We start from the raw sequence: 135514 nt of genomic DNA on the forward strand, positions 1-135514 counted from the left end.
ACCAGCTAGATCTACTGTCTCAATTATAGTATTGCAGACCAGCAAGATCTACTGTCTCAATTATATTATGACAGACCAGCTAGATCTACTGCCTCTTTTATATAATGAGAGACGAGCTAGGTCTCCTGTCTCAATTATATTATGGCAGACCAGCTAGATCTACTGTCTCAATTATGTTATGACAGATCAGCTAGATCTACTGTCTCTATTATAATAGGGCAGACCAGCTAGATCTACTGTCTCTATCATATTATGCCAGACCAGCTAGATATACTGTCTCTGTTATATTATGACAGACCAGCTAGATCTACTGCCTCTATTATATTATGACATACCAGCTAGATCTACTGGCTCTATGTCATTATTATATTATGCCAGACCAGCTAGATCTACTGTCTCTATTATATTATGACAGACCAGCTAGATCTACTGTCTATATGATATTATGACAGACCAGCTAGATCTATTGCATCTATTATATTATGACACACCAGCTAGATCTACTGTATCTATTATATTATGACACACAAGCTAGATCTACTGTCTCAATTATATTATGAAACACCACCTAGATTTACTATACTATATAACACTGCTATACTACTATAACAGACAAGCTAGAGCATGCATTTATTATATTATGACAGACCAGCTAGATTTACTGTATCTATCATATTACGACAGACCAGCTAGATCTACTGTCTTTATTATTTTATGACAGACCAGCTACATCTACTGTCTCTTTTATGTTATAACAGACAAGCTAGAGCATGTATTTATTATATTATGACAGACCAGCTAGATCTACTGTCTCTATTATGTTATGACAGACCAACTAGATCTACTGTCTCTATTATAATAGGACAGACCAGCTAGATATACTGTCTCAATTATATTATGAAATACCACCTAGATTTACTGTATCTATCATATTACGACAGACCAGCTAGATCTACTGTCTCTTTTATAATATAACAGACAAGCTAGAGCCTGTATTTATTATATTATGACAGACCAGCTAGATCTACTGTCTCTTTTATATTATGACAGACCAGCTAGATCTACTGTCTCTTTTATATTATAACAGACAAGCTAGAGCCTGTATTTATTATATTATGACAGACCAGCTAGATCTACTGTCTCAATAATACTGAGACAGACCAGCTAGATCTACTGTATCTATTATATTATGACACACCAGCTAGATATACTGTTTCTATTATATTATGACAGACCAGCTAGATCTACTGCCTCTATTATATTATGACACACCAGCTAGATCTACTGTCTCTATGTCTCTATTATATTATGACAGACCTGTTAGATCTACTGTATCTATTATATTATGACACACCAGCTAGATATACTGTCTCTATTATATTAGGAAAGACCAGCTAGATCTACTGTCTCTACTATATTATCACAGACCAGCTAGATCTACTGTTTCTATTATACTAAGAAAGACCAGCTAGATTTACTGTCTCTATGAAATTATGACAGACCAGCTAGATCTACTGTCTCAATTATAGTATTGCAGACCAGCAAGATCTACTGTCTCAATTATATTATGACAGACCAGCTAGATCTACTGCCTCTTTTATATAATGAGAGACGAGCTAGGTCTCCTGTCTCAATTATATTATGGCAGACCAGCTAGATCTACTGTCTCAATTATGTTATGACAGATCAGCTAGATCTACTGTCTCTATTATAATAGGGCAGACCAGCTAGATCTACTGTCTCTATCATATTATGCCAGACCAGCTAGATATACTGTCTCTGTTATATTATGACAGACCAGCTAGATCTACTGCCTCTATTATATTATGACATACCAGCTAGATCTACTGGCTCTATGTCATTATTATATTATGCCAGACCAGCTAGATCTACTGTCTCTATTATATTATGACAGACCAGCTAGATCTACTGTCTATATGATATTATGACAGACCAGCTAGATCTATTGCATCTATTATATTATGACACACCAGCTAGATCTACTGTATCTATTATATTATGACACACAAGCTAGATCTACTGTCTCAATTATATTATGAAACACCACCTAGATTTACTATACTATATAACACTGCTATACTACTATAACAGACAAGCTAGAGCATGCATTTATTATATTATGACAGACCAGCTAGATTTACTGTATCTATCATATTACGACAGACCAGCTAGATCTACTGTCTTTATTATTTTATGACAGACCAGCTACATCTACTGTCTCTTTTATGTTATAACAGACAAGCTAGAGCATGTATTTATTATATTATGACAGACCAGCTAGATCTACTGTCTCTATTATGTTATGACAGACCAACTAGATCTACTGTCTCTATTATAATAGGACAGACCAGCTAGATATACTGTCTCAATTATATTATGAAATACCACCTAGATTTACTGTATCTATCATATTACGACAGACCAGCTAGATCTACTGTCTCTTTTATAATATAACAGACAAGCTAGAGCCTGTATTTATTATATTATGACAGACCAGCTAGATCTACTGTCTCTTTTATATTATGACAGACCAGCTAGATCTACTGTCTCTTTTATATTATAACAGACAAGCTAGAGCCTGTATTTATTATATTATGACAGACCAGCTAGATCTACTGTCTCAATAATACTGAGACAGACCAGCTAGATCTACTGTATCTATTATATTATGACACACCAGCTAGATATACTGTTTCTATTATATTATGACAGACCAGCTAGATCTACTGCCTCTATTATATTATGACACACCAGCTAGATCTACTGTCTCTATGTCTCTATTATATTATGACAGACCTGTTAGATCTACTGTATCTATTATATTATGACACACCAGCTAGATATACTGTCTCTATTATATTAGGAAAGACCAGCTAGATCTACTGTCTCTATTATATTATGACAGACCAGCTAGATCTACTGTATCTATTATATTATGACACACCAGCTAGATCTACTGTCTCAATTATATTATGAAATACCACCTAGATTTACTGTATCTATCATATTACGACAGACAAGCTAGATCTACTGTCTTAATTATTTTATGACAGACCAGCTACATCTACTGTCTCTTTTATATTATAACAGACAAGCTAGAGCATGTATTTATTATATTATGACAGACCAGCTAGATCTGCTGTCTATTTTATATTATGACAGAACAGCTAGATCTACTGTCTCTACTATATTATCACAGACCAGCTAGATCTACTGTTTCTATTATACTAAGAAAGACCAGCTAGATTTACTGTCTCTATGAAATTATGACAGACCAGCTAGATCTACTCTCTCAATTAGAGTATTGCAGACCAGCTATATCTACTTTCTCAATTATATTATGACAGACCAGCTAGATCTACTGCCTCTTTTATATAATGAGAGACGAGCTAGGTCTCCTGTCTCAATTATATTATGGCAGACGAGCTAGAACTACTGTCACAATTATATTATGAATGACCAGCTAGATTTACTGCCTCTTTTCTATTATGACAGACCAGCTAGATCTACTGTCTCTACTATATTATCACAGACCAGCTAGATCTACTGTTTATATTATACTAAGAAAGACCAGCTAGATTTACTGTCTCTATGAAATTATGACAGACCAGCTAGATCTACTGTCTCAATTAGAGTATTGCAGACCAGCTATATCTACTTTCTCAATTATATTATGACAGACCAGCTAGATCTACTGCCTCTTTTATATAATGAGAGACGAGCTAGGTCTCCTGTCTCAATTATATTATGGCAGACCAGCTATATCTACTGTCTCTATTATGTTATGACAGACCAGCTAGATCTACTGTCTCTATTATAATAGGACAGACCAGATAGATCTACTGTCTCTATCATATTATGCCAGACCAGCTAGATATACTGTCTCTATTATATTATGACAGACCAGCTAGATCTACTGCCTCTATTATATTATGACATACCAGCTAGATCTAATGTCTATATTATATTTTGACAGACCAGCTAGAACTTCTGTCTCAATTCTATTATGAAAGACCAGCTAGATCTACTGTCTCTATTGTATCATGACAGACCAGATAGATCTACTGTCTCTATGATACTATGACAGACCAGCTAGATCTGCTGTATGTATTATATTATGACACACCAGCTAGATATACTGTCTCTATAATAATTTGACAGACCTGCTAGATCTACTGTCTTAATTATTTTATGACAGACCAGCTACATCTACTGTCTCTTTTATATTATAACAGACAAGCTAAAGCATGTCTTTATTATATTATCACAGACCAGCTAGATCTACTGTCTCTATTATATTATGACAGACCAGCTAGATCTACTGTATCTATTATATTATGACACACCAGCTAGATATACTGTCTCTATTATATTATGAAAGACAAGCTAGATCTACTGTATCTATTATATTATGACAGACCAGCTACATCTACTGTCTCTTTTATGTTATAACAGACAAGCTAGAGCATGTATTTATTATATTATGACAGACCAGCTAGATCTACTGTCTCTATTATGTTATGACAGACCAACTAGATCTACTGTCTCTATTATAATAGGACAGACCAGCTAGATATACTGTCTCAATTATATTATGAAATACCACCTAGATTTACTGTATCTATCATATTACGACAGACCAGCTAGATCTACTGTCTCTTTTATATTATAACAGACAAGCTAGAGCCTGTATTTATGATATTATGACAGACCAGCTAGATCTACTGTCTCTTTTATATTATGACAGACCAGCTAGATCTACTGTCTCTTTTATATTATAACAGACAAGCTAGAGCCTGTATTTATTATATTATGACAGACCAGCTAGATCTACTGTCTCTTTTATATTATGACAGACCAGCTAGATCTACTGTCTCAATAATACTGAGACAGACCAGCTAGATCTACTGTATCTATTATATTATGACACACCAGCTAGATATACTGTTTCTATTATATTATGACAGACCAGCTAGATCTACTGCCTCTATTATATTATGACACACCAGCTAGATCTACTGTCTCTATGTCTCTATTATATTATGACAGACCTGTTAGATCTACTGTATCTATTATATTATGACACACCAGCTAGATATACTGTCTATATTATATTAGGAAAGACCAGCTAGATCTACTGTCTCTATTATATTATGACAGACCAGCTAGATCTACTGTATCTATTATATTATGACACACCAGCTAGATCTACTGTCACAATTATATTATAAATGGCCAGCTAGATCTACTGTCTCTATGTCATTATTATATTATGCCAGACCAGCTAGATCTACTGTCTCTATTATATTATGACAGACCAGCTAGATCTACTGTCTATATGATATTATGACAGACCAGCTAGATCTACTGCCTCTATTATATTATGACATACCAGCTAGATCTACTGTCTCTATGTCATTATTATATTATGCCAGACCAGCTAGATCTACTGTCTCTATTATATTATGACAGACCAGCTAGATCTACTGTCTATATGATATTATGACAGACCAGCTACATCTATTGTATCTATTATATTATGACACACCAGCTAGATCTACTGTATATATTATATTATGACACACAAGCTAGATCTACTGTCTCAATTATATTATGAAACACCACCTAGATTTACTATACTATATAACACTGCTATACTACTATAACAGACAAGCTAGTGCATGCATTTATCATATTATGACAGACCAGCTAGATTTACTGTATCTATCATATTACGACAGACAAGCTAGATCTACTGTCTTTATTATTTTATGACAGACCAGCTACATCTACTGTCTCTTTTATGTTATAACAGACAAGCTAGAGCATGTATTTATTATATTATGACAGACCAGCTAGATCTACTGTCTCTATTATGTTATGACAGACCAACTAGATCTACTGTCTCTATTATAATAGGACAGACCAGCTAGATATACTGTCTCAATTATATTATGAAATACCACCTAGATTTACTGTATCTATCATATTACGACAGACCAGCTAGATCTACTGTCTCTTTTATATTATAACAGACAAGCTAGAGCCTCTATTTATTATATTATGACAGACCAGCTAGATCTACTGTCTCTTTTATATTATGACAGACCAGCTAGATCTACTGTCTCTTTTATATTATAACAGACAAGCTAGAGCCTGTATTTATTATATTATGACAGACCAGCTAGATCTACTGTCTCTTTTATATTATGACAGACCAGCTAGATCTACTGTCTCAATAATACTGAGACAGACCAGCTAGATCTACTGTATCTATTATATTATGACACACCAGCTAGATATACTGTTTCTATTATATTATGACAGACCAGCTAGATCTACTGCCTCTATTATATTATGACACACCAGCTAGATCTACTGTCTCTATGTCTCTATTATATTATGACAGACCTGTTAGATCTACTGTATCTATTATATTATGACACACCAGCTAGATCTACTGTCTCAATTATTTTATGACAGACCAGCTACATCTACTGTCTCTTTTATATTATAACAGACAAGCTAGAGCATGTATTTATTATATTATGACAGACCAGCTAGATCTGCTGTCTATTTTATATTATGACAGAACAGCTAGATCTACTGTCTCTACTATATTATCACAGACCAGCTAGATCTACTGTTTCTATTATACTAAGAAAGACCAGCTAGATTTACTGTCTCTATGAAATTATGACAGACCAGCTAGATCTACTGTCTCAATTAGAGTATTGCAGACCAGCTATATCTACTTTCTCAATTATATTATGACAGACCAGCTAGATCTACTGCCTCTTTTATATAATGAGAGACGAGCTAGGTCTCCTGTCTCAATTATATTATGGCAGACGAGCTAGAACTACTGTCACAATTATATTATGAATGACCAGCTAGATTTACTGCCTCTTTTCTATTATGACAGACCAGCTAGATCTACTGTCTCTACTATATAATCACAGACCAGCTAGATCTACTGTTTCTATTATACTAAGAAAGACCAGCTAGATTTACTGTCTCTATGAAATTATGACAGACCAGCTAGATCTACTGTCTCAATTAGAGTATTGCAGACCAGCTATATCTACTTTCTCAATTATATTATGACAGACCAGCTAGATCTACTGCCTCTTTTATATAATGAGAGACGAGCTAGGTCTCCTGTCTCAATTATATTATGGCAGACGAGCTAGAACTACTGTCACAATTATATTATGAATGACCAGCTAGATTTACTGCCTCTTTTCTATTATGACAGACCAGCTAGATCTACTGTCTCTACTATATTATCACAGACCAGCTAGATCTACTGTTTCTATTATACTAAGAAAGACCAGCTAGATTTACTGTCTCTATGAAATTATGACAGACCAGCTAGATCTACTGTCTCAATTATAGTATTGCAGACCAGCTATATCTACCTTCTCAATTATATTATGACAGACCAGCTAGATCTACTGCCTCTTTTATATAATGAGAGACGAGCTAGGTCTCCTGTCTCAATTATATTATGGCAGACCAGCTATATCTACTGTCTCTATTATGTTATGACAGACCAGCTAGATCTACTGTCTCTATTATAATAGGACAGACCAGATAGATCTACTGTCTCTATCATATTATGCCAGACCAGCTAGATATACTGTCTCTATTATATTATGACAGACCAGCTAGATCTACTGCCTCTATTATATTATGACATACCAGCTAGATCTAATGTCTATATTATATTTTGACAGACCAGCTAGAACTTCTGTCTCAATTCTATTATGAAAGACCAGCTAGATCTACTGTCTCTATTGTATCATGACAGACCAGATAGATCTACTGTCTCTATGATACTATGACAGACCAGCTAGATCTGCTGTATGTATTATATTATGACACACCAGCTAGATATACTGTCTCTATAATAATTTGACAGACCAGCTAGATCTACTGTCTTAATTAGTTTATGACAGACCAGCTACATCTACTGTCTCTTTTATATTATAACAGACAAGCTAAAGCATGTCTTTATTATATTATCACAGACCAGCTAGATCTACTGTCTCTATTATATTATGACAGACCAACTAGATCTACTGTATCTATTATATTATGACACACCAGCTAGATATACTGTCTCTATTATATTATGAAAGAGAAGCTAGATCTACTGTATCTATTATAGTATGACAGACCAGCTACATCTACTGTCTCTTTTATGTTATAACAGACAAGCTAGAGCATGTATTTATTATATTATGACAGACCAGCTAGATCTACTGTCTCTATTATGTTATGACAGACCAACTAGATCTACTGTCTCTATTATAATAGGACAGACCAGCTAGATCTACTGTATCTATTATATTATGACACACCAGCTAGATCTACTGTCTCAATTATATTATGAAATACCACCTAGATTTACTGTATCTATCATATTACGACAGACCAGCTAGATCTACTGTCTTTATTATTTTATGACAGACCAGCTACATCTACTGTCTCTTTTATATTATAACAGACAAGCTAGAATATGTATTTATTATATTATGAATGACCAGCTAGATTTAGTGCCTCTTTTCTATTATGACAGACCAGCTAGATGTACTGTCTCTACTATATTATCACAGAACAGCTAGATCTACTGTTTCTATTATACTAAGAAAGACCAGCTAGATTTACTGTCTCTATGAAATTATGACAGACCAGCTAGAACTTCTGTCTCAATTATATTATGAATGACCAGCTAGATCTACTGTCTCTATTGTATCATGACAGACGAGCTAGATCTACTGTCTCTATTATATTATGACAGACCAGCTAGATCTAATGTCTATATTATATTTTGACAGACCAGCTAAACTTTTGTCTCAATTATGTTATGAAAGACCAGCTAGATCTACTGTCTCTATTGTATCATGACAGACGAGCTAGATTTACTGTCTCTATGAAATTATGACAGACCAGCTAGATCTACTGTCTCAATTATAGTATTGCAGACCAGCTAGATCTACTGTCTCAATTATAATATGGCAGACCAGCTAGATCTGCTGTCTCTATTATGTTATGACAGACCAGCTAGATCTACTGTCTCTACTATAATAGGACAGACCAGCTAGATCTACTGTCTCTATCATATTATGCCAGACCAGATAGATCTAATGTCTATATTATATTTTGACAGACCAGCTAAACTTCTGTCTCAATTATGTTATGAAAGACCAGCTAGATCTACTGTCTCTATTGTATCATGACAGACGAGCTAGATCTACTGTCTCTATGATACTATGACAGACCAGCTAGATCTGCTGTATCTATTATATTATGACACACCAGCTAGATATACTGTCTCTATTATAATTTGACAGACCAGCTAGATCTACTGTCTTAATTATTTTATGACAGACCAGCTACATCTACTGTCTCTTTTATATTATAACAGACAAGCTAAAGCATGTCTTTATTATATTATTACAGACCAGCTAGATCTACTGTCTCTATTATATTATGACAGACCAGCTAGATCTACTGTATCTATTATATTATGACACACCAGCATAGATATACTGTCTCTATTATATTATGAAAGACAAGCTAGATCTACTGTATCTATTATATTATGACACACCAGCTACATATACTGTCTCTATTATATTATGACAGACAAGCTATATCTACTGCCTCTATTATATTATGACACACCAGCTAGATCTACTGTCTCTATGTCTCTATTATATTATGACAGACCACTAGATCTACTGTCTCTATTATATTAGGACAGACCAGCTAGATCTATTGTCTCTATTATATTTTGACAGACAAGCTAGATCTACTGTATCTATTATATTATGACACACCAGCTAGATCTACTGTCTCAATTATATTATGAAATACCACCTAGATTTACTGTATCTATCATATTATGACAGACCAGCTAGATCTACTGCCTCTATTATATTATGACACACCAGCTAGATCTACTGTCTCTATGTCTCTATTATATTATGACAGACCTGCTAGATCTACTGTCTTTATTATTTTATGACAGACCAGCTACATCTACTGTCTCTTTTATATTATAACAGACAAGCTAGAGCATGTATTTATTATATTATGACAGACCAGCTAGATCTACTGTCTCTATTATGTTATGACAGACCAACTAGATCTACTGTCTCTATTATATTATGACAAACCAGCTAGATCTACTGTATCTATTATATTATGACACACCAGCTAGATCTACTGTCTCAATTATATTATGAAATACCACCTAGATTTACTGTATCTATCATATTACGACAGACCAGCTAGATCTACTGTCTTTATTATTTTATGACAGACCAGCTACATCTACTGTCTCTTTTATATTATAACAGACAAGCTAGAATATGTATTTATTATATTATGAATGACCAGCTAGATTTAGTGCCTCTTTTCTATTATGACAGACCAGCTAGATGTACTGTCTCTACTATATTATCACAGAACAGCTAGATCTACCTTTTCTATTATACTAAGAAAGACCAGCTAGATTTACTGTCTCTATGAAATTATGACAGACCAGCTAGAACTTCTGTCTCAATTATATTATGAATGACCAGCTAGATCTACTGTCTCTATTGTATCATGACAGACGAGCTAGATCTACTGTCTCTATTATATTATGACAGACCAGCTAGATCTAATGTCTATATTATATTTTGACAGACCAGCTAAACTTTTGTCTCAATTATGTTATGAAAGACCAGCTAGATCTACTGTCTCTATTGTATCATGACAGACGAGCTAGATTTACTGTCTCTATGAAATTATGACAGACCAGCTAGATCTACTGTCTCAATGATAGTATTGCAGACCAGCTAGATCTACTGTCTCAATTATAATATGGCAGACCAGCTAGATCTACTGTCTCTATTATGTTATGACAGACCAGCTAGATCTACTGTCTCTACTATAATAGGACAGACCAGCTAGATCTACTGTCTCTATCATATTATGCCAGACCAGATAGATCTAATGTCTATATTATATTTTGACAGACCAGCTAAACTTCTGTCTCAATTATGTTATGAAAGACCAGCTAGATCTACTGTCTCTATTGTATCATGACAGACGAGCTAGATCTACTGTCTCTATGATACTATGACAGACCAGCTAGATCTGCTGTATCTATTATATTATGACACACCAGCTAGATATACTGTCTCTATTATAATTTGACAGACCAGCTAGATCTACTGTCTTAATTATTTTATGACAGACCAGCTACATCTACTGTCTCTTTTATATTATAACAGACAAGCTAAAGCATGTCTTTATTATATTATTACAGACCAGCTAGATCTACTGTCTCTATTATATTATGACAGACCAGCTAGATCTACTGTATCTATTATATTATGACACACCAGCATAGATATACTGTCTCTATTATATTATGAAAGACAAGCTAGATCTACTGTATCTATTATATTGTGACACACCAGCTACATATACTGTCTCTATTATATTATGACAGACAAGCTATATCTACTGCCTCTATTATATTATGACACACCAGCTAGATCTACTGTCTCTATGTCTCTATTATATTATGAAAGACCACTAGATCTACTGTCTCTATTATATTAGGACAGACCAGCTAGATCTATTGTCTCTATTATATTTTGACAGACAAGCTAGATCTACTGTATCTATTATATTATGACACACCAGCTAGATCTACTGTCTCAATTATATTATGAAATACCACCTAGATTTACTGTATCTATCATATTATGACAGACCAGCTAGATCTACTGCCTCTATTATATTATGACACACCAGCTAGATCTACTGTCTCTATGTCTCTATTATATTATGACAGACCTGCTAGATCTACTGTATCTATTATATTATGACACACCAGCTAGATATACTGTCTCTATTATATTAGGAAAGACCATCTAGATCTACTGTCTCTATTATGTTATGACAGACCAACTAGATCTACTGTCTCTATTATATTATGACAGACCAGCTAGATCTACTATCTCTATTATATTATGACAGACCAGCTAGATCTACTCTATCTATTATATTATGACACACCAGCTAGATATACTGTCTCTATTATATTATGAAAGACAAGCTAGATCTACTGTATCTATTATATTATGACACACCAGCTAGATATACTGTCTCTATTATATTATGACAGACCAGCTAGATCTACTGCCTCTATTATATTATGACACACCAGCTAGATCTACTGTCTCTATGTCTCTATTATATTATGACAGACCTGCTAGATCTACTGTCTCTATTATATTAGGACAGACCAGATAGATCTACTGTCTCTATTATATTTTGACAGACCAGCTATATCTACTGTATCTATTATATTATGACACACCAGCTAGATCTACTGTCTCAATTATATTATGAAATAGCACCTAGATTTACTGTATCTATCATATTACGACAGACCAGCTAGATCTACTGTCTCTATTGTATCATGACAGACGAGCTAGATCTACTGTCTATATGATATTATGACAGACCAGCTAGATCTACTGTATCTATTATATTATGACACACCAGCTAGATATACTGTCTATATGATATTATGACAGACCAGCTAGATCTACTGCCTCTATTATATTATGACACACCAGCTAGATCTACTGTCTCTATGTCTCTATTATATTATGACAGACCTGCTAGATCTACTGTCTCTATTATATTATGACAGACCAGCTAGATCTACTGTATCTATTATATTATGACACACCAGCTAGATATACTGTCTATATGATATTATGCCGGACCAGCTAGATCTACTGTATCTATTATATTATGACACACCAGCTAGATCTACTGTCTCAATTATATTATGAAATACCACCTAGATTTACTGTATCTATCATATTACGACAGATCAGCTAGATCTACTGTCTTTATTATTTTATGACAGACCAGCTACATCTACTGTCTCTTTTATATTATAACAGACAAGCTAGAGCATGTATTTATTATATTAGGACAGACCAGCTAGATCTACTGTCTCTATTATGTTATGACAGACCAACTAGATCTACTGTATCTATTATATTATGACACACCAGCTAGATATACTGTCTCTATTATATTAGGAAAGACCATCTAGATCTACTGTCTCTATTATGTTATGACAGACCAACTAGATCTACTGTCTCTATTATATTATGACAGACCAGCTAGATCTACTATCTCTATTATATTATGACAGACCAGCTAGATCTACTGTATCTATTATATTATGACACATCAGCTAGATATACTGTCTCTATTATATTATGAAAGACAAGCTAGATCTACTGTATCTATTATATTATGACACACCAGCTAGATATACTGTCTCTATTATATTATGACAGACCAGCTAGATCTACTGCCTCTATTATATTATGACACACCAGCTAGATCTACTGTCTCTATGTCTCTATTATATTATGACAGACCTGCTAGATCTACTATCTCTATTATATTATGACAGACCAGCTAGATCTACTGTATCTATTATATTATGACACATCAGCTAGATATACTGTCTCTATTATATTATGAAAGACAAGCTAGATCTACTGTATCTATTATATTATGACACACCAGCTAGATATACTGTCTCTATTATATTATGACAGACCAGCTAGATCTACTGCCTCTATTATATTATGACACACCAGCTAGATCTACTGTCTCTATGTCTCTATTATATTATGACAGACCTGCTAGATCTACTGTATCTATCATATTACGACAGACCAGCTAGATCTACTGTCTTTATTATTTTATGACAGACCAGCTACATCTACTGTCTCTTTTATATTATAACAGACAAGCTAGAATATGTATTTATTATATTATGAATGACCAGCTAGATTTAGTGCCTCTTTTCTATTATGACAGACCAGCTAGATGTACTGTCTCTACTATATTATCACAGAACAGCTAGATCTACTGTTTCTATTATACTAAGAAAGACCAGCTAGATTTACTGTCTCTATGAAATTATGACAGACCAGCTAGATCTACTGTCTCAATTATAGTATTGCAGACCAGCTAGATCTACTGTCTCAATTATAATATGGCAGACCAGCTAGATCTACTGTCTCTATTATGTTATGACAGACCAGCTAGATCTACTGTCTCTATTATAATAGGACAGACCAGCTAGATCTACTGTCTCTATCATATTATGCCAGACCAGCTCGATATACTGTCTCTGTTATATTATGACAGACCAGCTAGATCTACTGCCTCTATTATATTATGACATACCAGCTAGATCTACTGTCTCTATGTCATTATTATATTACGACAGACCAGCTAGATCTACTGTCTCTATTATAATTTGACAGACCAGCTAGATCTACTGTATCTATTATATTATGACAGACCAGCTAGATCTACTGTATCTATTATATTATGACACACAAGCTAGATCTACTGTCTCAATTATATTATGAAACACCACCTAGAATTACTATACTATATAACACTGCTATACTACTATAACAGACAAGCTAGAGCATGCATTTATTATATTATGACAGACCAGCTAGATTTACTGTATCTATCATATTACGACAGACCAGCTAGATCTACTGTCTTTATTATTTTATGACAGACCAGCTACATCTACTGTCTCTTTTATATTATAACCGACAAGCTAGAGCATGTATTTATTATATTATGACAGACCAGCTAGATCTACTGTCTCTATTATGTTATGACAGACCAACTAGATCTACTGTCTCTATTATAATAGGACAGACCAGCTAGATCTACTGTCTCTAAAATATTATGACAGACCAGCTAGATAATCTGTCTCTAAAATATTATGACAGACCAGCTAGATCTACTGCCACTATTATATTATGACATACCAGCTAGATCTACTGTCTCTATGTCATTATTATATTATGCCGGACCAGCTAGATCTGCTGTCTCAATTATATTATGGCAGACCAGCTAGATTTACTGTCTCTATTATAATATGACAGACCAGCTAGATCTAATGTCTATATTATATTTTGACAGACCAGCTAGAACTTCTGTCTCAATTATATTATGAAAGACCAGCTAGATCTACTGTCTCTATCGTATCATGACAGATGAGCTAGATCTACTGTCTCTATGATATTATGACACACCAGCTAGATCTACTGTATCTATTATATTATGACAGACCAGCTAGATCTACTGTATCTATTATATTATGACACACAAGCTAGATCTACTGTCACAATTATATTATGAATGACCAGCTAGATTTACTGCCTCTTTTCTATGATGACAGACCAGCTAGATCTACTGTCTCTACTATATTATCACAGACCAGCTAGATCTACTGTTTCTATTATACTAAGAAAGACCAGCTAGATTTACTGTCTCTATGAAATTATGACAGAACAGCTAGAACTTCTGTCTCAATTATATTATGAATGACTAGCTAGATCTACTGTCTCTATTGTATCATGACAGACGAGCTAGATCTACTGTCTATATGATATTATGACAGATCAGCTAGATCTACTGTATCTATTATATTATGACACACCAGCTAGATCTACTGTATCTATAATATTATGACAGACCAGCTAGATCTACTGTATCTATTATATTATGACAGACCAACTAGATCTACTGTCTCTATTATAATAGGACAGATCAGCTAGATCTACTGTCTCTAAAATATTATGACAGACCAGCTAGATAATCTGTCTCTAAAATATTATGACAGACCAGCTAGATCTACTGCCACTATTATATTATGACATACCAGCTAGATCTACTGTCTCTATGTCATTATTATATTATGCCGGACCAGCTAGATCTGCTGTCTCAATTATATTATGGCAGACCAGCTAGATTTACTGTCTCTATTATAATATGACAGACCAGCTAGATCTAATGTCTATATTATATTTTGACAGACCAGCTAGAACTTCTGTCTCAATTATATTATGAATGACTAGCTAGATCTACTGTCTCTATTGTATCATGACAGACGAGCTAGATCTACTGTCTATATGATATTATGACAGACCAGCTAGATCTATTGTATCTATTATATTATGACACACCAGCTAGATATACTGTATCTATTATATTATGACACACAAGCTAGATCTACTGTCTCAATTATATTATGAAACACCACCTAGATTTACTATACTATATAACACTGCTATACTACTATAACAGACAAGCTAGAGCATGCATTTATTATATTATGACAGACCAGCTAGATTTACTGTATCTATCATATTACGACAGACCAGCTAGATCTACTGTCTTTATTATTTCATGACAGACCAGCTACATCTACTGTATCTTTTATATTATAACAGACAAGCTAGAGCATGTATTTATTATATTATGACAGACCAGCTAGATCTACTGTCTCAATAATATTATGGCAGACCAGCTAGATCTACTGTCAGAATTATATTATGAATGACCAGCTAGATTTACTGCCTCTTTTCTATTATGACAGACCAGCTAGATCTACTGTCTCTACTATATTATCACAGACCAGCTAAATCTACTGTTTCTATTATACTAAGAAAGACCAGCTAGATTTACTGTCTCTATGAAATTATGACAGACCAGCTAGAACATCTGTCTCAATTATATTATGAATGACCAGCTAGATCTACTGTCTCTATTGTATCATGACAGATGAGCTAGATCTACTGTCTATATGATATTATGACAGACGAGCTAGATCTACTGTCTATATGACATTATGACAGACCAGCTAGATCTATTGTATCTATTATATTATGACACACTAGCTAGATATACTGTCTCTATTATATTATGACAGACCAGCTAGATCTACTGTCTCTACTATATTATGACAGACCAGCTAGATCTACTGTATCTATTATATTATGACACACAAGCTAGATCTACTGTCTCAATTATATTATGAAACACCACCTAGATTTAATATACTATATAACACTACTATACTACTATAACAGACAAGCTAGAGCAAGCATTTATTATATTATGACAGACCAGCTAGATTTACTGTCTCTATGAAATTATGACAGACCAGCTAGATCTACTGCCTCTTTTATATAATGAGAGACGAGCTAGGTCTCCTGTCTCAATTATATTATGCCAGACCAGCTAGATCTACTGTCTCTATTATGTTATGACAGACCAGCTAGATCTACTGTCTCTATTATAATAGGACAGACCAGCTAGATCTACTGTCTCTATCATATTATGACATACCAGCTAGATCTACTGTCTCTATGTCATTATTATATTATACCAGACCAGCTAGATCTGCTGTCTCAATTATATTATGGCAGACCAGCTAGATTTACTGTCTCTATTATAATATGACAGACCAGCTAGATCTAATGTCTATATTATATTTTGACAGACCAGCTAGAACTTCTGTCTCAATTATATTATGAAAGACCAGCTAGATTTCCTGACTCTATGAAATTATGACAGACCAGCTAGATCTACTGTCTCAAGTATTTTATGACAGACCTTCTAGATCTACTGCATCTTTTATATTATGACAGACCAGCTAGATCTACTGTCTCTGTGAAATTATGACAGACCAGCTAGATCTACTGCCTCTTTTACAATATGAAAGACCAGCTATATCTACTGTCTCAATTATATTATTGCAGACAAGCTAGATCTACTGTCTCAATTATATTATGACAGACAAGCTAGAGCATGTCTTTATTATATTATGAATGACCAGCTAGATTTACTGCCTCTTTTCTAGTATGACAGACCAGCTGGAACTACTGTCTCAATTATATTATGGAAGACCAGCTAGATCTACAGCCTAAATTATATTATGACAGACCAGCTAGATCTACGATCTCTATTATATTATGACAGACCAGCTAGATCTACTGTCTCTATTATAGTAAGAAAGACTAGCTAGATTTACTGTCTCTGTGAAATTATGACAGACCAGCTAGATCTACGGTCTCAATTATATTATTGCAGACCAGCTAGATCTACTGTCTCAATTATATTATGACAGACCAGCTAGTACTACAGTCTCAATTATATTACGAAATACCAGCTAGATCTACTGCCTCTTTTATATTATGACAGACCAGCTAGATCTACTGTCTCTATTATATTATGACAGACCAGCTAGATCTACTGTATCTATTATATTATGACAAACCAGCTAGATCTACTGTCTCAATTATATTATGAAATACCACCTAGATTTACTATATATATCATATTACGAAATACCAGCTAGATCTACTGTCTTAATTATTTTATGACAGACCAGCTACATCTACTGTCTCTTTTATATTATAACAGACAAGCTAGAGCATGTCTTTATTATATTATGAATGACCAGCTAGATTTACTGCCTTTTTTCTAGTATGACAGACCAGCTAGAACTACTGTCTCAATTATATTATGGAAGACCAGCTAGATCTACAGCCTAAATAATATTATGACAGACCAGCTAGATCTACGGTCTCTATTATATTATGACAGACCAGCTAGATCTACTGTCTCTATTATGCTAAGAAAGACCAGCTAGATTTACTGTCTCTATGAAATTATGACAGACCAGCTAGATCAACTATCTCAATTATATTATTGCAGACCAGCTAGATCTTTTGTCTCAATTATATTATGAAAGACCAGCTTGAACTACTGTCTCTATTATATTATGACAGACCAGCTAGATCTACTGTCTCAATTATATTATGACAGACCAGCTTGAACTACTGTCTCAATTATATTACGAAAGACCAGCTAGATTTACTGTCTCTAACCCTAACCCTAACCCAACCCTAACCCTAATCTAGCTAGTCTGTCATAAAATAAGTGAGACAGTAGATCTAGCTGGTCTGTCATATTATAAAAGAGACAGTAGTTCTAGCTGTTCTATCGTAATATAATTGAGACAGTAGATCTAGCTGGTCTGCCTTAATATAATTGAGAGAGTAGATCTAGCTGGTCTGCCATAATATAATTGAGAAAGTAAATCTAGCTGGTTTGTCAAAATGTTAAACAGGTTTTAGATGTAGCTGGTCTGTCATGAAATAATTGAGACAGTAGATCTAGCTGTTCTTTCGTAGTTCAATAGAGACAGTAAATCTAGCTGGTCTTTCGTAGTAGAATTGAGACTGTAGTTCTAGCTGGTCCGCCATAATATAATTGAGACAGTAGATCTTGCTTGGCTTTAATAATATAAAATAGGCAGTAGATCAAGCTGGTCTGTCATAATATAAGAGAAGCAGTTGATCTAGATAGTCTGTCAAAAAATAATTGAGACAGTAGATCTAGCTGGTCTCTCATAGTTTAAAAGAGAAAGTAGTTCTAGCTGGCCTGTCATAATATAACAGAGGCAGTAGATGTAGCTGGTCTGTCATAAAATAATAGAGACAGTAGTTCTACCTGGTCTATCGTAATATAATTCAGACAGTAGATCTAGCTGGTCTGCCATATGAAAAGTGAATTAGTAGATCTAGCTGGTCTGCCAAAATATAATTGAGAAAGTAGATCTTGCTGGTCTGTCATAATATAAAAGAGGCAGTAGATGTAGCTGGCCTGCCATAATATAATAGAGACAGTAGATGTTGCTGGTCTGTCATAAAATGATAGAGACAGTACATCTAGCTTGTCTTTGATAATATAATTGAGACAGCAGATCAGGCTGGTCTTTCATAATATAAAATAGGCAGTAGATCTAACTGGTCTATAATAATATACAGTGGGGCAAAAAAAGTATTTAGTCAGCCACCAATTGTACAAGTTCTCCCACTTAAAAAGATGAGAGAGGCCTGTAATTTGCATCATAGGGACACTTCAACTATGACAGACAAAATGAGAAAGAAAATTCAGAAAATCACATTGTAGGATTTTTAATGAATTTATTTGCAAATTATGGTGGAAAACAATTATTTGTTCAATAACAAAAGTTTCTCAATACTTTGTTATATTCCCTTTGTTGGCAATGACAGTGGTCAAACATTTTCTGTCTTCACAAGGTTTTCACACACTGTTGCTGGTATTTTGGCCCATTCCTCCATGCAGATCTCCTCTGGAGCAGTGATGTTTTGGGGCTGTTGCTGGGCAACACGGACTTTCAACTCCCTCCAAAGATTTTCTATGGGGTTGAGATTTGGATAATGGCTAGGCCACTCCAGGACCTTGAAATGCTTCTTACGAAGCCACTCCTTCGTTGCCCGGGCGGTGTGTTTGGGATCATTGTCATGCTGAAAGACCCAGCCACATTTCATCTTCAATGCCCTTGCTGATGGAAGGAGGTTTTCACTCAAAATCTCACAATACATGGCCCCATTCATTATTTCCTTTACACGGATCAGTCGTTCTGGTCCCTTTGCAGAAAAACAGCCCCAAAGCATGATGTTTCCACCCCCATGCTTCACACTAGGTATGGTGATGTTTGGATGCAACTCAGCATTATTTGTCCTCCAAACACGACGAGTTGAGTTTTTACCAAAAAGTTATATTTTGGTTTTACCTGACCATATGACATTCTCCCAATCTTCTTCTGGATCATCCAAATGCTCTCTAGCAAACTTCAGACGGGCCTGGACATGTACTGGCTTAAGCAGGGGGACACGTCTGGCACTGCAGGATTTGAGTCCCTGGCGGCGTAGTGTGTTACTGATGGTAGGCTTTGTTACTTTCGTCCCAGCTCTCTGCAGGTCATTCACTAGGTCCCCCCGTGTGGTTCTGGGATTTTTGCTCACCGTTCTTGTGATCATTTTGACCCCACAGGGTGAGATCTTGCGTGGAGCCCCAGATCAAGGGAGATTATCAGTGGTCTTGTATGTCTTCCATTTCCTAATATTTGACAGTTGATTTCTTCAAACCAAGCTGCTTACCTATTGCAGATTCAGTCTTCCCAGCCTGGTGTAAGTCTACAATTTGGTTTCTGGTGTCCTTTGACATCTCTTTGGTCTTGGCCATAGTGGAGTTTGACTGTTTGAGGTTGTGGACAGGTGTCTTTTATACTGATAACAAGTTCAAACAGGTGCCATTAATACAGGTAACAAGTGACAGAGGAGCCTCTTAAAGAAGAAGTTTCTCTGTGAGAAATCTTGCTTGTTTGTAGGTGACCAAATACTTATTCTGTTCTATTGTAATATAAAATAGGCAGTAGATGAAGCTGGTCTGTCATGATATATTAAAGAATAGATGTAGCTGGTCTATCATAAATAATTGAGACAGTCGATGTAGCTGGTCTGTCATAATATGAGACAGTAGTTCTAGCTCTTCTGTCATAATATAATTGAGACAGTATTTCTAGCTGGTCTTTCATAATATAAAAGAGGTAGTAGATGAAGCTGGTCTGTCATGATATATTAAAGAATAGATGTAGCTGGTCTATCATAAATAACTGAGACAGTCGATGTAGCTGGTCTGTCATAATATAATAGAGACAGTAGTTCTAGCTTGTCTGTCATAATACAATTAAGACAGTAGATCTAGCTGGTCAGTCATAATATTACAGAGGCAATAGATCTAGCTGGTCTGTCATAATATAATAGAGACAAAATATGTAGCTGGTCTGTCATAAAATAATTGAAACAGTAAATCTAGCTGGTCTGTCATAATATAATAGAGGCAGTAGATCCAGCTGGTCTGTCTTAATATAATCTAGACAGTAGTTCTAGCTTGTTTGTCATAATATAATTGAAACAGTAGATCTAGCTGGTCTGTCATAATATAAAAGAGGCTGTAGTTCTAGCTGGCCTGTCATAATATAAACGAGGCTGTAGTTCTAGCTGGCCTGTCATAATGTAGAGACAGTAGATGTCGCTGATCTGTCGTAATGTGATAGAGACAGTACATCTAGCTGGTCTTGTCAGAGTCGTGTGGCAGGGAAGTCTGGCGCAGGAGAGTCAAATGGAGTGTGAAAGGAGTCTTTTAATAAATATCCACTTCACATACTCCAAACACTAAATATGTACATACATATATAAACGAACATGGGTACGAGGACCCGACGCGCACCTATACAACAAAAATAACAGTTGACATAAATCAATCTCTGACAAAGACATGAGTGGAAACAGAGGGTTAAATACACAACAGGTAATGAATGGGATTGAAAACAGGTGTGTGGGAAGACAAGACAAAACCAATGGAAAATGAAAAATGGATCAATGATGGCTATAAGGCCGGTGACGTCGACCGCCGAGCATCGCCCGAACAAGGAGATGCGACAGTACCCCCCCTGACGCGCGTCTCCATCGCGAGTCGACATTGGCCTCGGGGACGACCCGGAGGGCGAGGTGCAGGGCGATCCGAATGGAGACGGTGGAATTCTGATAACATGGAAGGATCTAACACTTCCTCCACTGGAACCCAGCATCTCTCCTCTGGCCCGTACACCTCCCAGTCCACAAGGTACTGAAGGCCCCTCTCCCGACGTCTCGAATCCAAAATGGATCGAACAGAGTACGCCGGGACCCCCTCGATGTCTAGAAGAGGAGGAGGAACATCATGCACTTCAGCCTCCTGGAGCAGCCACCACCGGCCTGAGGAGAGACACATGGAACGAGGGGTTAATGCGTAATTAGTAGGCAGTTGTAACCTATAACATACCTCGTTCACTCTCCTCAGGACTTTAAACGGCCCCACAAACCGCGGACCCAGCTTCCGGCAGAGCAGGCGGAGGGCAGGTTTCGGGTCGAGAGCCAGACACTGTCCCCTGGTGCGAACACCGGGGCCTCACTGCGGCGACGGTCTGCGCCAATTTTCTGGCGCCTTATGGTACGCTGAAGGTGGACGTGGGCTGCCTCCCAGGTTTCTTCAGCGCGCCGAAACCAATTGTCCACCGCAGGAGCCTCTGACTCTGATGCCAAGGAGCCAGGACCGGCTGATACCCTAATACACAAAGGAGTGGAGTGGTGGAGGAGTGACGTAGCGAGTTCTGGGCCATCTCTTCCCAGGGCACGAACTTTGCCCACTCCCCCGGCCGATCCTGGCAATAAGACCGTAAAAACTTACCCGCATCCTGGTTAACTCTCTCCACCTGCCCATTACTCTCGGGGTGAAAACCTGAGTTAATACTAACCGAGATCCCCAGACGTTCCATGAACGCCTTCCAGACCCTTGATGTGAACTGGGGACCCCGATCAGACACTATATCCTCAGGCACCCCATAGTGCCGGAAAATGTGTGTAAACAGGGCCTCTGCAGTTTGTAAGGCCGCTGGGAGACCGGGCAAAGGGAGGAGACGACAGGACTTCGAAAACCGATCCACAACGACCAGGATCGTGGTGTAACCCTGTGAAGGTGGGAGATCAGTCAAAAAATCCACCGACAGGTGCGACCATGGTCGTTGAGGAACGGGTAAAGGTTGTAGCTTACCTCTGGGTAGGTGTCTAGGACCCTTGCACTGGGTGCACACCGAGCAGGAGGAAACATAAATCCTCACGCCCTTAGCATAAGTGGGCCACCAATACCTCCCATCAAGACAGCGCATCATCCAACCTATCCCAGGATGACCTGAGGAGGGTGACGTGTGAGCCCAATAGATCCTCATCGGTCGCGGACAGCAGACGGAACGTACAGACGACCAGCTGGACACTCAGAGGTAGAGGACTCTGCACGTGACGCCCTCTCAATGTCTGCGTCCAGCTCCCACACTACTGGTGCCACCAAACACGAAGCTGGGAGTATGGGAGTGGGATCCATGGACCGCTCCTCTGTGTCATACAGCCGAGACAATGCGTCTGCCTTAACGTTCTGGGAGCCTGGTCTGTAAGAAAGAGTAAACACAAAACGAGTGAAAAACATGGCCCACCTTGCCTGGCTAGGATTCAGTCTCTTTGCCTGCCGGATGTACTCCAGATTGCGGTGGCCAGTCCAGATGAGAAAAGGGTGTTTAGCCCCCTCAAGCCAATGCCTCCACGCCTTCAAGGCTTTTACGACAGCTAACAGCTCCCGGCCCCCCACATCATAGTTTCTCTCCGCTGGGCTGAGCTTCTTCGAAAAGAAAGCACAGGGGCGAAGCTTCAGTGACGTCCCCAAACGCTGAGAGAGCACTGCTCCTATCCCAGCTTCGGATGCGTCCACCTCCACCATGAATGGCAAAGAGGGATCCGGATGAGCCAACACAGGCACCGAGGTTAACAGAGTCTTCAGGTGTCCTAAAGCCCTGTTCGCCTCAGCCGACCACTGCAAGCGCACCGGGCCCCCCTTTAGCAGTGAGGTAATGGGAGCAGCAACTTGACCAAAACCCCGGATAAACTTCCGGTAGTAATCGGCAAACCCTAAAAAACACTGCACCTCCTTTACCGTTGTTGGAGTCAGCCAATTACGCACAGCTGCAATGCGGTCACTCTCCATCTCCACTCCTGAAGTGGAAATCCGATGCCCTAGGAAGGAGCGTGCCCTGTGCACTGACTCAATAACCGTATTTATCAGAGGTAGCGGGTAACTATATTTCACTGTGATTTTATTTAGACCTTGATAATCAATTTCACGGGCGTAAACCGCCAACCTTCTTTTTCACAAAAAGAAACTCAAAGAGAGCCAGAGACTCTGGGTTCGCGCCCAGGCTCTGTCGCAACCGGCCACGACCGAGAGGTCCGTGGGGCGACGCACAATTGGCCCAGCGTCGTCCGGGTTATGGAGGGCTTGGCCGGTAGGGACATCCTTGTCTCATCACGCACCAGCGACTCCTGTGGCGGGCCAGGCGCAGTGCACGCTAACCAAGGTTGCCAGGTGCACGGTGTTTCCTCCGACACATTGGTGCGGCTGACTTCCGGGTTGGATGGGCTCTGTGTTAAGAAGCAGTGCGGCTTGGTTGGGTTGTGTATGGGAGGACGTATAACTATCAACCTTCGTCTCTCCCGAGCCCGTACGGGTGTTGTAGCGATGAGACAAGATAGTAGCTACTAAAAAATTGGATACCACGAAATGGGGGTAAAAAGGGGGTAAAAATTCAACAACAAAAAAATTAATGGATGGCTGAATGTACCCCTGACGCAGGGATTCAGAGACATATATCTCCATAGCCACCGTCTCCGCTTGCGACAGGGGATACACGTGACTCCTGGGAAATGCAGCGTCTACCAGGAGATCTATCGCACAATCCCCCCATCGATGGGGTGGTAATTGAGTCGCCTTCTTTTTACAGAAGGCGAGAGCCAAATCGGCATATTCGGGGGGAATGAGCACGGTGGAGACCTGGTCTGGACTTTCCACCGTAGTAGCACCAACGGAAACACCTAAACACCTACCTGAGCACTCTCGCGACCACCCCGTGAGATCCCTCTGTGGCCAAGAAACAGTGGGGTTATGAAAAGCTAACCAGGGTAGGCTTTACACCACAGAATACGTAGGAGAATCAATAAGGAAAAGACTAATCTTCTCCTTGTTCCCCTCCTGCGTTATCATACACAAAGGTGCGGTGACCTCCCTGATAAACCCTGACCCTAATGGTTGACTATCTAAGGCATGAATAGGGAAAGGCATATCCACAGAAACAATAGGGATCCCTAAACTATGAGCTTAACTTTTATTAATGAAATTCCCAGCCGCGCCTAAATCTACTAGCGCCTTATACTGGGTATGCAGGGAAAAATCAGGAAAAGTGACAGAGACAAACATTAGTGCAACAGAGGGCTCTGGATGAGAATGGTGCCTGCTCACCTGGGGTGATGCCAGAGTGTCCTGCCTGCCTTCTCTATTCCCAGAGGAACCAACCCGGCACCGACCAGCAGTGTGCCCTCTGCGACCATAGATGGTGCTCGAGTGGAAACTCCCTCCGGTCTCCCTGCTTACCATCCCTCCCAATTCCATAGGTTCGGGAGAGAGGGTGCGGGAGGATGGAACAACCAGACCCCGATCTAGACGTCCACGAGTAGCCAGCATGTTGTCCAGCCTGATGGACATGTCCACCAGCTGGTCAAAGGTGAGGGTGGTGTCTCTACAGGCCAGCTCCCGACGGACGTCCTCGCGCAGACTACAACGGTAATGGTCGATCAGGGCCCTGTCGCTCCATCCAGCGCCGGTAGCCAGGGTCCTAAACTCCAGAGCAAACTCCTGTGCACTCCTCGTCTCCTGTTTCAGATGATAGAGGCGCTCACCCGCCGCTCTGCCTTCGGTGGGTGGTCGAATACTATGGCGGGTGAACTCCTCAAAATGGTCGAGCCATATCCTCCTCTCTACACACAGCACTGGCCCACTCCAGGGCTTTTTCCGGTGAGGCATGAGATGAGGGCGCAACACTTCTCATGGTTCGATGGTACTGGGGAGACCGTGGCCAGATACGAGTTCAGTTTAAGAAGAAAACCCTGGCAGCCGGCAGTATTTCTGTTGTATCCCGTGGGTAGGAATAAATGGATCGTAGTACGTCAGGAGGGGAGAAAACATCCCGGTTGTGGTGGTGGAGTCGCTGGAGAAACTCCCTGTCTCTCCCAGCGGTCCACATTCTGGAAAATGCGATCCAAGGCGGCGCTCAGACAGTCAATCTCCTCCACTTGTTCCCGGACACGTTCCTCCACCTCCATGAGCGTAGTGTCCTCTCCTGCTGACTTAATAATTTTGGTCAGAGATTCTGTCAGAGTCTTGTGTATAGGTGGCAGGGAAGTCAGGCGCAGAGGAGAGTGAAACGGAGTGTAAATGGAGTCTTTTAATAAATATGTACATACATACAGTATATAAATGAACATGGGTAAGAGGACCCGACACGCACCTATACAACAAAAATAACACGACATAAAACAATCTCTGACAAAGACATAAGGGGAAACAGAGGGTTAAAGCATGAGGGGAAACAGAGGACCTCGGCGTAACTCTGGACCCTGATCTCTCTTTTGAAGAACATATCAAGACTGTTTCAAGGACAGCTTTTTTCCATCGACGTAACACTGCAAAAATCTGAAACTTTCCGTCCAAAAATGATGCAGAAAAATGTATCCATGCTTTTGTCACTTTTAGGTTAGACTACTGCAATGATGTACTTTCCGGCTATCCGGATAAAGCACTAAATAAACTTCAGTTAGTGCTAAATACGGCTGCTAGAATCCTGACTAGAACCAAAAAATTGGATCATATTACTCCAGTGCTAGCCTCCCAACACTGGCTTCCTGTCAAGGCAAGGGCTGATTTCAAGGTTTTACTGCTAACCTACAAAGCATTACATGGGCTTGCTCCTACCTATCTCTCTGATTTGGTCCTGCCGTGCATACCTGCACGTACGCTACGGTCACAAGACACAGGCCTCCTAATTGTCCCTAGAATTTCTAAGCAAACAGCTGGAGGCAGGGCATTCTCTTATAGAGCTCCATTTTTATGGAATGGTCTGCCTACCCATGTGAAAGACGCAAACTCGGTCTCAACCTATAAGTCTTTACTGAAGACTCATCTCTTCAGTGGGTCATATGATTGAGTGTAGTCTGGCCCAGGAGTGTGAAGGTGAACGGACCACCCTTGTTGTCTCTGCCTGGCCGGTTCCCCTCTTTCCACTGGGATTCTCTGCCTCTAACCATATTACAGGGGCTGAGTCACTGGCTTACTAGGGCTCTTTCATACCGTCCCTAGGAGGGGTGCGCCACTTGAGTGAGTCACTGATGTGATCTTCCTGTCTGGGTTGCCCCCCCTTTGGGTTGTGCCGTGGCGGAGATCTTTGTGGGCTATACTCGGCCTTGTCTCAGGATGGTAAGTTGGTGGTTGAAGATATCCCTCTAGTGGTGTTGGGGCTGTGCTTTGGCAAAGTGGGTGGGGTTATATCCTTCCTGTTTGGCCCTGTCCGTGGGTGTCATCGGATGGGGCCACAGTGTCTCCTGACCCCTCCTGCCTCCAGTATTTATGCTGCAGTAGTTTATGTGTCGGGGGGCTAGGGTCAGTTTGTTATATCTGGAGTAATTCTCCTGTCCTATCCGGTGTCCTGTGTGAATTTAAGTGTGCTCTCTAATTCTCTCTTTCTTTCTCTCTCTCAGAGGACCTGAGCCCTAGGACCATACCTCAGGACTACCTGACATGATGACTCCTTGCTGTCCCCAGTCCACCTGGCCGTGCTGCTGCTCCAGTTTCAACTGCTCTGCCTGTGATTATTATTATTATTTGACCATTCTGGTCATTTATGAACATTTGAACATCTTGGCCATGTTCTGTTATAATCTCCACCCGGCACAGCCAGAAGAGGACTGGCCACCCCACATAGCCTGGTTCCTCTCTCTTCCTAGGTTTTGGCCTTTCTAGGGAGTTTTTCCTAGCCACCGTGCTTCTACACCTGCATGTTTGCTGTTTGGGGTTTTAGGCTGGGTTTCTGTACAGCACTTTGAGATATCAGCTGATGTACGAAGGGCTATATAAATACATTTTATTTTATTTGAATTATAGAAATCTGAGAAAGGGCTGTTTCTGCCTCGCCCGTTCCAGACGCGGTTAGGCCCAGCCGATTGAAATTCAGGAGATATAAGCCAGCGATATAAATCTCTCTCACGAGTAGACCAAGGCGCATGAGGGCCCTCGGAGTGTGGTGTCAGGAAAATAACCTCACACTCAACGTCAACAAAACTAAGGAGATGATTGTGGACTTCAGGAAACAGCAGAGGGAACACCCCCCTATCCACATCGATGGAACAGTAGTGGAGAGGGTAGCAAGTTTTAAGTTCCTCGGCATACACATCACAGACAAACTGAATTGGTCCACTCACACAGACAGCATCGTGAAGAAGGCGCAGCAGCGCCTCTTCAACCTCAGGAGGCTGAAGAAATTCGGCTTGTCACCAAAAGCACTCACAAACTTCTACAGATGCACAATCGAGAGCATCCTGGCGGGCTGTATCACCGCCTGGTATGGCAACTGCACCGCCCTCAACCGTAAGGCTCTCCAGAGGGTAGTGAGGTCTGCACAACGCATCACCGGGGGCAAACTACCTGCCCTCCAGGACACCTACACCACCCGATGTCACAGGAAGGCCATAAAGATCATCAAGGACATCAACCACCCGAGCCACTGCCTGTTCACCCCGCTATCATCCAGAAGGCGAGGTCAGTACAGGTGCATCAAAGCTGGGACCGAGAGACTGAAAAACAGCTTCTATCTCAAGGCCATCAGACTGTTAAACAGCCACCACTAACACTGAGTGGCTGCTGCCAACACACTGACACTGACTCAACTCCAGCCACTTTAATAATGGGAATTGATGGGAAATGATGTAAATATATCACTAGCCACTTTAAACAATGCTACCTTATATAATGTTACTTACCCTACATTATTCATCTCATATGCATACGTATATACTGTACTCTATATCATCGACTGTATCCTTATGTAATACATGTATCACTAGCCACTTTAAACTATGCCACTTTGTTTACATACTCATCTCATTTGTACATACTGTACTCGATACCATCAACTGTATCTTGCCTATGCTGCTCTGTACCATCACTCATTCATATATCCTTATGTACATATTCTTTATCCCCTTACACTGTGTACAAGACAGTAGTTTTGGAATTGTTAGTTAGATTACTTGTTATTACTGCATTGTCGGAACTAGAAGCACAAGCATTTCGCTACACTCGCATTAACATCTGCTAACCATGTGTATGTGACAAATAAAATTTGATTTGATTTGATTACACAATGTGGTCGTTCACGCTCATTATTCAAAATAAAAGCCTGAAACTATGTCTAAAGGCTGTTGACCCCTTAGGGAAGCCATAGAAAAAGGAATCTGGTTTATATCCCTTTAAATGGGTAATAGGGATGCATAGGAACACAGGGGTTTCAAAATAAGAGTCACTTCCTGATTAGATTTTTCTCAGGCTTTCGCCTGCAATATCAGTTCTAGTATACTCACAGACAATATTTTTACAGGTTTGGAAACTTTAGAGTGTTTTCTATCCATAAGCTGTCAATTTGATTTATATTCTAGCATCTGGTCCTGAGAACTAGGCCGTTTATTTTGGGAACGTTATTTTTACAAACATAAAAATAGTGCCCCCTAGCTTCAAGAGGTTTTAAGCACTGTTTTTTTTCTGGCCACTCTTCCGTAAAGCCCAGCTCTGTGGAGTGTATGGCTTAAAGGGGGTTTCTAGACAAATACTCAGATCTCCACTTTGTAGCTCCTTCAGGGATATCTTTGGTCTCTTTGTTGCCTCTCTGACTAATGCCCTCCTCGCCTGGTCCACCAGTTTTGGTGGGTGGCTCTCTCTTGGCAGGTTTGTTTTGGTGTCATATGCTTTCCATTTTTTAATAATGTATTTAATGGTGTTCCATGGGATGTTCAAGTTTCGGATATTTTTTTATAACTCTGGGGGATGAATCAGAATTAGTTGGGTAACATAGATAAGATGTTTTATCTTCATAATATGCTTGTGAGATACTTGTAATTTAGAATGTATCTTTTTGTACTATAGTGTTGGCCGTTTGCAGTAATCCTTTCTCTGTCAGGGCTCAGTTACTTGGGCCCCAGAGGGGGGAGAGGTCAGGCTTATCTTCATATGTAAACGTATCTTTTAAACCATGTGAAGGAATGATTGAGGGGGAACCAATTATCTCTTGTCTCCACAATGTCTGTGTGCCAGTCACTCCCTACTTTTCTCATTGGGGAGAGGAGGATGGCAGTGTCTGGAACCATTGTATGTTCCCTCTGAGGTTGCCCTTATCTTGTCCTAGAGGCTTACTCTCCTCTCCGTGAGCTTGTCCAGGAGGGGTTGTATTTAAGATGGGAGTATCTAGAATTGACAATTGATATATACCATTGGATGAGGTAATGTTTTGGTACTATGTTGTACCAAGAACGAGATAAGAACCTTGTTTTGGAGACCAAACTGAATGATAATTTATAGCTAAATACTGTCTGGCGATGGGATACTTCTCTCTCAAGTAAAATATTTTCTTGTGAAAGTTCCTATTATATGTGGTTTGTCATGTCGACTAGGGGGGTGGATCTTTGCTACAAAAGATCTCAGTTATGTTGACCACTCTCAACTTTTCATTAGAGACACTAAATGTTGAAAGTAAAATTTTTATTGCAAAAGCTTAATTATGATTAAAGGTGAAGATTAAGCATAACTCTGACTGGTGTGTGATTTGCTCTCTCATCATTTGGTAATTAAGGAAATTTCCACGACATAACCCAACTTTGATCTGTACTTCTCCACAACTTTGTCCCTGACCTGTTTTGAGAGCTCCTTGGTCTTCATGGTGTTGCTTGCTTAGTGGGGTTGCAGACTCTGTGGTCTTTCAGAACAGGTGTATATACTGAGATCATGTGACATATCATGTGACTCTTAGATTGCTAAGACTAATTATGTGACTTCTGAAGGTAATTGGTTGCACCAGATCTTATTTAGGGGCTTCATGGCAAAGGGGGTGAATACATATGCACGCACCACTTTTCCATTTTATTTATTTTTTCACATTTTACAAAACAAGTTATTTTTAAATTTCACTTCATCAATTTGGACTATTTTGTGTATGTCCATTACATGAAATCCAAAATAATTCCATTTAAATTGCAGGTTGTAATGCAACAGAATAGTAAAAACACCAAGGGGGATGAATACCTTTTCAAGGCATTGTATGTATGTAGTCTTCATTCCTACTTAGATGTGTGTGTATTGGGTATATGTTGTGCAATTTGTTAGATATTACTTGTTAGATATTACTGCACTGTCGGAGCTAGAAGCACAAGCATTTTGCTACATCTGCAATAACATCTGCTAATCACGTGTATGTGACCAATACAATTTGATTTGAACAAGCCCATTGTTTCTATAAAATAATTACTAAACGATGGAGGGGATTAGTTTTCACATGGACATATAGCTTGATAATATGGAGGCAAAATTGTTGATATCCAGACAATAGCTCTACAATTGCATTGTTTGTCATTGCAAGTAGTCTGTGTAGGGCCATTAACCACAGGGCACACACTGGTTTGAATCAACATTGTTTCCACATCATTTCAATTAAATTACTTTGAAACAACGTGGACTAGACGTTGCATTGACGTCTGTGCCCAGTCAATCATTCAGTCAGTCAGTCTGCTAACCATCTTTGACCCTCAACTATACTGAACAAAAATATAAACGCAACATGCTACAATTTCAATGATTTGACAGAGTTACAGTTCATACAAGGAAATCAGTCAATTTAAATAAATTCATTAGGCCCTAATCTATGGATTTCACATTACTGGGCAGGAGCGCAGACATGGGTGGGCCTGGGAGGGCATAGGCCCACCCACTTGGGAGCCAGTCCCAGCCAATCAACATCAGTTTCCCCCCACAAAAGGGCTTTATTATAGACAGAAATACTCTGTTTCATCAGCTGTCCATGTGGAGGTCCTGGGCTGGCATGTTTACATGTGATCTGTGGTTGTGAGGCCGTTTGGACATACTGCGAAATTCTCTAAAATGACTTTGGATGCGGTTTATGGTAGAGAAATTGGCATTCAGTTCTCTGGCAACAACTCTGGGGGACATTCCTGCAGTTGCCATGGCAATTGCACGCTACCTCAAAACTTGAGACATCTGTGGCATTGTACCTTTTAAAGTGGCTGTTGTCACCAGCACAATGTGCACCTGTGTAATGATCATGCTGTTTAATCTGCTTCTTGATATGCCACCCCTGTCAGGTGGATGGATTTGGATTACCTTGGTGTAGGAGAAATGCTAACTAAAAAGGCATGTAAATCAATTTGTGCTCAACATTTGAGAGAAATCATATTTTTGTGCGTCTGGAAAACATGAAACATGGGACCAAAACTTTATATTTTTGTTCATTATGCACTTTTTTTATATCAATGACAAGAGACTTAGATTTCATTGATCACAGTTGACAGAAACTGAATAAATTCTGAATTAACATAATACAAATAGCACGTAAAACCCCAATCAGAGCCAAATACGGATTATACAATGCAGCACAAAGACAAACATGATAAAAATACATTTTTAACAGTTGAACATATCACTTGTAATTGACACCAATACACTTGCTTTGGACGACATCGACGACATAACATTAAAAAAAAACTTTGGCTTTGCATTCTATTTAGCTGTCCCAGACACATTTTTGAGATCGGAGACAAAATCCCAATGCATTGCTTACTCTGAAGCACTTTTAATGTGAGCGGGTCAGAGTCGCAATCTGAGGGCTACCGATCCTTCCCAATATTTTCAAACATAGTTGATATGAAATATTTTACCTTTTTTTCCTTCAATTGGTAGTTACAGTCTTGTCTCATTGCTGCAACTCCCGTATGGACTCGAAAGAGGCGAGGGTCGGGAGTCCTCCGAAACATGACCCAACCAAGCCACATTGCCTCTTGGCACATTTCCCGCTTAACCCGGAAGCCAGGAAACAGGAAACAGCTTACACCTGGCGACCGTGTCAATGTGCATGCGCCCAGCCCACCACAGGAGTTGCTAGAGCACGATGGGACAAGGACATCCCTGCCGGCCAAACCCTCCCCTAACCCGGCCGACGCTGGGGCCAATTGTGCACCACCCCACGGGTCTCCCGTTCATGGCAGAGCCAGGACTCGAACCAGGATCTCTAGTGGCACAAAATCTGCAATGCACTTGTAGTGTGAGATTGCAACAACAAGTTTTAAGAATGATGATCAGCAATAGCCAATGAGACCTGGCCAGAGAAGAAGCCAAAGATGATGACATTGTATCCAATCACCCAGGATGTGTAGACGCTGGAGCAGGAGCAATGACTACTACTAGCATGCATTTATACTTGCCTTTAGTTAAAGCGTAAATTCGGGACAGCTCTGAAGGGACAGCGCAGCTCTCAAGTAATGTTAGTATTCAATTCAACTCTGCATGGTAAGCTTGAATATCTAAATTAAAACATTTGAGGCTACTTTGAGCCACTGCTGGTTCTAGCTACGTTAACAATCTAATCACATTATTGTTTTAAGCGAGACATCGTGGTATTGAGAATCCAAGTAAATAATCTCTTAGCACCACTACATTGTCAAGACAAAAAAACGTCAGAAAAGATTGTAATATAATGCGAGAAGGTCAGCGATGTTAGGATTTTGAAAGTTGTGTAGTGTACGCCAGGCATAAAGATGCTTTAGGGAAACCAGGCCCATGTCTTTATCCTATGGCTCTATCTTCCCTTCCCCCTCCAATCAACCTGCAGCTGGTGATCCCAGTGACCCTCCAATGAGAACAGAGTGTAGTTAATTAGACCAATCAGAACAATGTGTAGTTGATTGTTACTCAATTAAGACTATCCCTGTAAGGCTTGTACTGTTTGGTCCTAACAAGCTTCATGGTCGGTCATGGAACTGCTGCAGTTCACATTCCTGCTTTTACTTATCAGCTTGAAATGTTTGACAGGTAAAATTGTTCTGAATGAGCTGCAGTATTAAGTTTATTCATTTTTGTCTTGTAAACATTGATTGATATTATGTAGCCTTACAGTAGAAAACACCTGCCAGTTATTTGTGTGGAATATTTTGTGCCTTGTAGGTTGTGGGCCCTAACCCGTGTTGTCTTGCAGGTTTTGGCCAGCAGTGTGGGGGTAACCAGTGGCAGTGTGATGATGGAGCTTGTCTGCCTCTTTCCTGGCACTGCGATGGAAATGGAGACTGTATTGACGGCTCTGATGAAATGGCCTGCCGTAAGTTATGCTGTGTTTCACTGTTTCTGCTCTCTTCCAGGAGATAACATATTTGTTGATGTGGTGAAGTTCTAAATGTAACGTTAACCCTGTATTTACTGTAGACCTATACCATTTAGGTCTGTTAAATGAATTTACTGTCTGTTCACAATAGGTCTGTTTGTCCTTGTTCCCCAGCCTGTCCTAGGGGCCAGGTTGCCTGCATGGCCGGGGCTCCTGGTTGTGTAAGTACCTCTGCAGTATGTGATGGGCTGCGCCAGTGTTCTGATGGGTCTGATGAGTTTAACTGCCCAGAGAACCAGGGCTGTCTGCAGGGGGACTGGAGGTGTAGGAATAAGATCTGCATCCCCAAGGACCTATACTGTAACGGTGCTAACGACTGTGTGGACAACTCTGATGAGGCCTGTGGTGAGATATTATGGAAACAACGAGAGCATGTATGTGATACTATGGAATTTAGGAACTATTCAGTTACCATGTAATGGGAGCTATTTTGGAAACGAGAGGCGCAAGTATTTTGGCCTGTGTACAGTAGTATGTAGTCTCAAAACATGATCAGACCTTCAATTGTGTAGGCAATGCCATGCACATTTAAACAGTGAGAAAAAAAAACAATGTTCCAAATTACATTTGAACTAACTTTGCAAAATTGTCTGTGGTGTTGGACCTTCAGCTGGTCAACATTTGACAAAATATCCACAGGAAAGTATAATTATACAGACATGGCAATAAAAATGTTTGCTCATGACCGAAAGCATGGGCACCGGAAGTACAGTGCATGCACACAAACCATGCATACTAACTGAAGTCTTGCAGGTGTTGACATGGTCTTGCCTATGTGCCAGGTGATATAAATTCAATCTTCATAACCGGTGCTCTAAAACCTTGGTTTAACAATACATTCCTACGGCTATTTTGTCAAACATTTTGAGCAGCTGAAGGGCCAACAGGACAGACCACTGAGTATGTTTACATGTTATTTCATTCAACTTTCTGGCTTCCACGTTTTTGCAGTGCTTTGTTTCAGACAATATATCAATAAATTAGACTGATCAAAAATAATCAGGCGAAGTAGTATGTAACCTACAGGTCTGGATATGTGTATTTGTTCCTCTTGCAGAAAGGCATGTGGTGTAGTTTTGATGCATTTTTAAAGCTTTTACTCTTCCAGGCCGGTGTGGTCCAATGGCTGTGCGTTGTCCTGGAGGGGTGTGTCTGACTGAAGATGAGAGATGTGATGGAAAATTGCAGTGCTCTGATGGCAGTGATGAACCCTCTACCTGTGGTAGGAAATTCTAACCTTTGACCGCTAACACTAACCTTCAGTCTATAACCCTTTACCGGTGGTAGGAACCTCTAACCCAGATGTTTCAAACATACGACTCACTGGCCAGAACCGGCCCCTTGGCCCATTCAATTTTCTGGATTTAAGGAAAAGCTTTTCAGGGGAAAACGATCTTAATGTACACTGAGATCACTAAAACCAAATTGTGGACCTACATTTATAGACTATTCACTCTGTCCCGCTTGCTAATAATCATCCAAATGAAAGCAAGAAAACAATTATTTGAAAATTTTGACCTCAATGAAATAAAAAACATATATTTTTCGCCACAATTTTGTGATATCCAATTGGTAGTTAGTCTTGTCTCATCGCTGCAACTACCTTACGGACTCGGGATAGACAAAGGTCGAGAGCCGTGCGTCCTCCGAAACACAACCCAACCAAGCCACACCATTTCTTGACACAATTCCCACTTAACCTGGAAGGAAGAAGGTGTGTCGGATGAAACACCGTACACCTGGCGTCCGTGTCAGCGTGCACTGCGTCCAGCCCTCCACAGGAGTCGCTAGAGCATGATGGGAAAAGGACGTCCCTGCCGGCCAAGCCCTCCCCTAACCCAGACGACGCTGGGCCAATTGTGCACCGCCCCATGGGTCTCCCAGTTGCGACCGGCGTGGACAGAGCCTGGACTCGAACCCAGAGTATCTAGTGGCAGAGCTAGCACTGTGATGCAGTGCCTTAGACTATTGTGCCACTCGGGAGGCTCCTATGTAATACAATTTAAGTGCGGCCCACCAGACCTCGATGAAGACCAAATGCAGACCACGGGTCAATTAGCTTGACACCCCTGCTCTAACATCTAACCCCTCACCACTACGTATATGAACCTCTTCAGTCATAACTGACTGACTGAAATATGTCAAAGGACAGGCTGATCTGACTCATCTCTATTTTCCAGGGAGGACCTGTTCAGAAGAGAACGGTGGCTGCAGTCACTCCTGTGTGGATAAGCCCTGGGGAGCCCTCTGCTCCTGTCCTAAAGGCCATAGGCTATCTGCTCATGGAGCCTCCTGTCTGGGTGAGGATGTCTGTAATCCTGTTGAGTTATTGTCATGACTAGTTTCATTTATCTATTCCTTTACTGTAAGCCTAAATACTCTGAACCCCTCTGTAGATGTGAATGAAAGCGCTCTGCCTTAGTTGGGTTCGGGTCCTCTGTAGCTCAGTTGGTGAGGGTTAACTCTAAAATACTGAACCTCTTTGCTCTCCCCTCTTTAGATGTGGATGAATGCGCTCTGCCTTACGGTCCATGCATGCACTTCTGTGTCAACACACCCGGGTCCTTCTACTGCCACTGCCAAGATGGCTTCCAGCTTCAAGGAACCACCTACTGCTATGCTAAAGGTGACTTTTCGTAGTAACATTAGTTTGATTAACTTCTGACTGGTTATCTAAACCTGTTCAATATCTGATGCTTTTCAGAAAATTATACAAAGTTTCTGACTGCAACGAAGGGAACTATCGGATTCCTGAATCTGAAGACTCTGAGATTCGAGTCCATTCAGAGTATTGGCTATGATCCTCTGGCCTTGGCCTTTGACCTCTCCAGGAGCTCATTCTACTGGGCTGATGACCAGGGGAACATCTACAAGGCTAAGGAGCAGCAGCGCAGGATCCTTTATCATGGTTGGTGTCTTCTGATTCTCTATCATGATTGGTTTCTCCTGATGTAGCAGGATCTAGAGGTCTTCATCGCTTCACATGTACAAGAATACACGATCAGGGACCTGAGTAGGTCCCGATCCAGAACTCTAACTCTCACAGGTCTGGTTCGGATCTGATATGGTCTCACACGGAACCCAAACCGGCTGCGTGCCTGCGCCATCGAGTAAATGTATTTTGTCCCCCTACATCAAACACGATCATGACATGCAGTTTCAAATATCAAAACAAACTCTGAACAAATTATATTAATTTGGGGACAGGTAGAAAAGCATAAACTTCTTGACACTACCCATCCCTTAAGCAGGATAATTGTCAATAGTGCCTCAGTCAAATAATATTACTAAAAATATTAATATTCATTAAATCACAAGTGCAATATTGCAAAACGCACCATACCCTTATGTTAATCCACCTGTTTCAGTGAAAGCAATCCAAGCGTTTGGCTAAGTTTATCGATCGCATGACAAAACATTAAGTACACTTAGCATCAGGTAGCTTGGTTACAAATCAGAAAAGCAAGCAAATTAATCGCCTACCTTTGATCTTAGGATGTTTTCACTCACGAGACTCCCAGTAACACAACACATGTTCCTATTGTTCCATAAAGGTTATTTTTGTATCCAAAATACCTGTTTGTTTGACGCGTTATGTTCAAAAATCCACAGGAAAGAGCGGTCATGACAATGCAGACAAATTCCAAAGAGTATCCATAATGTCCACAGAAATATGTCAAACGTTTTTTATAATCAATCCTCAGGTTGTTTTTAAAATATATAATAGATAATATATCAACCGCAAATGTCTTTCACAGTAGGAGAGGGAAAAGCAATACCTGTCCAAACTCTGTTGCTCGAGCAAAACTCATGTGACCACTTTACGCAATGTTCTGGCTCATTTTTCAAAATAAAAGCCTGAAACTGTCTGAAGACTGACACCTTGAGGAAGTGATGGGAAAATGAATCTGGTTGATATCCCTTTAAATGGAGCAATGGGAGGCTATGGAACATGAAGTATTCAAAATAGAAGCCACTTCCTGGTTTGATTTTTCTCTTTCGCCTGCAATATTTGTTCTGTTATACTCATAGATAATATATATATATATATATATTTTTTCTTTAGGGTGTTTTCTATCCTAATCTGTCAATTATTTGCATATTCTAGTATCTGGTCCTGAGAAATAGGCCGTTTACTTTGAGAACGTTATTTTTCCAAACATAAAAATAGTGCCCCTTTTTTTTTTTTTTTTTTACCTTTAGGCAAGTCAGTTAAGAACAAACTCTTATTTTCAATGACGGCCTAGGAACAGTGGGTTAACTGCCTGTTCAGGGGCAAAACGACAGATTTGTACCTTGTCAGCTCGGGGGTTTGAACTTGCAACCTTCCGGTTACGAGTCCAATGCTCTAACCACTAGGCTACCCTGCCCCCCTTAGTTTCAAGAGGTTAAACATTTATGGCAATATAGCTAGTAGGTGTGCACTTGCTAGCTAATTTGTCTTATTTTGCTAGCTTGCTGTTGCTAGCAAATTTATCCTGGGATATTAAAATGTGGTTATTTTACCTGAAATGCACAAGGTCCTCTACTCCGACAATTAATCCACACATAAAAATGGTCAACCGAATCGATTCTAGTCATCTCTCCTCCTTCCAGGCTTTTCATTGTTTAACTTATATGGTGATTGGCATCTAAAAATTCATAGTATTACCACGACAACCAGCAACAGTTTGTCTTTCAATCACCCATATGGGTATAACCAAAAAGATGGCACGTGCTTCTATAAACCGAGGAGATGGGAGAGGCAGCACTTGCACTTGCAGCACTTGCAGCCTGATCTGCGTCAGGAATAGAAAGGACTATTTTATCCCTTGGCAACACGCATGCTCATTGACGTGCGCAAGCAGTGTGGGTGCAATAATTGAATAACATGGATTCCTAAATTTATTCTGCGACGCGAGCAGTGTGGTTAGCCTATCAGGGTGTGTCATTTGAATTGACTTGTCCGGAAGGACCCATACAGATCTGATGGCGACTGCTGCAGTAGAGAGAAAATGTGTAATTTATGCTGCTGCTCTTGGTTTTCACGAGAGTGGCGCATGTAACTAGTTGTTGGTCAATCAGTCAAAGCAGCAAAAGCCTCTGGCTATGAGAATGCATCTATAAAATTAAAATTAGGGATAAAACATTAAAGGAGAAGGATAGGCTACAATGACAAAGCCAACAGGTAGGCTGCTACTTAACATTCTGATTTGAGTTATTTTTAACTGTGGTACGAGAGTACATGCAGCCTCAATTAGCCAAGCTAGCTAGCTTAACTAGTTTCTCCTGGTTTGATAGTCAACAGGTACTACGTAATCATATTGGATGACAACCTATCTGGATCCTGACGGTTGGTTCATTCTGACAGGATCCTGTGATGGTTGGGTCGTTCTGATCGGCTCCTCTGATGGTTGGTTTGTTTGATGTAGCAGAATCCTCTATGATGGTTGTTTTGTTTGATGTAGCAGAATCCTCTGATGGTTGGTTTGTTCTGATGTAGCAGATTTTTAATTAATTAATTTAACCTTTAACTAGGCAAGTCAGTTAAGAACATTATTACAATGACGGCCTACCAAAAGGTAACAGGTCTCCTTCGGGGACGGGGGCTGGTATTGAGATAAAAACTGTCCAGTTTGAGTGTTTGTTGCAGCTCGTTTCAGTCGCTAGCTGCAGAGAACTGAAGACGAGCGACTCAGGGATGTGTGCTTTGGGGACCTTACAAAATGTGACTGACAGAATGGGTGTTATATGTGGAGGATCAGGGCTGCAGTAGATATCTCAGATAGGGGGAAGTGATGCCTAAGAGGGATTTATAAATAAGCGCATCTGCCAGTGAGTCTCGTGACAGCTATACAGAGATGACCAGTTTACAGAAGAGTATAATGTTGTATGTGTCCTATGAGGAGTATTGGTTGCAAATCTGATGGCCGAATGGTAAAGAACATATAGGGTAGGATGTAGGATGGTAATCTGTATAAGAGTTTGGCAGCTGGGGTGAAAGGAGTGATTACGATAGAGGAAACCAAGTCTAGACTTCAAAGCCTGCAGCTTTGATATTTGCTGAGAAGGACAGTGTACCATCTAGCCATACTCCCAAGTACTTGTATGAGGTGACTACCTCAAGCTCTAAAACCACAGAGGTAGTATTAGTAGTACAGAGGGACTTTCTTAACAAACCATATGACCTTTGTTTTGGAGATGTTCCGAACAAGGTTAAGGGCAGAGGAAGCTTGTTGGACACTAAGAAAGCTTTGTTGTAGAGTATTTAAAACAAAATCCAGGGAAGAGCCAGCTGAGTAGAAGACTGTATCGGCATATACATGGATGAGAGCTTCGTACTGTCTAAGCTATGTTGATGTAAATTGAGAAGAGTGGTGCCTAGGATCGAGCCTTGAGCTACACCCTTGGTGACGGGCAGTGGCTGAGACAGCAGATTTTCTGACTTCATACACTGCACTCTTTGAGGGGTAGTTAGCAAACCAGGCCAAAGTCCCCTGAGACACAACTCCTTAGCCGACCCACAAATGATCTACCGTATCAAAAGAATCGGCCAAGTCAATAAAAATAGCAGCACAACATTGCTTAGAATCAAGGGCAATGGTGATAGTTAGGATCAGCTTGATCTCCCCCTATAAATGAAGGACTGATGGCCCTTGAGTGTTTTGGTACCTACTGGAACGCTTTGTCAACACCCAGCATTGTTCACACGCTTCTAAGCTTTAGCCCCACATCTCTTTAAGAATGCACATGAGACTATGTACTAAACAACCAAAGCTTTTCAAGACAAAAGGCTGACTTATACTTACTGGACTGTTCATACATTTAATCGAGTGCCATAGTGTGCTCTGGGTGTTCGTAAACTGAGCTTTGTTAGATTGGCCGTTCATAAATTAAGTGTTTCGCTTGGAGCATTCCGAGCACACACTGGATGCTCTGGCCGAAAAGTAGTGTTTATCCGAGCGTTGATCTGACCTAAAAACAGTCAAGCTCCCAGGCTAACCATTGGCTAGCTTGCTAAATACTTCGAAACAAATGAGAGTACTTTTAATGGCCCACAGGGCTGCCGTGTTCTGAGCCAACTGCAATTTGTCTAAGTCTCTCATTGTGGCACCTGACCACACTACTGAACAGTAGTCTGGGTGACAAAACTAGGGCCTGTAGAACTTGCCTTGTTGAGTGTTACGAAGGCAGATCAGTGCTTTATTATGGACAGACTTCTCCCATCTTAGCTACTGTTGTATCAATATGTTTTGACCATGACAGTTTACAATCCAGGGTTACTGCAAGCAGTTTAGTCACCTCAACTTGCAAATTTCACATTATTCATTACGAGATGTAGTTTAGCTTTGGGGATTAGTGAATGATTTGTCCCCAATACAATGCTTTAAGTTTTGGAAATATTTGACTAAATCATTGCTACCATTCTGAAACTAACTGCAGCTCTAAAGTGTTGCAGTCATTTCAGTTGCTGTAGTAGCTGACATGTATCGTGTTGAGCTTTACACAAAGCCGGTGGCATGTCATTAGTAAAGACTGAAAAAAGGTGACCTAAACAGCTACCCTGGGGAATTTCTGATTCTACTTGGATTGTTGGAGAGGCTTCCATTAAAGAACACCCTCTGTTCTATTAGACAAGTAACCGCAGACTATGATAACATCAAAAGATGCATTGAAGTCTAACAAGACAGCCCCACAATCAATTTATCATCAGTTTCTGTCAGCCAATCATCAGTCATTTGTGTAAGTGCTGTGCTTGAGTGTCCTTCCCTATAAGCGTGCTGAAAGTCTGCTGTCAATTTGTTTACCGTGAAATAGCATTGTATCTGGTCAAACACCATTTTTTTACACAAGTTTACTAAGGGTTGGTAATGGGCTGATTGGTAAGCTATTTGAGCCAGTCAAGGGGTTTTTACTATTCTTGAGTAGCGGAATGACTTTAGCTTCCCTTCAGGCCTGAGAGCACACACTTTGTAGTAGGCTTAAATTGAAGGTGTGGCAATATCGTCCATTATCCTGAGTCATTTTCCATCCAGATTGTCAGACACAGGTGGCTTGTCAGTATTAATAGACAACAATTATTTTCTCTTCCACACTGACTTTACGGAATTCAAAAGTAAATTCTTGTCTTTCATAATTTGGTCAGATATACTTGGATGTGTAGTGTTAGCATGGGCTTAAGGTGAGGCAAATGAACCTATAGCCGTATCACTTCAACAGTATTCAACATGAGATCGTTTAAGCTTTACAAGAATGTGGTTCTGAATATAGACTAACATCGCCCACTTTGGCATTTGTCTTTTTGGTCAATGTTATAACCTTGTATGCTATCACTGCATCAAAGGTATTATCTAAGTGAGCTTCAGAGTCAGAATAAGAATGTAATCTGTTACACGCAAGTTATTGACTTCATAGACCTTGTTTCTCAGGATGCATATGTTAATATGGGACATCTAACACTTCTGGGTTGCTTGATGGTTAATGCTTTACTGGAAAGCTTATCAGAAGTAGACTTCCTCAGTGCTAACAGTGTAACTCTGGTTCATAGGTTGAGGTATTCAGGGCAATTAGGGGGACAATGTTTTTTTAAATTTAACTTTGTAGATAATGTTGCTGCTACGGTCTCTTATGACTGAAAAGAGCTACTGGACATCAGAACAGCGATTACTCACCTTGAACAGGACAAATAATTTGTCTTGAACGAGTCGGACGAGAGGGATTTACTCCAGACACACTAACAGGCCTGTCATTTGCAGGTTAAAGAGACGCAGGTATCGCCGAATGTTCTCATTGTCTTAAGGACATGGCGGCGAGTGGCTAATCTGCCTTTACCATCGGTACTATTGGCCAACGAACAATCGTTGGATAATAAAGTGGACAAACTACAAGCACGTATATCCTACCAATGGGATATTAAAGAGTAATATCTTGTGTTTCACAGTCGTGGCGGAATGACGACATGAATAACACACAGCTGGCGGGTTATACACTGTAGCAGCAGCCTCTTGTATGACAAGGGGTGGTGGTCTATGTATATTTGTAAACGGGTGGCGCACGATATCAAAGTCACTAGGTTTTTCTAGCCTAAGGTAGAGTATCATGATAAGCTGTAGACCACACTATGTGCCTAGAGAGTATTCTTCATAGCTGTCTACATGCCACCACAAACCGATGCTAGTACTAAGACGGCACTCAATGAGCTGTATACGACCATAAGCAAACAGGTAGAGGTGGCCATGGACTTTAATGCAGGGAAACTTAAATCGATTTGAACTAATTTCTATCTGCATGTTAATGTGCAACCAGAGGAAAACAAACTGACCACCTTCACTCCACACAGAAAGCTCTCCCTTGCCCTAAACTTGGCAAATCTGACCATAATTATATCTTCCTGCTTACAAGCAAAAACTAAAGCAGGAAGCACCAGTGACTCGGTCAATAGTGGTCCGACGAAGCAGATACTAAGCTACAGGACTGTTTTTCTAGCACAGACTGGAATATGTTCCGGGATTCTTTCGATGGAATTGAGTACACCACATCAGTCACTGGCTTCTTCAATAAGTGCATCGATGACGTCATTCCCGCAGTGATTTTTTACATACCCCAACCAGAAGCCATTGATTACAGGCAACATCCACAATGAGCTAAAGGGTAGAGCTGCAGCTTTCAAGGAGCTGGACTTTAACCCAGAAGCTTATAACAAATCCCGCTATGCTTGACAAACCATCAAACAGGCAAAGTGCCAATACAGGGCTAAGACTGAATGCGCTGACGCTAGTCTTGTGGCAGGGCTTGCAAACTATTAGGCTACAAAGTCAAGCACAGCTGCGAGCTGCCCAGTGATACGAGCCTACCAGATGAGCTAAATTACTTCTATGCTCATTTCGAGGCAAATAACACTGAAACCTGTATGAGAGCAACTGTTCCAGACAGCAGTGATCACGCTCTCTGTAGCCGGTGTGAGTAAGACCTTTTAAACAGGTCAACATTCACAAGGCATGCGCTGACCAACTGGCAAGTGTCTTCACTGACATTTTCAACCTCTCCCTGTCTGAGTCTAATACTAACATGTTTCAAGCAGACCACCATAGTCCCTGTGCACATGAACACTAGGTAACCTGCCTAAATGACTACCGATCTGAAGCACTGTAGCCATGAAGTGCTTTGAAAGGCTGGTCATGGCTCACAACAACATCCCAGAAACCCTAGACCCACTCCAATTTCCATGCTGCCCAAACAGATCCACAAATGGAATCTCGATTGCACTCCAATACTGCCCTTTCACACCTTGACAAAAGGAACACCTATTTGAGAATGCTGTTCATTGACCATAGCTCAGCGTTCACCACCATAGTTCCCTCAAAGCTCACCATTAAGCTAAGGACCATGGGACGAAACACCTCCCTCTGCAACTGGATCCTGGACATCCTGACAGGCTGCCTCCAAGTGGTATGAGTAGGCAACAACACATCTGCCACTCTAATCCTCAACACGGGGCCCCTCGGGTGTGTACTCAGTCCCCTCTACTCCCTGTTCACTCATGACTGCATGACCAGGCACGACTCCAACACCATTAAGTTTGCTGATGACACAAGTGGTAGGCCTGATCAACGATGAGACCGCCTATAGGGAGGTGGTCAGAGACCTGGCCATAGTGCCAGGACAACAACCTCTCCCTCAATGTGATCAAGACAAAGGAGATTGGACTTCAGGAAATGCAGGACCGAGCACGCCCCCATTCTCATTGACGGGGCTGTGCTGGAGCAGGTTTAGAGCCTCAAGCTCCTTGGTGTCCACATCACTAACAAACTAACATGGTCCAAGCACACCAAGACAGTTGTGAAGATGGCACAACAAAACATATTCCCCCTCAGGAGACTGAACATATTTGTCATGGGTCCTCAGATCCTCAAAAGGTTCTACAGCTGTATCATTGAGAGCATCACCGCCTGGTGCAGAGGGTAGTGCGTACGGCCCAGAACATCACTGGGGCCAAGCTTCCTGCCATCCAGGACCTATATACTAGGCACGGTCAGAGGAAGGCCCTAAAAATTGTCTCCAGCCAGCCAAGTCATAGACGTCTCTCTGCTACCACACGGCAAGCAGTTCTTTTGCTTATAGCCCTATACAGTTCGATTGCAGTCTTAGTGCCAGCATCGGTTTGTGGTGGTAAGTAGACTGCGACGAAAAGTAGAATAAACTCTCTTGTTAAATAGTATGGTTTACAGCACGTGTCAAATTCATTCCATTGAGTTTTTGTACCTTCCCTGTACTTGATTGATGCGTTAAGGTTACTAATTAGTAAGGAATACGCCTCACCTGGTTGCCTAGGTCTTATTTGAAAGGGGAAACACCAGCTGACACTAGGCCCTCCATGGAAAGAGTTTGACACCTCTGGTCCACAGCTTATGAGGTTTTAACCCTCCCGAGCTTACCCAATGCAGTATAGAGTAGAAAAAACAGCTGGATGTATATTTTCCATGTTCTTGTTCAGCCACTAGTTGGATATTTTTTTTACATTGATAGTGTAGAGTGCAGCTCATCCAGTTTATTCTCCAGTGATTGAATGTTATAATGGAGGTTCGAGGTGGTTTATCCACTCGCTGATGTAGTCTCGTCAGGTATCCTGCACACCGGCCCATAAATTTGCCTCTTCCTCCAAATGTCAGATTTGGACCTGGTCCATTTCTAAATTGCACCTTGTGTAGTCTACTATTCAAACTTTCAACATTAAGTTGAGACCCTGACTGAGTTTGATTATGCCTGGAGCCTGCCCTGGACACTAGGTATGTAGAGTTGTGATGTGGTTCCCCCTCTGCTCTCAGGACAATATGGGGTTAGAAGTCTAGTCTGTGATTGGCTGACAGGCCAGCTGTACTGGACCAACCAGAAGACCCGGTCTATTCATGTTGGGGCAGCTGATGGGAGTGGATTTGCAACAGTCTTGGCCAAGAACATAGACCCGTTGGAGCTGGTCCTTCTTCCCATTGAAAGGTTGGATCATGTTAATATTTGTGGTACTTTTGATCTGTGGTTGGTTATTGCAACAATTTGTCATTTTCTCCTTTACTTTGCAGCTTGTTGTTTTGGATCAACAAAGGTCCAGGTGATAAAATTACTCTGGAGAGATCTGGGATGGATGGGTTAAAGCAGGAATCTCTGGTGGTCCTCACTGCACAGGCTCCACGGAGTCTGACCCTGGACGTTACAGCTCGGAGGCTGTACTGGATGAGTGATTTTAAAAAGGTTTATGATATAGTCCAGCTATAACCAATAGTACTGCTTGTCTGTCTGCAGCAATGAACATATTGCCAAGGTAGAACCAATTGTTTTTCTTCTTTTTCAGTCCATAGAGACTGTGCGAGTGGATGGGAGTGGTCGCTACAGCTTTCTGGAGTTCTTTAAAAGGAGACCAGCTCAGAGCCTGGCGGTGTTTGACAGGTGGTTCTACTGGACAGATCAGAAGGGTCTGTGGCGCTCCCCTCAGGACCGACCTAATCAGAAGACCTTTATTCAGAGGACAACACTCCCTGTCCTAGAGGCATACCATGAACAACAGCAGCCAAAAGGTATGGGCTATATCATGCTAACTCTAAAGGCATGGGGCATATCAAATAACATGTTCCGGTGGCAGGTAGGCTAGTAGTTAGTGTTGGGCCAGTAACCGAAAGGTTGTTAGATCGAATCCCCGAGCTGACAAGGTAAAAATGTAATTCTGCCCCTGAACAAGGCAGTTAACCCACTGTTCCTAGGCCGTCATTGTAAATAAGAATTTGTTCTTAACTGACTTGCCTAGTTTTAAAAAAAAATTACAAGCCCGAAGTCCAGCCTCAGCCTATTGCGGACAGTCTGAGCACTGATGGAGGGATTCAATTGAATTTGTCACATACACATGGTTAGCAGATGTTAATGCGTGTGTAGCGAAATGCTTGTGCTTCAAGTTCTGACCATGCAGTAATATCTAACCTAACAATTTCACAACTACCTTTAAAAACACAAGTGTAAAGGAATGAATAAGAATATTGTGCGTTCCTGGTAAAACTCGGGCAGTTGTTGCCATCCTGTACCTGTCCCGTAGGTGTGATGTTCGGATGTACTGATCCTGTACAGGTGTTGCACGTGGTCTGCCACTGCGAGGACAATCTATCCATCCTATCTCCCTGTAACGCTTTCAATGACAATGACAATGTATTGCCCTGGCCACATCTGCAGTCCTCATGCCTCCTTGCAGCATGCCTAAGGCACATTCATGCAGATGAGTAGGGACCCTGGGCATCTTTCTTTTGGTGTTTTTCAGAGTCAGTAGAAAAGCCTCTTTAGTGTCCTAAGAACACAGGAGTGATCGTTGCGGATAATGGGCCTCTGTACGCCTATGTAGATAATCCATTAAAAATCAGCCTTTTCCAGCTACAATAGTAATTTACAACATTAACAATGTCTACACTGTATTTCTGATCAATTTGATGTTATTTTAATTGACAGTGCTTTTCTATCAAACAAGGACATTTCGAAGTGACCCCAAACTTTTGGAAGGTATTGTATTTGGATGTGTAGTGTCAGTGCTTGTTGCTGGTATGTCATGCCAAAGTTTGCTAATCTTGCCAATTAAAAAATAATTAAAGTACTTGGCAATATCAGTTCAATCATCAAAACCAACTATCTGATTCAATGAATGATGGAGCAGAGTTTGCCTTTAATTTGTCACAATGCGCCAAATACAACAGACCTTACCGTGAAATGCTTACTTAAAAGCCCTTAACCAACAATACAGTTAAAGAAATATAATTAAAAAAATATAATTTAAAAAAATATAATTAAATAGTCCGGGTGGCCATTTGATTATTTCTTCAGTAGTCTTATGGCTTGGGGGTAGAAGCTGTTATAAGGAGCCTTTTGGACCTAGACTTGGTGGCGGCGCTCCGGTACTGCTGTAGTAGAGAACAATATGACTTCGGTGACTGGGAGTCATTGACACATTTTTTTTTTCCTTCCTCCGACACCGGCTTGTATATAGGTCCTGGATGGCAGGAAGTTTGGCCCCAGTGATTTACTGGGCCGTAAGCACTACCCTCTGTAGCTCCTTATAGAGCAGTTGCCATACCAGATGGTGATGCAACCGGTCAGGATGCTCTCGATGTTGCAGGTGGATCATTTTTTGAGGATCCATTCCAAATCTTTTCAGTATCTTGGGGGGGGGGGGGGGACCATGATAGTTTGGTGATGGACACCAAGGAATTGGAACTCTCGACCCACTCCACGACAACCCTGTCGACGTTAAAGGGGTCATGTTCGGCCTTACTTTCATTGTAGTCCACGATCCGCTCCTTTGTCTTGCTCACATTGAGGGAGAGGTTGTATTCCTGGCACCAACTGCAAGGTCTGACAACCTCCCTATCAGCCTTCTCATTGGCACTGATCAGGCCTACCACTTGTGAAATCGGCATATTTAATGCTGGTGTTGGAGTCGTGCTTTGTCATGCGGTTGTGGTTGAACAGGGAGTACAGGAGGGGACTGAGCATGCACCCCTGAAGGGGCACCAGTGTTGAGGATCAGCATGGCAGATGTGGTGTTGCCTACGCTTACCACCTGGGGGAGGCCCGTCAGGAAGTCCAGGATCCAGTTGCAGGGGGAGGTGTTTACTACCAGGGTCCTTAGCTTAGTGATGAGTTGAGGGCACAAAGTTGAACGCTGAGCTGTCGTCAACGAATAACATTCTAACATAGGTGCTCCTTTTGTCCAGGTGGCAAAGGGCAGTGTGGAGTGCGATTGAGATTGCGTCATCTGTTGTGGCGGTTTGGAGTGGGTCTAAGGTTTCCGGGATAATCGTTGTGAGCATTGACCAGCCTTTCAAAGCTCTTCATGGCTACCGATGTGAGTGCTATGGGTCGAAAGTCATTTAGGCAGGCTACCTTCACTTTCTTGGACACACTGACTTGTGACTGACTTGTGGTCTGCATGAAACGTAAGTATTAGACTTGGTCAGGGAGTGGTTGTTACAGATTGTGTGATCACGCTCTCTGTAGCAGATGTGAGAAAGACCTTTAACTGCCTTGTTCAGTGGCAGAACGACAGATTTTACCTTGTCAGCTCTGGGATTCGATCTGGCAACCGTTCGGTTACTGGCCCAACGCTCTAGCCACTAGGCTACCTACCGCCCCAATGGGGCATATCATGCTTACTCTGGAGGTTTGGGTCATATCAAGCGAAGGCTAACATCTCCTTTGTTGTAGGACAACTCCATGTTTATTTTATTTTTATTTTTTTGAAGCTCCATCAGCCTGTGTAAAGTCTGGCTGCCAGCTCTGCATGCTGACTCTGGACCTGCCTGCTGGGTTCACCTGTACCTGTCCTGATGACAAACTGCTCATGGCAGATGGCTCATGTGAATGTATGATTACCATGTATTACAGAATTCTAACCCTGATTCTTTCTCTGCTAGTTCTGGCACTTTAGAGAATTTGTTGAGCAATGTACTTGTTGTTCTATCACACAGATCCCAGGTTTGCTTATGCAACATCCACAACACTGAACCTGTTTGAGTTGAAAGGGAAGGAGCTGATCAAGACAAAACTGCTGACTACAGATGATGTCATGGAGTCTTTTGACATCGACTGGAGGGGGGACTGGGTCTACTGGGCGAACAGCACTGGTCATGTGATGCGCTGGAACCTCAATACCGGCCAAACAGAAACTGTCCCTACGCTGAGACCAGGTACATTTTTTTACTCTCCCAACCAGAAATCAGGTACATATAATGGAGCCAGATTGTGCAGGTTTAGTGTTTGTGTGCATATATGCATGTACACTGAACAAATATATAAATGCAACATGTAAAGTCTATGTCCTATGTGTCGTGGCTATGCCGGATTAAATGATATGACATGCTATTCTATAAAATAATTTATCTGTAATTAATATTACGTGATTACAGTAACAAAGGGAGAAGCTATCCTATCGTAAATACAGAAAATATCGTAAATACATCTTATGCATTCTAAATAACCACCCATTTGAAAAAGGAGATTGCAATAAATATTTACTCTGATCTGCGCTTCGGTAGATTGGTTGTCGATGGAAGGCCGTGGAAGGCCGGTTTTTCCTTTATCGATCTCTGGTTCTCAATGTCTAGTGGTGAACTGGAGCGTGGTAGAATGGAAACTGTCTGTCTTCTCCTAGCCCACGTTTAGCGACTGCTTCAACTCAACGGCTAGGAGGTATTACTTCTGGAGTGAATAGGAGTTGAAAGTTCATACCAAGTTGCCCTACTTTTAATTAAGCTCATGCTATATTCTGGCTGGTAGTCGAATTTCATCCTTCCAGTGTGTAGGTCGTCACCTTCACATTGAAATTCGATGCTATATTCGTTAGGTTCTTGCTGAGGTTGGCTTAGTTCTGTAGGTGGTCTTTGTCCTTTCAACGTGGGGTTCTCAAGTCCACACGTCCTTGGAACAGCTTATTATCTGAGCCCTTTTAACGTGGGACGGTCGCCCTAACCTCGGAACAGAAAGTTACATTTTCATCAAGGGCTTTATATAGGAGGGGAGAGAAGGGTGTGTTTCAGTTTATAACCAATGTTTGTTCACATGGGCAGGGCCACTGAGTTGTGCATAGTTCACTTATGAAAACCCAATTCTCATTTGGAAGCTAAAATTACATTTAATCTTTTCAGAAATAGTTTCATATTTAAATTGCACAACAATTCCATGTGAATCTGATAACTAGGTGTTGACTTTCCAAGATACATTTTGTCGTCCTATCCTACTGACATCATATTCATTGAGTACCAACACATATTTTCAACTGGTTGGATTACAGAAATATGGTTCCATCTCTTGATGTTCCCAGACGCTCTGTTAACTTCTTGATGCACCATCCCTTTAGCTGGATCATTTTCGTCAACATCCGTTGAATTGCAGAGCACCAAATTATTTTCTAAATTTCAAAAAATATTTAATTTCATGAAATCACAAGTGCAATATAGCAAAACACAGCTTAGCTTGTTGTTAATCAACCTGGCGTGTCAGATTTCAAAAAAGCCATCTCTCTCAGCACACATGCCAACGTCATGACAAATGTTTCATGAGCTGAAGAAAAAATCTAAGACAGTTTCCAAATGCAAAAAAAGCTTATTTCTCTCAAGTGTACAATTTTGTTTATCCCTGGTAATGAGCATTTCGCCTTTGCCAAGCTAATGATTAACCAGCATGATCATTACACAGGTGCACCTTGTGCTGGGGACAGTAAAGCCACTATGGTGCAGTATTGTCAATACAATGAGATGTCTCAAGTTTTGAAGGAGCATGCAGTTGGCATGCTGAAAGCAGCAATGCCCACGAGTTGTTGCCAGATAATTGAATGTTAATTTCTCTACCATAAGCCGCTTCATGTTTTAGAATTTGGCAGTATGCCCAACCGCAGGCAACATGTAACCATGAAGTCCCAGGACCTTCACATCTGGCTTCATCACCTGCCGGATATTCTGACTTGTAGTGTGTGTTGGGGGGGGGGGGGGGGGGGGGTACTGAGGAGCTGAGAATGTATTTTGGGATAAACTCATTGATTGGCTGGGCCTGGCTCCCCAGTGGGTGGACCTATGCCCTCCCAGGCCCACCAATGGCTGCATCCCTGCACAGCCATATGAAATCCATAGATTAGGGAATAATACATTTTTCAATTGACTGATTTCCTTATATGAACTGTAACATGGTAAAATCTTAAATTGTTGCATGTTGTATTTTTTTGCTCTCTGCCAAGCATATATCTATATCAAACATTAGGAACGCCTTCCGAATATTGAGTTATGTTTGTCCATTCCCTCTCCTAGCCTGTTCTGGTCCTGTATATTCATGTTGTGCTGTCCTTGCCTCCTAGCCTGCGTGGTGGCAGTAGACCAGAAGATGAGAAATCTGTACTGGCTGTCATGTGATGAAGTCTGTGTTGGCGTCACTAACATGGATCAGGGTTACCCACGAAGACTGTACCAGTCAGGCAGTGAGGTAAGAGCTGTTTATCTGGACTGGCAGCGGGGGAGGCTGTACTTGCTGGAGGCTGGCTGGATCCTATCCATGAGACTGCCAGGAGGAAACCCTAGGAAAGTCCTGAGAGTGGAGGGACACATCGCTGGGCGCATTGTTTTGGACCTACAATCTAACACACTGCTCTGGAACACAGAGGGGGACGGTCAGTATCACTTACTGCAATATTATCTTTAACAGTGAATTCTGTCTCCTATAATGCTTTTTCTTGTGCTCCTCGGTGTTGAGCTGGTCATCTGGTTAGGAATGATCATGTTGTGTGGGGATGGCGGGGCTGGTGCAAACGCAACCAAAGAAGCAACCATGTACAAATTAATGTAACATTTGAGCATCTCACCAATTTATTTTCACCTATGTATTTTCAGTTTGTGTGTGATATGGGTGTTGAAGTGTTTATTTTGACATAAATAAACTTTTCTAAACATTAAGAACCAGGTAGATCTGAACTTTGCTGTTGGAAGGCTACATCTGTGTTCGGCTGTCGCCACTGACTTTGCACATGGACTTTCATTAACAGTCGGTTGCTTTTGCCTTACCGCTCTTTGTGCTCCTTGACCCTGTGTAGATCTGAAGATCATGAGTCTGTTGAAGTCCCAGACTCACCTGGCAGGCAGAGAGTGGAATGTCCCTGGTTCCATCATGGCCGCTCACTCTCCGCTCCTGGTGTCGCTGTTTAATGATGTCATCACTGTGTGGGACCGACGGGACAGGAGGCGTGTCCACGATGTCCCTGTCGGACCAGGCGTTGTCAGGGTGATTGTGGCTCTGGATGTAAAAGAAGGTTGGTACAATAGCGTTAATGTATAGTGAACAAAAATATAAATGCAACATTGAACAATTTCAAAGATTTTACTGAGTTAGTTCATTGAAGGAAATCAGTCAATTGAAAAATTAATTAGGCGCTAATCTTCAGATTTAACATGACTGGGTGAGGGCACAGGCCCACCCACTTGGTAGCCAGGCCCACACACTGGGGAGGGCATAGGCCCAGCCAATCAATAGGTTTTTCCCCAGCAGGGTTTTATTAGACTGAAATAAAAGCATTTCATCCTTACTTTGACGGGAACTAAAGGACTTCCCACTTTTAGTCCTAATTTCACATTTCCTTGTAAAAGATGAATGTGAACATCATCCAAGCATCACATGGAACACAGCCAAACTCATTCAATAAACCAGTCACATGTTGCGCTGACTAAAAACTAATAAATTGCCCACCTAACAGCTAGACTTGTTTCCAATGCATCACATATCTGGTGAGCATGAGACTAATGTAATGTTAATAAAAAATGCCTATTACTGAAATTATTTGGCAGCCATGTTTGTTTGTATTTGAGAAGCAAACTCTCTAATGCCATTCACTATAAGACAAAAATAAACCAAGTAAAAGATGGATTTACATTTGTTTTACTTAACAAGGCAAGTCAGTTAAGAACAAAATCTTATTTACAATGACGACCTACCGGGGAACAGTGGGTTAACTTCCTTGTTCAGAATGACAGATTTTTACTTTGTCAGCTCAGGGATTTGGTCCAGCAACCTTTTGGTTACTGGCCCGACGCTCGAACAACTAGGCTACCTGCCGCCCGTGCGCCCATTGCCTGAAATATCAACTTAGTTTGGCCACTTTTCAGCATTTTACAAATCTTCAATGTACTTAGTGTATGTAGGATAAAATGTATTTAGTATGACAAATCACAAAGCAAATCACCTCGCATTTCACCCTAAATACAAACCTAACTGTAGCGTGAAAGCTAAACAGGGTTGCCAGATATTGGTAAACAATTATTTGATGTATATGTAGCGGGGATCATTTCATTTGGATGGGGAGTAGTTTCAAGGTCATCGTGGGTTAAAATGGGGGAAAGTATCATGGGGGGGGGGGGGGGTGTGATGCAGGAAATATTATGAGGGGGATTTATCAATTAAACAAGTTTACAAGCTAAATAAAACACCTGGAAAAGGGGGTCTGAGCTGGGAATTAAAAATTAGCCCCTGACTGGGGAATTGTGTTTTGAACTGTCATCCAACTCGGGAACATGGGATTCTTTCTAGAGTGCTGACCTGAATATCACGGACGTCATGATTTGACCTTGTATATTTCTGAAGTTCCCAGTTGTCTTGAAAGCACCATAAATCAGTGGCGTGAACCATCCCTAAACTTTGTTTAGTTAACCTGTCTGGGAACGGTTTCCGCTAGTGGAACCCCTTGCCAACAGCCAATGAAATAGGAGGGCGCCAAATACAAATCAACAAATCTCATAAATCAAAATTCTCAAACATACATGTTTTAGGCGCCATTTTAAAGATACAATTCTCATTAATCCAGCCACAGTGTGATTGCAAAAATGCTTTACAGTGAATGCTCCACAGTGAACGCTCCACAAACGATTGTCACAAAAAGCACAAATGGAGAGAAAATGAATCCCTAACCTTTGATCTTCATCAGATGACACTCATAGGACTTAATGTTACACAATACATGTATGTTTTGTTCAATAAAGTGCATATTTATATCCAAAAATGTAATTTTACATTGGCGTGAAATATGTGGTGATTTTGCAGAGCCACATCAATTTACAGAAATACTCATTATAATTGCTGATGAAAATACAAGTGTTATGCATGGAACTTTAGATACACTTCTCCTTAATGCAACCGCTGTGTCAGATTTTTTAAAAACGTTACGGCAAAAGCATACCATGTAATAATCTGAGTACGGAGTTTTAGAGCCCAAACCAGCCAAAAGAAATATCCGCCATGTTGCGCAGTCAACATTAGTCAGAAATAGCATTATACATATTTACTTACCTTTGATCGTCATCAGAATGCACTCCCAAGAATCCCGGTTCCACAATAAATGTTTGATTTGTTCGATAAAGTTAATGTATGTCTATATACCTCCTTTTGTTAGGGCGTTTGGTAAACAAATCGAAACGCGCGTGCAACTTCCAGTGGAAAGGTCAGACAAATTCCAAAAAGTTAAATACTGGTCGTAGAAACATATCAAATGTTGTATAGAATCAATCTTTAGGATGTTTTTAACAAAATGTTAAAATGTTCCAACCATAGAATTCCATTGTCTGTAGAAAAGCCATGGAACGAGAGCTAACTTTCTCGTGACCGTGCTTCACAAGCCAGACCACTGACTCAGAGCCCTTATTCCCTCCTCCTTTATAGTAGAAGCCTCAAACAAGTTTCTAAAGACAGTTCAAATCTACTGGAAGCCGTAGGAAGTGTAATTCGACCCCATAGACACTGTATTCGGTAGGCCACGCTTTGGAAAAACTACAAACCTCAGATTTCCCACTTCCTGGTTGGATTTCAGGTTTTTGCCTGCCGTATGATTTCTTATACACAGACATCATTCAAAACGTTTGAGAAACTTTAGTGTTTTCTATCCAAATCTACTAATAATATGCATATATTAGCATCTGGGACTGAGTAGGAGGCAGTTTACTCTGGCCACTCTTTTCATCCAAAAGTGAAAATGCTGCCCCCTATCCTATCTTCTTTGGTCCGACAGACGCTTATGTGACAACCTGGATATGGTATGTCAACAAACATGCTGCCACTCATAGCTGGCAAATAGCTTACCATTAGCTCATCATAATATAATAACAATCAGAACTTTCAAAAGTGTTAACAGATTATTACAATATGCAAGAATTGGAGTGCATGATTTGTCACCAGCTCATGAAAATATGTGAATAAAACAGTGAATAGTGTTCTGACCAGATATGAGCAAATGTCTGATCTGTGGAAACACTGGACAAGTGCTTGGGCTCTTGTCAAAGAAAGAAGTTTGACTGGCTCAGTGGAGCCTCAAACATACATTCCGCAACAGTGAAATGGGCTACTTTCTACATGTAATAATTCAAACTGTTAGAAAATAAAACTTGTTAGAAAATAATTAGCCTATAGTTAATTAGCAGGCAACGTGCCTTGGTTTGAGGGCAGCGCAGATTAACACTCCTGTTCCGCAAAAATCAGATTGAGTGTATTTTAACATTCCGCACATAGAAAAACTCATGCTGGGGGAACTATTGGATATATGGAACTCACACGTGAAAGGTTAGAGGCCTTATATTGTCCCCAATGGTCACGTTGTTTAATCAGTTTCTTGATATGCCGCACCTGTCAAGTGGCTGGATTATCTTGGCAAAGGAGAAATGCTCACCAACATATGTAAAACATTTGTGTACAGAATTTTAAAAGTTTGTGCAACATCGCTGGGATCATAACTAGGGACCAACACTTTACATGTTGTATTTATATTTTTGCATTTAAGGTTGTATTTAAAGTCTCAGGGGGCTTATGTTGAGTAAAGGAAGGTTAGTGGGATCATTAATGTCTTTAATTCCAAAAGAAAAGGCAATTAATCTGAAAATGAATTTAAATGGATGCTCATGTTTCCAACTCAGTGCCTCCTGCTCAGCCAGTCTGTACCAGTCCATCAGTGATGTGTCGGGGCTCAACTTTGTGCATCTCCCAAACTCAGCTGTGTGACACATTGAGAGACTGCCCTGATGGTTTTGATGAGGAGTCCTGCATTACTAAATGTCCAAACCGAGGTAGATATTTTATCGCTTTCTGATATTTGATACTGCTTTGCCACCCAGAAAACCCCTTAAATCCTCTAAATCTTTCTTCATGGTCCCTCTTATGTGCGTCTCCCAGGTGAGTTCCGGTGTAAGGACAGGAGGAAATGTATTGAGAGGAGTCTTGTTTGTGATGGACGCGCTCATTGCCATGATGGCTCAGATGAGATTGGCTGTCCAACGATAGCTGCTCCAACATCCCAAACCGCGCCCCTGAAGTGCCGTATGGGTTCCAGACTGTGCAAGGATGGGAGAGAGTGTGTCCTGCATAGCCATGTTTGTGATGGAGAGGTGGACTGTAAGGATGGATCAGATGAACAGGACTGTGAGCGCCTCTGCAAAGCAGGTCAGAAGCTCACCTCTTGATCTGGTGTAATGTGTTTAATCACAAGTGGCCAGTTTCAGCACAAATCCATTCATTCATCAATGTCCTTAGGTCAGTTCCAGTGTACTCATTGGTTGTTAGCTCAGCTCAGTTCCAGTATACTCATTGGTTGTTAGCTCAGCTCAGTTCCAGTAAGCTCATTGGTTCCTACCTCAGGTCAGTTCCAGTGTGCTCATGGGAAGAAGTGTATCGACCAGCAGCAGATGTGTGATGGGAAGGCACAGTGCCAGGACCGTTCTGATGAAATGGACTGCTTCAAGCGCACCAAGAGCTGCAGTCATCGCTGTGACAACAATAGCCGCTGTATCCCAGAAACCTTCCTCTGTGATGGAGAGAGAGACTGTTCGGATGGCTCTGATGAGGAAGGCTGTGGTGAGACACTGCTGACTACTTGGACAGTTGGTACAGAAGGATGAGGAGAGTTTATTTAAATTAATCTAATGTAACCTCTCTCCCTAGATTCTAACAAGGCCCTTCCTCCTGTCCTGCCAACTCTGGCTCAGACCTGTACTAGTCCATCAGTGAGGTGTCGGGGCTCAACTTTGTGCATCTCCCAAACTCAGCTGTGTGACACATTGAAAGACTGCCCTGATGGTTTTGATGAGGAGTCCTGCATTACTAAATGTCCAAACCGAGGTAGATATATTAACTTCTTGGTCCTACTTGAGACGTCTGCGTCTCACGTAGGCACCTGGAAATGCAAATGCGCTACGCTAAATGCTAATGTACTCGTTAAAACTCAAACGTTCATTAAAATAGACATGTAGGGTATTGAATTAAAGCTACACTCGTTGTGAATCTAGCCAACGAGTCAGATTTTTAAAATGCTTTTCGGCGAAAGCATGAGAAGCTATTATCTGATAGCATGCACCCCCCAAAATACCAGCACGACACGTAAACAACAGATTTTGCGGTAGCCGGCACTACACAAAAACGCAGAAATAAAATATAAAACATTCATTACCTTTGATATTCTTTGTTGGCACTCCTATATGTCCCATAAACATCACAAATTGGTCTTTTTACCGATTAAATCCGTCCATGAATGCCCAAAATATCCATTTGTATGGCCTGTCTGCATCACGAAAAAAGCTCTCTTCCAACACGCAACGTCATGTTTAAAAATGATATAAGTTGCCTATATTCTTTGACAAAAAACTTCAACCTACTTTTATAACCCAACTTTAGGTATTTGTAAACGTTAATAAGCGATCAAATTGATCACTGGGCGATCTGTATTCAATAGCAGCTACAAAAAAAGTGTCCATTTTTCAATCTTCCAAAATCGATTGAGGTAGGCTGGATGGAATCTAGGATCTATTCGTAATGTCTCAATGGATTTTTGTCAATGAAAATGACGTTTTGGCGACATCGTGTGGAAGCTGTAGGAATTGCATCCGTCTCCATATTAAATTTGGTTTCCTTTAAATAATCCATGAAAGGGGCGCATGGATACTTTTTTCAGATTTCAGTGAGCAGTTTTTCTTGCGCTTTTCGATGAAACACACGCTCTGATATAGTCACAGCCGTGATTTAACCAGTTTTAGAAACGTCAGAGTGTTTTCTATCCACACATACTAATCATATGCATATACTATATTCCTGGCATGAGTAGAAGGACGCTGAAAAGTTGCGCGATTTTTAACAGAATGTTCGAAAAAGGAGGGGGCAGGATAGAGGTTTTAACGCTTTCTGATATTTGATACTACTTTGCCACCCAGAAAACACCTTAAACCCTCTTAACCTTTCTTCATGGTCCCTCTTATGTGCGTCTCCCAGGTGAGTTCCGGTGTAAGGACAGGAGGAAATGTATTGAGAGGAGTCTGGTTTGTGATGGACGCGCTCATTGCCATGATGGCTCAGATGAGATTGGCTGTCCAACGATAGCTGCTCCAACATCCCAAACTGCGCCCCTGAAGTGCCTTTTGGGTTCCAGACTGTGCAAGGATGGGAGAGAGTGTGTCCTGCATAGCCATGTTTGTGATGGAGAGGTGGACTGTAAGGATGGATCAGATGAACAGGACTGTGGTGGTGAGTTTGATTTCTGACTGTGGTTCCACTTTGGTCAGTCGGGACGTTTTCTAAATCGACTAAGTGTCTGACGGTGTTTATAAAATGGCATGACGTCCCAAAAATGGGGAGCCGGACAGAACTGCCACTTGCAGTACACGGTCAACAATGTGACAAAGGTTATACAATGTTTTGTAGGGCTGTCAGAGTTAATCAGTTAACGTAAGTTAATCTTTTTGAAATTTTAGTGCACATGTTTTTTATCGCGAATAAGCGCATTGTCTGAAAGCGTTGAACATTAGGTCAAAAGACATCTCAAATCTACAATGCCATGTAATGCATATTAAAATTGCAGTTAAAGAAAGTGTGCGTTGTCAATTTACCTAATTTTGCTAACCGTTACCTTAGACAAAGTCAAGACATCAATATTCTTGTAATGTTTTTTGCATGAATCTTAAATGATGGCTCACTGAATAGGCAGGGGGTATATCAAAATAATTAAGACTCAGCACGCTTTGGAAGTCATTCAGCAGTTTTTACTGATTAAGTACAATACCATTCGAAATGAATGTTGAAAGTTTAAATTATATTCCTAAAACGTAAGTAAAAAATGATGCCGTCGCTGCCTCCTGTTGACTACACATATAGATAAATATCCTGTCAAAATCGACAACTAATGTGCAGAAAAGGTTATTTATAGTACATGTTACAATCTACACAAACTGTACATCTGCAACAATAATCATATACATTTTTAAATGAGTACCTTATAAACTGCACACGCACCAAAAAAAGTTTATTAGCAAGTGCATCGGTGATGTTGTACCCACAGGGTCTATTAAAACCTTCCCCAACCAGAAACCGTGGATTGATGGCAGCATTCGCAAAACTGAAAGCACGAACCACTGCTTTTTAATCGGGGCAAGGTGACCAGAAACATGACCGAATACACAGTGTAGCTATTCCCTCCAAGGCAATCAAACAAGCTAAGCGTCAGTATAGAGAGAAAGTAGTTACAGTTCAATGGCTCCGACACGAGAGGTATGTGACATGGTCTACAGTCAGACTACAAAAGGAAAACCAGCCCCGTCGCGGACCACGATATCTTGCTCCCAGACAAACTAAACAACTTTGTCGCTTTGAGGACAAGACAGTGCCACTGACACGGCCCACTACCAAAACCTGTGGGCTCTCCTTCACTGCAGCTAACGCTAGTAAGACATTTAAACGTGTTAACCCTCGCAAGCCTGCCGGCATCCCCAGCGGCATCCTCGGAGCATGCGCAGACCAGCTGGCTGGTGTGTTTACGGACATATTCAATCAATCCTTATCCCAGTCTGCTGTTCCCACATGCTTCAAGAGGGCCACCATTGTTCCTGTTCCCAAGAAAGCTAAGGTAACTGAGCTAAATGACTATCCGCTTCGTAACACTCACTTCCGTGCTTTGAGAGACTAATCAAGGACCATATCACCACCACCCTACCTGACACCCTAGACCTACTCCAATTTGCTTACTGCCCCAATAGGTCCACAGACGACGCAATCGCACTGCCCTAACCCATCTGGACAAGAGGAATACCTATGTAAGAATGCTGTTCATCGACTACAGCTCAGCATTTAACATCATAGTACCCTCCAAACTCGTCATTAAGCTCGAGACCCTGGGTCTCGACCCCGCCCTGTGAAACTGGGTCCTGGAATTCCTGACGGGCCGCCCCCAGGTGGTGAGGGTAGGTAACATCTCCACCCCCCTGATCCTCAACACTGGGGCCCCACAAGGGTGTGTTCTCAGCCCTCTCCTGTTCACCCATGACTGGGTGGCCATGCCCGCCTCCAACTCAATCATCAAGTTTGCAGACGACACTACAGTGGTAGGCTTGATTGCCAACAACGACGAGACGGCCTACAGGGAGGAGGTGAAGGCCCTCGGAGTGTAGTCAGGAAAATAACCTCACACTCGAGGTCAACAAAACAAAGGAGATGATCGTGGACTTCAGGAAACAGCAGACAGAGGAGCCCCCTATCCACATCGACGGAACAGTCGTGGAGAAGGTGGGAAGATAAGTTCCTTGGCGTACACATCACGGACAAACTGAAATGGTCCACCCACACAGACAGCATGGTGAAGGCGCAGCAGCACCTCTTCAACCTCAGGAGGCTGAAGAAATTTGGCTTGTCACCAAACACTCACAAACTTTTACAGATGCACAATCGAGAGCATCCTGTCGGGCTGTTGCCTCGTACAGCAACTGCTCCGCCCACAACCGTAAGGCTCTCCAGAGGGTAGTGGGCTCTGCACAACGCATCACCGAGGGCAAACTACCTGCCCTCCAGGACACCTACACCACCCGATGTCACAGGAAGGCCAAAAAGATCAGACAACAACCACCCGAGCCACTTCCTGTTCAACCAGCTGTCCTCCAGAGGGCGAGGTCAGTACAGGTGCATCAAAGCGGGGACAGACTGAAAAACAGCTTCTGTCTCAAGGCCATCAGACTGTTAAATCGCCATCACTAACATTGAGTGGCTGCTGCCAACATACTGACTCATCTCTAGCCACTTTAATAATGAGAGATTGATGTAATAAATGTATCACTAGCCACTTTAAACAATACCACTTTATATAATGTTTACATTACTCTTCTCATATGTATATACTGTACTCTATACCATCTACTGCATCTTGCCTATGCTGTGAGGCCATCATTCATTCATATATTTTTATGTACATATTCTTATTCATTCCTTTACACTTGTGTGTGTATAAGGTAGTTGTTGTGAAATTGTTAGATTACTTGTATATTACTGCAGGGTCGGAACTAGAAGCACAAGCATTTCGCTACACTCGCAATAACATCTGCTAACCATGTGTATCTGACAAATAAAGTTTGATTTGACAGTTGGAAAATGTTTACTAGCTTGTATATTAGCAGGTGAGACATGTTACCTACAGTCTAACCCTTTGTGCTGAATTGTTTTGGGGAAACTAACGCTTCATTAGACTTGTTCTGGGTAGACTGTAAAAGGCTTGTCCATTATCTTGGTAATACTCTCTGCCTACAGAATCTCCAGTTCCACTTACTACAGCTTATTTGGCTCCAACTACAACCATTCCAGATATTCTTCCTGCTCAGCCAGTCTGTACCAGTCCATCAGTGAGGTGTCGGGGCTCAACTTTGTGCATCTCCCAAACTCAGCTGTGTGACACATTGAAAGACTGCCCTGATGGTTTTGATGAGGAGTCCTGCATTACTAAATGTCCAAACCGAGGTAGATATATTAACGCGTTCTGATATTTGATACTGCTTTGCCACCCAGAAAACCCCTTAAACCCTCTAAACCTTTCTTCATGGTCCCTCTTATGTGTGTCTCCCAGGTGAGTTCCGGTGTAAGGACAGGAGGAAATGTATTGAGAGGAGTTTGGTTTGTGATGGACGTGCTCATTGCCATGATGGCTCAGATGAGATTGGCTGTCCAACGATAGCTGCTCCAACATCCCAAACTGCGCCCCTGAAGTGCCTTTTGGGTTCCAGACTGTGCAAGGATGGGAGAGAGTGTGTCCTGCATAGCCATGTTTGTGATGGAGAGGTGGACTGTAAGGATGGATCAGATGAACAGGACTGTGAGCTTCTCTGCAAAGCAGGTCAGAAGCTCACCTCTTGATCTGGTGTAATGTGTTTAATCACAAGTGGCCAATTTCAGCACAAATCCATTCATTCATCAATGTCCTTAGGTCAGTTCCAGTGTACTCATTGGTTGTTAGCTCAGCTCAGTTCCAGTATACTCATTGGTTGTTAGCTCAGCTCAGTTCCAGTAAGCTCATTGGTTCCTACCTCAGGTCAGTTCCAGTGTGCTCATGGGAAGAAGTGTATCGACCAGCAGCAGATGTGTGATGGGAAGGCACAGTGCCAGGACCGTTCTGATGAAATGGACTGCTTCAAGCGCACCAAGAGCTGCAGTCATCGCTGTGACAACAATAGCCGCTGTATCCCAGAAACCTTCCTCTGTGATGGAGAGAGAGACTGTTCGGATGGCTCTGATGAGGAAGGCTGTGGTGAGACACTGCTGACTACTTGGACAGTTGGTACAGAAGGATGAGGAGAGTTTATTTAAATTAATCTAATGTAACCTCTCTCCCTAGATTCTAACAAGGCCCTTCCTCCTGTCCTGCCAACTCTGGCTCAGACCTGTACTAGTCCATCAGTGAGGTGTCGGGGCTCAACTTTGTGCATCTCCCAAACTCAGCTGTGTGACACATTGAAAGACTGCCCTGATGGTTTTGATGAGGAGTCCTGCATTACTAAATGTCCAAACCGAGGTAGATATATTAACTTCTTGGTCCTACTTGAGACGTCTGCGTCTCACGTAGGCACCTGGAAATGCAAATGCGCTACGCTAAATGCTAATGTACTCGTTAAAACTCAAACGTTCATTAAAATAGACATGTAGGGTATTGAATTAAAGCTACACTCGTTGTGAATCTAGCCAACGAGTCAGATTTTTAAAATGCTTTTCGGCGAAAGCATGAGAAGCTATTATCTGATAGCATGCACCCCCCAAAATACCAGCACGACACGTAAACAACAGATTTTGCGGTAGCCGGCACTACACAAAAACGCAGAAATAAAATATAAAACATTCATTACCTTTGATATTCTTTGTTGGCACTCCTATATGTCCCATAAACATCACAAATTGGTCTTTTTACCGATTAAATCCGTCCATGAATGCCCAAAATATCCATTTGTATGGCCTGTCTGCATCACGAAAAAAGCTCTCTTCCAACACGCAACGTCATGTTTAAAAATGATATAAGTTGCCTATATTCTTTGACAAAAAACTTCAACCTACTTTTATAACCCAACTTTAGGTATTTGTAAACGTTAATAAGCGATCAAATTGATCACTGGGCGATCTGTATTCAATAGCAGCTACAAAAAAAGTGTCCATTTTTCAATCTTCCAAAATCGATTGAGGTAGGCTGGATGGAATCTAGGATCTATTCGTAATGTCTCAATGGATTTTTGTCAATGAAAATGACGTTTTGGCGACATCGTGTGGAAGCTGTAGGAATTGCATCCGTCTCCATATTAAATTTGGTTTCCTTTAAATAATCCATGAAAGGGGCGCATGGATACTTTTTTCAGATTTCAGTGAGCAGTTTTTCTTGCGCTTTTCGATGAAACACACGCTCTGATATAGTCACAGCCGTGATTTAACCAGTTTTAGAAACGTCAGAGTGTTTTCTATCCACACATACTAATCATATGCATATACTATATTCCTGGCATGAGTAGAAGGACGCTGAAAAGTTGCGCGATTTTTAACAGAATGTTCGAAAAAGGAGGGGGCAGGATAGAGGTTTTAACGCTTTCTGATATTTGATACTACTTTGCCACCCAGAAAACACCTTAAACCCTCTTAACCTTTCTTCATGGTCCCTCTTATGTGCGTCTCCCAGGTGAGTTCCGGTGTAAGGACAGGAGGAAATGTATTGAGAGGAGTCTGGTTTGTGATGGACGCGCTCATTGCCATGATGGCTCAGATGAGATTGGCTGTCCAACGATAGCTGCTCCAACATCCCAAACTGCGCCCCTGAAGTGCCTTTTGGGTTCCAGACTGTGCAAGGATGGGAGAGAGTGTGTCCTGCATAGCCATGTTTGTGATGGAGAGGTGGACTGTAAGGATGGATCAGATGAACAGGACTGTGGTGGTGAGTTTGATTTCTGACTGTGGTTCCACTTTGGTCAGTCGGGACGTTTTCTAAATCGACTAAGTGTCTGACGGTGTTTATAAAATGGCATGACGTCCCAAAAATGGGGAGCCGGACAGAACTGCCACTTGCAGTACACGGTCAACAATGTGACAAAGGTTATACAATGTTTTGTAGGGCTGTCAGAGTTAATCAGTTAACGTAAGTTAATCTTTTTGAAATTTTAGTGCACATGTTTTTTATCGCGAATAAGCGCATTGTCTGAAAGCGTTGAACATTAGGTCAAAAGACATCTCAAATCTACAATGCCATGTAATGCATATTAAAATTGCAGTTAAAGAAAGTGTGCGTTGTCAATTTACCTAATTTTGCTAACCGTTACCTTAGACAAAGTCAAGACATCAATATTCTTGTAATGTTTTTTGCATGAATCTTAAATGATGGCTCACTGAATAGGCAGGGGGTATATCAAAATAATTAAGACTCAGCACGCTTTGGAAGTCATTCAGCAGTTTTTACTGATTAAGTACAATACCATTCGAAATGAATGTTGAAAGTTTAAATTATATTCCTAAAACGTAAGTAAAAAATGATGCCGTCGCTGCCTCCTGTTGACTACACATATAGATAAATATCCTGTCAAAATCGACAACTAATGTGCAGAAAAGGTTATTTATAGTACATGTTACAATCTACACAAACTGTACATCTGCAACAATAATCATATACATTTTTAAATGAGTACCTTATAAACTGCACACGCACCAAAAAAAGTTTATTAGCAAGTGCATCGGTGATGTTGTACCCACAGGGTCTATTAAAACCTTCCCCAACCAGAAACCGTGGATTGATGGCAGCATTCGCAAAACTGAAAGCACGAACCACTGCTTTTTAATCGGGGCAAGGTGACCAGAAACATGACCGAATACACAGTGTAGCTATTCCCTCCAAGGCAATCAAACAAGCTAAGCGTCAGTATAGAGAGAAAGTAGTTACAGTTCAATGGCTCCGACACGAGAGGTATGTGACATGGTCTACAGTCAGACTACAAAAGGAAAACCAGCCCCGTCGCGGACCACGATATCTTGCTCCCAGACAAACTAAACAACTTTGTCGCTTTGAGGACAAGACAGTGCCACTGACACGGCCCACTACCAAAACCTGTGGGCTCTCCTTCACTGCAGCTAACGCTAGTAAGACATTTAAACGTGTTAACCCTCGCAAGCCTGCCGGCATCCCCAGCGGCATCCTCGGAGCATGCGCAGACCAGCTGGCTGGTGTGTTTACGGACATATTCAATCAATCCTTATCCCAGTCTGCTGTTCCCACATGCTTCAAGAGGGCCACCATTGTTCCTGTTCCCAAGAAAGCTAAGGTAACTGAGCTAAATGACTATCCGCTTCGTAACACTCACTTCCGTGCTTTGAGAGACTAATCAAGGACCATATCACCACCACCCTACCTGACACCCTAGACCTACTCCAACTTGCTTACTGCCCCAATAGGTCCACAGATGACGCAATCGCACTGCCCTAACCCATCTGGACAAGAGGAATACCTATGTAAGAATGCTGTTCATCGACTACAGCTCAGCATTTAACATCATAGTACCCTCCAAACTCGTCATTAAGCTCGAAACCCTGGGTCTCGACCCCGCCCTGTGAAACTGGGTCCTGGAATTCCTGACGGGCCGCCCCCAGGTGGTGAGGGTAGGTAACATCTCCACCCCCCTGATCCTCAACACTGGGGCCCCACAAGGGTGTGTTCTCAGCCCTCTCCTGTTCACCCATGACTGGGTGGCCATGCCCGCCTCCAACTCAATCATCAAGTTTGCAGACGACACTACAGTGGTAGGCTTGATTGCCAACAACGACGAGACGGCCTACAGGGAGGAGGTGAAGGCCCTCGGAGTGTAGTCAGGAAAATAACCTCACACTCGAGGTCAACAAAACAAAGGAGATGATCATGGACTTCAGGAAACAGCAGACAGAGGAGCCCCCTATCCACATCGACGGAACAGTCGTGGAGAAGGTGGGAAGATAAGTTCCTTGGCGTACACATCACGGACAAACTGAAATGGTCCACCCACACAGACAGCATGGTGAAGTTGCAGCAGCACCTCTGCAACCTCAGGAGGCTGAAGAAATTTGGCTTGTCACCAAACACTCACAAACTTTTACAGATGCACAATCGAGAGCATCCTGTCGGGCTGTTGCCTCGTACAGCAACTGCTCCGCCCACAACCGTAAGGCTCTCCAGAGGGTAGTGGGCTCTGCACAACGCATCACCGAGGGCAAACTACCTGCCCTCCAGGACACCTACACCACCCGATGTCACAGGAAGGCCAAAAAGATCAAGGACAACAACCACCCGAGCCACTTCCTGTTCAACCAGCTATCCTCCAGAGGGCGAGGTCAGTACAGGTGCATCAAAGCGGGGACAGACTGAAAAACAGCTTCTGTCTCAAGGCCATCAGACTGTTAAATCGCCATCACTAACATTGAGTGGCTGCTGCCAACATACTGACTCATCTCTAGCCACTTTAATAATGAGAGATTGATATAATAAATGTATCACTAGCCACTTTAAACAATACCACTTTATATAATGTTTACATTACTCTTCTCATATGTATATACTGTACTCTATACCATCTACTGCATCTTGCCTATGCTGTTCGGCCATCATTCATTCATATATTTTTATGTACATATTCTTATTCATTCCTTTACACTTGTGTGTGTATAAGGTAGTTGTTGTGAAATTGTTAGATTACTTGTATATTACTGCAGGGTCGGAACTAGAAGCACAAGCATTTCGCTACACTCGCAATAACATCTGCTAACCATGTGTATCTGACAAATAAAGTTTGATTTGACAGTTGGAAAATGTTTACTAGCTTGTATATTAGCAGGTGAGACATGTTACCTACAGTCTAACCCTTTGTGCTGAATTGTTTTGGGGAAACTAACGCTTCATTAGACTTGTTCTGGGTAGACTGTAAAAGGCTTGTCCATTATCTTGGTAATACTCTCTGCCTACAGAATCTCCAGTTCCACTTACTACAGCTTATTTGGCTCCAACTACAACCATTCCAGATATTCTTCCTGCTCAGCCAGTCTGTACCAGTCCATCAGTGAGGTGTCGGGGCTCAACTTTGTGCATCTCCCAAACTCAGCTGTGTGACACATTGAAAGACTGCCCTGATGGTTTTGATGAGGAGTCCTGCATTACTAAATGTCCAAACCGAGGTAGATATATTAACGCGTTCTGATATTTGATACTGCTTTGCCACCCAGAAAACCCCTTAAACCCTCTAAACCTTTCTTCATGGTCCCTCTTATGTGTGTCTCCCAGGTGAGTTCCGGTGTAAGGACAGGAGGAAATGTATTGAGAGGAGTTTGGTTTGTGATGGACGCGCTCATTGCCATGATGGCTCAGATGAGATTGGCTGTCCAACGATAGCTGCTCCAACATCCCAAACTGCACCCCTGAAGTGCCTTTTGGGTTCCAGACTGTGCAAGGATGGGAGAGAGTGTGTCCTGCATAGCCATGTTTGTGATGGAGAGGTGGACTGTAAGGATGGATCAGATGAACAGGACTGTGAGCTTCTCTGCAAAGCAGGTCAGAAGCTCACCTCTTGATCTGGTGTAATGTGTTTAATCACAAGTGGCCAATTTCAGCACAAATCCATTCCTTCATCAATGTCCTTAGGTCAGTTCCAGTGTACTCATTGGTTGTTAGCTCAGCTCAGTTCCAGTATACTCATTGGTTGTTAGCTCAGTTCCAGTATGCTCATTGGGTCCTACCTCAGGTCAGTTCCAGTGTGCTCATGGGAATAAGTGTATCGACCAGCAACAGATGTGTGATGGGAAGGCACAGTGCCAGGACCGTTCTGATGAAATGGACTGCTTCAAGCCCACCAAGAGCTGCAGTCATCGCTGTGACAACAATAGCCTCTGTATCCCAGAAACCTTCCTCTGTGATGGAGAGAGAGACTGTTCGGACGGCTCTGATGAGGAAGGCTGTGGTGAGACACTGCTGACTACTTGGACAGTTGGTACAGAAGGATGAGGAGAGTTTATTTAAATTAATCTAATGTAACCTCTCTCCCTAGATTCTAACAAGGCCCTTCCTCCTGTCCTGCCAACTCTGGCTCAGACCTGTACTAGTCCATCAGTGAGGTGTCGGGGCTCAACTTTGTGCATCTCCCAAACTCAGCTGTGTGACACATTGAAAGACTGCCCTGATGGTTTTGATGAGGAGTCCTGCATTACTAAATGTCCAAACCGAGGTAGATATATTAACGCGTTCTGATATTTGATACTGCTTTGCCACCCAGAAAACCCCTTAAACCCTCTAAACCTTTCTTCATGGTCCCTCTTATGTGCGTCTCCCAGGTGAGTTCCGGTGTAAGGACAGGAGGAAATGTATTGAGAGGAGTCTGGTTTGTGATGGACGCGCTCATTGCCATGATGGCTCAGATGAGATTGGCTGTCCAACGATAGCTGCGCCAACACCCCAAACTGCGGTGAAGTGCCTTATGGGTTCCAGACTGTGCAAGGATGGGAGAGAGTGTGTCCTGCATAGCCATGTTTGTGATGGAGAGGTGGACTGTAAGGATGGATCAGATGAACAGGACTGTGAGCTCCTCTGCAAAGCAGGTCAGAAGCTCACCTCTTGATCTGGTGTAATGTGTTTAATCACAAATGGGCAGTTTCAGCACAAATCCATCCATTCATCAATGTCCTTAGGTCAGTTTGTGTGCTAATTGGTTGTTAGCTCAGTTCCAGTGTGCTCATTGGTTCCTACCTCAGGTCAGTTCCAGTGTGCTCATGGGAAGAAGTGTATCGACCAGCAGCAGGTGTGTGATGGGAAGGCCCAGTGCCAGGACCGTTCTGATGAAATGGACTGCTTCAAGCCCACCAAGAGCTGCAGTCATCGCTGTGACAACAATGGCCGCTGTATCCCAGAAACCTTCATTTGTGATGGAGAGAGAGACTGTGTGGACGGCTCTGATGAGGAAGACTGTGGTATGAGCCTGATCTCTAAAAAACATTTCCATTGTAATGGGTGTTTAGAACCCATTTCCACTGATGTGGTTCCACGTTGTTTAGAACCCATTTCCACTGATGTGGTTCCATGTTGTTTAGAACCCATTTCCACCTTGTCTGAACCCGTTTCTACTTCTACTAGTTTTTTGCAATCATTGCTCTCCTCTGCTTCTGCCATCTCGCTCTCCTCCCAGTGGCAATTCTTTGTGGCCAGCAGCAGTATCAGTGCAGTAATGGTCAGTGTGTGTCTGAGGCTCTCCGTTGTGACGGCCATGCTGACTGCGGAGACCATTCTGACGAGGTGGGCTGTGCCAAACCCCCCCACTGTCCCCCGGAGCTCCGCTGCCCAAACAGCCACGAATGTCTTGTGGAGGAATGGCTGTGTGATGGGGAACAGGACTGCCAGGACGGTTCAGACGAGATGGTGAGGAACCCGCCTAATATTAACCTTCACTTTAAAATGATTGTGCCAAACATTTATATACTTGCTCACAGCCAGATGAACTCATGGATACCACTTTTATGGCTCCATGACCAGTATTAAGGAAGTAGTTTTGGAAACCAATACAAACTAGCATGCTAGGTTAATTGCCATCATCTCTCACAATCAATTTACCTTAACCCATCTCTAAATTCTGGGTAAATTTCAGAACTGTAAGGTGTCTCCAGTGAAGTGTGGGGAGTTCCAGTGGAGCTGTGTCTCTAAGACCCAGTGTATCCCTGCAACCTGTAGGTGTGATGGACAGAAAGACTGTGAGGACCACAGTGACGAGGCCGGATGTGAGCTTACACAAAGGGTTATGGTTACATTTGTAGTTGGCCAGGTGAAGTGCTCCAACCAGCTGTGGTAGTGGAGAGTGTGTGGACCAGTCTGTTGTTTTACTGTAGGTGACCAGTTGAAGTGCTCCAACCAGCTTTACCAGTGTGGTAGTGGAGAGTGTGTGGACCATTCCTTGCTCTGTGACCAAATCATCAACTGTCCTGATGGATCTGACGAGGGGCACGGTTGTTCCACCAATAACTGCTCCAGCCCTGGGACCCCCCAATGTGACCAGCACTGTGTCAGCACCCCTTACGGACCGGTTAGTACCCCCAACCCAGGGTTTTCAAAACCCGGTCCTGCGTAATATTACATTTAACACTTTTCACATTGTGTACCCTCAGGACACCACTCTACTACCACATCTACAAAACAAAATCCATGTTACGTGTGGGTAGAGTACGTGTTAGTATGTGTATGCTTGTGACCCTTAAAGTCCCCGCTGTTTCATAAGGTTTATTTTTATCTGTTTAAAATCTGATTCTACTGCTTGCATCAGTTAACTGATGTGGAATAGAGTTCCATGTAGTCATTGCTTTATGTAGTACTGTGTGCCTCCCATAGTCTGTTCTGGACTTGGTGACTGTGAAGAGACCTCTGGTGGCATGCCTTGTGGACTATGCATGGCTGTCTGGGCTGTCTGCTAGTATTTTAAACAGACACCTCGGTGCAGTTAGCATGTCAACCCTTCTTACAAAATCAAGTAGTGATGAAGTAAAGCTCTCTACTTTGATCCATGAGCAATTGACATTGGCTATTATTGTTAGCTCTGTGTACATTTTAGGGGCCAGCTGCGCTGCCCTGTTCTGAGCCGATTGTAATTTGACAGCTAACCACGACTGGGCAGTAGTCCAGGTGAGACAAAACTAGGGCCTGTAGTACCTGCCTTGTTGATAGTTAAGGCAGAGCAGTGCTTTATTATGGACATACTTCTCCCCATCTTAGCTACTGTTGTATCAATATGTTTTGAAAATGACAGTTCACAATAGTTTGACTCAAAGCAGTTTAGCTTGAGTTTTAGTTTGAAATATTAGGACCAACTTATTTATTGCCACCCATTCTGAAACTAACTGCAGCTCTTTAAGGGTTGCAGAGATTTCACTCGCTGTAGTAGCTGACGTGTATGGTGTGGAGTCCTCCGCATACACGCTGGCTTTACACAGAGGCTGAAGAAATGTGGCATGCCACCTAAAACACTTTTACAGATGCACAATTGAGAGTATCCTGTCGGGCTGTATCGCCACCTGATATGGCAACTGCATCGCCCACAACCACAAGGCTCTCCAGAGGGTGGTGCGGTCTGCACAGCGCATCACCGGGGGCAAACTACCTGCCCGCCAGGACAACTACAGCACACAAAGTCACTGGAAGGACAAAAATATCAAGGACAACAACCACTTGAGCCGCTGCTTATTCACCCCGCTAACATCCAGAAGGCAAGATGGCATCGCAGTGTAGACGTGGTTTGTTGTCCTCTCGTTTACTTTCATATTTTTTGTCTTTTTGGTTATATTCCATTTTCTTTTTCAATCTCTTTTTCCATTTTTAAAATTAAATATACCTTCCTGTAACCCGCCTCACTCAATGTGACACGGATCCGCAATTTCTTTAACCTATAGCCAAAACTTTCATCAGAAGGTTGCCAGCTAATTAGTTAAGTTACTAGCCATTTAGTCACTGTTAGCCACTGCTAGCGGCCTTTGCCCTCTGCTCAGGCACCAGCTGTTTTTTTAGCCTGGATAATACCTGCCAGCCTCGGACTGTTTTTCTCCACTACAACGCCAGATTTCTGCCATAAACCCTGGACCATTGATCATCACAGCTAGCTGCCACTGAGAGACCCAGCCCCGAAGTTAGCCCTGAGCCAGACTCATCTCCCGGCTAGCAAACAAAATTACTACAACTACAATACCTCTTTTGCCAGGTCCCTTTGTACCACCACGACTGGTCCGCAGATGTAATTTCATCAGCTGTGCCTTCAACCGGCCTTTGCTGGACGACGGAGCAGATGCTTCTATTTACCCCGGACTGCTAACTTTAAACGCCATTGCTCCCGCGTACTAGCGTAGTAACAACCTAGCGTTTCCCTATTTCATCTATTGCTCTACACTGGACCCTATGATTACTTTGCTACATAGCTGATGCCTGCTGGACTGTTGATTTATCACGGTACTCCACATTGTTTACCTTTGTTTCTGTCGGCCCTAGCCCCGAACTCAGGCCCTGTGTGTAGTTAACCAACCCTCTCTGCCCATTCATCGCCATTGAACCTGTTGTTGTTGACTTAGCTGATTAGCTGTTGTCTTACCCGTTGTTGACTTAGTTAGCTCTCCCAATCAACACCTGTGATTGCTTTATGCCTCGCTTTGTCTCTCTCAAATGTCAATATGCCCTGTATACTGTTTAGGATAATTATCATTGTTTTAGTTTACTGCAGAGCCCCTAGTCCCACTGCATATGCCTTAGATACCTCCTTTGTCTCACCTCCCACACACGGGGTGACCTCACCCAGTATAACCAGCATGTCCAGAGATGCAACTGTTCTTATCACTCATTGCCTGGGTTTACCTCCATTGTACCCGCACCCCACCATACCCCTGTCTGCACATTTTGCCCTGAATCTATTCTACCACGCCCAGAAATCTGCTCCTTTAATTCTGTCCCCAACGCACTAGACAACCAGTTTTGCTAGCCTTTAGCCGTACCCTCATCCTACTCCTCTGTTCCTCTGGTGATGTGGAGGCTAATCCAGGGCCCTGTGTGTCCCCAGGCACTAATGTAATCGAAAACATTGGTTTCATGCATGTTACATCAGAAGCCTCCTCCCCAAATGTGTTTTACTTACTGCTTTTGCACACTGCCAACCCTGATGTCCTTGCCATGTCTAAATCCTGGTTCAGGAAGGCCACCAAAAATTCAGACTTCCATACCCAACTACAACATTTTCTGTCAAGATTGCAACTCCTCCCCCTTTGGCAGTTATATCTACTGCAGAGATAGCTTGCAAAGTTCTGTCATACTTTCCAGGTCTATGCTCAAACAGTTCGCACCTCTAATTGAAAAAATGAATCTCCAGAAATAAGTCTCGCTCTTGCCGCCTGTTATAGACCCACCTCAGCTCCCAGCTGTGCCCTGGACACCATATGTGAATTGATTGCCCTGTCTTCAGAGTTCATTCGTTCTGACCTTAAATGCTTAACACCCCAGTAGTCCTACAATCTAAGCTAGATACCCTCAATCTCACACACATTATTAAGGAATCCACCAGGTAGAACCCTAAATCTGAAAACATGGGCACCCTCATAGATATTATCCTGACCGACTTGCCCTCCAAATACACCTATGCAGTTTTCAATCAGGATGTCAGTGGTCATTGCCTGCAAAACTAAAATGCTTTGACACTAAAGTCCATGGAGATCAAGAGAACCTCCTCCCAGCTGCCCATTGCACCGAGACTAGGCGGCACGGTCACCACCGATAAATCCATTAAAATCAATTTCAATAAGCATTTCTCTACGGCTGGCCATGCTTTCCTCCTGGCTATGCCAACTGCTCCGTTACCCCTATTACTAGTCTGTTCAACCTCTCTTTTTCTCAGAGATCCCTAAAGATTGGAAAGCTGCCGTGGTCATCCCCCTCTTCAAAGGGTGAGACACTAGACCAAACTGTTAGACCTATCATCCTGCCTTTCTAAAGTCTTTGAAAGCCAAGTTAATAAACAGATCACTGACCATTTGGAATCCCTCTATCTTCTCCGCTGTGCAATCCGGTTTCTGAACTGGTTGCGGGTGCACCTCAGCCATGCTCAAGGTCCTAAACGAAATCATAACCGCCATTGATAAAAGGCCGTACTGTGCAGCTGTATTCATCGTCCTGGCCAAGGCATTCAACTGTCAATCAAAGTATTCTTATCGGCAGACTCAATAGCCTTGGTTTCTCAAATGACTGCCGCGCCTGGTTCACCAACTACTTCGCAGATAGTTCAGACCTCTGGCAGTCTATCGGGGTACCACGGTTCAATTCTCGGGCCGACTCTTCTGTATATATCAATGATGTTGCTCTTGCTGTGGGTGACACCCTGTTCCACCTCTACGCAGACTACACATCTGGCCCTTCTTTGGACACTGTAAACTAACCTCCAAATGAGCTTCAATGCCATACAACTCTTTCTGTGGCCTCCAACTGCTCTTAAATGCTAGCAACACCAAATGCATGCTTTTAAGCCGTTTGATGCCTGCACCGGCCCGCCTGACTAGCATCACTACTCTGGACGGTTCAGACTTACACTGGAGACTTACATTTCCCTCACTAAATTTAAACATCAGCTAACTGATTGCTGTAGCTGTACATAGTCCATCTGTAAAAAGCCTATCCAATCTACCTACCTCATCCCCATATTGTTTTTATTTACTTTGCTGCTCTTTTGCACACCAGTATCACTACTTGCACACCATCTGCTCATCTATCACTCCAGTGTTAATCTGCTAAATTGTAATTACTTTGCTACTATGGCTTATTTATATGCAAATTGAGGTGGATCTAGGGTGTCGGGTATGGTGGAGGTGAGTGCTATGGGGTGATAGTCATTTAGTTACCTTTTGTTTTCTTGGGTACAGGAACAATGGTGGACATCTTGAATTAAATGGGGACAGCAGACTGGGCTAAGGAGAGATTTAATATATCTGTAAACACTCCAGCCAGTTGGTCTCTGAGGATGTGGCTAGGAATGTCTGGGCTGCCAGCCATGCGAGGGTTAACACGCTTTAATGTCTTACTCACGTCGGCCATGGAGAATGAGAGCCAACAGTCCTTGAGGCCTGCGTCAGTGGTGGCATTTTATCCTCAGAGGGTGAAGAAGGCGTTTAACTTGTCCTGGAGCAAGACGTCGGTGTCCAACGTGGCTGGTTTTCCCTTTGTAATCCATGATTGTCTGGAGTCCCTGCTACATGTCTGAGCTGTTGAATAGGGACGCCACTGTCTCTGTACTGATGTTTTGCCTGTGGTTGCCTTACGTAGAGCATAACTAAACTGTTTGTAATTCTGCCATATTCCCAGTGTCATAACTTTACTTTTTATCTGATCAACTAACTGTTTAGTTGTTACTGAATTGAATTAATCATGTAACAATTAACTCATTAGGATTTGGGGCACCACGAGCTGTCTAAAGAGTTACCATCTCCCGATATACACTCTACAAATGTCTTTACTATCACATTCATAAATGGTCAACCTTTAAAATCATAACCTTGTATCGTATCATCATTCTGAAAAGTCGTAACCTCCTGCATCTGCAAAAGCCTTATGATTCAGTGCTGCACAAATGGGTTTATGTAATAGCTAACTAAATGGTTACACAGGATATACATACACACTTCAAACATTAGAAACAGGTCCCTAGCAGACTGACAACGATATGTCGGCTTCTTAGAAAAGACATGGAGGGCAAGAAGCAGAGACATAATACTTTGGTACATTTAGAAACTACTCTCACAGTAATAATGTACTTTGCACACGAACCACCGTCTGTTTGGAGTAAAATCATGAATGTATTTGGTTCTTAGTGTATTTCTCCTACAGGGCCATGGAAAGGGGTTGGTTGGGCCTTTCCACGGCACACGTAACGCTCTGATTGTCCAAAAGGGGTCCCCATCCATCTGTTCTTCCATTCACTCTGGAAAATGAGTCATTGAAGATAAGCTAGCCAGCCGTGTCAATGGTTCCTAGTGGGGTGTTGAGTAGTAGAATGGTCCCACTTAAATTCACTTTTCTAGATACTTAGGGCAGCTATTCAGCTGTAACAGTGATTTGTCCGGGAGGTGAGCTTCTCGCCTCTACCTTGTTGAGATTTCAGAGTTCAAACCACTAGACGTTAGCTGCAGCTCGCTGCCTTTCTGGTCTAGGTTAATTAACACATTTTATACAGTTCTTCAAAAGGGGCAGTTCATGAGGCTGACATGCCATCTGACCTTTCTCAAGGGGGAGGTGCCTACTTACTTGTACAAAGTTATAGAAAAGTTTCTAAGAGGAAATTGATCACATTATCAACAAAAACACATTGTTCATATTTTACACAACTTAAGAGGATGGGAACTTCACACAGTGTATACGTTTCAAGTCACAGTATTTCCTCTATTTTTAATGGCATCACAAAATGAGCCAATGTGACTCACCACCTGGATTCGGTCTTATGTAGCAATGTGAAATTGCTTTTGGAAAGTAATTCTGCTTTGAAAGTTGTAAACTCAACTTGTAAACCCACTTGAGAAAATGGTCTTTGAATGTTTTGGTATCTAGTGAAAGGCTCTGTCTACACCATTCAGCATCGTTCACATCCTCTTATGCTTTATCCCCACCCATCCCGTTTTGCTCTTGGAGCGCACATTTGACGCTCTGGCCGATTTGTTTACCTCTGGATAACATAAACAGCCTAAACCGCTCTGCTGGCAACAATTTCATTACGCTTTTTGTAGACGTTTACTGACCGCGGCCATATTCAATGGGTGCTGTAGACACGTCACATAACGTAAGCTAACGAGGCAGCCAGCTAACATTAGCTAGTTAAACAACAATGAACTAAGTGGCAACAATGCCACAGTGTTGGGGGCTAACCAACCAGGTCCAATGTTAGCTAGCTAACATTAGGCTCTAACTAGAAAAGCAAACGGCTCTGGGGAAACAAGTAATGCCAGCCAACATTAGCTAGCTAACAGTCCACTATCTTGAAATGAAACAACTTTGTCGGAATTAGAAAACGTGTATCCGAATGTAGCTATCTTACCTGTATACATCAACATGCATCATGGACGCGTCACCCTGTCAGGAATGCAATACCACGGCTTAGTTTGAAGATGTAATCTGAAGACTGGTGTTTTCTACGTCTTCTTAGCTATCATACTCTAATTCCACTGATTTCAAAACGTGATCCTCCAAAAAAATGGAGAGCAACACTTATGCAGCTCCACTACTTAAAAAAAAGCTGCATTAGACAGGATTACCAAGTCTGACGAGCTCAAATAGATAGTCTTCAATATGGCAGACAAATCTGAATGCCTCTCTTGGCATGTCCAGCCCACTCATCTCAGCCAATCATGGCTAATGGGAAAGTTGCTAGTGTTTTGTGGCTTAACCAACAAGGCTCCTAATTTAACCATTTTAATCGTATGAAAGTTCATGTTCGAATGCAATTACTTCCCAAAGAGATTTGTTCAAATATCTCTCCTGTGAAGTCGTGACTTGCGACATACGCCTAGTTTCCTGAATCGGGTCACAAATGACATTCTTTAGATCGCCTCTGACCATTCCCCACATTCTATGTTAAAAAATATTGTGACAGTATTCGCTTTAGAACGTGTTAGTTTCGGCGGGCGAATGTCTGTAACAAAGGCATATTCCTGTGTGAATTTGGAGGGAGATGGCTGAAAGTTCATGTACTTGATTGACATCAGGGTGTTAGCTTTAATGCATTAAAGCAGATTTCTGAAGCATAAGTGAAGATGTGATCAATACATGTTGTTTTCATTCCTGTGCTGTATATCTCCCCTGGTAGGTTTACTGAACCTGAACCAGTTTGCAGGCACTAGTGTGAAGCTTTTTCTTGAGTGGGCAGCTTAATGAAAGCCAGTCAATATTTAGGTCACCCAGAAAATACACCTGTGATAACATAGCAAGCATTTTACATGTTATCCAGATACTGGCTGATAACACTTGGTCTATAGCAGCTTCCCACCAGAATGGTCTTTAGGTGATGGAGGTGATGGAGGCCTTATTACTTCAACAGTATTTAACATGAGATCCCCTCAACTTTATAGGAATGTGGTTCTGAATATAGACCGCAACACCGCCCCGTTGGCATTTGTCTTTTCGGTAGATGTTATAACCACGGATTGCTACTGTATCAACGGTATTATCTTAGTGAGTTTCAGAAGGTCAGAATATGAATGTCATCTGTTACTAGCAAGTTATCCGTTTCATGAACCTTGTTTCTTAGGCTACATATGTAAATGTGGTCTATTTATGAGCTGGGCTTAAGTCGATGTAGAGCATCTTCCGTTTCCAGAAGATGTCAGTGATCTATTAAAGTTATTCCAACAGAGCTACAGGAATATTTTAACTAGGTGTAATGCCTGTAGACTGCTGAATCTTTCACACCCGCAGCCCAACGATGACCCCCGCCACGCCCTAGCTACACACCCTAGACCATGCCACACAACACGCCTTAACCCTAGTCACATGCCCTAGACAATGCCACAAGCCCCGATGGACCGGTGAGGTAAAACAAAACCCAACTTGTTGGCCTACAGAAGTGTGTGTGGCTGTGACATGTGGTCCTTCTGTCTCCTACAGAGGTGCATCTGTGCTGCAGGCTTCCGGCTCCAGGCTAACGGTTTGTCCTGTGTGGATGTTGATGAGTGTAATGAGGTCCTACCACCTGTCTGCAGCCACACCTGCCTTAACACCCGCAGCTCCTTCCTGTGTCGCTGTCACCATGGATATCTGCTGGAACCAAATGGTCACAGCTGCAAGACCAAAGGTACTCCAAACGTGTCTTTGCTTGAACGTAATTAATACAAATTGTTTTAGTGAAATATTTTCTTTTGTCACAAGCCAATAAAGAAAGGAAATGCAAAAGCTATTTTGACCTATGCAGAAACTAGGCTTTTCAGAATAAATGGCTTAACTACTGCTAGAGTACTGAAGCTTAATTCATCTACTATACCTCCACAACAGATGTACTCCCATTGGATGGGTTGATTAGAATTCAAACCTTTTCAAACAGCCTAATACATACTCTTAGAGTAGGTTTACCCCATTAATGTACCTGGTCATGTAAACATATTTTTTCATGTTAGACATCATTCCACTCACTTAAACATTATGGGGAGGTTTTCCCAGACACAGATTAAGCCTAGTCTTGGACTAAAAAGCAAGGTCAATGGAAAATATCCAGCCAATATAATTTCTAGTCTGGGACCAAGTGAAATCTGTCTGCGAAACCACTCCTTAACCCTACATTTAATCAAGACTAATACATAAACCAACTCAGATGGGAAATGGACAAGGTAGTTGACAGCGTTTTAACATATTTTGAAGCAATACATGGTTAATATTCCTGTTCATTTTTATTTAACTAGGTAAGTAAAACAAGTTATAAACTATGGAGTAAGGGAATCTTATATGTTGTCTTAAGACTGTTACGCTATGCTCTTTAGACATTTACAAGTTATAGTATTTAAAGCAGAGGTGGCACCACAGACCCTAAACGTGGTGTGGCAAAATTCATACCTGTCTTTTCTGGGGCCTGGAGTTTTTCCTGATCGCAATCACCTGGTTGGGTGAAACTCTGGATCCTTTTCGTAGGCTGAGACCAGGTCCAATGCTAACTTTGTTTCTCACTGACATGACCGGGCTAGTTGGTAAAAAATCGACTGACCCTAACAGAATTTTCTGGACATGGTGTAGTTTTTAAAATCTTTGGTCATGCAGGGCCTATGGGTTACCCTGCTGTCTCTCTGCAGGGCCTATGGGTTACCCTGCTGTCTCTCTGCAGGGCCTATGCGTTACCCTGCTGTCTCTCGGCAGGGCCTATGGGTTACCCTGCTGTCTCTCTGCAGGGCCTATGGGTTACCCTGCTGTCTCTCTGCAGGGCCTATGGGTTACCCTGCTGTCTCTCTGCAGGGCCTATGGGTTACCCTGCTGTCTCTCTGCAGGGCCTATGGGTTACCCTGCTGTCTCTCTGCAGGGCCTATGGGTTACCCTGCTGTCTCTCTATATTCACTGCAGCTGTACATAGTCCATCTGTAAATAGCCCACCCAATCTATCTACCTCATCCCCATATTGTTTTTATATACTTTGCTGCTCTTTTGCACACCAGTATCACTACTTACACACCATCTGCTCATCTATCACTCCAGTGTTAATCTGCTAAATTGTAATTACTTTGCTACTATGGCCTATTTATTGCCTTACCACCTCATTCCATTTGCACACACTGTATATATATATATATATATATATTACTTTTTTTTCTTGTTTATTCCATTTCTTGCCACTGTTTCTGTCGCACTGCTTTGCTTTATCTTTGGCACGTCGCAGTTGTAAATGAGAACTTGTTCTCAGCTAGCTTACCTGGTGAAATATAAAAATAAATAAAAAAATTCAGATTAACAGACTGTTGTGGTCATGCAGGCCCACTAGGTTGGCATGCTTTCTCTCTTGCTATTAATTTTATAGGCTATATTTATAATATATTAATAATGAGTTGGGTGCTTATATTTGTCCTATTATGTGTGTATTAACATGCATGTGTGTATTGAATGTGTTTTTTGCCTATCCCAACTCTCTGTGACACCCCCTCGGGTCACAGCTAGGGTCTGCCGTTAACGGCAAACCTGGAGCAATTAGGGTTAGTGTGTTGCTCAAGGGCACGTCAACAAATGTTTTGGCTCACGGATTCAAACAAGGAGCCTTTCAGGTTACTGACCCAATGCTCTCATCGCTAGGCTACCTGCTGCCACCTTTAGTTATTATGAAGCTGCTTAATAGAATTTAACAAGTCATTACTGTAAGAATTGCACTGCGTTAATTGCATACATTATGTTTCTATAGAATGTCATGCCAAAAGTTGTCGACCTACCGACAGTAGCCAGAATATTGCTTGTATGTTCACTATTGAAGGCCAACTTTTGTACACTGAACAAAAATTAGAAACGCAACAATTTGAAGTATTTTACTGGGGTACAGTTGATGAGGAAATTCAAATATGCATCTGTTAGTCACAGATACCTTAAGGTAGGGTTGTGGATCAGAAAACCAGTCTATCTAGTGTGAACGCCATTTGCCTCATGCAGCGCTACACATCTTCGCATATGGTTGATCAGGCGGTTGATTGTGGCCTGTGGAATGTTCTCTCGCTTGAATGGCTGTGCGAAGTTGCTTGATATTGGCAGGACCTGGAACACGCTGTCGTACACATCAATACAGAGCATCCCAAACATGCTCAATGGGTGACATGCCTGAGTATGCAGATCTCTAAAACAATGTAGGTAGTTTATGTTAGAGTAACGTTCAATTCTCTGGCTACAGTTCCGGTGGACATTTCTGCATTCAGCAAACCAATTGTAAGCCTCAACTTGATGTGACAACTAAACATTTGTGGGCTTTTGTCCCCAGCACAAGGTTCTCCTTTGTAATAATCAAGCTTTTTAATCAGCTTCATGATATGGATTATCTTGGCAAAGGAGAAATGTGACTTACTGGCTCAAATCACTCTTATGTAGCATAATTTTAAATTGTGTAATTTTTACAATGGATAAAAGTATTCCCAGAGCTACAAAATGCTACTGCTTTGAAAGTTGTAAACTCACTATAGAGAAAATGGCCTTTGAATGTTTTGGTACTACTGCTGGAGAGCCCTTTGTCTAAACCCATTCAGCATCGTTCATACCCTCTTAAGCTTTTAACCCACCCAGCTCTTTAAGGGTTAATTTGAGTGTTCTGTACTAACTTTAGTCAAGCACCCCTGTAAAGACCTTTATACACTGATTCAAAATGGCTATTGATAACATGTGTATTTTGTGGTTGTGACCCAGACTCTTGACCCTTTTATTTTGGGACTATTCTCATGTCAGATTTTGCAGTGATTTTATTTTAAAATAAACTAACATTAATTTGGAAGATGCTGATATTTTATGTTCATCCAAATTATATGGACCCTGATTTTTAATTTGCTTATTTTTAATGGCAAATTCTTTATCCTAAAATAGTGGGGGGACCTCTCTTCTCATTGTTTAATTAAGATAATTAAAATATTATTTTGAAATTATCAATAAGTGTAAAAGCAATGTGAATTGAAAATGTATCTCTCTGTACTCATAATATATATTCCTGTTTCAGTATGTTTTAACCTCTTGAAGCTAGGGGACACAATTTTAATTTTTATGTTCCCAAAGTAAACAACCTATTTCTCAGGACCAGATGCTAGAATATCAAATCAAATGTATTTATATAGCCCTTCGTACATCAGCTGATATCTCAAAGTGCTGTACAGAAACCCAGCCTAAAACCCTAAACAGCAAGCAATGCAGGTGTAGAAGCACGGTGGCTAGGAAAAACTCCCTAGAAAGGCCAAAACCTAGGAAGAAACCAGGCTATGTGGGGTGGCCAGTCCTCTTCTGGCTGTGCCGGGTGGAGATTATAACAGATCATGGCCAAGATGTTCAAATGTTCATAAATGACCAGCATGGTCGAATAATAAGGCAGAACAGTTGAAACTGGAGCAGCAGCACGGTCAGGTGGACTGGGGACAGCAAGGAGTCATGTCAGGTATTCCTGGGGCATGGTCCTAGGGCTCAGGTCCTCCGAGAGAGAAAGAAAGAGGATTAGAGAGAGCATATGTGTGGTGGCTAGTCCTCTTCTGGCTGTGCCGGGTGGAGATTATAAAAGAACATGGCCAAGATGTTCAAATGTTCATAAATGACCAGCATGGTCGAATAATAAGGCAGAACAGTTGAAACTGGAGCAGCAGCACGGCCAGGTGGACTGGGGACAGCAAGGAGTCATCATGTCAGGTAGTCCTGGGGCATGGTCCTAGGGCTCAGGTCCTCCGAGAGAAAGAAAGGGAGAAAGAGAGAATTAGAGAACGCACACTTAATTCACACAGGACACCGAATAAGACAGGAGAAGTACTCCAGATATAACACTGACCCTAGCCCCCCGACACATAAACTACTGCAGCATAAATACTGGAGGCTGAGACAGGAGGGGTCAGGAGACACTGTGGCCCCATCCGAGGACACCCCTCGATGTTAGGGGAGGACACCCCCCTAACCCTAACCCTTCATGGATTCGATTTTTCTCAGGCTTTCGCCTGCAATATTAGTTCTGTTATACTCAGACAATATTTTGACAGTTTGGGAAACTTTTGTGTTTTCTATCCTAATCTGACAATTATATGCATATTCTAGCTTCTGGGCCTGAGTAGCAGACAGTGTAATTTGGGAAGGCTTTTCATTCAAAATTACAAATACTGCCCCCTACCCTAGTGAAGTTAATTTCACTTATTTAACCAGGGATGCCAGTTGAGAACAAGTTCTCATTTACAACTGCGACCTGGCCAAGATAAAGCAAAGTAGTGCAACAAAATCAGTTACTCCTGAGGTTGAAGAGGCGCTGTTGCTCCCTCTGCTGTTTCCTGAAGTCAACGATAATTTCCTTTTGTCAACATTTTGTTGACCTCGAGTGTGAGGTTATTTTCCTGACGCCACACTCCGAGGGCCCTACCTCCTCCCTGTAGGCCATCTCATCATTGTTGGTAATCGAGCCTACCACTGGAGTGTTGTCTGCAAACTTGATGATTGAGTTGGTGGCGTGCATTGCCACGCAGTCATGGGTGAACAGGGAGTACAGAAGAAAGCTGAGAACGCACACTTGTGGGCCCCAGTGTTGAGGATCAGCGGGGTGGAGATGTTAACTACCCTCACCACCTAGGGGTGGCCCTTTAGGAAGTCAAGGACCCAGTTGCACAGGACGGGATCCAGACCCAGGGTCTCGAGCTTTGATGAGTTTGGAGGGTACTATGGTGTTAAATGCTGAGCTGTAGTCTGAACAGCATTCTTACATAGGTATTCCTCTTGTCCAGATGGGTTAGGTCAGTGTGATTAAGATTGCTTCGTCTGTGGACCTATTGGGGCGGTAAGCAAATTGGAGTGGTCTAAGGTGTCAGGTAGGGTGGAGGTGAAATGGTCCTTGACCTGTCTCTCAAAGCACTTCATGAGGGATCATTACATACAGTCGAGGAGAACTACTGAATATAAGAGCAGCGTCAACTCACCATCAGTACGACCAAGAATGACTTTCGCGAAGCGGATCCTGTGTTCTGCCTTTCACCCAGGACAACGGAATGGATCCCAGCCGGCGACCCCAAAAAACAACTTCGTAAAAGAGGGAAACGAAGCGGTCTTCTGGTCAGACTCCAGAGACGGACACATCGCGCACCTCTCCCTAGCATACTTCTCGCCAATGTCCAGTCTCTTGACAACAAGGTTGATGAAATCCGAGCAAGGGTAGCATTCCAGGGGGACATCAGAGACTAAAGTTCTTTGCTTCACGGAAACATGGCTCACTCGAGAGACGCTATCGGAGTCGGTGCAGCCAGCTGGTTTCTCCACGCATCGCGCCGACAAACAAACATCTTTCTGGTAAGAAGAGGGGCGGAGGGTATGCTTCATGGTTAACGAGACGTGGTGTGGTCACAACAACAGAGGAGTCCTCAAGTCCTTCTGTTCACCTGATTTGAGAATTCCTCACAATCAAATGTTGACCGCATTATCTACCAAGGGAATTATCTTCGATTATAATCACAGCCGTATATATTCCCCCCAAGCAGACACATCGATGGCTCTGAATGAACTTTATTTGACTCTTTGCAAACTGGAATCCACGTATCCTGAGGCTGCATTCATTGTAGCTGGGGATTTTAACAAGGCTAATCTGAAAACAAGACTCCCTAAATTGTATCAGCATATCGATTGTGCAACCCGGGCTGGTGACTTTGGATCATTGCTATTCTAACTCCCCCGCCCCCCTTTCGGAAAAGCTGACCACGACTCCATTTGGTTGCTCCCTGCCTACAGACAGAAGCTAAAACAAGAAGCTCCCGCGCTGAGGTCTGTTCAACGCTGGTCCGACCAATCAGATTCCACGCTCCAAGACTGCTTCCATTACGTGGACTGGGATATGTTTCGTATTGCTTCAAACATTGACGAATACGCTGATTCGGTGAGCGAGTTCATTAGAACGTGCGTTAAAGATGTCGTTCCCATAGCAACGATTTAAAACATTCCCAAACCAGAAACCGTGGATTGATGGCAGCATTCGCATGAAACTGAAAGCGCGAACCACTACTTTTAATCAGGGCAAGGTGACCGGAAACATGACCGAATACAAACAGTGTAGCTATTCCCTCTGCAAGGCAATCAAACAAGCTAAGCGTCAGTATAGAGACAGTACAATCGCAAGTCAACGGCTCAGACACAAGGTATGTGGCAGGGTCTACAGTCAATCACGGATTACAAAAAGAAAACAAGCCCAGTCATGGACCAGGATGTCTTGCTCCCAGGCAGACTAACTTTTTTGCCCGCTTTGAGGACAATAGTGCCACTGACACAGCCATCAACCAAAACATGCGGACTCTCCTTCACTGCAGCCGAGTAAAACATTTAAACGCGTTAACCCTCGCAAGGCTGCAGGCCCAGACGGCATCCCCAGCCGCGCAGACCAGCTGGCTGGTGTGTTTACGGACATATTCAATCAATCCCTATCCCAGTCTGCTGTTCCCACATGCTTCAAGAGGGCCACCAATTGTCCTGTTCCCAAGAAAGCTAAGGTAACTGAGCTAAACGACTACCGCCCCGTAGCACTCACTTCCGACATCATGAAGTGCTTTGAGAGACTAGTCAAGGACCATATCACCTCCACCCTACCTGACACCCTAGACCCACTCTAATTTGCTTACCGCCCAAATGGTTCACAGACGATGCGATGTCAACCACACTGCACACTGCCCTAACCCATCTGGACAAGAGGAATACCTATGTGAGAATGTCGTTCATCGACTACAGCTCAGCATTTAACACCATAGTACCCTCCGAACTCGTCATCAAGTTTGAGACCCTGGGTCTCGACCCCGCCCTGTGCAACTGGGTACTGGACTTCCTGACGGGCCGCCCCCAGATGGTGAGGGTAGGTAACATCTCCACCCCGCTGATCCTCAACACTGGGGCCCCACAAGGGTGCGTTCTGAGCCCTCTCCTGTACTCCCTGTTCACCCACGACTGTGTGGCCACGCATGCCTCCAACTCAATCATCAAGTTTGCGGACGTGACAACAGTGGTAGGCTTGATTACCAACAACGACGAGATGGCCTACAGCGAGGAGGTGAGGGCCCTGGGAGTGTGGTGTCAGGAAAATAACCTCACTCAAAGTCAACAAAACTAAGGAGATTGTGGACTTCAGGAAACAGCAGAGGGAACACCCCCCTATCCACATCGATGGGACAGTAGTGGAGAGGGTAGTAAGTTTTAAGTTCCTCGGCATACACATCACAGACAAACTGAATTGGTCCACCCACACAGACAGTATCGTGAAGAAGGCACAGCAGCGCCTCTTCAACCTCAGGAGGCTGAAGAAATTTGGCTTGTCAAACCTCTACAGATGCACAACCGAGACCATCCTGGCGGGCTGTATCACCGCCTGGTACGGCAACTGCTCCGCCCACAACCATAAGGCTCTCCAGAGGGTAGTAAGGTCTGCACAACGCATCACCGGGGCAAACTACCTGCCCTCCAGGACACCTACACCACCCGATGTCACAGGAAGGCCATAAAGATCATCAAGGACAACAACCACCCGAGCCACTGCCTGTTCACCCCGCTATCATCTAGAAGGCAAGGTCAGTACAGGTGCATCAAAGCTGGGACCGAGAGACTGAAAAACAGCTTCCATCTCAAGGCCATCAGACTGTTAAACAGCCACCACTAACATTGAGTGGTTGCTGCCAACACACTGACTCAACTCCAGCCACTTTAATAATGGGAATTGATGTGAATTGATGTAAAATATATCACTAGCCACTTTAAACAATGCTACTTAATATAATGTTTACATACCCTACATTATTCATCTCATATGTATATACTGTACTCTATATCATCTACTGCATCTTTATGTAATACATGTATCACTAGCCACTTTAAACTATGCCACTTTGTTTACATACTCATCTCATATGTTATATACTGGACTCGATACCATCTACTGCATCTTGCCTATGCCGCTCTGTACCATCACTCATTCATATATCTTTATGTTCATATACTTTATCCCTTTACACTTGTGTGTATAAGGTAGTAGTTTTGGAATTGTTAGTTAGATTACTCGTTGGTTATTACTGCATTGTCAGAACTAGAAGCACAAGCATTTCGCTACACTCACATTAACATCTGCTAACCATGTGTATGTGACATAAATTTGATGGAAGTGAGTGTGATAGTCGTTCAGCTCCGGTACCTTAGCTTTCTTGGGAACAGGAACTATGGTGGCCCTCATGAAGCATGTGGGAACAGCCGACTCGGATAGAGATTGATTGAATACGTCCGTAAACACACCAGCCAGCTGGTCTGTGCATTCTCTGAGGACGCGGCTAGGGAAACCGTCTGGGATGGCAGACTTGCGAGGGTTAACACGTATAAATGTTTTACTCACGTTGGCTGCGGTGAAGGAGAGTCCGCAGGTTTTGGTAGTGGGCCTTGGTAGTGGGCCGTGTCAGTGGCACTATTGTCCTCAAAGCGAGCAAAGGAGTTGGTCTGGGAGCAAGACATCTGTGTCTGCGACTGGGCTGGTTTTCTTTTTGTTGTCTGTGATTGATTGTAGACCTTGCCACACAGGTCTCGTGTCTGAGCCGTTGAATTACGACTCTGCTGTCTCTATACTGACGCTTAGCTTGTTTGATTTCCTTGTGGAGGGAATAGCTACACTGTTTGTATTTGGTTATTTTTCCGGTCACCTTGCCATAATTAACTTTCATATCAACTTGTGAACTTTCATATGCCTTTATTACAGACTTTGTATGTTATCTGTCAATACAAATACACTGCTCAAAAAAATAAAGGGAACACTTAAACAGCACAATTGTAACTCCAAGTCAATCACACTTCTGTGAAATCAAGCTGTCCACTTAGGAAGCAACACTGATTGACAATAAACTTCACATGCTGTTGTGCAAATGGAATAGACAACAGGTGGAAATTATAGGCAATTAGCAAGACACCCCCAAAAAAGGAGTGGTTCTGCAGGTGGTGACCAGAGACCACTTCTCAGTTCCTATGCTTTCTGGCTGATGTTTTGGTCACTTTTGAATGCTGGCGGTGCTTTACTCTAGTGGTAGCATGAGACGGAGTCTACAACCCACACAAGTGGCTCAGGTAGTGCAGCTCATCCAGGATGGCACATCAATGCGAGCTGTGGCAAGAAGGTTTGCTGTGTCTGTCAGCATGGTGTCCAGACCATGGAGGCGCTACCTGGAGACAGGCCAGTACATCAGGAGACGTGGAGGAGGCCGTAGGAGGGCAACAACCCAGCAGCAGGACCGCTACCTCCGTCTTTGTGCAAGGAGGAGCAGGAGGAGCACGAGAAGCACTACCAGACCCCTGCAAAATGACCTCCAGCAGGCCACAAATGTGCATGTGTCTGAGGGCCCGACGTCCACAGGTGGGGGTTGTGCTTAACGCCCAACACCGTGCATGACGTTTGGCATTTGCCAGAGAACACCAAGATTGGCAAATTCGCCACTGGCGCCCTGTGCTCAGTGTGAACCTGCTTTCATCTGTGAAGAGCACATGTGACAGACGTGACGGAGTCTGGAGACGCCGTGGAGAACGTTCTGCTGCCTGCAACATCCTCCAGCATGACCGGTTTGGCGGTGGGTCAGTCATGGTGTGGGGTGGCATTTCTTTGGGGGGCCGCACAGCCCTCCATGTGCTCGCCAGAGGTAGCCTGACTGCCATTAGGTACGGAGATGAGATCCTCAGACCCCTTGTGAGACCATATGCTGGTGTGGTTGGCCCTGGGTTCATCCTAATGCATGACGATGCTAGACTTCATGTGGCTGGAGTTTGTCAGCAGTTCCTGCAAGAGGAAGGCATTGATGCTATGGACTGGCCTGCCCGTTCCCCAGAACTGAATCCAATTGAGCACATCTGGGACATCATGTCTCACTCCATCCACCAATGCCACTTTGCACCACAGACTGTCCAGGAGTTGGCGGATGCTTTAGTCCAGGTCTGGGAGAAGATCCCTCAGGAGACCATCCGCCACCTCATCAGGAGCATGCCCAGGCGTTGTAGGGAGGTCATACAGGCACGTGGAGGCCACACACACTACTGAGCCTCATTTTGACTTGTTTTAAGGACATTACATCAAAGTTGGATCAGCCTGTAGTGTGGTTTTCCACTTTAATTTTGAGTGTGACTCCAAATCCAGACCTCCATGGGTTGATAAATTTGATTTCCATTGAGAATTTGTGTGAATTTGTCAGCACATTCAACTATGTAAAGAAAAAAGTACTTAAGAATATTTCATTCATTCAGATCTAGGATGTTATTTTAGTGTTCGCTTTATTTTTTTGAGCAGTGTACCATTGTTGAATTAAGAGCCTAGTTGGTTTAGTTATGGAAAAAGCAGCAACCTTCTCACTAGCTATGACGGGCTTTCTCTTATGAGTGGGCTGGAAATGTCGATTTCAGACCACTCGTCTGTGAGAGCGCATAACTGATGAATTTACCAACACTCAACACCCATTGAACATGGCCGGTGTCAGTAAACGTTGGTACTGAAACGTAATATTTTTGCCAGCCGAACCAGGGCGAGTGAACTGGTCAGTGAGCTGTTCTCTCATTTGTGTCTGGAAGTAGCTCGTCAAGGTTTGCCAGTTGGCTTGGGTGTTTGACTGCTGTTTGGTCAGAACGCTCGGCTCAACCCTACTCATCGGCCAGAGCTTCCAATGTGTGCTCTGAACTTTCCGAGACCGAAATGCTCTGAATTTACAAACGGACAATCTGACACCGCTCTGAGGTTGCCAACGCCCAGTTAACATTTACAAGCATACTCATAGTATAAACCAGCTTTTATTCTTCATCTTTGGTTGTTTAGTACATTGCCTCACATGTGAATCCTTAGATGGGTGGGGCTTAAGCTTAAAAGGGTGTGAACGATGCTGAATGTGTGATGAGCTCTCAGTAGGTACCAAATATTCAAGGACCATCTTCTCAAATGTGAGGTTACAAGTTTATCAACTTTCAAAGCAGAATTACTTTCGCGTTCAACTATTGTATGACATACCATATTCTAGCTCTGTCTACTCTCATCCAATGTAAAAAATAAAATAAAAAAACTTTTTAAATGTTGCTTCATAAGACCGAATCAAGCCAGTTGGTCTCAAATGTTCGAATGCTTTTTACTCCTAAATGGGATTCTAAGTATATCAACTTTTTAAAGCAGCATTACTTCATGTTTCCTCCAACTATGGTGTATGATATGCCATTTTGAAGCTCTGAGTACTTTTATCAAATGTAAAAACACCAATTCAAATGTTGCTACATAAGACTGAAAAAATATGATGGGTCACAAATGGCATCTAGTGAATCCCTATGGGAGAATGCTAGTTTTCTATACATCCTTCCAGCAAGAAAACGAGCCAGCGGATTGCAGTGCCATCTGAGCATTTAGGAAATTGAGTTCCCAACCAGTGTGCCAAATTTAATTATGTAACATGGAGAAATTAAGGGGAGAAAATACTCTAACATGCATTGCTGGCTCAACCTAATAGACGCAACAAATGTAGATTTGTCTAATAGTTTTGTCATTGTATTCAGAATGGTGGGTTTTGTTATGGTATATTGATGATATATTTTGTCTGTGTAGATGAGGCTCACCTGCTGGCATCTGTTCAGAATGAGCTGCTGGTGTTGGGGTTGCATAGCTCCAGCCTTTCATTGCTCTCCACTAGTCAGACACCTGTGTTCTGTGTGGATTATGACTGGAGAGACCAGAGGGTATACTGGGTCAGTCTGGAGGAGGAGAGCATCAAGTGGACTTCCATCAACACCAAGGACACAGGCACTCTGGTCAAAGGTTAGTACCCTAACCAAGGACAGGGTTAGTACCAAGTACAGTCTCAGCCCTACTGTCTACTAGATGTTTGCTAAAATGTTTTTTTTCTGTAGGTGTGAAGTCTGAGTCTATAGCTGTGGACTGGGTTGGCAGGAACCTGTACTGGCTGGATGGGCTGGCCAGTCAGATTCTGGCTGTGAGGCTGGGCACATCTACAGTAAAGTCTCAGAACTACATAGTGGTTCTGGATGAGGATCTGGAGCAGCCTCGCTCACTACTGCTGCTGCCACAGAAAGGGTGGGTTCGGGTGTGAGGGCTGCTGCCGCCCAAAGGGTATACAAATTAATATACCTATCACTCTGTTTTTATAACACGACCCTGAAAAGTCCATTATCCCTCTGAAGAGTATGAATCAGGCTTTGAGGAGGTTGAGACAAAGCAACCTGTGTACAAATTGTTTGAAGTACAATAGACCGCCATAGCTGTGTGCAGGAAAACCTTAATAGAGCATGGGTGGAATAGTGGTTAGAGAGTTGGACTAGAAACCGGAAGGTTGCAAGTTCAAATCCCCGAGCCGACAAGGTACAAATCTGTCATTCTGCCCCTGAACAGGCAGTTAACCCGCTGTTCCTAGACCGTCATTGAAAATAAGAATTTGTCCTTAACTGACTTGCCTAGTTAAATAAAGATAAAATAAAATAAATAGACATTGTGGTGCTCATGTGAATTTCCATTTTTTGGGGGCGGACTTCTGGTCCATGCCTTCACTCACATAGTTTTTTTGTTTTCAATTTCCATGATGTTTACACCGGAAGGTGATTATTCAACATATTATACAATACAAGTTAGGTAAAAGTAATCAATAATGAAAAATTGTAACAGAAATGATGTAGTTAGAATTTATTGAATATTAACAGTGGATTTTCTAGAGGGAGGTGAAAAAACAAACATTTAAGCCAATATGGAACTGAACAATTTGTTTTCCTTGTGGTTCTCGCTCATGAGTCAGTGTTGATTTGCACATTTTCCTCTAATGGGGTCATTGGCTTAGATATGATGGTAGGGTGATTTGAATATAACTGAGCTTCAAACAATGCTTATAGACAACTATAATTCTATCAAATTAAAACTAAAATAGGCATATGGAATGTATCACGCACTTTCTATAAAATCCACAAATAATCAAAAAATTTATCAGACAATGATTTAGCCCATAAATCATGACAAGTACAATAAGTCTGAATTGTGAAAATGAAACCAAATCCCTATATACGAGTCTGTATAGTTCATATATTTTTTTTTACATTTATCTCCCCAATTTCATGGTATCCAATTGGTGGTTAGTCTTGTCTTAACTCATCGCTGCAACTCCCGTACGGACTCAGAGCAGCGACGGTCGAGAGCCGTGCATCCTCCGAAACACAACCCAACCAAGCACACTGCTTCTTGACACAATTCCCGCTTAACCCGGAAGCCAGCCACACCAATGCGTCGGCGGACACGCTGTACTCTTGGCGACCGTGTCAGCGTGCGTGCGCCCGGCCTGCCACAGGAGTCGCTAGAGCGCAATGGGACAAGACATCCCTGCCGGCCAAACCATCCCCTAACTCAGACTACGCTGGGCGAATTGTGCGCCGCTGCGTGCGTCTACCGGTCGCAGCTGTGCTGCAACAGAGCTTGGACATGAATCAGGATCTCTAGCGGCACAGCTATCACTGCGATGCAATGCCTTAGACCCCTGCGCCACTCGGGAGGCCCTAGGGTCTGTATAGTTTGACACGGACTCCAACTTAGGTTCCCAATGTGGTTGGTTTGTAAATGGTGTGGGGAAAATGTTTCATAATCAAAATGGCCTAATTCAGTCTTATGATAGGGTTAACCCTAACCCTCACCCTTATGATAGATGTGCAGGTCCCGCTGGCGCTTCCACCTGTTTAGAAGTTTGTATGAAAGTCTGTCCTATTTTTTTTTTGAACCTCTCTGCTTACTTGAGCCTGAAGGAAGATGTGTTTTTAATTTTATTATGTTGGTTGTAAAAACACTCCTCCCCCTTACATATTTAATTGCTCTAGCCAGTATTCAGAACTTCAATGTCCTCACAGGCAATTAATTTTGCAGCATTCATAAAACATATCACATGTGAAAGGGAAGCTGCCACACAAAGGTGGGTGAGGGGACAGGGTGTTAAAATAAAGCTTCAGTAGAATATAATGAAGCATAAACTCATCTGAAGTTGTGGACTGTAGGACAGATTTTGGTAGACTGAAAGCTGTAGGCAACCCTGTTCCTGGAGTGCTGCAGCTACTGCAGGATTTTGTCCCAACTGAGCTAATTGATCAGCTTAGTAATGATTGCCTAAATTCAACACACTTGGTCTTCCAGGTTGGTTAAATGAAAAACTTGAAGTTCCTTGGGCACTCCAGAACCAGGGTTGCCTACCCCTGATGTTGACTAATCGTTGTTCTTTCTCTCCCAGGTTGATGTATTGGTCAGAGGTTGGTAGCAATCCCCAGATAGAGCGGTCAGGGATGGATGGCTCTGAGAGGAAGGTGGTGTTGACTCGTGGTCTCAGCTGGCCAGTCAGTCTCTCTGTGGACACTCTCACTGACCGAATCTACTGGGCAGATGAAAAACTGCAGTGCATCGGCTCTGTGTCCCTGGAAGGACACAATGTCAGGGTAACACTGCAGCTAACATGAATTATGGTTATACTCTTTACAGTAAACATGGAATGTCTAGATATGAACTTTACTGTAAACATGGAATGTGACTGGTTAAGATGGTTATTTTTGCTCTTGTCTGTCTTCACAAAAGCTTCTGCAGCTGACTGAAATGCCCAGTCCATTCTCTGTAATGGTTTTCAATGACATGGTATACTGGTCTGACACCAAGAGGAGAACTATTCAAGTATCCCACAAGAACACGGGCAAGAATCGCAAAGTTTTACTCAAAAGACCTGGACAGCCTTTTGGCATCAGGGTAAGGCTTTAGACGAGAATTGGGGTTAAGGGCATGGGTTCAACCCTTATAATCAGTGGTAGTGGTCATGATGTTGCCCTTCTCTCCCTCTGTCTTGAAGTGTCTCGCGGTCTCTCGCACTCTCAATTCAATTTAAGGGCTTTATTGGCATGGCAAACATATGTAGATAATAAACAATATTGAAACAATACTAATTTACAGGGAACATAATCACAAAAGCTCCAAGAAAAGTGACCTTTCAAGTGTCATATGTGCAAATGTACTTTAACTAAAGGGGAAAATAAACCAACAGAAATATAAGTTGTATTTACAATGGTCGTCGTTCTTCACTGGTTGCCCTTTGTCTTGTGGCTTCTGTGATTGCTCACCGGTATTTCACTATATATATGTAGAGAGAGATAGATGGGAGAGATAGTTGATCAAAATTGGATTTGCTTTCGAATTCTTTGGATCTGTGTAGTCTGAGGGAAATATGTGACAATAACCTGGTCATACAATTGGCATCAGGTTAGGAAGTGCAAGTCAGTTTACACCTCATTTTGGGTTAGGGTGTGCACATAGCCTGTCTTTTGAGAGCAAGGTCTGCCTTCGGCGGCCTTTCTCAATCGTAAAGCTATGCTCACTGAGTCTGTACAAGATTTTCTTAATTTTGAGTCAGTCACAGTGGTCAGGTATTCTGCCACTGTGTACTCTCTGTTTTAAGGCCAAATAGCATTCTAGCTGGCTGTTTTTTTTGTAATTTCTTTCCAGTGTATCAAGAATAATTTTAGTTCTCATGATTTGTTTGGGTCTAATTGTGTTGCCGTCCTAGGGCTCTGTGTGGTCTGTTTGAACTAAGCCCCAGCTTGCTTAGGCGACTCTTCTCTAGGTTCATTTCTCTGTAGGTGATGACTTTGTGGAAGGTTTGGGTATTGCTTCCTTTTTGGTGGTTGTAGGTTATTTTCTGGATTTTGATAATTAGCGGTATCGACCGACTTCTGCTCTGCATGCATTATTTTGTGTTTTCTGCTGTACATAGAGGATATTTTTGCAGAAATCTGCATGCAGTTTCAATTTGTTTTTTGTCCCATTTTTGTGATTTATTGGGTTAGGGTTAGCAGCCTAGCATCGACCTTGCCAAGGCTTTCGACTCTGTCAATCACCATATTCTTATCGGCAGACTCAGTAGTCTCGGTTTTTCTGATGACTGCCTTGCCTGGTTCACCAACTACTTTGCAGACAGAGTTCAGTGTGTCAAATCGGAGGGCATGCTCTCCAGTCCTCTGGCAGTCTCTATGGGGGTGCCACAGGGTTAAATTCTCGGGCTGACTCTTTTCTCTGTATATATCAATGATGTTGCCATTGCTGTGGGCCATTCCCTGATCCACCTCTACGCAGACGACACCATTCTGTATACTTCCGGCCCGTCCTTGGACACTGTGCTATCTAACCTCCAAACGAGCTTCAATGCCATACAACACTCCTTCCGTGGCCTCCAACTGCTCTTAAATGCTAGTAAAACCAAATGCATGCTTTTCAACCGTTCGCTGCCTGCACCTGCACGCCTGACTAGCATCACCACCCTGGATGGTTCCGACCTAGAATATGTGGACATCTATAAGTAACTGTCTGGCTAGACTGTAAACTCTCCTTCCAGACTCATATCAAACATCTCCAATCTAAAATCAAATCTACAGTCGGCTTTCCATTCCGCAACAAAGCCTCCTTCACTCACGCCGCCAAACTTACCCTAGTAAAACTGACTATCCTACCGATCCTCGACTTCGGAGATGTCATCTACAAAATAGCTTCCAATACTCTACTCAGCAAACTGGATGCAGTTTATCACAGTGCCATCTGTTTTGTTACTAAAGCACCTTATACCACCCACCACTGCGACCTGTATGCTCTAGTCGGCTGGCCCTCGCTACATATTCATCGCCAGACCCACTGGCTCCAGGTCATCTACAAGTCCATGCTAGGTAAAGCTCCGCCTTCTCTCAGTTCACTGGTCAAGATGGCAACACCCACCCTTAGCACGTGCTCCAGCAGGTGTATCTCACTGATCATCCCTAAAGCCAACACCACATTTGGCTGCCTTTCGTTCCAGTTCTCTGCTGCCTGTGACTGGAACGAATTGCAAAAATCGCTGAAGTTGGAGACTTATCTCCCTCACCAACTTCAAACATCTGCTATCTGAGCAGCTAACCGATCGCTGCAGCTTTACATAGTCTATCGGTAAATATCCCACCCAATTTTACCTACCTCATCCCCATACAGTTAATATTTATTTACTTTTCTGCTCTTTTGCACACCAATATCTCTACCTGTACATGACCATCTGATCATTTATCACTCCAGTGTTAATCTGCAAAATTGTAATTATCTGCCTACCTCATGCCTTTTGCACACAATTTATATACTTTTTTTTCTACTGTGTTAATTGTTTACTCCATGTGTAACACTGTTTGTTCACACTGCTATGCTTTCTTAACCAGGTCGCAGTTGCAAATGAGAACTTGTTCTCAACTAGCCTACCTGGTTAAATAAAGGTGAAATAAAAACTGTTCAGGGAAGTCAGGAACCAATAGACGCAGTCACTCAGGAAAGCAAAGGCTAGCTTTTCCAAGCAGAAATTTGCATCCTGTAGCTCTAACTCCAAAACGTACTGGGACACTATAAAGTCCATGGAGAGTAAGAGCACCACCTCCCAGCTGCCCACTGCACTGATACTAGGTAACACTGTCACCACCAATAAATCGAGAATTTCAATAAGCATTTCTCTATGGCTGGCCATGCTTTCCTCCCGGCTACCTCAGTCCCGGCCAACAGCTCCGCACCCCCCGCAGCTACTTGCCCAAGCCTCCCCAGCTTCTTCTTTACCAAAGTAGCAGATGTTCTGAAAGAGCTGCAAAACCTGGACCTGTACAAATCAGCTGGGCTAGACAATCTGGACCCTCTCTTCCTAAAATTATCAGCCAAAGTTGTTGCAACCCCTATTACTAGCCTGTTCAATCTCTTCCGTCTCGTCTGAGATACCCAAAGATTGGAAAGCTGCTGTGTTCATCCCCCTCTTCAAAGGGGGAGACACTCGACCCAAACTGTTATAGACATATCAATTCTGCCCTGACTTTCTAAAGTCTTAGTCGTGTTAACAAACAGATCACCAACCATTTCGTATCCCACCGTACCTTCTCCGCTATGCAATCTGGTTCCCGAGCTGGTCATGGGTGCACCTCCGCCACGCTCAAGGTCCTAAACGATGTCATAACCACCATCGATAAAAGACAGTACTGTGCAGTCTTCATTGACCTGGCCAAGGCTTTCGACTCTGTCAATCACCACACTCTTATCGGCAGACTCTTGGCTTCTCTAATGACTGCCTCGCCTGGTTCAACAACTACTCAGATAGTTCAGTGTGTCAAATCGGAGGGCCTGTTGTCTGCGGGTGCCGCAGGGTTCAATTCTTGGACCGACTTCTTTCTCTGTAAATATCAATGTCGCTCTTGCTGCTGGTGATTCTCTAATCCACCTCTACGCAGACGACACCATTCTGTATAAATCTGGCCCTTTGGACACTGCTAAAACCCCTCCAAACAAGATTCAATTCCATACACCAGTCGGCCTCCAAGTGCTTGTAAATGCAAGTGAAACTAAGTGCAAGCTCTTCAACTAATTTCTGCTCGCACTCTCCCGCCTGACTAGCAACACTACTCTGGACGGTTCTGACTTAAAATATTTGTATTTATTTATTTATTTGACCTTTATTTAACCTGGCAAGTCAGTTAAGAACAAATTCTTATTTTCAATGACTGCCTAGGAACAATGGGTTAACTGCCTGTTCAGGGGCAGAATGACATTTGTACCTTGTCAGCTCGGGGGTTTGAACTTGCAACCTTCCGGTTACAAGTCCAACAGTCTAACCACTAGGCTACCCTGACGCCCCAATATTTGGGCAACTACATAAACCTAGGTGTCTGGTCAGACTAAACTCTCCTTACAGACTCACATTAAGCATCTCTCATCCCAAATTAAATCTATATTTGGCTTTCACAACAAAGCCTCCTTCACTTATGCTGCGAAACATACCCTCGTAAAACTGACCATCCTACCGATCCTTGACTTCGGGGATGTCATCTATAAAATAGCCTCTAACACTCTACTCAGCAATCTGGATGCAGTCTTATCAGTGCCATCCGTTTTGTCACCAAAGCCCCATACACTACCCACCACTGCGACCTGCACACTCTCGTTGGCTGGCCCTCACTACATATTTGTCACCAAACCCACTGGCTCCAATTCATCTAAGTCTGCTAGGTAAAGTCCTGCCTTATCTCAGCTCACTGGTCACCACAGCATCACCCACCCGTAGCATGCGCTCCAGCAGGTATATTTCACTGGTCATCCCCAAAGCCAACACTTCCTTTTCTTTTCCTTCCAGTTCTCTGCTGCCAATGATGGGAATGAATTGCAAAAATCACTGAAGCTGGAGTCATATCTTCCTTTATAACTTTAAGCATCAGCTGTCAGAGCAGTTTACCGATCACTGTACCTGTCATAGCCAATCTGTAAATAGCACACCCAACTACCTTACCCTCTTGTGTGTTTGCACCCCAGTATTTCTACTTGCACATCATCTGCACATCCATCACTCCAGTGTTATGCTAAATTGTAATTATTTCGCCTCAATGGCCTATTTATGGCCTCACCTCTAATCTTCTACACTCTTCTAAATTTGCACTTAACATTTTTCTATTGTGTTATTGACTGTATGTTTGTAACTGTTTGATTTTTTTTCGCACTTCTTTGGTCTCAACTGGCCTACATGGTTAAATAAAGGTGTACAAAAAAGAATGAAGTTGCTTATGTTCCCGTGTTCATAATGGTCAGTAAAAAGTATCTCTCTCGTGCTGTCTGTGTAGATTATGCACCCCCTCCGGCAGACCAACGTGTCCAGCCCCTGTGAGAAGCTCCAGTGTTCCCACATCTGTCTCTTGGCTCCAGGACTGTCTACAGGCCCCAGGGCTGGGTCTACGGGACCCAAAGCTGTGTGTAGATGTGCAGCAGGGCTTCTCCTGGCTGGGGACGGCCTCACCTGCTCCACCCTTGTAGACACCACCTTCCTCTTGCTCCTCTCTCCTACTGCAGTTACACAGGTATGTGACTCTCCAACTGCAGTCAGTCATGTAGGACAGTATAGTGATCTGTGATTTTACCTAAACCTGACTGTTGGTCAGATAGCCTCCACCTATAGATGACTCTAGATTAATTTTTCTGCTCGTGTCTTTCTGTTCAGATATACCTTAGCACCATCCATAATGGTGTGGGGTTGAAGCGGTTGCCTGAGCACCATATATGGTCTCTGCCGTGGGTGCACCAGGCCTCGGGGCTGGATTTGGCTGTACAGGAGAGGAATTTATACCTGGCTGATGCTGCCCAGGGCTCAGTCGATCTCCTGAAACTGAGTAGCTCAGGCCTGACACCAGACAGCAGAGTCCTGAATCTCCAGGATGATACAGTGATGGCTCTGGCTGTGGACTGGGTCACACTTAACTTGTACTGGAGCAGCAGGAAGCAGCCTGACCTACATGTCACCACCACCAGGGGGCAGCACACTGCACCTCTACTCCAACTAGGCCTTCAGGGAACCACCTCCATTGCCCTGCACCCCCCCACAGGACGCCTGTGCTTCACGGCCTTGGGCCAGGTGAATGTGAGGAGCCTGCCGCAGGTGGACTGTGCCTTCATGGATGGACGTAGTCAGAAGCTGCTCTGGAGGAAGGCTGTGATGCCAACCTCCCTTCTGTTCTCCAACAAGGGCACTCGGCTGTATTGGGCTGACATAGGTGAGACTGTAACCTGTACTAAGCTGATTTGGGTGAGATTATAATCAAATCCAAATCAAATCAAATCGAATTTATTTATATAGACCTTCGTACATCAGCTGATATCTCAAAGTGCTGTACAGAAACCCAGCCTAAAACCCCAAACAGCAAGCAATGCAGGTGTAGAAGCATGGTGGCTAGGAAAAACTCCCTAGAAAGGCCAAAACCTAGGAAGAAACCTAGAGAGGAACCAGGCTATGTGGGGTGGCCAGTCCCCTTCTGGCTCTGCCGGGTGGAGATTATAACAGAACATGGCCAAGATGTTCAAATGTTCATAAATGACCAGCATGGTCCAATAATAATAAGGCAGAACAGTTGAAACTGGAGCAGCAGCATGGCCAGGTGGACTGGGGACAGCAAGGAGTCATCATGTCAGGTAGTCCTGAGGCATGGTCCTAGGGCTCAGGTCCTCCGAGAAAGAGAATTAGAGAGCACAATTAAATTCACGCAGGACACCGAATAGGACAGGAGAAGTACTCCATATATAACAAACTGACGCTAGCCCCCCGACGCATAAATACTGGAGGCTGAGACAGGAGGGGTCAGGAGACACTGTGGCGCCATCCGAGGACACCCCCGGACAGGGCCAAACAGGAAGGATATAGCCCCACCCACTTTGCCAAAGCACAGCCCCCACACCACTACAGGGATATATATCTTCAACCACCAACTTACCATCCTGAGACAAGGCCGAGTATAGCCCACAAAGATCTCCGCCACGGCACAACCCAAGGGGGGGGCGCCAACCCAGACAGGAAGATCACATCAGTGACTCAACCCACTCACCCCTCCCAGGGACGGTACGAAAGAGCCCCAGTAAAGCCAGTGACTCAGTCCCTGTAATAGGGTTAGAGGCAGAGAATACCAGTGGAAAGAGGGGAACCGGCCAGGCAGAGACAGCAAGGGTGGTTTGTTGCTCCAGAGCCTTTCCGTTCACCTTCCCACTCCTGGGCCAGACTACACTCAATCATATGACCCACTGAAGAGATGAGTCTTCAGTAAAGACTTAAAGGTTGAGACCGAGTTTGCGTCTCTTACATGGGTAATTCCATAAAAATGGAGCTCTATAGGAGAAAGCCCTACCTCCAGCTGTTTGCTTAGAAATTCTAGGGACAATTAGGAGGCCTGCGTCTTGTGACCGTAGCATACGTGTAGGTATGTACGGCAGGACCAAATCAGAGAGATAGGTAGGCGTAAGCCTATGTAATGCTTTGTAGGTTAGCAGTAAACCTTGAAATCAGCCCTTGCTTTGACAGGAAGCCAGTGTAGGGAGGCTAGCACTGGAGTAATATGATCAAATTTTTGGGTTCTAGTCAGGATTCTAGCAGCCGTATTTAGCAGTAACTGAAGTTTATTTTGTGCTTTATCCGGGTAGCCGGAAAGAGATTATAACCTGTACTAACTGGGCCGACCTAGATTATGGCACTTTACAAGCAATGTGGAATACCTCATTGGGATGAATTGATTTCCCCAGACTTGCTGTCCTCAGTGAAAACATGTCCCTTGTTGTAGGTGCTGGAGTTATCGACTCCATTCTTCTGGATGGTTCTAGATATAAACAGTTTAAAGCAGATCCCGGCCTCATGTCCCTCACACTGGCTGAGAACGTCCTCCTGTGGAGCAGCCTGGATAAAGGTATGGTACACCTCACACCACTAATCCACACCGGACACCCCTAAACCCTGGATCAAACACAGTTCTACGCCTCACTAATCCACACCTTATACAGCTCTACACCTCCCTAATCCACACCGTACACCCATAAACCCTAGATCAAACACAGCTCTATCGCTGCACTGGAAAAAAATACCTAACCTATTCTTTGGAAGAGGGGGATAGATAGAGTGCGGTCTGAAACCATTAGTTGCGTCTGGTTGGACAGCCTCTGCCGCTCTGTCAATGCGGTGCTGATGAAGCACTCATGCAGTGTGCCAGAGCACTTCTTCCACTGTCGGGAGGAATGGTCATTTATATTAATACATGTTAATTGATGCAAATAAAGATTGCTTCTCTACCAACCACCACGGAAGCGCAATCATGGTCTCATATTCGCAAATGTAGGAAAGATCGCTGTTATGCTTGAATTCCACCCAAAACCAACGAGGAAGTCTGAGCGGTTGTATGAATCCAATCGGTACATCAAGCAAAGCGCTTAAACTTGCCAGCTCGCTCTTAATTTCGATTCAATACCACTCGCCGTAAGTGTGGCGTCTGAACTGTGCGCAACCTCCCCGGCACCACTAATTCTAACCTTGACAATGGTACAATCCAACACCCCTAACCATAACCTTGACAACAGTACAGCCTCTCACACCTCACCCTACATTCCACACCTCACACCCTTAACCCCTGAACAGTACAGCCCCACCCCTAGCCCAAGCCGCTGAAAGACACAGCCCCACCCTTCATTTGGAATTCCGTAAAGTGAGTTTGGAAGAGGTGAAAGAAATGTCTATCAACAATGACAAGCCATTGGGGTCTGACAACTTGGATGGAAAATAGCGGATGATATTGCCACTCATATTTGCCACATCTTCAATTTAAGCCTACTAGAGTGTGTAACCTCAGGCCTGAAGGGAAACTAAAGTCATTCCACTACCTAAGAATAGTAAAAGCCCCTTTTACTCAGCCTCTACCCAACCCTTAGTAAACTTTGGGAAAGAATGTTTGACAAGGCTTTCAGCATGCTTATATGGAAGGATATTAAACAAGCACAGCACTTACACAAATGACTGATTGGCCGATAGAAATCGATGATTAAAATATTGGGGGGGGGGGCTGTTTTGTTAGACTTCAGTGCGGCTTTTGACATTATTGATCAGTCTGTTGCTGGAAAAATGGAAGGAAAAGTGAAGCCTGTGAAATTCCCAAGATTTCTGCATAAATGTATCTGATATTCATCTAAATCACAGCAATAGACAAATATAGTGTGCTTAAACTAACACAAATGATTGTATTTTTCTTGTCTATATTGGAATACGTCATTTAAACATTCAGTGTAGGTTGGAAAAAGTACGTCAGCTAACCTGGATTCCAATCAATGAGACAAGATTGGAGATGTTGGTTAGAGCTGCGTTGCCCTAGAAAAAAACAGTCACAAAATTTGAGTTTGCTATTCACAGGAAGCATTACCTGATGTGAACCATGCCTCGACCAAAATAAATCTCAAGACCTAAGATTAAGAATTGTAGACTTGCATAAAGATGGAAAGGGTTACAAAAGTACATCTAAAAGGCTTGATGTTCATCAGTCCACGGTAAAAACAAATTGTCTATAAATGGAGAAAGTTCAACACTGTTGCTACTCTCCGTAGCAGTGGCCGTCCTGCAAGGATGACTGCAAGAGCACAGCACAGAATGCTCAATGAGGTTAAGAAGAATCCTAGTGTCAGTTGAAGACTTACAGAAATCTCTGGAACATGTTAACATCTCTGCTGACGAGACTACGATATGTAAAAACAAACTAAACAAGAATGGTATTCATGGGAGGACACCATGGAAGAAGCAACTGCTGTCCCAAAAAAATATTGCTGCACGTCTGAAGTTTGAAAAAGTGCACCTGATGTTCCACAGCGCTACTGGGAAAATATTCTGTGGACACATTAAACTAAAGTTGAGTTGTTTGGAAGGAACACACACTGTGTGGAGAAAAAAGGTACAGCACACCAACATCAAACCCTGATCCCAACTGTAAAGTTTGGTGGATGGAGCATCATGGTTTGGGGCTGCTTTGCTGCCTCAGAGCCTGGGCAACTTGCTATCATCGATGGAAAAATGAAAGTTTATCAAAACTTTTTGCAGGAGAATTTAAGGCGATCTGTCCACCAATTGAAGCATAACAAGTTGGGTGACGCAACAGGACAACAAACCAAAACACATTAGTAAATCAAAGGCCCAGTCAGTCCTGACCTCAACCCGATTGAGATGCAGTGGCATGACCTCATTAGAGCAGTTCACTCCAGACATCCCAAGAATATTGCTGAACTGAAACAGTTTTGTAAAGAGGAATGGTCCAAAATACCTCTGACCGTTGTGCAGGTCTGATCTGCAACTACAGAAAATGTTTGAGGTTATTGCTGCCAAAGGAGGGTCAACCAGTTATTATATCCAAGGGGTCACATTCTTTTTCCATGCTGCAATGTGAATGTTTTCATTGTTCAATAAAAACAAATATATAATTGTTTGTTTTAACATATTGTGTTGACCTAGATGAAGGTCAGATCAAATTTTATGACCAATTTATGCAGAAATCCAGGTATTTCCAAAGAGGAGTACATTTTCTTGTCACTGTTATGCCCTGCTATATTGTGGATAAAGAGTTACCCTTCTAACAGAACAGAGGGTGTTCTTTAATGAAAGCCTGCAAGATAATACAGGTAGAATCAAGAATTCCCCAGGGCAGCTGTCTAGGCAGCTTACTTTTTCAATTTATACTAACGACATGCCACTGGCTTTGTGTAAATAAATCTGCCCATAATAAGGTGTTGCTCTGCTGCCTTAACAGCACTGTCAACAAGGCAGGTCCTACAGGTCCATGTTTTGTCACACCTGGACTACTGTTCAGTTGTGTGGTCAGGTCCCACAAATGGGGCTGTAAAAAAATTACATTTGGCTCAGAACAGTATGGCTTGCCCTTGGATGTACATAGAGCTAACATTAATAATCTGCATGTAAATCTAACCTGGCTCAGTGGAGGAGAGATTGACTTCATGTTTCTGTGAGCGGTATTGACAAAATGAATGCACCGAGCTGTCTGTTTGAACTACTGGCACACAGCTCAAACACCCATGCATACCTCACAAGACATGCCACCAGTGGTCTCTTCACAATCTCCAAGTCCAGAACAGATTATGGGAGGCGTACAGCACTACATGGAACTCTATTCCACATCAGGTAACTGATGCAAGCAGTAGAATCAGATAAAAATAACATTCACCTTATGGAACAGCGGTGACTGAAGCAATCTGCATACATGGTACACTGGCTGCATGTCATTAGTAAAGATTGAAACAAGTAAAGGGACTAGACAGCTACACTGGGGAATGCCTGATTTCTATCTGGATTATATTAGAGGCTTCCATTAAATAACACCCTCTGGCTCTGCCTCTCTGTTGTAGATGTGACTAGAATCTGGTTCAGTGATGGATTTCAGCCCAAGCAGCTGTGGTTTGAGGTCAATACCAATGTAGTGGCACTGAGGGTTTACAGCAAGACCAGTCAGAAAGGTGAGTGTCCACCACGGCCCAGTGAATGTGTCACTGTTAGGTGACGTTATAATGCTGTCACTCTGCAGTTAGGTGGCGGTATAACGGTGTCACTGTGCAGTTAGGTGGCGGTATAACGGTGTCACTGTGCAGTTAGGTGACGGTATAATGGTGTCACTGTGCAGAGACACTGAACAAGCTCACTTCCTCTGTAGTGTTTTCGGAGGTAAGTAGTGTTACATCTAGCTCTGCCAATGGTCTAATCAACTCTACTCTGTCCTCTCTGTCCCAGGAACGAACAGCTGCTCAGAGCAGAACGGAGGCTGCAGTCAGCTGTGCCTGGCCTACCCAGGGGGGCGTAGCTGCCGATGTGGACGTGGTTACCAACCTGTCGACACCAAAACGTGTAGCCCCTTCCCCTCCCTCCAGTGTCCAGAGGGCAGCAGGGCCTGTAGCGACGGCAGCAGGTGCCTCCCCCTCACAAAGTTCTGTAACCACCAAATCGACTGCCTCGACCATTCAGATGAGATCAAATGTGAGTAACCCCAACCCCGCCTGCCCTGCCTCACATAAATAATTAGTGGATAGACTATACCCCTGACTCACCCATAGAAATACAGTGAAAAGACTGTACACTTAACTCACCCATAGAAATTAAGTGAACAGATTATACCCCCTGACTCACATAGAAATAGAATGTACAGGTTGGCTGACAAATTCACAAAAATGATGCTCGAATCGATGTGGCCGAAAGGTGTGTGTTATGGGTTCAGATAGCTAGTAACAATGACAAGAAACTGCTCATTGCATCTTATTTTCTGGTGTTTTCACTGATGTCCGATCTATGCTAATATGGAGAGAAAAAAATATAGATAGCTAACCAACAATAGTAACAATGTATTGAAGGTCTCATTATGCCTTCATAACAATGGAGCTGTTCTATTAATCACCCATATCGTGTGTGAGCTCTGTGTTCAGTATCAGCAGGTTAAGTGTGAGCTCTTGTGTTCAGTATCAGCAGGAATGAGACACTACATCACTACATGACAACTTGTTTGGTTAGAATCACAGCTCTGGTTTGCTGCTTTGTAATTACATGCACAATACAACACTTCATCTTTTTTTTCTGTATGTACAGTGCCTTCAGAAAGTGTTCATTCCCCTTGACTTATTCCACATTTTGTTGTTACAGCCTGAATTCAAAATGTATTACATGTCTTCTCTCATCTTTCACAACACCCCATAATAATAAAGTGAAAACATGTTATTAGAAATGTTTGCAAATTTAAATGAAATACAGATTTAATTTGCATAACTATTTACACCCCTGAGTCAACTTTGTAGATGCACCTTTGGCAGTGATTAAAACAGTATTTCTGGCTAAGTCTCAAAGAGCATTGGATTGTATAACATTAGCATATTTTATTATTTTCACATTTCTTCAAGCTCTGTAAAATTGGTTTTTAGTCATTGCCAGACAAACAAACATATTTTTAAGGTATTGTCATAGATTTTCAAGTAGAGTGAAATCAAAACTAACTTGGCCATGCAGGAACATTCAGTGTTTTCTTGGTAAGCAACTCGTGTTGTGTTTTAGGTTATTGTCCTACTAATGCTGAATTCATCTCTGTTTGGTGGAAAACAGGCAACCAGGTTTTCCTCTAAGATTTGACCTGTGCTTAGCACCATTAAATGTATTTTATTCTGAATACACTTACTGCACACTGATTTTTTTTTTTTACTCATTAACTTATTTAGTCGTGCCATAACAAATGGGTTGAATACTTTTATTCAGGCTGAAAACAGAACAAACTGGAAAATGTCAAGGTGTGACATTTCTGAAGTAAATGTGTCTAATGTGACATTGTAACAAAAAATATAGATGTATGCAGTTCCACGTGTACTTGGAGGAATAAAAGTTACATTTATGCAAATTAGCCCATATCTGAACTTCATACAGACCTTGGCATGTCAAATTCAAGGACTTTCAGGCACTAAATTGCAGTTTAAGGATCTCAATGTTATAAAATAGTATTTATATACAGTAGTTGTACATATATCCTAATATAAAAAACCCATCCACCCACAAAGTGTATGAAAAAGTAGGCTATTACCACTTTTTTTACCTTGATTTTCTAATTATTTCATTCTAAAATGTGAGAATAACGTGGACATTGATGTTTCTGTAGCCTATGTGGCCAACACAGGCACACATAATAAACCATGAATCTCACCATCAGTTTTTATTACAGTGACCTAAAACTAGCCAACTTTGTTTAACTTATTGATAGTTAGTCTTGTCTCATCGCTGCAACTCCCGTACGAACTCGAGCGCCATGCGTTCTCCGACACAACCCAGCCAAGCCGCACTGCTTCTTGACACAACACCTGCTTAACCTCGAAAGCCAGCAGCACCAATGTGTCAGAGGAAACACTGTACATCTGGTTACCGTGTCAGTGTGCATTGCGCCAGGTCAGTGTGCATTGCGCCAGGTCAGTGTGCATTGCGCCAGGTCAGTGTGCATTGCGCCAGGTCAGTGTGCATTGCGCCAGGTCAGTGTGCATTGCGCCAGGTCAGTGTGCATTGCGCCAGGTCAGTGTGCATTGCGCCAGGTCAGTGTGCATTGCGCCAGGTCAGTGTGCATTGCGCCAGGTCAGTGTGCATTGTTCCTGGCACTAGAGCGCAATGAGACAGGAAAATCCCACAAGGATCTCTAGTGGCACAGCTAGCTCTGGGATGTAGTGCCTTAAACCACAGCCATATCGGGAGGCCAGGTTTATTTTTTGAATGCTAGGATGTGTATGGAAGCCAAGTTGAAGCCAACATTAATGTCATCCTCATACTAACCACGTGGTTTTACTGTAACAGAGTAGCGCAACGCCATTCAATTGAAGCGGCGGGAACCAAACAGATCAAAATGAAATCACTGAGAATTATAAGGGAGCAGGAGAACTACCAACACGCTCTTCGTTGCCGATGTAAGACCTTTAAACAGGTCAACATTCACAATGCCGCAGGGCCAGATGGTTTACCAGGACGTGTACTCCAAGCATGAACTGACCAATTGGCATCCTCAAAAGGTTCTACAGCTGCACCATCGAGCGCCTGTTAGGGCAACTGCTTGGCATCCGACCGCAAGGCAGTACAGAGGGTAGTGCATACGGCCCAGTACATCACTGGGGCCAAGCTTCCTGCCATCCAGGACCTCTATACCAGGCGGTGTCAGGAAGGCCCTACAAATTGTCAGACTCCAGCCACTCTAGTCAGACTGTTCTCTCTGCTACCACACGGCAAGCGGTACCAGAGCACCAAGTCTAGGTCCAAAAGGCTTCTCTTCTCTACCACCAAGCCAAAAGACTCCTGAACAGCTAATCAAAGGGCTACCCAGACCCCTCTTTTACACTAGAAAAAGGAATCTGGTTGATATCCCTTTAAATGGGCAATAGGGATGCATAAGAACAGAGGTTTCAAAAACAGGGGCACTTCCTGATTGAATTTTCCTCAGGTTTTAGCCTGCAATATCAGTTCTGTTTAACTCAGACAACATTTTTACAGTTTTGAAAACTTTAGTGGTTTCTATCCTAATCTGTCAATTATATGCATATTCCAGCATCTGGTCCTGAGAAATAGGCCACTTTAGGAACGTTATTTTTCCAAACATAAAAAGTGCCCCCTAGCTTCAAGAGGTTAAAGGACAAATCCACAGCTGAAATGGTAACAAAATGGACACCCCGCCTCTGTTTTGGTAAAAAGCTGAGGGATGGGGCTGGAGAAATGTAACTACATTCAAATAAAAAATTGTTAATTATATTTCACCAGGTAAGTTAGTTGAGAACAAGTTGTCATTTACAGCTGCGACCTGGCTAAAGCAAAGCAGTGCGACAAACAGTTACATGGAATAAACAAGAGTACAGTCAACAACACAATAGGAAAAAAATAAAGTCCAGATAGTGTGTGCAAATAGCATGAGGTAAGGCAATAAATAGGCCATAGTTCCAAAGTAATAACAATTCAGCAGATTAATGCTGGAGTGATAGATGAGCAGATGATGGTGAGTAAGTAGTGATACTGGTGTGCAAAAGAGCAGCAAAGTAAATAAAAACAATATGGTGGATGAGGTAGGTAGATTGGGTGGGCTTTTTACCGGTGGACTATGTACTGCTGCTCGGATAGCTAATGTTTAAAGTTAGTGAGGTAAAAGTAAGTCTCCAGCTTAAGTGATTTTTGCAATTCGTCACTGACAGCAGAGAACTGGAAGGAAAGGCGCTCAAAGGAGGTGTTGGTTTTGGGGATGCCCAGTGAGATACCTGCTGGAGGGTGTGCTATGGGTGGGTGTTATTGTGACTAGTAAGCTGAGATGAGGCGGAGCTTTACCTAGCATAGACTGATAGATGACCTGGAGCCAGTTGGTCCGGCGACGAATATGTAGTGAGGGCCAGCCGACTAAAGAATACAGGTCACAGTAGTGGGTGGTTTAAGGCACTTTGGTAACAAAACGCATGTTACTGTGATAGACTGCATCCAATTTGCTGGATAGAGTATTGGAAGCTATTTTGTAGATGACATTGCCGAAGTCGAGGATCGGTAGGATAGTCAGTCTTACGAGGGTATGTTTGGCGGCGTGAGTGAAGGAGGCTTTGTTGCGAAATAGAAAGCCGATTCTAGATTTGATTTTGGATTGGAGATGTTTGATATGAGTCCGGAAGTACAGTTTAGTCTAGCCAGACACCTAGGCATTTTTCGTTGTCCATGTATTCTAGGTCCGAACCCGCTGAGGTTCACCCGTCACCAGCTCGGAAACCGGATTGCACAGCGGGGAAGGTACGGTGGGATTCGAAATGATCAGTGATCTGTATATTAACTTGACTTTCGAAGACTTTAGAAAGGCAGGGCAGGATGGATGTAGGTCTAACAGTTTGGGTCTACTGTGTCACCCCCTTTGAAGAGGTGGATGACCGCGGCAGCTTTCCAATCTTTAGGGATCTCGGAAGACACGAGAGGTTGAACAGACTGGTAATAGGGTTTGCAACAATGGCGGTGGATAATTTTAGAAAGGGAGGGTCTAGATTTTCTAGCCCAGCTGATTTGTACGGGTCCTGGTTTAGCAGCTATTTCAGAACATCTGCGATCTGGATTTGGGTGAAGGAGAAGCTGCAGAGGCTCGGGCAAGTTGCTGCTCGGGGTGAGTAGCTGTTGGTTGGGGTAGCCAGGAGGAAAGCATGGCCAGCCGTAAAAAAAAATCTTAATGAAATATTCAATAATCTTGGATTTATCGGTGGTGACCGTGTCGCATATCGTCAGTGCAGTGGGCAGCTGGGAGGAGGTGCTCTTGTTCTCCATGGACATTAGTGCCATGCAAATTTCTGTTTGAAAAAGCAAGCCTATGCTTGCGGTGTTTATTGGTTCCTGACTTTCCTGAACAGTTGCATATCGTGGGTGACTATTTGATTAATAGAGGTGTGGATGCAAGGACTGACCATGATATCAAAATAATTTTAACCATGATATGAAGCTAAACAGTGTTTGTTTACAAGAATGTTTACAAACATTAGAACAACGAGCTTATTTTTTGTGTTCTCATAGTGACAGTTGAACTAAGCTCATGAGGCATGTATAAGTTATATTGTTCAAGAATCATTAGAGATGTGAGGCGACTACAGATTGCCCCTTTAAGTCTATCAAAGCTGTGCGAGTATGAGCATTTGTCCATTAGGCTTATGCGGCAGGTAGCCTCGTGGTTAGTGTTGGGCCAGTAACCGAAAGGTTGCTAGATCGAATCCCCATACTGACTAGGTAAAAATGTCCTCCTGCTCTTGAACAACGCAGTTAACCCACTGTTCCTAGGCTGTCATTGTGTTCCTAACTGACTTACCTAGTTAAACAAAGAATAAATAAAATGTTATATTTATTTATTTTATCAGCATGAATTAGGTTGAGCAATAAAATCCCCACTTTTATTCCATAATAGGCTGGGATCTGCACTATGCAGCTGTTGCAAGAGTGGCTGGCCACTGGTTTCAAAAACAATGATTGATGGGCATCTTAAACTTCTTCAATTCAACCATTTAAATGGTTCAAATACACTTTTAAATTTGAACAGCCATCCACAACAATAACAAGCCGTAAGGCGCAATTAGCTAAATGAGAGACCCACAGTATGATTCACATCTATGCGCTGTGTAGTTATCAAAAATATGTGAAATCTGTATTGCCATAGACTACACCACTGCTGTTATCCTTACTTCCAAGCATTTATTCAAGTTGGATAATCATTGGATGCCGACAGCAGTCGCACCATTGGAAGAACCACCTTGGATAGTAGCCAACAAAAGCCTATTCCTGCACTTTTCCCGCGATCCATCAAACACATTTGGTGTGTCATCATAGTGGTCTCTGACTTGTGGTCCGACTCGCTCAGGTGGGACTTTTTCAATGCTGATTTGAATGTCATTGAGAACAAGTGTCAAATTCTAATTCCAGTGTTTCAAAAGTATCTATTCAGATATAATACAAAATACTACTTACACTGCCATAAATGCAAAGACAAAGTAAAGTTGAATAAGATTTTGGACAAATCTGTCAAGACAAACTGATAAAGGGTTAAACAGGTTTTAAATCAACTGGTGAATTTGATAGAAAATTGCCATGAATCCCCCCTTCAATCATAATGTAATGTCATGGGGGGGGGGGGGGGGTGTTATTATCAGTGACAGTGTAGGAAATGTCCAGTGTAGGGAATGTCCAGTGTAGGAAATGTCCAGTGTAGGAAATGTTCACTGGTAACCTAGTATATAGAATGAAACTGCTGGTTGATTAGTGCACGTTTGCTGTACTTTTAGACAGATTTTAATTGAGGTTATTGATTATTTAGTCCTACTGACATCCCTTTCATACAAAGATGTTTTTCTGACAACTTTTTTCCTTATCTGAACGGTATTGCCGTTATGAAAACAACCTTATTTCTGTAAAGTTCTGCCTACGGCTCAAGGCTGGTTTACGGTTGGTCTATCGACATTGTTACAGTGACATGCACAACCATAGTGATATCATTGACTTGTAAAATAGGCCTAATTAAACTCTATGCTATTCCTTTCTTTTGAAAATATATTTGATTAATTGTTGTTCCTTAGGACCAGCCTAAATCCATTGATAATACACACCATCAAAAATAAATACAGTGCCTTGCGAAAGTATTCGGCCCCCTTGAACTTTGCGACCTTTTGCCACATTTCAGGCTTCAAACATAAAGATATAAAACTGTTTTTTTGTGAAGAATCAACAAGTGGGACACAATCATGAAGTGGAACGACATTTATTGGATATTTCAAACTTTTTTAACAAATCAAAAACTGAAAAATTGGGCGTGCAAAATGATTCAGCCCCCTTAAGTTAATACTTTGTAGCGTCACCTTTTGCTGCGACTACAGCTGTAAGTCGCTTGGGGTATGTCTCTATCAGTTTTGCACATCGAGAGACTGACATTTTTTCCCATTCCTCCTTGCAAAACAGCTCGAGCTCAGTGAGGTTGGATGGAGAGCATTTGTGAACAGCAGTTTTCAGTTCTTTCCACAGATTCTCGATTGGATTCAGGTCTGGACTTTGACTTGGCCATTCTAACACCTGGATATGTTTATTTTTGAACCATTCCATTGTAGATTTTGCTTTATGTTTTGGATCATTGTCTTGTTGGAAGACAAATCTCCGTCCCAGTCTCAGGTCTTTTGCAGACTCCATCAGGTTTTCTTCCAGAATGTTCCTTTATTTGGCTCCATCCATCTTCCCATCAATTTTAACCATCTTCCCTGTCCCTGCTGAAGAAAAGCAGGCCCAAACCATGATGCTGCCACCATGTTTGACAGTGAGGATGGTGTGTTCAGGGTGATGAGCTGTGTTGCTTTTACGCCAAACATAATGTCTTGCATTGTTGCCAAAAAGTTACATTTTGGTTTCATCTGACCAGAGCACCTTCTTCCACATGTTTGGTGTGTCTCCCAGGTGGCTTGTGGCAAACTTTAACCGACACTTTTTATGGATATCTTTAAGAAATGGCTTTCTTCTTGCCACTCTCTTCCATAAAGGCCAGATTTGTGCAATATACGACTGATTGTTGTCCTATGGACAGAGTCTCCCACCTCAGCTGTAGATCTCTGCAGTTCATCCAGAGTGATAATGGTCCTCTTGGCTGCATCTCTGATCAGTCTTCTCCTTGTATGAGCTGAAAGTTTAGAGGGACGGCCAGGTCTTGGTAGATTTGCAGTGGTCTGATACTCCTTCCATTTCAATATTATCGCTTGCACAGTGCTCCTTGGGATGTTTAAAGCTTGGGAAATCTTTTTGTATCCAAATCCGGCTTTAAACTTCTTCACAACAGTATCTCAGACACCTGCCTGGTGTGTTCCTTGTTTTTCATGATGCTCTCTGCGCTTTTAACGGACCTCTGAGACTATCACAGTGCAGGTGCATTTATACGGAGACTTGATTACACACAGGTGGATTGTATTTATCATCATTAGTCATTTAGGTCAACATTGGATCATTCAGAGATCCTCACTGAACTTCTGGAGAGAGTTTGCTGCACTGAAAGTAAAGGGGCTGAAATTTTGCACGCCCAATTTTTAAGTTTTTGATTTGTTAAAGTTTGAAATATCCAATAAATGTTGTTCCACTTCATAATTGTGTCCCACTTGTTGATTCTTCACAAAAAAATAGTTTTATATCTTTATGTTTGAAGCCTGAAATGTGGCAAAAGGTCGCAAAGTTCAAGGGGGCCGAATACTTTCGCAAGGCACTGTATATTATCAATGGATTTTAAAATAGCCGCCCACCTACATCTGCAGACCGCTACTACCATTCATTCCCAGTGTGCTCGAAAATGCATGCAAAAATGGGCCTGTTAGAGTTGCATAATCATTAGCCAATATTTTTTATCAGGAAATTACTGTAAATCCAATGTGAAAACAGTAACTGGTTCTCTAACACCCTGTTCTCTTATTATAACCAAGGATTTCTCTGTAACCTCCAGGTTGGTCTGGAGTGAATCCCCAAGATGTCAGCCATAGTAAACCTTCCCTGGGGCATGCTGGGAGCACCGTCCCCCCTAGCCAGGACTGGTCTGGGAGGACCACCCCCAGGGGGGTAGAGGTGCAGAAGCTGGACTCTGAGTCATGTAATGCCCAGCAGTGTAATGGACATGGGAAATGTGTGACAAGGGGTGGAGAAACCACCTGCCAGTGTGTTCTGGGATACCATGGTGTGTTCTGTGAGGAGGGTGAGGGTCCAGGGGTCAGTAATGCCCCCCTCACTTTGGGCATCCTCAGCCTCATTGGTGGAGTCCTCATCGCTGCTGTCATCATCAGGAAGAGGTAGTCTCAAATAAAATCAATGTGTTCAGTATTTTCCAACCCCTGAGACACACACACACACACACACACACACACACACACACACACACACACACACACACTCTCTCTCTAGTGGAATGAAGTATCTTTCTCAAGGCCCCAATGTCAGATGTATTCGCAGTCTTCTGGTTTACCTCTGATGTTATACCTAGGACTTTGAATGAGCAAACCTAAAGTTTTCTACAGTCCACCTCTTTAACTTGTAGGCCAAATGCATACCATTCATATAACCTGTAGACCAGGGTTCCCCAACTGGCGACCCACGGCCGGATTTGGCCTGCGGGTGGTTTTATTTGGCCCCCCAAGTCTTCTAGAAAAAATAATATATAATTAGATTTGCTTTTTGTATTTCTTTATACTGTAAAAACACAAATCAGCTCCAAGTGATTCTAATTCAAGAAATCTGTTCCCAACTATTTCCGTGATCAAGATAGCCCTATTTGGTAAAATACCAAGTCTATATTATGGCAAGAATGGTTCTGTTAGGGTCGTATTTCTCAGAGTAAATAACTCGCGGACACTAGAGAAGCTTAACCAAGTATAATTCTTCCCAAAGGGTCGTTACAGCTGTAATTCAGACAAAAATAAATAAAAATCACACAAGCACTGATATAACCCTTTATAACCCTTTCTCCTAGGCTAAGTCTCCTACACAACCGAATAGCCAATGCATCCCTGTTGCTAGGAAGAACCTTAGTGATATCTGTTCTTCCTCACTTCATCTGACATGAACTCTACCCCAAAGTGCTCACTCCTCCCCAACTGAAGGCTGTCATGGTTATTGATACCAGACTGTCTCTTCTCTCAGAGGATCCCTGATGTCTAACAGTAACATATCCTGACATAATGTAAATGTTATACATTACCCTCTCTCCCTCAGTGGCATTGTTAGTTTCTAGGATCTCCACCCGTCTACCCTTAACTTCTGTTGTAGACCCTCAACCTTAGCACTCCTTCAGTGACATGAATACGTAACATTTCTCAGAACCCAACAGCTCAAATAAGTAAAGAGAAACCACAGTCCATTTACTTTAAGACATCAAGGTCAGTCAATATGAAAACTGTCGAACTTTGAAAGTTTCAAGTGCAGTCGCAAAAACCAAGTGCTATGATGAAACTGGCTCTCATGAGGACCACCACAGGAGTGGAATTCCCAGAGTTACCTCTGCTGCAGAGGATAAGTGCATTAGAGTTTCCAGCCTCAGAAATTGCAGCCCAAATAAATGCTTCACAGAGTTAAAGTAACAGCCACATCTCAACATCAACTGTTCAGAGGAGACTGAATCAGGCCTTCATGGCCAAATTGCTGCAAAGAAACTACTAAAAGACGCCAATGAGAAAACAATTGCTTATAAGAAACACGAGCAATGGATATTAGACCGGTGGGAATTTGTCCTTTGGTATGGAGTCAAAATTTGAGATTTTTGGTTCCAACGCTGTGTGGGTGAACGGATCTCCGCATGTGTATTTCCCACTGTAAATCATGAAGGAGGTATGGTGAGGGGGTGCTATTGAACTCTGTTCAGCATTTATTTGGGTTGCAATTTCTGAGGCTGGTAACTCTAATGCACTTATCCTCTGCAGCAGAGGTAACTCTGGGTCTTCCACTCCTGTGGCGGTCCTCATGAGAGCTCCTACCTTGTCACAACTGATTGGTTCAAACACAAGAAGATGAAATTCCACATACATTTTTAAGAAGGAACACCTGTTAATTGAAATGCATTCCAGGTGACTTCCTCATGAAGCTGGTTGAGAGAATGCCAGGAGTATGCAAAGCTGTCAAGGCAAAGGCTGGCTACTTTGAAGAATCTCAAATCTAAAATATATTTTGATTGAACACTTTTGGTAGAAAATAGGAAAATATTGAAACCTAGAATGAGTAATGTCCAAACTTTTGACTGGTACTGTACCTATATACCCCACTACTCTATACCGTACTGCTGTATACCCTACTGCTGTCCCTAACCCAATGACTATCCCTTACCTAACTGCTGTATACCCTACTGCTGTATCTATATACCTATATACCCTACTGCTGTATACTATATACCCTACTGTATTCCTTATAAACCCTACTGCCGTATACCCCTACTACTGTAATCCCTCTATACCCTGCTAGTGTATACTATATACCCTACTGCTCTAAACCCTACTACTGTAAGCCCTCTATACCCTGCTACTGTTTACTATATACCCTACTGCTCTAAACCCTACTACTGTAAGCCCTCTATACTCTACTATTGTATTACTACGGTTGTTTCTTTGGCTATGCCGGATTAAGTGATAAGACATGCTATTCTATAAAATCCTTTCTCTGTAATTAATATTACCTGATTGAGCTAATCATTTAAATGTAATTAATTAGAAAGTCGGGGCACCACAAAATATTTATAGAGCTGTTATCTTCCGAATAAACTCTTAAAGACCTAGTAATATTTTACATCAATGGCAGTCAATATTAATTGTCACTTTATTTCAGTCTCATCTGAAAGTTGTAAATTCTTGGCTATCTTCACGAACCCTGGCTAACAAGTTATATCAGCAATACAAAATGTTTAATTATTTATTTACTAAATACCTAATCACCTAATTCTGTGTATGTAACCACACAGAATTACATACACAGAATGAATCATACCTTGATTTCAAATTGTCATAAAGGAAAACGTCCCTAGCGGAACGGAACAGATATGACAGCTCAAAGCTCAAAGACAACTCAAAGAAAAGGGGGTTGGGTTTGAGTGAAATATATTCATTCATTAAGTACCAATGCATATTTTCAACTGGTTCTATTACCGAAATATGGTTCCTTTCCCTCCACTTGTTTGATGTTCCCAGACTTTCTATGTTTAACAAAGACTAATCAAGAGTCCCTCTGTAGAGTCAGAGAGGGAAGGGAGAAAGGTATTTATGGGGGGGTCATAAACCTTACCCAGAAGCCAACTTCATGACATCCTGCTCCTAACCCTACTACTATATACTTTACGGCTATTTACCCTACTACTGTTTACCCTGCTGCTCTATACCTACATTGTATACCCTGTTATATACCTGTATATCATACTACCATAAACATATATACCCTACTCTGTGTTTAGCAGAGCAAGAGCTGCAGCTCGGGGCCAGTCCACAGACAAGGAGACTCTGATGACCAATATGGATGAACAGACAGTCTACGCTGTGTCTTTCAACAACGATCTGTATGATCCTGACCAGGTACCTTAGAGTTAGTGTAAAGGTCTTTTATATGTTAGGGTTTAGCTAAGAGCTTTAAAACCAGAGCGTTTTGGTCTGCCACAGCATTGCCATGCTTTGTTCCCCACCCCCACCATGAATATGATTGTATTTTCAATTAACCTTTTTTTTCAGGAATTGATCTCGTCTGCTGATGGGACATCTCAACATCTGTAAATGTTGTCTTTTCTCTTCTGCTCTGAAATAAAGTCTAGGATGTTGAACCTCATGGTGTTTTATTTTCTCAGACATCACGTGTAGCTGAACATCACAGCCATGTAGATCCGTTTCCTGGCCGCATTATGAAAAGTTGTGGTCATAAACCTGTTATGGGGGTGAGCGTAGTGTGAGGCACATAGATGGACACTGAAACACCACTGGTGGTGGTCTTGAAAGATGGGTGTTTAAATATAGGGACAACTGTCCGGTTAGTGGATGTAGAATGACCAGCAGGAGACGGATGCACCGTTCAAGTTCATTACCACAGACATGGCATTGAAACAGGAAGTAATGTTGTTAATATTCCCATTTCTGTTCTCAGTAAAGGCTAATGGCAATACAGCATGTAGCCAGGCTTAATGTAGTGACTGAAGTATTACATCAAGGACTGCATGCTGTTTCCAGAGGAAGATCATGGACTGTTCGGGGAACGCTCCTAACCACTGCCAAGATGTGGTGGGTTTTTGAGTAGCATGACAAAGGAGGACAAGTACCGGTACTTCCTGTGACATCGGGTGGTGTAGGTGTCCTGGAGGGCAGGTAGTTTGCCCTCGGTGATGCGTTGTGCAGAGCCCACTACCCTCTGGAGAGCCTCAAGGTTGTGGGCAGAGCAGTTGCCGTACCAGGCAACAGCCCGACAGGATGCTCTTGATTGTGCATCTGTAAAAGTTTGTGTTTGGTGACAAGCCAAATTTCTTCAGCCTACTGAGGTTGAAGAGGCGCTGCTGTGCCTTCACCATGCTGTCTGTGTGGGTGGACCATTTCAGTTTGTCTGTGATGTGTACGCAGAGGAACTTAACTTCCCACCTTCTCCACTACTGTCCCGTCGATGTGGATAGGGGGCTGCTCCCTCTGCTGTTTCCTGAAGTCCACGATCATCTCCTTTGTTTTGTTGACGTTGAGTGTGAGGTTATTTTCCTGACACCACACTCCGAGGGCCCTAACCTCCTCCCTGTAGGCCGTCTTGTCGTTGTTGGAAATCAAGCCTACCACTGTAGAGTCATCTGCAAACTTGATGATCGAGTTGGAGGCGGGCATGGCCACGCAGTAATTGGTGAACAGGAGAGGGCTGAGAACGCACCCTTGTGGGCCCCCAGTGTTCAGGATCAGGGGGGTGGAGATGTTTACCTACCCTCACCACCTGGGGGCGGCAGGAAGTCAAGGACCCAGTTGCACTGGGCGGGGTCGAGAACCAGAGTCTTGAGCTTTGACGAGTTTGGAGGGTACTATGGTGTTAAATGCTGAGCTGTAGTCTGAACAGCATTCTTACATAGGTATTCCTCTTGTCCAGATGGGTTAGGGAAGTGTGATTGCGATTGCTTTGTCTGTGGACCTATTGGGGCGGTAAGCAAATTGGAGTAGGTCTATGGTGTCAGGTAGGGTGGAGGTGATATGGTCCTTGACTAGTCTCAAAACACTTCATGATGTTGGAAGTGAGTGCTACTTTATTGGGAACAGGAACAATGGTGGCCCTCTTCAAGCATGTGGGAACAGCAAACTGGGATAGGGATTGATTATATCTGGAAAAACACCAGCCAGTTGGTCTGCACATGCTCTGGGGATGCCGTCTGGGCCGGTAGTCTTGCGAGGGTTAAAACGTTTAAATGTTTTACTCACTTTGGCTGCAGTGAAGAAGAGCCTGCAGGTTTTGGTAGCGGGCCATGTCAGTGTTACGGTTGTCCTCAAAGCGAGCAAAGAAGTTTAGTTTGTCTGGGAGCAAGACATCGTGGTCTGCGACGGGGCTGGTTTTCTTTTGTAGTCTGACTGTAGACCCTGCCACATACCTTGTGTCTGAGCCGTTGAATTGCGACTCTACTTTGTATCTATATTGACGCTTAGCTTGTTTGATTGCCTTGCGGAGGGAATAGCTACACTGTTTGTATTCGGTCATGTTTCCGGTCACCTTGCCCTGATTTAAAAGCAGTGGTTCGCCTTTGTTTTGCGCGAATGCTGCCATCAATCCATGGTTTCTGGTTGGGGAATGTTTTAATAAAAGCTGTGGGTACAACATCACCGATGCACTTGCTAAACTAAAAAACTTGCTCACCGAATCAGCGTATTCATCAATGTTATTGGAATCCGGTTGTTCGGACCAGCGTTGAACAGACCTGAGCATGGGCTCAGTCCTGTTTTAGTTTCTGTCGATGGGCTGGGAGAGACAATGTAGTCGTGGTCAGATTTTCCGGAAGGAGGGTTTTATATGCGTCGTGTAAGTTAGAATAACAATGATCCTGGGTTTTGCCAGTCCGGGTCGTGCATTCGATATGCTGATAAAATTTAGGAAACCTTTGTTTTCATATTATCCTTGTTAAAATCCCCAGATACAATAAATGCAGCCTCAGAATGTGGTTTCCAGTTGACATAGAGTCAAATGAAGTTATTTCAGGGCAGTCGATGTGTCTGATTGGGTAGGGATATACACAACTGTGATTATGATCAAAGAGAATTCTCCTGGTAGATAACGCGGTCTGAATTTGTTTGTATGGAATTGTAGGTCAGGTCTAAAAAAAGCTCAAATAATTATGACAATTATTTTCCTGACACTTGTCATAGACCCATACAAGATTACTTTGATGATAGCCAAAGGGAGCGTGATAAGATCATTGTTTCGGGGTCCCTTTTTGACAGGCCAGGAGGTAAAGCTGACCTCCCAAAAGAATTGTTACATTTATCTAAGTGCCAGACGAGAACGCATCTACATATAGTCACTCTTAGTGATTATGTGCGTCAAGGCATTCCACTGGGACTCAGGTGGCAAAAATAACCATCATTGGGACCGCGCACAGATTTCTGTGAGCGCTGGTGTGCCATCCTGAACAAAAGCTTTTGATTTGTTGACCAGTTGAAAAAATATGAAGCACAGCTCTACAAATAGTTGTTAATGATGATGCATATTCAATGAACTGATAAACTAACCAAGCGCTCCAGGACAAGTTGTCTACAGAAATAAAGGAACTTAGTCAAGTTTCAACCAAGACGAAAAAGACGGCCGAGGATAGTCTACTTCTGGAGAAATGCTGACAAAGGAGGTCCTGCTCCTCCTCTCCATGGCAGACGCAGGAGGGATGATGCTTACTTCAATCCACCCCCATCTGACCAACACTCTACAACTAGCGCCTCAACTGCTTCCAGTGGTAGTTTTTTATTCAACGAGAGACTGGGTCGACGGAAGGGCAGAGGTTTGCAGGTAAGAAGAAACGAGTCTTTATTAAGCAAAGAGACATGGGCAGGGCTCTATCTTGCTTGATTAATTAAAGGGTTATCTTCTGTGCCTACAACCCAGTGCAACGATTTTAATGTTAAGGTAGACATGTTTAAGTTTTTTTTAGAAACATCCGTTTAAGGGAATACCTTAGCTCCCCCAATCCTGACATTTCTATTGAACCAGTCGGTTACTCACCTGCACATACTCCGACTCCTTTTAGAAGCAAGAGTTACTTTATAACTCCAGCCAATCGCTATCACTCTATCGAGACGTATTGCAGACTTGTTGAAAAATATGTTGCTCATCTCCTTATCAAGAACAAACAGGGGTCCAAATCTTCCATAATTTACCTATGGATGAAAAACAAGCTTTGCATGATTTACAATCCGATACGTCAGTCCTTATTCGTCCTGCTGATAAGGGTGGTTCGGTTGTACTCGTGGATAGGACAGCTTATATAAATGGGTGTCATAGATAGCTGCGTGACAACACCTTTTACCAGAAACTCCGTGACCCTACTTCCCAATTTCAGAATACCATCTTTACTGTCCTAGATGGGCATTTAAGTTCGGGTCAGAACCAAAGAAAAACAACTTTTTGGCTGTTCAACACCCTAAAATTGCCCCTTTCTATACTTTGCCTAAATTACTCAAGAATATTACAAAACCTCCAGGGCGCTCTATTGTAGCGGGCATTGATGCAGTAACGTCCCCTCAATCTACTTTTGTTTACTTTTTGTATTAGACCACTCGCAGAACAGCTCCCCTCCTTTTGTAAAGGACACCAGCAGTATGATCTCTATCGCTGAATCTCTTGATCCTCTCCCTTACTTTGTTAGTTACTTTTGATGTTGAGTCGTTATACACACATTCCACACGAGGGTGGTATTGAAGCTATGGAACATTTTCTTCTGCAACGTGACCCTAATGAACTACCTTCCAGTGCCTGCATTATAACATTGGCTGAAATAGTACTCACACAACTATCTCATGTTTCTAAATTATTTCTTTATTCAGACGAAGGGTACTGCTATAGGATCCCCCATGGCGCCTAACTATGCTAATCCGTATGTGGGTTACATGGAGTAAGTCTATTTTCAATCCTCTCAAAAATGTTTTCTTGCCTAACATCATTATTTGGAAATGGTATATTGATGATATTTTTGTTCTATGGAGGGATGATGCGAAACAGCTTCAGGCATTCCATGCTTTTCTTAACTCCTGTTCTGAACATTTAAGATGTACTATGCAATCTGATACATGTCAAATCAGTTGGGGTTAGAGGGTTAGAGGAAACTTGCCCTTCAAGAGGACCAAATACACGGGCACCTGTTCTCTAATTCTATTGCTCCTAAGGATACATAATTGTTCTACGGGAAATTAGGAGGTATTCCCCAAGAGCAGGGGTTATGGTTCATACCGGAAGGAAAGCAAATGAAATTAACCTTTTCCTCCAAGAGGATAAACCCCCAGGCAATGCATCGACACCTGCTCCCTAATTCCCAGGCTCTTCAGGATGCCTCTTTATGGAGCCCAAGTTTAAGGATCCGGTTTAGGGTTAGGTTGGTTAATCTCTATCAGGCCTGAAGGGATTCCTTATGTCCACGTTTTGAGTCCAAGGGGTTAGGCTTAAGGTTAGGGTTAGTTTTAAAGGCTTGGGTTCGAATTCAAGTCAGAATCTAGGTCAAGGTTCAGGATTAGGGATTAGAACTTGAGGTGGGGATAAGGTCAGGATTATGTTCAAGGTCAGGATTAGATCTGAGGTTATTGTCAGGGCTGAGGTTAAATTCAGGATCGGGGATAAGGTTAGAGCTAGGGTGGGGATTGCTGCGGTTAAGGGTGAGGTTAAGGTCAAGGTTGAAATTAGGTTCGGTATTGGGGCTGAAGTTTGGGTTTTAGGGGGTTGAAATAGATTTAAGGTTAAGATTAGGAATGTGATACTTGGCTAGGGTTTGAAGTGAGATTGCTCAGGTTAAGGTTAGGGTAAACTGGGATTAGGATGGTTCAGGTTTAATGTTCAGATCAAGGTTGGAAGGGTTAGGGTCTCTAATACTTTTCATTAAGACCTGTGGGATTACAAGTACCCACTTTTTTTGATCCAACTTCGCTCCTGTCTCTGTTTTAGCGACCACCCTTGGTTAGATTCCAACCCTGCTATTCTTAACTGGGCTACTGGATGAGATCTAAAGTGGGTGTATAATGTGGTTTTAACTGACTCTTTACTTATATGATATAGATGTTGAGTCTGGCTTCCAGGGAATTCCTAGTTTCTCCAATATACAATTTCCCACATTTCAGACACTCAATTCCATATACAATGTTGGTGGTCTTAAATTGGAATCCCTCCCATACCGGGGCCCCTAGACCCGACCATTTATTCTGAATATATTTAACTTGTCTAAAGTGTGGTCCCCTCCGCACCAGCTTCTCCTTGAATCCAAAGTGTACCAGCACATCTTTCAAATTTTTATTTCACCTATATGCTGATATTACTCTGAACTGTTGGAGGGTGTCCCCATCCTCCCTTGTCTGCTTAAAATGATCCTTCACTATGGAATTAAACTTCATAGAAGACTGTGAATACGTGGTGACAAATGTGATAATACATCCATCATTGTTAGTCCTCCCATGTACATGTTCACCTCCGCTCTTATAGTACGGAGGAAACGTTTTGAGTATCCTCTGGGTCTAAGAGCCTTAAAAAGAATTCCTAACCCTAGGGTTAGGGTTAGGTTTTGAATATAATTGTGTTTCGTTTCAACTAGTTAGGCCTGTGCACTGTAAAACTATCTCCTGTTTATCCCTCCCATTTCTGATGATCTGATATAGGTGTAGTACGGTTAGGGTTAGGTTTCTAGTTTTGAGTCGGTTGATCCACTTCCATCTCTGACACGTGGAAACCGGAGGGGGGAAGGGAGGGGGTGCACTCCACATCATATGCGCGTAGGCCGGAGGGGTCCGGGCGCGGCCGGCCAAAGTTGTAGGCCCCATGGTTACCCACTTGTAGATTGACCCGTTGGTTGGGTTTAAAGACGGTCTGTCTGTAGGGTTAGGTATAGTTTTTGGAATGGTTAGGGTTAAGGTTAGGGTAAGGTATAGTTTTTTAGAGTGGTTAAGGTTAGGGTTAGGGTAAGGTATAGTTTTTAGAATGGTTAAGGTTAGGTTTAGGTAGGTCTGTCAACTCAACTTAGGATCAGGCAAAACCCTTGAGTTGCGTACCTTTTGCAGGTCCGGTCCTCGGTTGGTTGCCATGTGTCCATGTCAAGTGGTATGGTCATGATGTCTAGGTCCGCTTGTCAACGGAAGTGGAAAGCATAGTGCAACCTAGGAGTTTACTCTCTGTCGGATCCTTCTTTTTTAGCTCCACTTTGTCTATGTATTTACTTCTCGTCAGTCTTTTGGTCCTGGATGTTTTCAATCATGTGTGTAATTAGGAGTTATTCCCTTCCAGGATCCTAACTCTGAATGAACCCATGTCGAGGGTTAGGGTTAGAAGGTTAGGGTTAGGGGGTAAGGGTTAGGGGGTTAGGTTTTTAATATAATTGTGTTTCGTTTCAACTAGTTAGTTTTACGGTGCACAGGCCTATCTCCTGTTTATCCCTCCCATTTCTGATGATCTAATATAATAGGTGTAGGCCGTAGTCCAGGTCAAAAAAGTGGATCGGTTGTCCAGGCTTAGTGCGGCAGGGTAAGGGATCCCCCAGTGAAAATTTGTGGGATCCAATTCTCCGCCAGACATTATCTGGGCACCCCAGGGATTACACGGCAGATGCGAACCTCCAGGCGCAGCACCCGATCCGAAAGCCCCTCTTTTGGTTGCCCCAACCCGCTGGGATGAAACACGCGCTACTGAACATACTGCCAATCCAGCTCTAATCTGGGGTAGATAGTCGTCCAGCGCGTTACGTGAGTCTCTATGTAATGGGGCTGGGAGGGTTGTGCCGATAGGTCTGCCAACAGGCCCCAGAGGGGTCCCGGAGGAGTCCGGTCTCTACCATTTCCTCCTGTCTTCTTGCTTGGTGTATGGTCGGGCCTAATTGCTTAGGGTCTACTTGCTGCGGGTGAGTCGCCAAAACCGTGGTCCCAAGAGTGGTTGGAGAAAAAAGGTTATTGTCCGTTGGGGGTGCTGGTGGGTGTAGATGAGGGGTATTTTGGAAGGATGGTGGGTTGGTGAGGGTTTAGTAGTTATTTGGTTCTATTTTATTGTTTCTTTTCATCAAGGCCCATGGTCACCCCGAGTTCAAGAAACTAAAAGATAATATATGCATGTTTTTTATTTTTTTATTGGTTATTATTTATTCATTTTAGTTTAATTGTTTCCTATTGTTCAAGGGTCCATTGCAAGGAAACCCCAAGAGCAGAAGATTAAATGTTTTGTTAAATATAAATTGGTTCCCTAGTGGTTATTGGTGCAGGTTCCGAGGGATCATATAGGATAAATATAAAGAGATTGTTTAAGAGTCCGTGGTCACGGTAACTCTGAAATGCTAGTAAAGATCTATGTTTACAGTCCTAATGGCCACCAATCTATTTTTAAGGTAGCCTACTGGTAAAAGGGCCCTGTGGTGCGATGGCTGAGTGCCAGTGTCTCTCCGTCAGTAGGGTTGGGACCAAGGATGGGGTGGGGATACACATGCATACACACATGAACATAAAAGGGGATGTGCCTATACACATATTTTTTACATATACAAAAGCATACACATACAACCCCACGAGTGGTGTGAGGGATAGCATACAATGTCACACTCCACTACATCCTAGTGTGTGCATATATGAGAGCTGTGTAAAAATCCAATTAAGGAAAGAAAAGTGTATAAATAAAACAGTAGCCAAAAGGAGAAACCTCCGACGTCTGTGTGGAATCTTCCTTCCTTACAGTCTCACAACGGGTCTGGGGGCAACCCAGCCACGACGCGTTTCTGCCTTACTCGGCTTCATCAGGTAGCAGGGAGGAGAATATATAAATAAAATTGAAATAAAAGGTGCAAAAAGTAGTAAAAAAGTATGTATATATATCTACATGTACAGTAGGGTGTACTGTGTAATTTACTTGCCTTGAATGTAGTCCTGGTTGGGTGTGTGGAGTGAAATGCTGCCTGTCCGGTGGTCTCCCTGTAAAGTTGTGAGGAGTGCTACTTCTCTGGTGTGTGCATGTGTGGGCCATGTGGCTTAGGTTATTTTGATTGGTCTGTACTGTTACTAGGTAGGATAGCCGCTAACAGGTTGTGGTGTGGAGGAATCAGATAAAGGTGAGAGTGGAATGGGGATGCAGTAAAGTGGATGGGCAGTTAGAGTAGAGGTCAAGCACACCTAACAACAATACAATGGAGACCCAATGTGATAAATGTTCAACCTTGTAGTGACACAAGGTTTTCAAAATGTTATTTGGTATGAATGAAGAATGGAGTGTGACAAAACAGGGGACACAAAACATTGTAAGGGACAGACAAGGTTAACAACATGAGGTCAGGTACAGATACATGTACACACACACACACACATACATAGAGGGGTTAGGACTGGGGTTGCAGTTCGGGTTAGGGGCTAGGGTTAAGGTTAAGGTTAGAGATAGTGTTAGGAATGGTAGGGGTTAGAATGGTTAAGGTTAGGGTTGGGGTGGTTTAAGGTTGAGGTCAGAGTAAGAATGGTTAAGGTTGGGGTTAGAATGGTTAAGGCTAGAGTAAAGGTGAGGGTTAGGGTGGTTAAGGGTAGGGTTAAGGTCAGAGTTAGAATGGTTAAGGTTGGCGTTAGGGTTAGAGTGGTTAAGGTTAGGGTTAAGGACAAAGTAAGGGTGATTAAGGTTAGGTTTAGAGTAAGAATGGTTAGAGTTAGAATGGTTAACTTTAGGTTACCAGTAGGTGAGGAGTTGGTTAAATCTTGTAAGGTCCAATTAACAAATAGGGATCACAGTACATTATAAGAGACAGACAAGGTTAACAACATAAGGTCAGACACAGATACATATACTAATACACACACTAACAGGGGGGTTGGGGCTAGGATTGCAGTTAAGGTGGGGGGCTAGGGTTAAGGTTAGGATTAGTGTTAGTGTTAGGAATGGTTAGGGTTAGGATGGTTTAGGGTTGGGGTTGGGGTTAGGGTTAGGGTTAGGTTTTGAATATAATTGTTTCGTTTCAACTAGTTAGTTTTACGGTGCACAGGCCTAACACCTGTTTATCCCTCCCATTTCTGATGATCTAATATAATAGGTGTAGTACTTAAAAAGGCCCGTAGATGTCCTCCTAGGATCATAAATTAAACTGAGGTAGGCTCCAAGTTGCCTCTTTTTCTGGGTGGCAGTGCAGAAGTCAATGTGGTGAGAGATTCATTCAACCATAGTGTTAAATATGAACATAAACGCCATATTGTGCATTTAAATGGTTTTATTGTTTTGTTAAAGGAAAGGAAAAACCTAAAAGAGGAAGTGCCAAACTAAAACCAAACAAACCATAAATATATAAAGAGTAAAAATGAAATATGAATAAAACCATGTTCTTCTCCATCCATTTTCCTGTCTGTTAAAACCCATTTTCTAAAACCTCTCGTTCGGGCCATTTGGCGTAATTGTCTGTAGGTGCTGGATCTACTCCCGTTCTACCCTCTTTCGCTGCCCACAGGTCCAGCCTATATGTGACTGTAACCCTGATATGGTAAGGTGAGTGATGGGGTGCTCCTGGAAGTGGGTTATGAGTTCCGTTTGTAGGTGTGCCCTTTTAATGTTATACAGGTGTTGTTTGAGTCTGGTTTCTATCGTGTGTTTGGTTTCTCCAATGTATTGTTTATTGCAAAGTGTACTTTTAATGATATAAATGGTGTTATGTGTGTTCAATGAATAGGATTATTGTACTGGTGCTGATGTGTGGCTGTGTATATTTGTAATGAACTTTATCTGTCGAAAATGGAAATGATGAGGTTTGAGGTCTTGTGGTGGCTTACTACTGAATTTTGCTTTGGTGAGGAGGTCCTTTACGTTTTTGTTTTTTTCTAAATGCTGAAATGATTCTGTATGGTTTGAGTGGTATGTAAGTGTGCTGAACTGTAGAGAAGTTTTGTTTGATTGATTGATGTAGGGGTCTAATTCTATGTGAAAATGTGGTTACTAGGGGGATGATAATTGTCTGTTGAGTATTGATGACAAGGGATGAGAGACCGGAAGTGTTTCGGTTTAGTGATTGGTGCAGATCACTTTCCATAGGGGAGTCAGGATTAGGGTAAGGGAGGGAGATAGGATGAGAACCCTGGTTAGGGTAATGGTACACATTAGGGTTACGCGTGGGTTTTGGGGAAAGGTTGAGGTTAAGGTTAGGCGTGGGATTAAGGGAAAGGTTAAGGTTAGGCGTGAGGTTTGGGAAGAGGTTAAGATTAGGTTTGGGGAAAGGTTAGGGTTAGGTGTGGGGTTTGGGGAAAGGTTAGGGTTAGGTGTGGGGTTAGGGGAAAGGTTAGGATTAGGCGTGGGGTTTGGGGAAAGGTTAAGGTTAGGTGTGGGGTTAAGGGAGGGGTTAAGGTTAGGAGTAGGATTGGGTTAGGGTTGGGGTTAGGGTTAGTTTGTTTAGTTTTGAGTCGGTTGATCCACTTCCATCTCTGACACGTGGAAGCCGAAGGGGGGGAAGGGAGGGGTGAGCACTCCACATCATATACGCGCGGTTCGAAGGGGTCCGGGCGCGGCCGGCCAAAGTAGTAGGCCCCATGGTTGCCCACTTGTAGATTAACCCGTTGGTTGGGTTAAAAGACTGTCAGTAGGTTTTAGGTTTAGGTATAGTTTTTAGAGTGGTTAAGGTTAGGGTAAGGAATAGTTTTTTTTAGAGGAGTTAAGGTTAGGTTTAGGTAGGTCTGTCAACTCAACTTAGGATCAGGCAAAACCCTTGAGTTGCGTACCTTATGCAGGTCCGGTCCTCGGTTGGTTGCCATGTGTCCATGTCGAGTGGTATGGTCATGATGTCTAGGTCCGCTATGTCAACGGAAGTGGAAAGCATAGTGCAACCTAGGAGTTTACTCTGTCGGATCCTTCTTTTTTATCTCCACGTTGTCTATGTATTTACTACCGTTTTTGTCAGTCTTTGGTCCTGGATGTTTTCAATCATGTGTGTAACTAGGAGTTATTCAAGCAGATGTTCAAGCAGAATGGTACTGAGGCTGAGGGATGCTCCTCTTTTATAGGAAATGAGGGGGGTGTGGTTTTGCCAGGTGTCGAATCCGATTGGTGCATGAGGTGTGCATGCGGTGTTCATGTGAGAGAGAGACGACCGTGGCTTGTCCAATGAGATCGCTTGGCTTTTTGGGGAGAGGCGTCTAGTAGTCTGTTATGTGATGGGAAGGCCTCCGTCGTTGATTCCAATGGGGAATTGTATAGGAGAAGTAGACACTTTGCTTTTGGGTTGCTGTTTGGGTTGTGGGAGTCCGAGAGGTACCAGGTAAATTTTAAGTAAGACTAGAAGTCCTAGGGGTCAAGAGGAGCCATACGTGGAGTTCCTGTGATTTGTAGAAGTATGATAGATCCTCCTGTAAAAGGTGTGTGTTTGACCTTTGTGTCACCATTGACTTGTGTGTTAGCGTTGGGAGCGGTCTGCTCTGGTAGGGGTGTTTGGGGTTGGAAATACCCGAAGGTGAGGTTATGTGGGTCCAGTAAAGGTAGAGGATAGAGTGGACATCTGTGGGTTCCTGTAGAATTTTTAGTTGGGGTTCTAGGTGACCCATAGGTCTGGTTATAGGTTTTTGAATGTGGTTGAGTTATTTTTTCCTCCGATTTTTGTGGAGTCACGTTTACTCATATGTAGTAAGGTGCGATGTGCAGAGAAGAGTAGTAGCCGTGGTTCTTTGGTCTTTTTGTGGTGTTAGAGGGCTTGAACTTTGTTTCTTTATTGAGGGATAGTTGCAGGTAGGGTTACTAGGGGGGTGTTCCTTTTTCCTCGGGTCGAGAATGGTGCTGTTTATATCTTTGTTAGTTGGCGCTCATTAGCAGAGTTTGTAGCTTTGATCGCGTTCCTGTCCACTTGGGTTCCCGGATATGCGGTAGATTTGGCCGTTTTGCCGTGTTCAAGTCCACTTGGATTATGGGATGTACGGATCCGATAACTATTTTATGCTGTTTCCAGTGATGTGTGTCCTCCGGAGTTGATGCAACCTGTCCTGTGAGGGATACTTTACCTGGGTGTGGGGGGGGGGGGGGGGGGGTCCGGAGTTGAATATTGATGTTTACTCGTGTGAGAGAGGTTTTTGATCCAGATGGGTGGTTTTAGGTGGTTCCTTTTTGGTTGTCCCATGTATGTACCTGTGATGTACAGTTGACAGGCATTCCTGGTTGAGGCTTGTAGTGTGGGTGGGGGTCTTACCTGAGTTTTTGGTTTGTTTATATATGGTGCAGAGGTGTGAGTGTGGTGGACCTATTTTATAATTTTGTTTCTTTTTGCTCCTAAGTTGGAAATACGGTCGTCAGGGTTTCTGTGGGAGGGTAGGAGTCTGTTTCCACTGTGTCAGGGTGGTGATGTGGGTCCAGGAAAGGTAGAGGGTAGAGTGGACATCTGTGGGTTCCTGTAGAATTTTTAGTTGGGGTTCTGGGTAACCCATAGGTCTGGTTATAGGTCTTTGAATGTGGTTGAGTTATTTTGTCCTCCGATTTTTGTGGAGTCACGTTTACTCATATGTAGTAAGGTGCGATGTGCAGGGAGAAGTAGTAGCCGTGGTTTTTTTGGTATTTTTGTGGTGTTGGAGGGCTTGAACCTTGTTTCTTTATTGAGGGGTAGTTGCAGGTAGGGTTACTAGGGGGGTGTTCCTTTTCCCCTGATCGAGAATGCTGCTGTCTTTATCTTTTCTAGTTGGCGCTTATTAGCGGAGTTTGTAGCTTTGATCGCGTTCCTGTCCACTTGGGTTCCCGGATATGCGGTAGATTTGGCCGTTTGGGTTAGGGTTAGGTTTGGAATATAATTGTTTCGTTTCAACTAGTTAGTTTTACGGTGCACAGGCCTATCTCCTGTTTATCCCTCCAATTTTGATGATCTAATATAATAGGTGTAGTACTTAAAGGCCCGTAGATGTCCTCCTAGGATCATAAATTAAACTGAGGTAGGCTCCAAGTTGCCTCTTTTTCTGGGTGGCAGTGCAGAAGTCAATGTGGTGAGAGATTCATTCAACCATAGTGTTGTTAAATATGAACATAAACGCCATATTGTGCATTTAAATGGTTTTATTGTTTTGTTAAAGGAAAGGAAAAACCTAAAAGAGGAAGTGCCAAACTAAAACCAGACAAACCATAAATATATAGAGAGTAAAAATAAAATATGAATAAAACCATGTTCTTCTCCATCCATTTCCTGTCTGTTAAAACCCATTTTCTAAAACCTCTTGTTCCGTCTATTTGGCGTTATTGTCTGTAGGTGCTGGATCCACTCTCGTTCTACCCTCTTTCGCTGCCCACAGGTCCAGCCTATATGTGACTGTAACCCTTATATGGTAAGGTGAGTGATGGGGTGCTCCTGGAAGTGGGTTATGAGTTCCGTTTGTAGGTGTGCCCTTTTAATGTTATACAGGTGTTGTTTGAGTCTGGTTTCTATGGTGTGTTTGGTTTCTCCAATGTATTGTTTATTGCAAAGTGTACATGTAATGTTATAAATGGTGTTATGTGTGTTCAATGAATAGGATTCTTGTACTGGTGCTGATGTGTGGCTGTGTATATTTGTAATAAACTTTCTGTCGAAAATGGAAATGATGAGGTTTGAGGTCTTGTGGTGGCTTACTACTGAATTTTGCTTTGGTGAGGAGGTCCTTTACGTTTTTGTTTTTTTCTAAATGCTGAAATGATTCTGTATGGTTTGAGTGGTATGTAAGTGTGCTGAACTGTAGAGAAGTTTTGTTTGATTGATTGATGTAGGGGTCTAATTCTATGTGAAAATGTGGTTACTAGGGGGATGATAATTGTCTGTTGATTGAGTATTGATGACAAGGGAGGAGAGACAGAGGAAGTGTTTCGGTTTAGTGATTGGTGCAGATCACTTTCCATAGGGGAGTCAGGATTAGGGTAAGGGAGGGAGAGGATGAGAACCCTGGTTAGGGTAATGGTACACATTAGGGTTAGGCGTGGGGTTTGGGGAAAGGTTAGGGTTAGGGTTAGGGGTTAAGGGTTAGGGTTAGGGTTAGGGGTTAGGGTTCTAGTTTTGAGTCGGTTGATCCACTTCCATCTCTGACACGTGGAAACCGGAGGGGGGAAGGCAGGGGTTGCACTCCACATCATATACGCGCGGGTTGGAGGGTACGGGCGCGGCCGGCCAAAGTCGTAGGCCCCATGGTAGCCCACTTGTAGATTAACCCGTTGGTTGGGTTAAAGGACTGTCTGTCTGTAGGGTTAGGGTTAGGGTTAGGTAAGGTTTTAGAATGGTTAAGGTTAGGGTTTGGGGTAAGATATGTTTTTTTAATTTTTTTTAAAGAAGGGTTAAGGTTAGGGTTAAGTTTAGGTATGGGTTTTGGGATGGTTAAGGTTAGGGTTAGGGTTAGGGTAAGGTATAGAAAAGGTTAAGTTTAGGTAGGTCTGTCAACTGAACTTAGGATCAGGCAAAGCCCTTGAGTTGCGTACCTTATGCAGGTCCGGTTCTCGGTTGGTTGCCATGTGTCCATGTCGAGTGGTATGGTCATGATGTCCAGGTCCGCTGTGTCGACGGAAGTGGAAAGCATAGTGCAACCTAGGAGTTTTACTCTCTTTCGGATCCTTCTTTTTTAGCTCCATGTTGTCTATGTATTCACTTCAGTGTTCGTCAGTCTTTGGTCCTGGATGTTTTCAATCATGTGTATGATTAGGAGTTATTCCCTTCCAGGATCCTAATTCCAAATCAACCCATGTCTAGTCGAATCCAGCTGGTCTGTATGGGTATACTCGGCGTAGGATCAGGCAAAACCATCGAGTTGCGTACCTTGTGCAGGTCCGGACCTCAGTCGGTTGCCATGTGTCCCTGTCAAGTGGTCAGTCTATAACCGCCAGTGGTTTGAGCAGACAGACACCCAGAAGGCGAGCCCTCTATACGGTTGTCATGCATCCGCCCCTGGAGTCACGTCCTGTGTTACGGTCGGTGTATGGAGGGTTTAGAAACCGGCAAACCTTCTCTGGCTTACGTATGAAACATCCGGCAGTAGTAGAAGTTAATTGGGTGCTTCCATCCCCACCATCTCAGTTGTAGGTAATTCAGTGTTTTTGGGTAATAGTGACCAGTGGAATTACTCCCTTCCAGGATCGTAACGTATCCAGAGGTATATCATCCCCAAATAGTGAATTGGTACGTAGTCCAGGTAAAAAAATGGTTTGGTTGTCCAGGCTAAGTGCGGCGGGGTAGGGGGTCCCCAGTAGGAGTTTCCTCTGTGGGGTCCGATACCTCGCCAGACATTATCTGGGCACCCCAGGGGTTATTCGGCAGACGCGATCCTCCAGCCGCAGCGCATAACCCAAAAGCCCCTCTTTTGGGTATCCCAACCCGCTAGGAGGAAACACGCGCTACTGAACCTACTGCCAATCCAGATCTAATCTGGGGTAGATAGTGGTCCAGCGGGTTATGGTTAGGGTTAGGGTTAGGGTTAGGGTTAGTTTGTCTAGTTTTGAGTCGGTTGATCCACTTCCATCTCTGACACGTGGAAGCCGAAGGGGGGGAAGGGAGGGGTGTGCACTCCACACATGTGCGCGCGGTCCGGGTGGGTCCGGGCGCGGCCGGCCAAAGTAGTAGGCCCCATGGTTGCCCACTTGTAGATTAACCCGTTGGTTGGGTTAAAAGACTGTCTGTCAGTAGGTTTTAGGTTTAGGTATAGTTTTAAGAGTGGTTAAGGTTAGGGTAAGGTATAGTTTTTTAGAATGGTTAAGGTTAGGTTTAGGTAAGGGTTAGGGTTAGGGTTAAGGTTAGAGTTAGGTTTAGGGTTAGGGTTAGGTATAGTATTTCAGAATGGTTTAGGTTTAGGTAAGTCTGTCAACTCGGCGTAGGATCAGGCAAAACCATCGAGTTGCGTACCTTGTGCAGGTCCGGACCTCAGTCGGTTGCCATGTGTCCCTGTCAAGTGGTCAGTCTTTAGACTACCAGTGGTTTGAGCAGACAAAAACCCAGAAGGCGAGCCCTCTATACGGTTGTCATGCATCCGCCCTTGGAGTTTCGTCCTGTGTTTCGGTAGGTGTATGGAGGGTTTAGGAACCGGCAAACCCTCTCTGGCTCACGTATGAAACGTCCGGCAGTAGTAGAAGTTAATTGGGTGTTTCCATCCCCACCATCTCAGTCGTAAGTGATTCAGTGGTTTTGGGTGATAGTGACCAGTGAAGTTACTCCCTTCCAGGATCGTAACGTCTCCAGAGGTATATCCTCCCTAGACAGTGAATTTGTTCGTAGTCCAGGTCAAACAAGTGGATCGGTTGTCCAGGCTAAGTACGGCGGGGTAAGGGATCCCCCCAGGGGAATTATTCCGTGGG

General features: G+C 42.8%; 1 protein-coding gene across 4 annotated transcripts; it reads left to right on the forward strand.

Annotated features, from left to right (window-relative positions):
• Nucleotides 1–34287: 34287 nt before the first annotated feature.
• si:dkey-88l16.3 (uncharacterized) lies at nt 34288–118891 on the forward strand. 4 transcript variants are annotated; one of them, XM_090226070.1, is made up of 46 exons: nt 34288–34374; nt 34538–34657; nt 34835–35065; nt 35829–35942; nt 36901–37020; nt 37221–37346; nt 37425–37628; nt 46525–46693; nt 46777–46945; nt 47046–47268; nt 49969–50088; nt 50194–50412; nt 52572–52880; nt 53301–53516; nt 57157–57306; nt 57413–57679; nt 57875–58090; nt 58178–58354; nt 59498–59749; nt 62792–62998; nt 63105–63371; nt 63567–63782; nt 63870–64046; nt 65190–65441; nt 68486–68692; nt 68799–69065; nt 69256–69471; nt 69559–69735; nt 69842–70105; nt 70259–70474; nt 70690–70919; nt 71146–71275; nt 71384–71577; nt 79659–79845; nt 91792–92001; nt 92094–92277; nt 94457–94658; nt 94795–94959; nt 99861–100094; nt 100235–100784; nt 102336–102458; nt 105940–106047; nt 106319–106561; nt 115050–115389; nt 118527–118644; nt 118798–118891. In XM_090226070.1, exons 1-46 carry the CDS (start codon nt 34317–34319, stop codon nt 118837–118839), a joined length of 9186 nt encoding a protein of 3061 aa, XP_090082196.1. In that variant the 5' UTR covers nt 34288–34316; the 3' UTR covers nt 118840–118891. The 4 variants fall into 4 exon arrangements, with proteins under 4 accessions (XP_090082196.1, XP_090082197.1, XP_090082199.1 ...); XM_090226071.1 differs by having other exon boundaries at nt 118530–118644; XM_090226073.1 differs by having other exon boundaries at nt 68540–68692.
• The last annotated feature ends 16623 nt before the right edge of the window (nt 118892–135514 follow it).

The sequence above is a fragment of the Oncorhynchus mykiss genome, chromosome 28 (genome assembly GCF_057628025.1).
Source record: "Oncorhynchus mykiss isolate SJ-2025 chromosome 28, ASM5762802v1, whole genome shotgun sequence".
Classification (NCBI taxonomy): Eukaryota; Metazoa; Chordata; class Actinopteri; order Salmoniformes; family Salmonidae; genus Oncorhynchus; species Oncorhynchus mykiss.

Excerpts from the sequence above, each read along its gene's own strand:
- si:dkey-88l16.3 (XM_090226070.1), top strand. The coding sequence starts at position 34,317 with ATGGAACTGCTGCAGTTCACATTCCTGCTTTTACTTATCAGCTTGAAA. Across the intron at positions 69,736-69,841 it reads TACTAAATGTCCAAACCGAG|GTGAGTTCCGGTGTAAGGAC; the intron begins GTAGATATATTA and ends TGCGTCTCCCAG. Across the intron at positions 102,459-105,939 it reads GTGGAGCAGCCTGGATAAAG|ATGTGACTAGAATCTGGTTC; the intron begins GTATGGTACACC and ends TCTCTGTTGTAG.